The sequence below is a fragment of the Pezoporus wallicus genome, unplaced genomic scaffold, assembly GCF_028554395.1.
Source record: "Pezoporus wallicus isolate ANWC-B61680 ecotype Strahan unplaced genomic scaffold, APGP_CSIRO_Pwel_v1 contig_8837, whole genome shotgun sequence".
In the NCBI taxonomy this organism is placed as follows: domain Eukaryota; kingdom Metazoa; phylum Chordata; class Aves; order Psittaciformes; family Psittacidae; genus Pezoporus; species Pezoporus wallicus.
The window spans coordinates 17467-126858 of record NW_026636730.1 but is presented as its reverse complement, the minus strand read 5'-3'; the positions used below and the strand labels follow the sequence as shown (position 1 = coordinate 126858).

Here is a 109392-nt window from a genome sequence, read left to right as displayed (position 1 = left end):
TTGTGATTCCTCATACTTTCCCTAGTGAGTGTTACCTGTTTATAGGTTACAGCTGAGAACCAGGCTCAGTGCTCAGCCAAGCTTACACATGCTTTTCATTAAGGATGCAAATCCCTCATCTAAATTACCTTTGGGCAAGGACATCTACTCCTGCTTCCCCCTCTTTGTTAGAATTAGGATGGGTTTGGTGTTTTAATTCCTGCTGCTTTGTCCAGTCTACTTTTATCTTTTTAAAGAAGCTGGAGCATCCCCCCCATTACCTGGGGGGATCCCTGTTTTCTGTTAAACTTTCCCATGCATTATGCAGCATTTAGCATTGTGTTCTTCCTCTGAACTAGCACAGGAGCTCCCGGATTGTAGGTGGAATGAGTAATAAGAATAATGAACTCATTTGAGTGAGCTTGGCCTAATTTTGCCGAGGGCAAAGGCCAGAAAAAGTGAGATGGAAAACCTTGTTTTGCTATGACACAAGGTGAGATCTCATCAAGGGAAACTCCGGCTTCTTTTTCAGTGGAAGAATTAGTCTATGGGAAGCATTTACAGGTAAAAAAATGTAAAAGCAACAACCATCACAACCTTTCAATGTGCTTCTTTGTGATGTGAGCTGCTTTTTGTCTTCATTTTCTTCACCCTTCAAAATCATAGAATCCCAGCCTGGTTTGGGTTGAAGGGACCTTAAATCTCATCCAGTTCCAACCCCTGCTACGGGCAGGGACCCCTTCCACTAGAGCAGCTTGCTCCAAGCCCCTGTGTCCAACCTGGCCTTGAACACTGCCAGGGATAGGGCAGCCACAACTTCTTTGGGCACCCTGCACCAGTATCTCACAGGGAAGAGCTGTTTCCTAACAAGGTTTCTTGTTCTGGGGCAGGCTGGTTGGTGGTGGGTTGAAGGAATAACTCCAGATTTACTTGTTGACCAGTAACCCAATTCATTTCCCTTCTGAGTCAAAGATCTGCACTTACCTAACACCAGAGAGCCCCTGATGTATCTTTTCTTCTTCTGAAAGCACCTGCACCGCTGTTTGATGTTCTCAAAAGTGCTGAGCTTGCACATAACATCAAGCAAGGCAAACAAGCTTTGGTGACTGTATACCAAATGGATAAAGGACTGGCATGGCCTGCCCCATCAACAGGGGAGGTGGCAAAGAAAACCAGCCCTTAAGAGGAGCTCCAGGGAAGAGCCACTTTTGGAGACATCATTATTTGGAGGTCATTTAGGCTGTACTCAGGGCTGCTTTGTTGAGGATCTGGCCCAGAATTCCCTTTCTTCTTTCAGACCATTTTAGTGGCTTGAAGTTTGGTTAAGCTAAAAGCAGGATCAAAATGGTTACAGAGAAGATTATGCTGTGTGCTCAGAATCATTAGGGTTGGAAAGGACCTTAAGATTATCTCTTGGACATGAACTGTAGGATGGACAAACATCATCTAGAACACCTCCTGGTCAGGTGGATCCAGGCTCACTGCAGTGACAGAGAGTTTGGGTTTGTCTCGGAGGAAAACCTCTGCCAGCATCAAATTAAGGTCATGGGATGGAGCAGAACAATGGCCTCGTTTCAGGCTGGCAAGGGACTGAGCAATGAGGAGTGCGGGTACCGCAGTCACATTTGCACTGCTCGGTGCAGGACACGGTGCCCTGGTTGTGCTGATACCTTTGGACAGTGTCCCACTCCTGAAAAGCTGGAGAGCATTGTGTTACTTAGGTTCTTTCTCCCTTCTCCTGCTCCTCTGAACTGTTGTGTTTGAGCTGCTCACGTGTTGCATGAGGTCTTTGGGAAGGCAAGATTAAGGTGGCCGAGGGGAGGTAGTGGGAATTGTGGAGGGAAGGCTCCAAGTAAGGAAAAGGTCTGTGATGGGGCAACCACTGCAGAAGGGATTTGCAGGAGGTGCTGCTGAAGCTGAGCAGGCAGCACAAATGGTGCAAGCATTTCCCATCTGCTCCAGTGCAAAGTCAACCCCAGGGTGGGATGCGGACATCCCAAGGGGGTGTAACAGCTTGTGAGAGCACCTTTCCCTGGGTGGTGACAGATTACCCCCACTGAAAATCATGGCGTACTGCAATGATTTTGGCCATTAGAAGCTGTGGCTGCCCCATCCCTGGTGGTGTTCAAGGCCAGGTTGGACACAGGGGCTTGGAGCAAGCTGCTCTAGTGGAAGGGGTCCCTGCCCGTGGCAGGGGGTTGGAACTGGATGAGCTTTAAGGTCCCTTCCAACCTAAACCAGTCTGTGATCAGCACAAGCAGTTCTGTGTTCCAGCTCTGATCACTTGTCCCCATAATGATCAGCTATAGGGCTCCAGACTGCATCTCCCATCAGCTGCCCCGCAGTTGGGTTGCTGCCATCAAAGATCCTGGTCCATAACTCTCCTCACCTTCACTACAAGGGAGCCATCCACAAGCTGAGGTTTCCACCTGGATGGAAGCAGCCGCTCTGGGGTCTCTGCTCAGTGTGGGCTTCCTGCTTCCAAGCAAACTCCAGTGTGCAGCAGAGCCACAGCTCTTGGTCGTAACACTGAGCAACGACCAGCTGCAGCTCTTAACACATCCCACGTTCATTGTCTTGTGCTTCCTCCCTGCACACAGCTAAACCTCACACCCATCTCTTCCATCTGCCTGATTTACACACCACCCTGTACTAAGAGTACTTCCTTGCTGCTACTTCCATTAGTGCATTAAGGACCAGGAGTAACTGGTTGAGGGCTTCTTCCTGCAAGAACCATCACCCCCAAGCCATTCTTCATCCTTGAGCTGACCTCAGCAGCCCTTCAGCATCCTCCCAGAGAGCCTTATCAGCAGAATAAGTGCTTAAATCTCCCTAGGGTGAAGCTAACCAAGGACAAACCTAAGGCCAAAATACCACATGAGCAGGTTTGTGTGTGTGTGGAACGTGTCCTTGCCCATGGCAGGGGGTTGGAACTGGATGATCTTAAGGTCCTTTCCAACCCAAACCATCCTGTGATACCATGGGCTCGTGGCTGTGTGAATAGTTCATGGTTGGTTTGGCAATCTGATGTTGGGGTGATGCTCTGCAAGCTTCTGGCCATAAGAGGTGGCAACAGATGAGTGCTGCTGTGGTCCAAACGGCGGGGTACCCACGTCCCTGGGCTGAGCTCAAGCCTGGAGCATCTCCCCAGCACCTCCTGAGCCACCCCACGCCATCCAGGCCTCCTCCAGGAGGTGGCAGCAGCACATCTCGCATCCCCCCCGTGCAGTGTTTCTATGGCAGCCGCAGTGAAGCATCCCCCAGAGCTTGGGGGGAGACCACAAGGTTAGGAAAAGCCGTTCCTTCCCCAGCCAGCCAGCCCATGTCCCAGCTTCCCAGGGCTGGAGAAAGGTGGGAAGAGGCTGCTTGGAGCTTTGCTCCTTGCCCTTTGCTGCAATGACAGAATGGAGGTGAAAACCAGTTGAATTAGCCAAGGTTACTGAGCTTTCTTTTGCTGCTTCTCCCTCTGGAGACATTCCAAACCTGCCTGGATGCATTCCTGTATAACCTGCTTTAGGTGCCCCTGCTTTGGCAGGGCGTTGGACTGGATGATCTCCAGAGGTCCCTTCCAACCCTAATGATGCTGGGATTCTTTTAGCAGGAGGGAAAAGCTATTACAACACTTGCACAGCTCCTGCATGTACCAGGGAGGGGGAAATGGCAGCATTGACAGCAGAGTGTTTGCAGCAGCATCGTGTGAGCCTGATGCCACTGGCAGGGAAATAACTTGTGAGCTTAGATCCCTTCCTGCTGCTCCCCTGCTCATCCCAGGGCACTACCACCCAAACTAAGCTGCTTAGCACACGTGCTGTAATCCATCTCCAGGCCTGTGGCAGGAGCAGCACTGGGAGCTCATTAGCAGGCACTAATACGTGTGTTAACAGCATCCAGCTCCTGCAGCAGGAAAATCATTACAGTTGCTGTTGTATATATGCAATTAGGCACCACAGAGCACTGAGTGGCCGCTGGGGACTTGTCCCTCCATCTGTGGCCGATGCCATTCACGTGAGGGGTGGATTACAGGCAGGTCATGAAGCAGAGATCATGGACCCAGCTCAGGAGAGCTAGAAGGAAGGGGTTTGTTTTGGCATGAGCACGCTTTGAAGTCAGGGAATAGCTCAAAGAGATCTTCAAGGAGGTGTTTGGAGAGGGATTTGTACTAAGGTTTCAAGGCTGCTTTGCTAACGCTTTACATTTGGATGCTCAATGGGATGCTTTCAAAGCTCCTCATCAAATGTTAGGCCCCTCAGTGCTGGTGAGGATAAGCCAGCAACCGTAACTTAGAGTCATGGAATCAGAGAGTGGTTTGGGTTAAGATCCTCTAATTCCAACCCCTGCCATGGGCAGGGACACCTCACACTAAACCATGGCACCCAGGTCTCTGTCCAGCCTGGCCTTCAACCCTGCCATGGATGGAGCATTTAGCACTTCTTTGGGCAACCCATGCCAGTGCCTCAGCACCCTCACAGGGAAAAACTTCTTCCTTATATCCAACCTGAATTTCCCCTGTCTAAGTTTGAACCCATAAACTTGTTCTCCACATTGTGGACTCATAAACTGAACCCTGAAGCTTATTCAACCTGCTCCTTCCAACAGAGAGCAGGAGGGATGCTGGGGATGAAGCCTTGGGTGCCATGGTTTAGTGTGAGGTGTCCCTGCCCATGGCAGGGAGTTGGAACTGGATGATCTTAAGGTCCTTTCCAACCCTAACTATTCTGTGATTCTATGGTCCTGCCCCAGCACTGCTCTCTACTTGCTAGATCTTTCCCTGTGGGCCTGTAGCCCCAGCAAGAGGTGCTGACCATGCTGGTGTCACCCTGCTAGGACCTGACACAGCACAACCAGCCCTTTCCCTTGTGTTGTTCTGGCTGATGAAGTGCTGTGGTGTGTGGACTGACACAGCAGATATGGCTCCATAGGGACCCATAGGTATCTGCCAGATGGCTCCTCCTCGTGTATGCTTTCAGGTTCCTTCTCCATAAGGATTACACCCACTTTCCCTTTGGAAGTTGCCTGTTTGAGCATTGGGCAGATGCCACCTGATTTCAGCTTGTGATGTTAACAGCTCTGATGGGCTGCAGCTTTCATCAGCTCAGCAGTCTGTGATGGGCAGGCTGCATCCCAAAGGGATGGAGAGCCAGGAGCTGGGTGGCATAGCACAGAGGTAGGGCAAGGACTTCAGAAGGTGCCCAGCTCCATAGGACGTGGACAGGGTGAGCACAAAAGGCCCACGGATGACAGCTCTGCTCAACCATCAGGCAAGTTGGTGGTGATGAGGCAGGTCCAAGGTCAGTGCTGAAGGGTCCACGGCCAGGCATGGGCATGGCTATGGCTAAGCTGGAGACCAGTGCTCATCCTAAGAAGCTTGGGCAGGGAGTGGGATGAGCTGGAATGGGAGGGTGCCTCTCAAACACAGCCCACGGGATCCACTGACCCACTGGAAACCATTGCTCATCCTCCACCTTGCTGAATGGAAAAGCTAAGAACTGAAGCCAGTTCCCACATCTCTGACTACAGGATCACGTCTCAGAGAGCTCACACAACAGCAGGCGCTTGGCACAGGTCAGGGCTTGCTTGGCCATTCCCAGAGCTGCTGCCATGTCCTTGTTCTCTTCTTGCCTGGTTTCCCTGCTGTAATCACTTGCCTGAGTGGCAGAAGGGATTCACGCGGAGTTAGCAGGAGGCTATTCACATAGAGCGCTCCTAAAGAGCTGCCACTCACAGCACACCAAGATATTCTGGGTACATATAAATAGACTAAAGCTCGACTACAAAGCGAACTGCTTCTGCAGACAGCAGAAAGCACCACTGATGGCTGCAAATGTGGCAGTATCCTTTTGCTCGAAGGTTCCTTGTACCAGGAAACGCCATGGTCTGTCCAAAGCAGCCTCGTGGATGGACTTCGTTTCTAAGCTGTGAGGAGCTGCACCGATGATGTCCAGGTCAGCTGCGTCCAAGGAGCAAGGTCCTGTTCTTAAACCCACCCAAGAGATAACCCCAGCCTTTCAGACCGAAGAGAGCTTTAAACATTGGAGGTGTCTCTGAAGTGTTCCCTTTGCCTGTTGGGTCTTCTCTTTGTGTTGAAGAGCTGAAAAGGAGAAATCCCAACACGAGCACACACCTCATGGTCTCATATAGCTCTGTAATGAGAAGGTGGTGGGGCACTCCACATAGCAAGGTTTCATCCATAGCAAGGACCAAAGGCTCCCCGTCTTGTAGACCATAGGAACTAGAGTTCACTCCCAACATCCCCTTCTAAGCCCAGACCCCACTCCAGTTGAGTCAGTGTTCTTGGACATGGCAGAAACATGCACCCTGTGCCTCAGCACCATCACAGTAAAGAGCTTCTTCCTTATCCCAGCCTGAACTTCCCCTGTTTCAGTTTGAACCCATCACCCCTTGTCCTGTCACTGCAGTCCCTGATGAAGAGTCCCTCCCCAGCATCCTTGTAGCCCCCTTCAGACGCTGGAAGCTGCTCTGAGCTCTCCACGCAGCTTCTCTCCTCCAGGCTCAACAGCCCCAGTGCTCTCAGCCTCACTCTTCCTCTCCACCATCCCAGGAGAGTGCCTGGGTTTGTGGCAGCTTGGAAACCACCCTGGCCCAGGTTCAGGCACCCTGTTAGGATCCACAGTCCCAGCGGGAGCTGGATGCTCCTGGGGGCTGTTTGGATCATGGAGCTGGAGCCAGCACTGGTGGCTGCGGGGTCCCACCAGGTCCCAGGAGGTAACGGGGTCTTCCCAGTGTGAAGGACACCACGAGCACATCCCCTCCGTGCCTGCCCAGCCCTGCTGGCTGCTGTCACACCACGTCCTTAGGCTTGCAGGAGACAGGAGCTCACTTGCTGAGATGACCCAAACAGATCGAGCTGTGTAAGTCAATCCCAGCTCCCCTTTGATGTTTGCCTGAGGAGACTTTGGATGCTCCCCAGAATGCGGATCCATGGCAAAGCATCGACCCCATCCTCGGGTCCGCTGCCCCGGGAGGCATCTCCACCTGCATCCCTTCCATTGGTGACACCTGAACTGGTTGTCATAGAAACCACGGAGCTGCCTCCCTCTGTCCTGCCTGCCTGGGTGTGATGCTCTGCTCCCTCCAGCAGCGGCTGTTTGTTGTCCGAGGTACCACTGTGATTTCCCCATGCGTGTGGGAATGAAGCATTCCCAGATCCACTCCCAAATCCATCCCGCACGGCTGGCACTTGGGAATGCTGCTGTAATTAATGGGAAGAAAGGGTAGGTTTGGGTTATGGTGAGCCCCCACAAGTGTTTCATCAGCCACATCTCTGCTGTACCAAGACAGGCTTGTCCCCATCTGCGCATTTGGAAGCTGGTGGAGATATGAATGAGCAGAGCCAGCTTCAGCCTCTGCGATGATGATGATGTAAAGATGAGGCCAAGGAGCCTGTTGGAGGACAGCGATCGCCCATCACTCAGAGCATCAGCTTTTGTCCACACTGAACCCCCCAGCTCCCTCAGCCATTCCCCATCACACTTGTGCTCTAGGCCCTGCACCAGCCCCATTGCCCTTCTCTGGCCCTGCTCCAGCACCTAAATGTAGTGAGGGGCCCAGAACTGAACACCGGATTCGAGGTGCAAATGGGACCTCCCTCTGCCTCCGCCCTGTGCTCCTCCATGGCCACTGCCCATGGAGTGTTTCCTGCTAACACAGATGCCCAGCACCCAGCGTGTTGTGTCTAATGAGGACTCATGACACAGTGAATCAGCCTCATGGCAGGACGATGACTCCATCCGAGGCCAGGTGTCAGCAGATGGGTGCCAGCTCCACGCACGTGCAGCCAAGTTGCTCTTAGCAGTAATAGAATCACAGAAGAGTTAGGGTTGGAAAGGACCTTCAGCATCCTTAATCCGTCCTCAACAGGCTCTGGGAAGGGTGAAACCAGCCACAGCAGCGCCTGCTCCTCAACCTGCCTGCCTGGACCCTCTCCCTACCTCCTCTCCCCATCCAAGAGCTGGTTGCTGATACCTCTGAGGTCCTTTTATTGGGGGCTGAGCCTGTGTTCCACCAAGCAGGACACGATTCCCACTCCCAATCCTTCCTCCATCCAGGAAACAAAAGGCAGGAGCCATTTGACTCATCCTCACCAGGCACTGAGGCCAAGAACATGCATGGGAGCATCCAGACGGTCATGAGAAACCTCCACGTGAAAAAGGGATCCGGTACCGAAGCAGGGGATGAGGAATGAGACCAGATTCCACGGGACACTCCAAAGCAAGGGGGCTTGGAAATGAAACAGACCTGGATGTGTTAAAGAGGGGTGGGAATGCAGAGGAGGCAGAGATTCACCCCTGTCAATGAGCTGAAGCTGGTACTTAACCAACAGCGCATCAACAGAGGGGTTTTGGTAGTAGCAAAAGGTGGTGGGTGGGAGGTGTCCTCTGCTCCGTGGAGACCATTGGCAGTAATGGGACACCTTAGGAAGCTTTAGGACACAAACCTTCCTGTTTAGCTGGAGAAATGGAAACCTTTCTTCATGGCCTTGTCCCGGAGAGGGCTTTTTTGGCTCTGCTTTAATAACAAGCTGCAGCTCCATGTGGAAAGCAAACACCTCCTCCCAGGGATTTACTTCTCTGCTCCCTGCGGAGCGAACACCATCACTTCCCGTCAAAGCTGGTTGTGCAGGTTCCTTGCAGTGCCCTATTCCGGAGCAGGGGAAACTGAGGCACGGAGCAAAGCGCATGAGGATCTGACAGATGCTCACAGCGACCTTCCCAGGACAACCTGCGCTGTGCCGAGATGGCCCCAAGGGGAAATGGAGGTAACCTCTTCCATCTAAACCACTGCAAATGATCTTCTGTTGTACAGGCTCCCTACTGACCATGCACGGTCAAATCTCTGCTCTCCACTTCCTATAACAGGTGCTGGCTGCTTCACTCCCTGATGCCAGACCTCCTGAAGTCATGGAATCGTGGATTTCCCTTTTAGGAAGGGGGATTTGTGGGCCAGAGGGAAAGAACAACAAATCTCAGCTCTTATTTAGCACCTCTCCCTATAACTCACCACTCTCTGAACAAGAAACAGCCCGGGGCTGGACCCACCAGAGGTGTTCTCTGGTCTGGCTGTGCTGGGTTTCCATGTGCATCTCCCCACCTCTCTCCAACCCCGCTTCTATCTATGGGTGTCAATGGGATCCAGATGCAGTCAGGATGCTTGGTGCTGCTCTGCCAAAGCAAACAGGGATGTGATGCAAGGGCCGTGGCCGAGGGTTGCACAAACTTTCCAGCTGGAGCCGTCGTGTCCATAAAGCATGGAACAAAAGCAGTCAGCACAGAGGGCAGGCTCGGGGCGTCTGGCTTGGACCAGCCTGCAGCACACGTTGTTGTGGCTCCCTTCAGTGAACCTAGCCAGCATCCCATCAAGGATTTGCTATGGGGACGCTTGGGTTGATCGGCTGCTCCATCCAGGCTCCAGCCTTGGAGGACTTGGTGGCTTGGGGGTGCATTGCTAAGGAGGGATGGTGCTGGCCCAAGCCCTACAACCAGGCTCTGGGATGAGCTGGAGTCAGGTCTCTCCCACAGCCACTTCCCTGCTCCTCCTCTAGACCCACGGATAACGTTCTTGGCTGGGAGCAGCAGGTCATGGTCACACAAGTGGGCAACTGTCTTGAGTGGGGAAGTTCCTATGGGAACCCCCAAAACAGGGCTCAAATCTCAGTCCAGCAGCTGTATATGTGACCCATGTGTCCTCTGTGTCCTGCAACACACGAGTGGGCAAACTGGGGCGGACCTGTTCATCCTCACAGACACCAGCCTGCAAAACCCAATGGCCCAAACTTGCAGACAGAGACACGTGGCAGCACAGGCTGAGTGAAGATGGGTGTGCAGGAGGCACTGGCAAGTCCTTCACAAGGTAACAGCTCTTTTCTAATGCAGAGCACCCCAACATTCTCATCTTGCTCGTGCTATTTTGATAACAAATAACATATGCTGCCCATGGCAGGGGGTTGGAACTGGATGCTCTTAAGGTCCTTTCCAACCCAAACCATCCTATGAGTCTATGCTGTTCTTGCTTTGTGCAATGCTGTCCTCTAAAACCTCTGTTGCCGTGTGTATGACCGAACACGCTCAACAGATGCACACATACATCCACCACCAAGCCTTCTGTTGAAACCCCCACCTGCTGAAAGCCCATCTTATCACTCCTTATTTGCTCTTGCTAAGCCGGATTCGGGGTTATGGGGTCTGGGTGAAACCTCTTCACTCTGCAGGATGGGTGTGCAACCCCGTCAAGAAAGACTATCCTGGTCTTTGCTGTTGATGCCTTTTTGGACTTGATCATCTTCAAGGTCTTTTCCAATCTGGTTGTTCCTATGGTTCCATAATTCTATGATTCTGTGTCTTTACTGGAAAATAAACGAATTCCCATGTGCCCTGGAGCAAAAGCAGTATCCAGGCTCTGCAGGTATTCCAGAAGGGCCCAATCTGGTTGCTTCTGGGAGGATATTCATGGGGAACCACGTAGATGAGGCCCTCAGTGCCGTGGGTCAGTGGTGGCCATGGCAGTGCTGGGGAATGGTTGGACTGGATGAGCGTAAAGGGCTTTTCCAACCTGGTTGAGTCCGTGACCCTAAGAACATTCCACATCCAGGCAATTCCCATGAAGTGCCCCACACTCCTCTTCATGGGCCTGGGGGAATGGATGGACGGATGGGGAAGCCTCTGCGCACCTTCACAGGGGTTCAGGTGGATCCCCACATCTGTGCCCAAGTCTTTCCACGTCCAGCGTCTCCCTGTTTGACAAGGGATGGGGTGAACCAAGGCGAGCTCCAGGAGCCCAGACCAAGGCAAACGAGTCCTTCAGAGGAAGCTTTAGGAAGCTTTTGTGATCTTTGTGAGGCCTGGGTGGTGCTGAGGAAGCGCAGGAGCACTCACGTGCACTTGCAGTCTGCTTTACCCCTGGCACAGGCACAGCCAGGAGCTGGGGACACAGCAATGGGCTGAGACAGGGCACGTTTAACGCCATCAGCCGTCCTGCAGCCCATCACTTTCTGCCCCCGACACCAATGTCACAGCAGTGGCTGCAAGGGCTCAGCTTGGAGGCAGCTTTTCCCTTTGTGATGCTGAACTCCTAGGAAGGAATAATCACATTATATCCACACCACTGCATGGAGCATTCCATAGAGATCTGTCCCCTTTGCGAGGGCCACTGCATCACTCAGGCTGGCAAAACACCCCTCTGGGGTTTGAATAGAGGGATGGGAGGACTGCTTTGGCCACCTTTGGTTGCCTCTCTTGAGTGCTTCAGCATCTTCTCACCTGGTTCCCACCAGCCGTAGCATGATGGTGCTCTCTTTTCCATCTCCTTCACCTCTTGATGCTGTGGGGTTCGGGTGCTGCATCCCATCCTGACCCCTCTGCCCTATACCCTGAGCGATGGGTGGTCCTTCTCCCCCCATAGGGATGGTGATCCCGGCACACAGCCCCTGTGCTGGTGCACAAGTAGGAAACAGATGCTTCCCAGGGCTTACTCAATGATCCCATGAATCAGCAGCACATCTGGGCTCCCGAGGAGGCTGCACAGTCATATTTTCCCCTCCATCCTATGTGGATGAGCTCTTAAGCCCTGGGAAGGCAGCGGGCCAGCTTGGCTGGAAAGCATCGGGGAGAGGAAGCTGGATTGGCTTGTCTTGTAGGGGAAATACTAAATGCTGCCATTAAAAGCTGTGCTGTGTCCCTTGCCCCGTGTCTGCATGATCCAGGGGTGAGGAATCAGGTTTGTTACCTGCAGCCAGTGTTCAGGTTCCCCCCACACTGACCTTGGGTATGAAGCAGAGACATGGAGCATCCTCTCCTCCTCCTCGTCCTCCTCCTGGCTCCAGGCAAGGTTTTCCCAAGCACACAGGGAGAAGAAGGAGCTGAGAGGCTGAGGATGGAGATGGGGAGGTGGGGATGGAGATGGGGAGGTGGGGACGGAGAAGGGGAGGATAGGGATTGAGATGGGGAGGTGGGGATGGAGGTAGGGAGCCTGGAGATGGAGATGGAGAGGATGGAGATGGAGAAAGCAGGGCTGGAGGTGGAAAAAGGAAAGCTGGGGGTGATACAGGTTGGCTGTGGGTGTGAGAATGGAGAAAGGGCAGTGGGGAATGATACAGGGAAGCTGGGGTTTGAGATGGGGAGGATGGAAATGGAGAAATGGAGGCAGGGAGAAGGCACAGCCTGGCTTGCATCTGAGCCATGAGGAGGTGACACCAGGCTGAACAGGCACCTTTACCCCCCCCGTTATTGGGTACATCACCCCAGCCCATCACCCAAATCTGCACCCCACGTAAGCCCCTGTCCCAGGAGCGCTCGTGCCCTCCAACCCCGCAACAGCCCCATCCATGGGGTGATGCTTCACCAACAGAGGCTCTTTATTACCCTGTTGCACCAGGTCCCATTTACCCCTTCCCCCATCGTCACCCCAGAGCTCCAGGACCCCCCAACAGCCTCCCGCTGAAGGGACGGGCATAGGGAATGTGGTGCTGGGACCGTGGGAGCAGCTCCTGGGGTGATGCTGGCTCAGCCCCGGTGCTGTGGGAGCGGGAGCTGCCGTCTCCCTGCTCTGCACGGTCAAGTGTCACTGCACATCAGCATCACCCTGCACCGAGAACGGATCGGCCACAGGCAGACAGGACCGGAGGCAGGAGAAGGATGTGGGAAGAGCATCCCTTCCCCCATCACCCTGCTCCTTCCCTTAGCGCTGTCCCTGGCCCCAAATCCAGACCTTTCCTGGGATGCAGAAGGAAAAGCAGGCAGGGGAGGGGGGAGGAAGGCGTTTTCCAGCTGAAACAAAGCCTTGGGGGGCTCCGCGGTTAGCAATTCCCCTCCTGAATGGCATTTCCTCCTCGTTTCCCCTCCAAAAAGAATGAGAGACCTGCAAAATCCAGAGGTCTCTCCCAGAAGGGTAAAGGGTTGTGTGGATCCGAAGCTGTCACAGCACAGCCAGCCCCTCCTGCAGGAAAAACTGCTTTTCCTGTGGAAAAATGGGAAAGAAGCAGCCTGGGCAGTTGTGTCCTCAAACCAAGAGCTGGGGCTTTCAGACTGTGCATCCCAGAGGTGCATACCTGGTCCTTTTCTATGCCAAGAGGCATCACTGAGCCCAGATTGGGCCCTTGGACCTCTCTAGGTCTGGATCTGGCCTCTATAAAGTATTGCATACGGGCTACCATGTGCATCCTTCACCTTCAATCATGTCCTGGTGCCACCGGGTCCATGGGTGATGGAGGGAAGGGGATGCCAACGGGACACCTCCATGGTCCTGTTTGATCTCATTATTAATAATGGCTGGTCCAACATGGCCCAGCCACCGCCATCCTCCTCTCCCTCAAAACCATGGGAAGGGAAGGAGGAAAAGAAGGAGGCAGGATGTCTCCATCCAGCCTGGATCATGGCCTGTCCTGATCTTTCCACGCACAGCAGCCCACGCCATTTCCAGGTTATTCTATCTGGAAGCATTGCGCTCCAAATGCAGCAGCAGGCAACGAAGGGAGCAGACCTTATGCACAGGGAGCTTAGCCTTGGTCTCCTTAACCATCAAATCACAGTGAAGCAAGTCATTTTTGTTAGCCTCATCGCAATGAGGCCGGCACATAGTGCCCAAGCTACCCAATCACTGCTAATTCCCGTTAATAATTCAATTGTTATCTATATCATATATATATATAATATATAATTGACCATCTCTAATGCTGTGCTCACCCCTCCTGTGACTCTGTGCTCCCTCAGAGCCATCACAGCAAATCAAAGCTGGAGGTGCTGAGTGAGGGTGGCTTTGTTGCCCTGCTTGATGCTGGGGAGCCACTGGTGCTGTTTTCACCCCGCATCAAGCAGGCTGCTGCTGGCACTTGTGTCTCAGCAGTCAGCGGCTCAGGTTCTGGAATGATCCCTTCTGTATTTCAGGCCTTTATTGACTGATGGAAGGGTTTGCAGGGTGAAGCCACCCCGTTGCAAAAGGCTTTGCTAAAGCCTGATGGGCTCTGCGTGGCCGCTGGGCAGACGGGGCTGTCACAGCCAGCAATGCGTTGTTACAGCTGAAACCAGCTAAAAACAGCTCCAGCCAAGACCTCACAAGACCTCGGCCTTTGCCTTGCTAAGACAAGAGCAGTTGAAGCTGTGGCTGCCCCATCCCTGGCAGTGTTCAAGGCCAGGTTGGACACAGGGGCTTGGAGCAAGCTGCTCTAGTGGAAGGGGTCCCTGCCCGTGGAGCTGGATGAGCTTTAAGGTCCCTTCCAACACAAACCAGGCTGGGGTTCTATGATTAAGAGCAGCATCTCTGCAAGTCCTGCATCCTCCTGCATCTGCAATGGTCCATCCCACCCTCCATGCTCTCTAAACAGATGAAGATGCTCTTGTAGCCCACTAGACCTCCAACTTCCTCCTGGTCCCCAACAAGGATACAGGCAACAAACCATTACTATTCATCTTGTTCCTACAGGATTTTTTTCCAGCTGAACCCCTGTCTGAGCCAAGCAGGAATGCTAAGCAACAAAGCTCTGGGTTTCTTTCTTTTCCAGCTCCCTTTTACTATTATTAGTTGTATTCCTTTCGTTACTACCACCAAATCTGTTGCACAGTGGGGTAAATGCTCACCCATCTTATAGTGAACAGAGCTCAGACACGATGCGTGCCTTCACATGCCCCTGCAAAGAAGAGCTTTTAGGCTACTGGATCAGAGAATGGCCAGAGCAGGGATAGCTGGGGAGGAAAAACAGGAAGGTTTCCTGTCAGAGCTGGGTTGGAGGAGGATAAATCACTGCCCAAAGTGTGAGGCAATGGCAAGGAGAGGGGTTCCTGGGCTTGTCACTTGGAAGCATATGGCTGCTGCTGAGCTCTCAGGCTTATTTAGGATTTAGTGACTATTTGATCTTGTTTAACCCAGATGTTCAGCTCATCACATAATGAGATCCCACCAGAACCACTGTACTGTGATGCCTCCCACATAGCCAAGCCCCCCAAAACACAGTGAGGAGAAGGAGCAGCTTCATCAAGGCTGAGCATCCCAAGAGGGGGACGGTGAGCTGAGGGACCTCACGGCTTTCCACCGGGATCAGACCCAGGTCCTTTGGCATCCTACCCAAGATGCCAGGAATTGTAAATCTGAAATATTATCTTTAGGATTTTTAATTCTAAAATCTGGCTTTTTTTTTTTATCTTAAAGCACAGAAATCCTGAAGGATTCACCACAACTTGGCTGTGCTTCTTTCCGGTTTCCTTTTCCATGTCCCAAGGGCTTCCTGTCCAGACAGAGGCACCATTCCCCTTATTCCAGCGCATGGATTGACCCCTCCACCCTTCTCCTGCATCACTCCATGGCAGGCATCAAAGAGAAAAGCAACTGTGAATTACAGAGCAATGGGAAGGAGGGTGGGAATTGTATCCCGGAGCAGCGATGCAACATGGAGAATGTGCCCGTGGCTGCACTCAACAGCTGCTCCAGGATGTCCCATCCTCAGGTTCATGTTGGGATCATTGGGCCACGCTTGGAATGCTGGAATGGACAGAATGGGATTTGTTGGAGATCACGTCACCTGAATTTTGCTCTATATGCACGTCAGCTCCCACTATAGCCTAGGGTGATGGAGGGGGGTCTAGGGCTGCCTGTTCCTGTTGCCATTGGGGAAGTGATAAGTGCTTCCCAGGAGAAATGATGGCTCTTTTGGAACACTGAATCCCTCTCTCTTCCAAGCTGGCTCGTGCTGTGGGCTCCCCAGAAGCTGGCAATTCCACATCCCATCCTACCAGAGCAGCTCCAAAGCCCGCTGTCAGCACTGCGGGGTTTAGTCTGAGATCTGAGAGTTCATCAAGATTAAAGGAAGGCTTTTCCCAAGCTCAGCACTGACTCTGAGCCTGGAGCAATGAGCCAAGAGAGGAGGTGAAGCTGATCCAGGCTGGTGGCCTGGGGCAGGAGCCGCGTGCATCCCAACACTGGATGATGGGAAGATGGGAGGTGATGAATGTGTCCTACCTTAAACGCCTGCTGCTTCCTGCTGCGCTGCCTCATCTCCAAACCCCCTTGGGAGGACACATTGTACAGAGCCATCCAAATGACTCCATTAGAGGTGCCAGCCCTCCATCAGCTGCAAGAAAGCACATCTGGCATCTCTCCACATCGGTCACCGCGTCTTCCATAGGGCATCTTCAACGTGGAAGCACACAGGGAAGGAGGTGACTGCAGAGGACTTGGTGTGGAGAAGCAACAAAGGGAGGTAGCATCTACCTACACCTCCGAAGGGTCCAGGCCAGGCAGCCTTTTGCTGTTTGACAGCAGTTTGGGTCCTTCAGGACAGCCCATACTGAGACAGGATGGGGCTGGCTTCCTTGGGGTGATGCCCAAGGACTGACCATTGCTTTGGAGATGCAGGGGCTGCACCTCATGGAGGTGCTTTGCTTTAATAGATCCTTGGAAATCAACAACCCAGATGCAGGCTGGCCATGGGCATGTATCAGTCTTAATTGTGCTGCTTTCCTCATCGAGGGGTATAATGGCTTCATTGCATTAAAGATCATTGAGGTGGGGTTTCTCCTGCATTGAGGAGACACCCCAGCATTCAGCATCTTTCCTGCTGTGGTGAGGTTGGAATCGCAGCCCTGGACACAACCAAGGCAAAGCTAACACAGTGCCCTTGTCCTGCCTGTCTGTGATCCCTGTTTCCTCCATAGTTTTCCTACCCGAAGCTCCTTCCCTCCACCTGCTCCCTGCACGGTCATTGAGCTCTCCATGAATCTTAGAAGGAAAATGCATATCTTGACATTTAATTACAGAGATGAGAGCGGCACATGAGGGATGCAGAGCACAGAGAGAGCCGGGTGCCCTTGATGCAGCCTGGGTGAGCTGGATGGGAAACCCATTCCCGTTAAGATGCTGATGCATGAAAGCCCCATTGGCCTCATTGCTCTTTGCACTCGGTCTCCCCCTGCTCCATCCCAGGTGGTGCCTGGGAGGTTTCCCCAGTGCAAATCACAGCTGATCCTTGCAGAGAGGCAGGGGAAGGATGGAGCATCAATCAGTGTTAGCCAAATGGGACCCTATGAGCAAGGCAGGCAGCGCAAGGAGGGCAGGGGGGCTGCAGGGTGATGTTGAGCAACGGGTTTTAGTGGTGCTGCAGCACATGGGGAGCAAGGGGTGAACACGGGAGTGCCCAGAGAGCACCAGCCCTGCCTGCTCCATGGCTGGTTTTGCACCAGGACATGGGTTTTTTTTTCAGGTCAAACACTGCAAATGAGGGTTTCTTCCCTTTTTGTCACCTCCTGCAGGTAACCTCCAGGTAGGGAAAGTATCTTTAACAGAATCCCAGACTCGTTTGGGTTGGAAGGGGCCTTAAAGCTCCTCCAGTTCTAATCCTACATCCCTTGTCCCAAGCCCCTCTCCAGCTTTCCTGCAGCCCCTTTAGGCACTGGAGCTGCTCTCAGGTCTCCCCTTCAGGAGCCTTCTCTTGTCCAGGCTGCCCCAGCCCAGCTCTCTCAGCCTGGCTCCAGAGCAGAGCTGCTCCAGCCCTCACCACTGGTGTTTCCCATTGGATGCTCCCCAGGAACAACAGAGGACCACAACCCACGGAGCCATCCCTGCTTTGTCCAGGGTCAGGCAAGGTACCATGGAGGTGGGATCCTGCTGCATCAGGCCCTCCCCAGGCTTCAGCAGCGCTCAGTAGAGATGCTGCAAGGCTTTTAATAGTGGACTCCTTCCCCAGCCACCCCCAGCTATGGCACGTGCAGCTCATCAGCTAAAAGGCTGATGTGGGCAGGCAGCCCACGGTTGTTTCTCTAAATAAACCTTCCCCTCCCTGGCTGGCTTTCCATCTCTCTGCAACGGGATGGATTTATTCCTTGGGTTCATAGCTGGGTCTGGGTGTCCTCTGGAGCTTTCGCAGCGCTCACCCTGCTCCTTTGGAAGGAACCTGGAACTCCTCGTTCCCTTTGGATCTCTCTTACTCTTGGCACACTTGGTTTGTGCCTTGTCCCCCCTGCAATGGAACTGCAGGACACAGTGTGCCCTGTGCTATGCTGCAGGGTTTGGCAGCAGAGAAAACTCATGTAGTAGGCAAACACGTCGCCATAATCATAACTGTAGACTAGTTTGGGCTGGAAGCGACCTTCAAATGTCATCTGGTCCAACCCCTAGCCCCATTGCCCCTTATAAAGTGGAAAATGCCCCCAGACCATGAGTTATAAGCTCTCAAAGCCTCTTTTGCTGGTGGCCAGGCCCCCCTTTACAACCTAAACCGTTGCTCCTGTGGAAAGGGTAGGTCTGAGCAGGAGGGTGATGCTGGTGGGACCCCTCTTGCAAGAGCCTCTCAGCATGGCCACCTCCATGCCAGCAGCATTAAGGCAAATCACTGCTTGACCCCAGCTCGAGAATGAGATCTATTGTGCTTGCCTTGACCAAATCATCTTTGTGGGGGGGGAACATCTATTCCAGTTGTGTGGGGAGGAAGAGAGGAAGAAAGAGGCATGGTACTCGCCCATCTCCTCATGTGTCCTCCACCATGGTCAGCCCACAAAGAGCATGTGGGATCCATACGTGCTCTATGGAGGGGATTGCCTCTGCCCCTCGTGCCCTGGCCCTGGTCAGCAGCACCATGAGCTGGGTGGGAGGCTGATCCCTTGCTCTTGCTCTATGTCTGTCTGCCCCGTCCCACAGTTTGTCCCCTCAGCATCGCGTGTACCACTGCTCCCCACAGCGCCTCTTACAGCCCCTTGACCCTTCCCATCCCTATGTCCTGGCAGAAGCTCTGGATGGGTCCCTGGTGCTCTGCAGGAACTGAGTTTTGCTCTTTCAGCCCGGAACCATCTGGGGACGAGTTCCCTTAAGAAAGCACAAGCTCCCCTCAGCCTCCCTGGCAAGCATTTATTGCAGTTCTTTTTGCCAAAATAATGCACTTTCATGAATCCAAAGGCCAGATTCAGCACAAGAAATGACTAGCTTCAGTGGAGGAACAGGAGAGGCATCTTTACCTTCCTAACCATCTGCCCATGGCGTCTTGGCCTTAGCAAGAGCAGGCATGTGAACAGCACGGGGCTGAGCATCAGCAGCAATGCTCCATTCCAACGTGGCTGGTGATGCTCTTGCAGGAAGGGTTGGATTAAGGAATGAGATAGCTCAGCCCAGCAGGACCATTTAGTCACTGAACCAAACCTGTCCCACTCGTGTTCCAGAGGAGAGGGACAGAGAAATGCCAACAACAGCGTTGCCAAGAGGCCTTTGTTTGGGACGTGGGGCACGGCTGGGATGTCAGGAGTTATTTATTGGTCGTTTCTGTTTGAGCCTGCTGTGATCAATAGGTGTGACCCATCGCACAATCCAACACCGTATCAGCAATCATAGCAGGAGAGCAAATACCTTCCTCTATGTGGTTATGATGCCACACGCTGAGCTGCCCTTCAAGGAGGGGAAGAAAATCACTCCTCTCACGCTACAGAGAAGAGCTGGCACCTTCCTCCTTTCATTCCTATGGGTTTCCAACAGGCCAGCTCTAGGGGCTTCAATGCTCCATAAGAAAGACTTCCAGACCTTATCACCTGCTAAAACTAATCCTAAGGACAAATAACAAATGAACTCAGCAAGCCTGTATTGAAGTGGGGAAAGCGAGACCCGGTTGGAGTACATCTAAACGCTGTCTAGGTGTTTGAAGCTCCTGATTACTGTGCCGTGGATATGGCATCCCTTCGTCTCCAGGTTATCCATACTTCCCTGCCCAAAGGGGTGTGGGCAAACTGTATCTTGTAAAAGGGATGTGTTACAGGACATGGTGCTGTTCCTGGTCCATAGTCATGGTGAAAACAGATCTTCTGAGGGGTGGATCGTGGAGGAGGCGGCAGCATTGAGCATCGCCCAAAGGACCCGCTCCCAAGCAAGGAATAGGTCTCCAAAGAAAGGGTCCTCACCAAGCACTCACAGCTCTCTGATCCCTAACCCAGTCCTGAGTCTCACGGGGGTTCACCCCATCATGGGACAGGACATGACATTGTTCCCTTCATCGGTAAAGCAGATCCCCCCATTAGATGAAGTGGGACCTCGCACAGATGGAGCTGGGAGACTCGTTGGATCTCATCCAGCAATAAGACCTCTGCTACTGGGGACACTGAGGTACCCAACTCAGAAGGACAGCCATTATTAGCCACTCTTCAACAGATAGAAAACACTCTTTACGGGTGAAAACATCCTTTTGCTCTGCTTGGGTACTGATTTAATCCCCACGGGAGCATTCTGCATTCCAAAGGTCACCCTTGCACATCTGATTTTCCTTGAGAGCTGGTAAAATTAGGAGCAAAGTTACAACCTCATCACTGCCCCCCCCTCACACACACACACACACAATATCATCTCACTCTCCTTGCAAAGACAAGGATCTCTTTTCCTTTATCCCAGCAGGAACGCACAGGCTCCCGTTCCCATCCCAGATGGCATACCCAAGAGCAATGGCTCCGGATGGACATGCCACAGTCAAATCTCCTTTCTATTTATACAGTGCCTATGACCTTCAGCTGTTGCTACCCCATGCTAGGCATAGCGCAAATGTATTTTAAGACATCCTGGGGTTTGCTACTGAAAGGTGCCTTGGTTCATTCTGCTTTCCAAGGGGTTGGAGGTGCTCCCCATCTTTCCAGACTGTGGCTAACAGCTTCATTATCCCTAGGGTTAAACTTAGTACTTAGAAACACAGATGGGCTCAGTTTAAAGACTGGGAGAGGATCCAATTGTAAGTTGTCCAGCTGGTAAAACACCCTCGCTGCTGAAAAACGGGTGAACTTGGGAACGCAGGCAGCTCCATCTTCCCATCATTGCCTTGCACTGGGCCTGTTCCCAGCTACACTGATGAGCCATGAACCCCAGAAAGGTCCTCACAGTGCAAATGGTGTCAGGACGTGACCCACACAGCACTTAACCTCCTCTTGCACAAACCCGACCGACCTCTTTACATCTCTGGCCACGAATCAGGTTTCTCAAGCTATTGTAAATGGGGAGCTTTCCTGAACTTCCTTCAATTTTCCTTTGTTCCCTCTGAACAGCAGGCACATGAGCAGGATGCAGGGTTGACCCTTGGTGGGATGTGGAGCTCTTTGTGGAGCTTGATTTGAGGCATCCCATGCATTGGGTCATAAAACATATCACATGCAATTACATATTGAATGGGCATCAGGTACCATCTGTGTTAAACTGGGCTCAAAACCCAGCTCCTGTCCATGGAGGGGAGCACAGAGCATCCTTAGCTTTCACCACCTAGTGTTCCAGCATCAGAATGGACCTTTGGTGGGCTTTATATGGCTCAACCATGAGCTGTGCTGGGTAACAGCAGGATGCCCTCAGCCTGCCTCCCCTAAGAGCTAGGAAAGCTGCTGGTTTATGGCATTTTCCTTCAGGATTGAGGCAGGATGGGGGTGAGGCAGGGAACAAGGCCTTCCAAGGCTGTTAACCTAAGCTCGAGGGGAGTCTAGTCCAGAGGCATAGAGATAGAAAGCTCTGCTGGAAGAACAATTAATATAAAGGCAAGCTTTGTTTGCTGTTCTGGAGGTTTTGGGGAGGGAAAAGAGAAACAGGGGGAGAAGCTGGGACATTTATTGGGGTTCATGTTAAATAAGGAGCCCTTGGGGTGATGTAGTCAGGAAAGAAACCCTGGTTTTAAAGAGGATGAAGGAGGACACCTGAAGATGAAGTCAGTCTGGGGAGCTGAGCCCTATGTGGCAAGGAGGGATTGAGGCTCCCCGCTTCAGCAGAGCCTCGGGGTGATGTTCCTACTTAGAAAACCAACAGTATTTGGTGTTTTCAGCCCAAACCTGCTTTACATTCCCTTGCCTGGCCCTGTGTGGGCAGCACGGTCACCAGAAACACAGGCGCCCAGGCACGATCGGGGAGCATTAAACCATCCCCTTACAGAGGGTCAGGGCTGGTCCTCTTCCGGCTCTCATTTAGGGCCCCTGATGTGCTTTCAGCGGGGTGAAAGCACCGAAGAGAGCGGCTCAGATCCAGCCAAAGTCCTGCTGACTCCCAGCAGAACTCAGCCATTGAGTCCTGGGGACTGTGCTTCTCCCCAGAGGACTGGAAGAAGCCCAAGGCGGTTGCCTAGGATGCCTGTAAACGCTGGCTCTGAGAACAGCCTTGTTTAATGAGGACCTTTCTTAATGCATTTTGAGGCTAAGGTCATTCCCTCAGGCTGCTCTCAGGCAAGCAGACAGCGAGGGGCTGGAGCATCTGCTGGTCGAGGCTATACCCTCCCTGAAAGGGGGGCTGCAAAGCGAGTCAGGAGGCAAGTCCGTGATGACTTCTCCCAAAAGCCTTTCTATGGCAAAGAGCCAGAGGTCTCCCCCTTGCTGAAGCGACACAATGTGGAGCTGGAGGATGCTCATTGACCACCCAGAGATGGGGAGAGCTGCTGAAACAACCCCAGAAATCAATGCTCTGTGCAGTGGGTTTGCTATAAAGGATGCAGCCATCTGAAACTAGTGTGGATATGGGTATGAGGAGTGTGGATGTTTCTGTCACAGGGAGCTGAGGTGGCCAAAGCTCCTCAGTTTCCCACCTCAAATAGCTGGACATACACACTTGTCAACACAGATGCCAACTCATATGGGCTGATATCTTATTTGCAAGGGAAAGCAGACAGTATTTGGTATCCAACAAGAGCTACCACCATAGGTGATGCTAACAGAGACCCTATGCTGTGTCTAGCTGCTCTATGTAGTACCCTAAATACTCCAGGACACCAATACTGCTATTGGACTGCATGATTAACTGAACCCAGCTCTAATCAATAGAGCAGCTTGGAGTGCTGCTCACTCGGTGTTGATGTAGACACCAAGCTATGGTCCGCTAATGACACCCAGACACCAAGCTATGGCCAGCTAATGACACCCAGACACCAAGCTATGGCCAGCTAATGACACCCAGACACCAAGCTATGGCCAGCTAATGACACCCAGACACCAAGCTATGGCCAGCTAATGACACCCAGACACCAAGCTATGGTCCGCTAATGACACCCAGACACCAAGCTATGGCCAGCTAATGACACCCAGACACCAAGCTATGGCCAGCTAATGACACCCAGACACCATGGACAAAAAGCTAGTGCATTCTGAAGCTGGGTACCTTAATGCAGCTGAATCCCAGGCCAGCAAATTCCTCCTAGCATCAGCTACAATCTCCTTTGATGCTGTTATCAAGGTCTATTTTGACTGCACAAAGCCAGTATCTCAGCAATGCCTGTTTGTGGAGTGACACAAAGAGGAGCAGGTACCCTATATCCCTCCATGCCCTTTGAACACTGAACATGAGCAGGCAGCCAAAAATAGCCCTCAATGCCCAGGTCTTTACTGTATTTAAAGACTCCCACTGATTTCAGTGTGATTTCAAGGACGGCCCCATATCCTGTGCCCCTTACAACACATCCACAAGGAAAAGGTGCTCACTCCTTCCCCGCTAAACGTGAACCCAAAGCAAGCAAGCTGAGCTCTGCTGTGGGCTGGCATGATGGATGGCAGAGCTCATCCATCGTGAGCTGAGAGCTGCGAGCTGCTTCATTTGGGTGAAAGACACTGCGTGGGAAGCAGCCCTGCCTGAGCTCCCAAGGTGTGTAGGAGCCAGCTCGGTTTCATCTCAGCTGATTCCAGCACCAGTGTGATGCTCCATAGACAGCAAAGTGCCGGGAGCTGTGGAAGGCGGATGGAGGTTAGGACTCATCTCTCCATTCACTTGTGCAGGGATGAAAGCAGCAGCAAAGCTCTCAATGGGAGCCTGGGAGGTTCTCCACGGGCAGCACTCAAAGAGGAGATAATCTAGAGCATAGAACCATGGAATGGTTTGGGTTGGAAGGGACCTTAAAGCTCACCCAGCTCCAACCCCTGCCACAGGCAGGGACACCTTCTACCAGAGCAGCTTGCTCCAAGCCCCTGTGTCCAACCTGGCCTTGAACACTGCCAGGGATGGGGCAGCCACAGCTTCTCTGGGCACCCTGTGCCAGCGCCTCAGCACCCTCCCAGGGAAGAGCTTCCTCCTTATCTCCAACCTGAATATCCCCTGTTTAAGTCTGTCTTGGTCTCTGGGGTTGCACCCATGGATTTTCACTTGGAGAAAGCCCTGAGACTTCTTCCTATCAAAACCAGCGTGGCTTCTCTCAATGTCCCTTGAGCATCCGTGCTTCAAATTCCCTTGGATTTGGGGAGGAACTCCCCAGATTTGACCCAGAGCTCCACACTTTTTACACCACCCCAAAGACCTCAGTTTCTGCTCCTTCTCCTCAAAATCCAACCATCAGTACCTCCAGGAGGTTCTTGCAGGCCCCCCTTTACTTGGAGAGACCCCTTTGGTCTTGAGCATGTTCAACATGCCCTGAAGCTCTACCTGGTGATGAGGCAGCCCTTGGCATTGGTTATTTCTGAGCACCCCCAAACCATCTGCTCCGCTCTCATCCCTCTCCTGGGTCCCTGTGAGGAGGAGGAGGCTCCAGCTGAGAGAAAGGGACAGGCCGCCCACTTGTGCTGAGTAACCAGTGCCAAGTTGGATGCCAGCACAGAAACACGCACACACACATACACACACACAAAAACATTTCCACTGAGGTTGCTATGAACAATGGTCTCTTGGTTATTTGCTGTCTTAAACACATATGCCCTTGGCAGTCCTCCATGGAGAACGGGCCGTCCAAGCACCGACCCTTCCGCTCTTGGACCAGCATCCAACTCTACCAGCTGATGGATGGGGTGTTTCATCAGTGCAGAGCAGGATGTGATCCCTGCCCTGGATGTTTGCAAGCTGAAAGTAGATCATGGGGCATGGCAGAGCTGTGTCCTAATGGATGGTGGTGAGAAGACACCTCAGATGTGCTTGATGAGCTTGAGCTTCTCCTTACACGGAACCCCAAGCCCACCTTGTTGTCACATTCCCACCCTTCCTTGAAAGGTTGCCGTGGTGTCTGCAAACCCACGGGAAGACCCATGGAATCATGGAATGGGTTGGGTTGGAAGGGACCTTAAAGCTCCTCCAGCTCCAACCCCTGCCACAGGCAGGGGACCCCTTCCACTGGAGCAGCTTGCTCCAAGCCCCTGTGTCCAACCTGGCCTTGAACACTGCCAGGGATGGGGCAGCCACAGCTTCTCTGGGCACCCTGGGCCAGCGCCTCAGCACCCTCATGGGGAGAGCCCCGCTCTGATCATCACCCAGCCACACACCTCCAGGACTGAGCATCAACATTGAGGCAGCTGCACCCAAAGGGAGATGGGCTCCAGCTCCACTCTCCACCCCTCCAAGGAGCACTGGGATGCTCCTGGACACCCTGAGGGGATGAAGAGGGAATCTGCACGTGCCCCCTACCCCACAACGGGACATGCCTAGGCTGGGGCAGGGACAGTCCTGCAGCTGAGAGGATGCTCCGAGGATGCTGCAGCTCCAAAGCAGCTGTACATGGGCACCCAAGGAAACACAAAACCAGGTCAATCTTTCCTCCTAAACTCTCTCCAACCATTTTCAGTTCAGGGGGTTTCCATAGGGTGAGCTGTCCACAAAGACACCCAGGCAGAGCAAGAGCCTCATGGGTGTCCCAGCTCCTCTTCCCCACGGACACAAAGGGGAAAGGTCCAGTCCCCTATGAGGGATAAGAGCCCTTTGCATGCTGTGTGAGTCCATCCTCACTGCAAGGCATTGCCTCCTTCAGGCTGGGTTGAAGCCCAGAGCCTGTAGGACACCCCATGGTTTATGCTCGTGCAGCACTATCCTCTCCCATTGCAATCCCTGTCCTTTCATAAGGATTACCCTGGGACTAGCACCGTGAAGCAGGTTTTCTGCCCTCCTCCTCCTGCCGCTGCTGATCCCTTTCCAAGTCATCCTTGCAGATCCCATCATTCCCTACGGCAGCCCATAGAGGGACATCGCTCTGCCCCTGCTCCGTGTCTTCACCACAGCCCCTCCAACACCTCCATGGACTCTGTTTTCTCTGATCTGCCACGTGTTTGCTGTGTCTTGATGTGGTTCTCATGCTCCAGCGTCAGATTGCAGCGAGTCCCAGGGAGAAGGTGCCAACTTTAACATATGCCTGAACAGTTCTTTTCAGACATATACAAACTGGAACAATGCCTCGCTGAGAATATGCTTGTTGATGCAATTTGCCAACTGTGGTTTCAGATCTGCTCTTTTCAGCAAGTACCAGCTCTTTGTAGACGGTGCTAAAGCTTGGATAGCCGGGGACTGAGGGGGGTCTCTGGAATTCTATCTCCAGGCATGGAAGAACTTGCAGGGAAGACATCCTAGGCTTGAGCAAAGAGCTCCATCAGTCTCACAGGTAAATGCCCCATCCCTGGCAGTGTTCAAGGATGCTTGGACACAGGGGCTTGGAGCAAGCTGCTCTAGTGGAAGGGGTCCCTGCCCGTGGATGAGCTTTAAGGTCCCTTCCAACCCAAACCATTCCCTGGTTCTATGATCCAAGGCTGGCAGCAGCATGGAAAGCTCCTGTGTGAGACACCCCATGCCCTTGCATGTCCCCTGCAAGAGGCTGCACCACCGTGTTCAGAGGAGACCAGGCTGCCTCTGAGCACGGACGGGACTAATCCTGCTGTGCCCCAGGCACGTCCTCATTTCTGGTGGGGCAGTCCCAGCAGGCACGGCTGACTTGACCTCCTCCATCCATCCCTGCTCTCTGCCTTCACCCTGCCACACTCAGCAGCCCCAAGGACCACCCAGTTGGCCATGCAGGATCTGAACTGCTCCTTTGCTTGGTGGCGCTGGTGGCAAGCAGCAGAGTCCCCCCCATAGGAGGCATGGCTTTGGCCCACTCTCTAATCATGGAAGCATGGAATGGTTTGGGTTGGAAATGACCTTAAGATCATCCAGTTCCAACGCCCTGCCATGGGCAGGGACACCTCACACTTGAATCGCAGTCCCCATAGGTGACCATAAGTAAGTCAGAGGGCCTTGGCTGCCCTTTCCATCCAAGGAGGATCACATATACCCCATGGAGGTCTGCCAGCAACAACCTGTGCAGAGATAGCACACAATCCTATGGGAGCAGCCGGGTCCAGCGCTATTAGCAGCAATAATCCATGACCTGAGCTGCTGTTTCTCTGGGAAGCAGCAGCAGCAATGGGTGAAAGCAGCTCCTGCATCTTCTCCCCCTCTTGAGCTCCCCACCAGGTGAGCAGGGTTGCTGTAACCACTGCACATCCATGGAAAGGAACAAGGACAGAACCAGAGCCTGATGCTGTGTGTTGCAGGACCCAGCGCTGGGGTGAACCTGGGAGCAGGGATATGAGCCACCAGCCTCTCCATGTGTGGGAGCATGGACAGCATCGTGAGCTTTTCCTTTTCCTTTTCCTTTTCCTTTTCCTTTTCCTTTTTCCTTTTCCTTTTTTCCTTTTCCTTTTTTCCCTTTTCTTTTTCCTTTTCCCTTTTCCTTTTCCTTTTCCTTCTTTTCCTTTTTCCTTTTCTTTTTTCCTTTTCCTTTTTCCTTTTCCTTTTTTCCTTTTCTTTTTTCCTTTTCCTTTTCCTTTTCCTTTTCCTTCTTTTCCTTCTTTTCCTTTTCCCTTTTTCCTTTTCTTTTTTCCTTTTCCTTTTTTCCTTTTCCTTTTTCCTTTTCCTTTTTTCCTTTTCCTTTTTTCCTTTTCTTTTTTTCCCTTTTCTTTTTCCTTTTCCTTTTTCCTTTTCCTTTTCCTTTTTCTTTTCCTTTTCCTTTTTTCCCTTTTCTTTTTCCTTTTTCTTTTTCCTTTTCCTTTTTCCTTTTCCTTTTCCTTTTTCTTTTCCTTTTCCTTTTTTCCCTTTTCTTTTTCCTTTTTCTTTTTCCTTTTCCTTTTCCTTTTCCCTCTGGCTCCTCTCATTTCTCCTTGGAGAAGACAACTCCATGCAGGAAACTGCCCTGCTTCAGTGTGAGCCCCTGGCCAAATCTGCATGCCATTTGCATGTCCCTTTGCTAGCTCATCTGAGGGAGTTCGGGGACTTTGCCCCCTCTGTCATCTCAGGTCTCAGGTCCTTGTCCTCTCCATAGAGTGGGAAAAGAAGCTTTCACTTCCAATATGACTTTATTCCCCCATCCCACTATCACTGAGACCCCAGAGCCCTAAAGGAGCTCTGCTCTTAGAGATAAGGGGAACCAAGGACCAAAACGGGTTTTCCATGATCCCAAGGTGGACACAGGCAGATGGACACGGCTCCCACCCCCAGCCACACACCAGGGAGCTGTCTGTGCCCTCAGACACCAGCCATCACCCCAGAACACCCCACACCTCCCCGACCCACCGCATGGGGCTCATCTCTACGGGAGGACTCTTGTTTGCGGGGCACGAAAGCAACGAGACACGGCGAGGTTGCGGGATGCAGAGCCACGGCATCACCAGATCCGACATCCCAGAGCCAAGGGGTGGAAAGCGGTGGTGATGGGAGAGGGTGGGTGGTACCCACGAAGCATCCCACCATCCGCAGGCAGGGCTATGGCTTGAGCCAGCAGAGCCCTGTCCTGCCCGGGTGGCGAGGGAAGGGTTAAAGGCAACGCGAGCGCAGACCCTGCCTCCATCCTTGCCTCGCTCGCTGTTAGGCTGCCGCTTTGACAGGGGGTGGCGTCGGGGCTGGCCGCCGTTTTGCCGCAAGAAGGGGGGGGACAAACGTGTCTGGGAGTGTGTGCGATGGTGACATGTGACAACATGAGATGAGACCCCTCGGACGGGAGCGGCCACCCGGCTGCGGAGCCAGCGCTGCCTGATCCCTGCCCGCTCCGAGCATCCCTGCCAACAGTGAGGATACGGGGAAGGGGGGGGGGGGAATGGGGAGCGGGACTGGGATATGGTGGAAGGGGGACGTGGGACAGGGGGGGGTGACAAGGAGAAGGGGGTCCCTTGGGGGTGGGAGGGATGCGGGGTGCAAGGGGAGCAAGGTGATGCTGGAGCTGCGCTGGGGTGGTGTGATTTGGGGAAGGGGGCGGGGGGGGGGGGGGGGGGGGGAGATTTTGGGGAGGGAAAAGGGAAGGTTTGGGAAAGGGAAGGTTTTGGGGTGGGGGAAGGGAAGATTTTGGGAAGGGAGGTGGAGGAGGGGCTGCCAGCGCCGATGTCTGGTGCGATGGAGAGGAGGGAAGCTTGTTTGTGCCTAAAGTCGCAGCTGCCTGGATTTTGCCCCTCGGGGCCGTTTGGATATGACAGCATCCCAAAAATAGAGTGCAAGGAAGGGAGGGAAAAGGGGGATGGGGGGCCGGACCTGTTTGCCAGTGCCCAGCAGGATCAGGGCATAGCCATATCCCACTCCCACCCCTTTCCCATCTTCTTTCATTTATTTCTTTATTTCTTTGGCAGTGATGTCAGGGAGGGGAGCGGTGGCTGGGGATGGAAGGGGGGGGGATGGATCCATGGATCCATGGATCCAGGCAAGGGAGGTTGCTGGCGGTCGAGTGATTAACGTGCTGGGAATTATGTCGGGAATTATGTCATCTACTTCGGTGCTGGGTGGCCCTCGCCCAGCAGCGGTGGGGAAGGAGGGAATGAGGAGGACATGGGGGGACATCACAACACGGGGCTCCCCGCTTGGGACTTCACCCACGGAGGCACCGGTGCCTCATTGGCTTTGTAAGGATGTGAGCATTGAGTGCGTGTGTGTCCCCCCTCCGACCCACTGCAACCCTCAAGCCATGGGTGCTCCCCAGGGTGCCCCATGGGCCCCATCCCCATAGCAGGAGAGGAGCAAGCTGTCGCTCTTGCCAATGGCTCGTCCTGCTCGCAGCACGTTTGGAGCAGCAGAGAGGGTGTTGTGATGAAGGAAGGATGAAGGCAGGCGGCCCCTCTGCCAGCTCCCCGGGAGGGAACAGGGCTGGAGCTGCTGCACTGCAGCAGAGAGCCCCATGCAGGGCTGAGGGTGTGCCTGGGGGAGGACATAGACCTCCCCTGACACCCCATACACTGCTTGGAGCTATAGGGAGAGCCTGGGGACCTGTGGCTGCGAGCAGCTCCCCCCCCAGGCCGCCTGGTCCCTCTGCTCCAGAGGAGAGCATCGGGGCTCTGGATGCTCCACAGCTCCTTGAGCATCCCCTGGGCACCCCCTGGGCATTCCCTGGCTCTTCCCTACGTGCATGGGGAGCTGGGGAAGCAGGGCAAGGCCTGCAGCTGTGCCAGGCTTGGGTCCCTCTTCCCTCTGCTCTGCACCCCGTGCAGCCTTGTGCAGCTGCACGCAGCCCCATGCATCCCTGCGCAGCTCCGTGCATCCATGTGAAGTTCCATACAGCTCCATGCAGCCCTGTGCAGCTCCATACATCCCTGCGCAGCTCCGTGCATCCATGTGAAGTTCCATACAGCTCCATGCAGCCCTGTGCAGCCCCATACATCCCTGCGCAGCTCCGTGCATCCATGTGAAGTTCCATACAGCTCCATGCAGCCCTGTGCAGCTCCATGTAGCCTCATGCATCCCTGGGCAGCCCCATGCATCCCTGCGCAACTCCATGCATCCCTATGCAGCCCCATATAGCTCCATGCATCCCTGTGCAGCCCCATACAGCTCCATGCATCCCTGTGCAGCCCCATATAGCTCCATGCATCCCTGTGCAGCCCCATACAGCTCCATGCATCCCTGTGCAGCCCCATATAGCTCCATGCATCCCTGTGCAGCCCCATATAGCTCCATGCATCCCTGTGCAGCCCCATACAGCTCCATGCATCCCTGTGCAGCCCCATATAGCTCCATGCATCCCTGTGCAGCCCCATACAGCTCCATGCATCCCTGTGCAGCCCCATACAGCTCCATGCATCCCTGTGCAGCCCCATATAGCTCCATGCATCCCTGTGCAGCCCCATATAGCTCCATGCATCCCTGTGCAGCCCCATACAGCTCCATGCATCCCTGTGCAGCCCCATACAGCTCCATGCATCCCTGTGCAGCCCTATGAAGCTCCATGCATCTTCCATGTAGCTCCATTCAGCCCCGTGCAGCCCCATTCAGCCCTGTTCAGCCCCATACAGCCCCATGCATCCTGTGCAGCTCCATACAGCCCCATGCAGCTCCATACAGCCCCACGCACCATGGCAGAGGGTCAGGCAGCACAAGGAGCAGGCAGAAGCACACAGGAGGGCCTAAGGGAGATGCAATGGAGGTAGGAGGGGTGGGCAGATGCTGTACCAGGGCATGTCCTGCCCCACGTCACAGTACACAGGAGGGGGGGGGATGCTAACAGCATCTTTAATTCAAGCTGGGAGCCCCTGGGTGCAATTCAAGCTGGGGGATGCCACTTGCCCCATGGGGTAACCTTTGGCAGCCCCTTTAGCTCCCCTGTGCTCTGCTTCCAACTCCCTCCAGCGCATCCTTCATCCTCAAACCCTCTCCATCAGCGGATTATGCCAGCAGCTGAGCCCTCGGGGGAGATGCTGGCATTAAAAGCAAGTGCAGGAGCTCAAAGCACCCCCAGCCTGAAGCAGCCAGGGGTGGGAGGCTCCTGCATCACCCATCCCCTTCTCCATGCAGGGAACCATGGGGTTTGTTTATGTGTGGCCCTGGTGCGAGCGGTGATGTGCCGTGGCTATATATAGATGTGATGCTGTCATCCCAGTTCAGCCTGGCTGGGGAACGTGTTTGCTGCAAAGGTTGGGAAGGGAATGGTCTGAAAACAGGCGTGATTCCGTGCCCGGCATCCCGCAAGGGAGCCGGGAATGTTGTCCCGAGCCTTGTGATGACAATGGGGCAGAGGAGGAATGTGTGGAGGGATTGAAATCCCCCCCCTGCCCACCATTGGCTCCCTGTTGTAGGGGTGAGAGTTTAGAAAGCAACGCAGCAGCATGTGTGGCTGCACGGGCTCCGTACAGGGATGAAACTCCCCCCTCCTTGAACTCTTCTTTTCTGGGTCACTGGGCTGATATCCTAAGGGAACATCCCCTCAACTTCCAAATCCGAAAGGAAGACGTAGAAAAGCATTGGGAAGAACAACATCTGCTTGGAGAAGATACTCGGGAGACCTTGCCCTACTAAAGATAGGGGTGGGAGAGACCCATGGGGGCTGCAGCATCAGCCCTGGGTACCCGCTGCAAGAGCATCATCATGTCATGGTGCAGGATGAGGGCATCCCTTGCTCGCCCATCCATCCCCCAGAGGACAGTCCCCTGCCCTGCAAAGGGAGGCCGATGGGGAGGGTGTTCTCCAGATGCACTGTGCAAACCACGTTGCATCAGCGGAGGCAGTCGCTGCCTGCTAACTCCGTGTGGAGCGGGATAAACCGGGATAAAGCGGGATGCTGAAAGTTTCCGAAGGGACTCGTGTCCCGACGGGGAGGCTGAAGAGTTAAGAGGGAGTCGCTGGTGCTGTTGTAGGGCTTAAAATGTGCTGCCTCAGGAAGGGGAACTGAGCACATCAGGGAAAGGCCAACCGTGGCCGGGGCTGTGAGAGAAATCCAGCAAACAAAGGGTGAAAGGAGGAGCTTTCTTGTTTCCCTTTGCCAAGGATCTTTCCCCATTAGTCATTCCTGTCACAGGAGCTGGCAAACACCCTCAGTATTTGAAGGATCTCAAAGTGGAATGGAGGCACAGGTCCAGGAGCCCCGTCATCCCTGCCCTGCAGGCTATGAGGGGAGCAGGCAGGGATCCCTCCATCCCCTCTGACTCGCCCGAGCTTCTCCTCCATGGATAAAGCCTTTATACCCCATGCTGGGTCACTGGATTCCTCCTTTGCTTGTGCTTTCTGGAGCCAGGGAGTCCTTTCCATGCAGGATGTGGTGGTAGCAGGAGCCATGGGTAGGATGTAATGCTCCATCCTGGAGGTGGTGGTGGTGGTCTGAGTGCTTTGAGACCCTACAATAAGTAGGGTACCTTATGGTCCATATGGTACCCAGCAGGGAGCAATGTGCACCCAAAACTCATCTCTCCCATCGTGGAGACCACCATCATGGTGGGGGTAGAGGACCACACTGATACCCTCCATTGTTTGGAAGCCAAGGGATGGACTTGTTCCTGCAGGAAAACATCTTGGTGGGGCGGTGGGTGAGAAGGACATCTCCTTCCTGGGTAAAGGTGGGACTTGATGATCTTAAAGGTCTTTTCCAATCTATTTGATTCTATGATTCTGAGACTTAAAAGTGGGGATGCCAGAACAGGAGGGGACCATGCAGCGAGAGCACTGCCAGGAGGAGATCCACCTTCCTGGTGCACAAGAAGGTCCACATAGGTCCTAGAAGAGCAAGAGAAGCAAACCCAGGTGTTAAAGCAGCTATCAGGGAAGAGGGAGATGCTTTATGCCTGGTAATCCAAGGTTGGCTGGAGCCAAGAGCTCTCCTGGCAGAGAGAGCTGAAAGTCCCCTTGACCTGATGGAGGAGCTACAGAAGCTCCTGCTTCATCTCCGTAGCTGCAAGGCTGGAATCAGGCTCCCAGTGCTCTTCATTGAGTTTTATCCTTTCAGCTTTGTTTTTGCACTGAAGGTGTGGATCCTGCTGGTTTTATCTGGCTCCTGGCTCAGAAATATGAGTTTTGTCTGAACTTGCTGGAGTTTGACCCAAAATGAGACCTAGTTGCAAGGTCTCTGCTTTCCGCCTCCTTCTCATTGACTGCTGTGGCTGGCACCTTCCTTCTTACCCATGTGTGTTGAGTTGTGGAGTGGTCACAGGGGCTGGAAACCTTTTGGGTTCTGGATAGAAATAGGAGAGGCCACGGGATAACGTGGTTGCAGCAGCTGGAGCCTCACTGGAGCAGGTAGACCATGAGCAGCCCTTACGTGCAGAAGGGTCCATGAGGGCTGAACCTGCACCCTGGGCCATCTCAGACATCAAGAACCTTTCCCAGCCTCCAGCACTTGGTTCTTATGGGATTTATTCAATGAGCTGAGCTTTCCCTTTTGCTCCATGACTTCTCTCTGGTTGCTTTCTGAGTCTCTCCGTGCCCTTTAGCATCTCCTGTCACCCTCCTCGCTCTCACCACCCACCCAAGAGCCACCTCCAGCCTTCATGTCCGCAGTGGGTGCTGCTGGAGTGGGAACTGCAGCATTTATCAGTGCAAACCAAACCCACATCCCTCATCCTCGCCCCACTACGGAGACAAGGGGGTCTCCTTTTCCTTAGGGACCAAACCCCGATCAAAGGCCAGCGGGATGCTCCAGGTTTAGGCAGATGAAACAGATCCTGTTCTCTTTGTAGGGAGCTCGGAAGGAAGATGATGATATTATTAACACAACCAAGCTCACAAATATTTATCAGCTGGAGAAATAGACGGGCTCAGAAGTTGCCAAGGAACATAACAAGAGGAGCTTTTGAATAAATACATGTGTGTCTGCGGGTGATGAATTAACCAAATCCCTTGGTATGAGGCCCAAAGACATGTTTTCCTCTGGAAGCCCAGCACCAGGAATAACAATAATGAACCAAGACAGGAAAATAAGCTGGGATAAGCAATTTCTGACCGTGTCCAGCACCTGGTGAATCCGGGGGGAGATTTGCTCCCTGATAGGAAGCTCTGCAAGCAGAGCAATGCCCAACAGATCCGTGTATGCCAGGGAGAAGACAGGAAGGAGAATGGAATGGGGAGGGGGGGTGTTTAACAGGGGAGGTGAGAGCAAGCTCAGTGCACTTGGTTGGGTTTCACCCTGTATCAATGGGCCTCTCCTATAGGACTGCTCTTCTCTGTGGGTCCAGGTTTTCAAGATACCTTCTTGTACACCCCATAGAATGGTTTGGGCTAGAAAGGACCTCGAGACCATCTAATCCCAAGCCCCCTGCCATGGTTCTCAGTGGTTCTCCATGGTTCTCAGTGGTTCTCTCCTCTTCCCCAAGGCAGCAGGGCACATTGGACCTCTTCCTCTTCAAACCAGGAGGCTATGTCCCATAAACCCAGTGGGATCATTGCTTGCCCCAGCCTGCCCATGCATGGCCTGCACTCTCCAGATGGCCAGGGTTTTCCTGTCACTAAATGCTGCTAAATCACAGCATCCCAGAGTGGTTTGTGTTGGAAGGGACCTTAAAGCTCATCCAGCTCCAACCCCTGCCACGGGCAGGGACACCTTCCACTAGAGCAGCTTGCTCCAACCTGGCCCCATCCCTGGAGGCACTGAAGGATGGGAGCTCACGTCCATCTCAGTGCCCTGCAGACACCCTGGAGACGATGCACAAGGGGAGGTGAGAGCTTTTTTTAGCCCAGCTTCTGGAGCTGGAAAAATCCAGCCCATCTTTCAGGCACAGGAGCTCATCTCCTTGTCCCTGCTTTCTAATTAGATCAGTTGATCTAGTGCATGCACGTCCTGCTCCCCATGGACCGCTGCCTTCATTACATCCCCAGCTCTGCCCTTCGCAAGCACTTGGAGGCACAGCCAAGCCATAAAGCATCCCACCTGAGATGCTGGGAATGGGAAGACCATCCCACCTCAGGCATTTCCCTGCAGTGGGGTCTTCTGCCTCCAGCAATGCAATGGGACAGGGACACGTTTGCTTTGGCTGGACCATGCTGTTGTTGTCCACCCAGTGTGATTGCTCCAAGCTGCAAAGGCAGGGAGAGCTGTCCCTGTAAAGGGAAGCAGCTGGGATGGCTCAGAAAGGAGAGGATGAAAACAGCCTCAAATCCATCCGGGATGCTGAGCATCCTATGGTCTCCTGCATTATACAGAGCAGATACACACCTCCCATGGCTCTCCTGCTCCATGCACTGCGGTCCTGCTCTGCCTGCCAGGGCAGGGGGGCTCTGGGAAAGACCAGGATGAATTTCTCCCTCCCCAAACACATGCATCTCTCAAAGGGCCTTAAGGAGAAGCCAAAGCTCCCCCCAGTTTCAGCTCAGCATAGGCATAAATCCCCACCTCCAGGAGCGAGCTGAACACAGCCCATAAAGCACAGCGCTCGTGCCAGGCTCAGGGAGACCCTGATGTTCTCCACAGCTTCCAGCTCCTCCTTTAATGGGAATCATAAATCACTGCTGCCGAGCTGCTCCCTGCCCAGCCATTGCACAGCAGGCGTTTGCCCTCCTCTTACCTCCTATCTGCAGGCTGCTGTGCTTTTCCTCCCTACCTATGGTTTCCCAAAGCCAGGATGCAGTTGCATTTGCATAGCCCAGGGGTTGATCTCTTTGGGAATCGGGATGACCCCATCAGCCAGAAGGGGGTTTCGCAGTGTTGTGTCCCCAGTGGGAAGTTTGCTCCTTGGTTTGTGCTCTGCTACGGGCATTTGGTGTCATCTTCAGCACGTTCCTTAACCCTGCAGACCTCAGTTTCTCTCTGCTTGGCTGCCCTGCAGCCCCACAAGCCCAGAGCAGCAATGGCTGAGGATTGCACTGAGTGGGAACTAAACTGGGGACTATAGAATCATAGAAATACAGAATGGTTTGGGTTGGAAGGGAGCTTAAAACTCCTCCAGCTCCAACCCCTGCCACGGGCAGGGACCCCTTCCACTGGAGCAGCTTGCTCCAAGCCCCTGTGTCCAACCTGGCCTTGAACACTGCCAGGGATGGGGCAGCCTCACAGGAAAGAATTTCCTCCTTATATCCAATCTAAACTTCCCCTGTTTAAGTTTGAACCCATCACCCCTTGTCCTGTCACTACAGTCCCTAATGAAGAATCCCTCCCCAGCATCCTTGTAGCCCCCTTCAGACACTGGAAGCTGCTCTGAGGTCTCCACGCAGCTTCTCTTCTCCAGGCTGAACAGTCCCAATGTTCCCAGCCTGTCTCCATACAGGAGGTGCTCCAGCCCCTGAGCATCCTCATGGCCTCCTCTGGACTTGCTCCAACAGCTCCACATCCTTACGTTGAGGACCCCAGCCCTGCCCACAGCGCTGCCAGTGGGGTCTCACCAGAGCAGATCAGAGGGGCAGGATCACCTCGACCCGCTGCCCACGCTCCTTTTGGTACAGCCCTGACAAGAGGTTTGCAACCCCAACCTCGTGGCTGTAGCAGTGATTGGGTGACCTGCAGAGCACGAACAAGCACATCTCCCCCCCCGTGATGCACAGCTCAGGAGGGCTGGGACCAGCCAACCCAACCCCTTGATGTTCCTCAGTGCCTTTGCCTCCCACTCCGCGCTCACGGGGGGCCCGAAGTGGGTTTTAATAATAACATTAAAGGGAATAAATCCCTGAGCAAACAAAGCCAGGCCCTGCGCCCGCCGGGACAGCCAACACTCCCCAGGGGCAGCAGGTGAGCTGCATTCCTGAGGGCTGGAAAAGAAAGGAGGGATTATTTCCCTCTCCTGCAGCGCGCTGGGTGAGCAGTACCAGCCAGCCTAGTTGGCAGCACACAGGACCTGGGGAGAAAGGAGCATAGCCTCAACTCCAGAGGTGAGGAACAACGGTGGCGTTGCTTTGTTGAATGCACTTCCTCCTGTTGGGTTTAAGGGGGTAAAAGGGATCTGTTTAGATCTAAAAAGAAGTCCTACGAGTCCCACAAGCAGCTTCCCCGTGCCGTGGCTCCCCCCATAGCCAGCACAGCTCTCTCAGCATCAGTTGTGTGGATGCATCCACTCGGAGGTCATTCCTCAAATTCCTTCTTCAATGAACTTCCCATCAAAAGCAGACTGAGATGAGCTCTTAGGCAGAAGCTCTTCCCTGGGAGGGTGCTGAGGCGCTGGCACAGGGTGCCCAGAGAAGCTGTGGCTGCCCCATCCCTGGCAGTGTTCAAGGCCAGGTTGGACACAGGGGCTTGGAGCAAGCTGCTCTAGTGGAAGGGGTCCCTGCCTGTGGCAGGGGTTGGAGCTGGAGGAGCTTTGAGGTCCCTTCCAACACAAACCAGTCTGGGGTTCTATGATCAATCTGTCGATGTCTTTTCCCCTCCTACTTAGCAGAGGAGCTGAGGATGTAACAGTGGTTATAGCTGGTTATAGCCCCAGCTTTGGCCAGGGCAGGAACAAGGAAGAACCCTTTTGCTCCAGCCCCCCACCCTTGGCATGGGGGTGAAAACCAATCTTGCACCCTCCAGGGTTTTAAAGCCCATCAGAGATTTGGGCTGATGAATGATGTTTCCCTGGGCCAGCTGCCGGGATAAAACCAGGGCATCTGCCAGCTCCGGAGCAAAACTCCCATCCCAAAGTCCAGCACAAGATTACAGCGCACATCCCTTTCCTCTGAGGGAGAGCAGGCAGGAGATAACACCAGCCCCCCCACCACTGCCTCCCACTGCCACCCCTTGAGCATCCCAGCAGGGGCCATGTCTCTCTTTCGAGCCCCACTGCAGGAAGAATAAGAAGAATCCCTTCATTTCCTTCGGACACTTATCCTCTGAGGATCTTGATCCTGGGGGCGAGTGACACAAACACCCTTTAAATCCATCACAGCAGGCTTAGGGGAGGATTAGCTGATGCCTCTGCAGGCTTTATGCCAGCTCCGGGTTGGAGCTGGTCCCTCAGCCCCACGTCCTACCCCGATAGCCCCATCCAGCTTCGGGCTTGTGTACCCCAAAGGAGATGCTTGCAGGCAGAAATGGAGCAAGCCTGGCTCTAACTCCCATTGGGATATCATTGCATCCCAAGCAAGCCCAGGCTGGCAACTCACTTCCCAAAGTGGCAATCATGTTTAATTGTGGAGCTGGTTCTGGCGCGGGTCATGGACGTGGATGCGGATGCGCATCACCTCCTGCCCTCTGCCTGCACTGCGGCCAGGGAGGGGAAAGGAAAGCTATTCCCAGGCTGTTTGACCCTGACATTGCAGCAGAGGGGAGAAACCCCCCTTCTCCCCTCTCTCCTTTGGGGATGTTCCCTATGGAGCGGCCCAGATATTCCCCAATGAAGAGCTGACTTCCCTCTCTCATCCCAACTTAGCTGGTGAGCATCATCCCTCTGTCATTCCCTTCATGTTTGCAAGCAGTTACTTGGATCACTTCCCATTCTTGACACTTTTCCTCCTTAATTTGTCTCAGCAATGTTTCCCCCCCCCTTAGCTCTATTGCTACCCACTGCAACCCCTTCTCCTCATCCCATTTCCCACCCATGGGGGCTTTTTGACCCCAAAGCTCTCACAGATCCTCCTCGAATGGCCTTCCTCCAGCACAGGCAAGCTTGCATAACGGCTGTTGACACCTTAACTTCATTCCAATCGATCTTGTTTGCTAATTAACTGATTGCAGTAATTGGCATAAATTACCTTGGGGAATTCTGCCTCCCTGGGGGTTGGCAGTGGCCAGTGTCTCAGGGAAGAGATGGGAATCACAGCAATGGGATGGTTTTTGCTCCAGGGATGCCTCTTGCAGGTATCCCTGAGCCTTGTAGAGATGCAGAGGAGTTCCAAGAGGGGAACAGTGATTTTTAACTCCCAGAGTGCCTGACAAGCACCAAAACTCCAAGCATATCACACTGCAGAGCCTAAATTGGATTAAGATGCCTGTTTACAGCATGAAGCGATGAGTGGATGCGACTCTTCCCTCTTCCTCAAAAGGCAACTGGAGATCACCCAAATATTGGGTTAAAGATAAAGCAAATGAAGTAGCTTTTCACAGAGGGCATCATTCCCTTGCAGAAATCACTGCTAAGTATTCATGGAGGACAAAACGCCATTAGGTTGGGTGAGGAGGGACCAGGAGTCATGGAGAATGAGTGCCCTCCAATGCTATTAAACCATTCAGGGGGTCCAAAAGCAACCTCAAGTGTGAGGTATCCCTGCAAAGCTCTGCGGGAGGGGAAATATGGGGAAGGATCAGTGAGTTTCTCCTGTTCCTGGTCCTATTTTCTCTAAGCATCAGCTGCACAGGGAGGATGAAAGCGGGGAGGACCTCCCTGGATCCCAGCTAGAAACACCCCTATCCCAGCCCTTGGCACCCAGTCAGATCCCTCACTTCACCATTCTTCATCATGCACTTCAATGCTAACTCAGACTCAGTTTCTAACCAGAATAACCGTGTCTCTCCAAACCAAAGCACCTCAGACTGCATATTCCCATCTGTGAAGATGCCTGGGTCATCTAATACATCCTGCCCCAAGTGAAGCTGAAGGAATCTGCAAAGTCCTATTTTGCATGAGGCATCTATTTATATTGACAGCTTCCCACGCTCCATCCCTCCAGCCCTGCATCACTTTCTGCCAGCTTCAGATGCATCACTCCAGCTCTTCTTCTTCCCCCTTCTCTTCAATATTGCCCTGCAACTACCATCATTCTGGGATCAGAAACCCCAGGACTTCTAGAGAGGATGAGCACCACTCCTCATCCTGCTTCTATGGGGCTCTTGGGGGCAAATTAACCTGAGCCCACTGTTCAAAAACGTTTATCCCTAATCCATGCCATTTAGTGCCTTCCTTGGTTACTAATGGACTAGAAAGCACTTGGTTGCCCCTGTGCAATACAAGGCCACCAGCCTGCTTTTGCCCAAGCCAGAAGATAAATTATTGAGCGTTTCTGCCTATTCTCTGTTGTTATCAGCAATTTCCTGACCTCCACCTTGGGGATGGGATGGGAAGCGCTGCTGCAGCTCAGTTATTTCAGTGCTCTTCATCCTGCAGAAATCAAATCAAAAGAGGCTTCCTCCCTGTTGTCTGTGAACCTCCAGGAGAGATCTGATACGGGCAGCGTTTGGGATGGGGATTCATTCATTGTAAACTGAATTGCAGAGTAAATGCCATCATCTTCTGCAGTCAGAATAGCAACAAGCTCTTGTTCTGGTAACCAGTGTTGGTTCTTCTATAGGAGAGAAAAGACAGCCCAAATGTAACTGGGGTGTCCAAGACCCTTTGGCTCTCTGATAGTGTTGCCAAAAGGCCATATTGGTAGCCAGACCTTTCATTTTCATTCAATAGGGTGATGTTATTAGCTGATATTCATCCGTGGGATGAATGCATATCATAAACAGGTCTCCACCGCATGTAACACCATCAGTCACTGCCAGCAACCCCGGCTGCAGAGAGCTGCCACCTTGGCATCTGTGTGGGGCACAGGGGGCCCATAAGGAATCCCAAGGCCAAGTGTCACGGTCACAGCAGATGCAACCCATCTCTGAGCCAGGTTTGCAGGTTGGCATCACCTGAGGCCCCCAGTACCCTCTGTAACCATCTGTGATGCGCTCTGAGCACTTGGCAGAGGGAGAAAGCAGGTTGTGGTGGGTACTAAGGGAGATCCTGGGCTCGCACTAGTTACTTGGTGGCTGAGTTTCCAAGCACACAACCATAGAATCCCACCCTGGTTTGGGTTGGAAGGGACCTTAAAGCTCCTCCAGCTCCAACCCCTGCCATGGGCAGGGACCCCTTCCATTAGAGCAGCTTGCTCCAAGCCCCTGTGTCCAACCTGGCCTTGAACACTGCCAGGGATGGGGCAGCCACAGCTTCTCTGGGCACCCTGTGCCAGCGCCTCAGCACCCTCACAGGGAAGAGCTTCTGCCTAAGAGCTCATCTCAGTCTCCCCTCGGGCAGGTTCAAGCCATTCCCCTTGGCCTGTCCCTACATCCCTTGTCCCAAGCCCCTCTCCAGCTTTCCTGCAGCCCCTTCAGGCACTGGAGCTGCTCTCAGGTCTCCCCTTGAGGAGCCTTCTCTTGTCCAGGCTGCCCCAGCCCAGCTCTCTCAGCCTGGCCCCATAGGAGAGGAGCAAGAAGCGCTCAGACCCATCCCTGGTGTCTCAGCAGCACAAGGGGCTGGGGTGCTTTGTGATGCTGCAGCAGAGGGGTGAAGACCCCTGGCAGCTCATAAAAAGACTGCATCAGATCCGGCCAGGAGATGGATACCCCATTTTTACCACTGCGGAGGAGTGCTGCTGGTGGAGCTGTCATTGAAAGCTCTGTGAGGGATGAGTGGTGTGCGTGGGGGCAGCTGCCTCAGTTGATCTATGGGAGGAATTGGGTGAGGACATGGGACACGTCAGGGAGATGCAGACCCAGGCAGGGAGCAAGAGAAGCTGAGGTTTGCTTTTGCATTTGTATTTGATTGTTTGGACACAATGAAATTCCCTCCTCCTCCTCCTCTTACCCCAAAAAAGCCACATCCCAAGAGGCACTGAGTGCTGCTGAACCCATTCAGAACACATCAGGGTCAAGCCTTTTTAATGCAAGGAAAGAAAATAAACCCAAAGACAAAAAGCTATTCTGGAGGAGGGGAGGGGAAGGAAGTGGTTCCCTTAATACCAATGACAACCCTTCCTTTAACCCCAGCTGCAGCCGTGGGTTGGGTGTTTGCATCAGCGGGACCAAGCAGGGCAGGAGATGTAAGCACATCCTTTTGCACCTTTCTTTTGGTGGGAGAAGGCCTCAGTGCTCAGCTTGGGTTATGACCATGAAGATCGGGATGCTGGAGAGGGGATAGCTCTTGCTGGGAAGGGTTGAGTGGGACAGGATGGGATCCTGCGTGGAGAAGGGAGCTGGCTGGCACCAAAGCTCACCAAGCTGTTTGCATCTGGCTTCAATACATGGACCTGCTCCTCTATCCCATCTCCTGTGGTCACCACCCGTCTTGCCAACAGGACCCCATGTCTTTGTGGGCTCCTCGGGTGGCCTGGTGGCTATTGGAGGCTGTGTTGTCCCTGGCCATGATCCCACATGGACAAAGCCCTGGTCCCCCCAGTTCTGAAACAACTGGGGTTGTGTCTTTCCGTGCTCTTCTGCTCTTTAGCTGGAAACACCAAGTGAGAAGGGACCTTTGAGCCATTCCTATGGGGAATGAGCTAAAGCTCTGGCCCTTGGGAAGAGATGGGGAGGACTTTGAGCTGGAGGAGGGAGTGGATTTTGAACCAGAGACAGCTGAAATACAGCTTGATGGGGATGGACACACAGAAGGTTGGAACGGGATAATCTTAAGGTCCTTTCCACCCAAACCATTCCACGATTCTGTAAGGTCCTGCTTTCTGCTGGACACCTTATTGCAGTGGAGGAGGGTGCCTGCAGGCATAGACAACCCCACTGCTAGGTCTGAGCCCCAAAAGGGACCCCAGCAAACCCCTACAGAAGAAGAGGATGAGGATGCTCATCCGCCCTCCTCTCAAGCCCCCTCTGCGGGGATGCTGGCGCATCTCCCCTTAGTGCCACCACCCCGCACGCCTGTGAGGACAGGGCTGTCCCTCCCAGGATGCCCAAGGGTCACTCCGCAGACAGCCACACGCTCTCCTTGGGCAGCGAAAGGCCATTTCCCCACATCCCTGTGACGTGCCGCAGGAATCTGCGGTCTGTGATGGGTGAGTCAACGGGAACGGGAAAAATCCGGCTATTTTCAGACCACTGACATCTGGGGGGGGGGTTAACCCCATTCCCTCCTCCCACAGCAGTGCCTTGCTGGTGGTGCAGCCGCCTCAGACCAGGACCAGTGAACAGCATAGCTTATCAATGCAGCGCTGACATTGGCAATAATGGCTCTTCAGTGGCAGTGCCAGACTAGAAGCAGGAAAGAAAACCCCACAACCACAGGAATATGAAGCCTGCTTTATGTTCCCTCAACACACTTATGGACATGGGGAGACTGAGATGAGCTCTTAGGCAGAAGCTCTTCCCTGGGAGGGTGCTGAGGCGCTGGCACAGGGTGCCCAGAGAAGCTGTGGCTGCCCCATCCCTGGCAGTGTTCAAGGCCAGGTTGGACACAGGGGCTTGGAGCAAGCTGCTCTAGTGGAAGGGGTCCCTGCCCGTGGCAGGGGTTGGAAATGGATGAGCTTTGGATCCAACCAAAACCATTCTGGGATTGATTCTATGATTGTAATTTGACTTTGTGCATTTTGCACTGGCTCGTGTTTGATTTCTGGTCCACAAGCTTGTCATGCTTCCCCTTGACTGCAGGTACCCACTGAGCATCAGCTACATCCCATAGCAGGCTGCTCCCCCGTCAGCTACCACTGCATGAGGAAAGGGTTTCTTCTTTTCCCTCCTAATCTCTCCTTTGCCTGCTTCCTGATGGCTTTTGCCTAAATGCTTCTTTCCACAATGAACAGAGACAGAGATCCACATCTGCACCACTTGGCTACCACTGCAGTCCTGCTCCCAACCGAACGCCGTCTGAAGCACTGCCCCAAAGCCACCAACACTTCCAAAACCTCCTGGGGATGTCTGAGTAATTCATCAGCACGGATTCATATCAGAGCCCGCACAGGAGAGACACTGAGAACACCAGTGCTAGTTGTAGAGGCAGATCCCAGGGCAGTCCCTGTCAGCAGCGCAGGTGAGATGAACAACGTGGGATTGCTCACAGCCCAGACAAATTAATAAGGATGCTGTGCTGGGATGAGTTCTGCCCCAGATCGAGGAAGTGCAAGCTGGTAACATGTGCCAGGCCCCTCTGGAGCTTGCTTCACAACTGCTTCCCATTTCACACGTATGTCTGAGGCATTCTGCTGCCCTGAGCTCGAGGTAGGGCTGAGAAAGAATAGAGGAGGGATGAGAGCAGGTGGTGGCTCAACCCCAGGCAGCTTCCTTCTCCCTTTGCACATCCTTATACCAGCACAAAGCACCAGGACCCTTTGCAGAGCTTTAAGCTATAGATGCTGTGCTGATTCAGGTTGGATGGACAGCACAACGCATGGCTTTGGGAGCTGGGAAGGAGGTGTGAGGCTTGGTCACCAAGATCTCCCCATTCCGTTAGGGCTGGATGGATCCTTGGCCTGACCCAGGGTGTTTGAGCTATTTGCTTAGTGCAAGGTGGTTGTGGTGAGCTGAGCAATATGGAAACCTGCTGGAATTAAGGAGCTAGGGAAAAGGGATGCTCTGGAGAGCTGGCGGGTGGTCATGCTGTTGCTCAAGTTATTCATCATCTCTAAGGCTCGAACTAGGACAGAAATGCAGTGCAGGGTTATGGATATCTCTAAGTGAGGACAAAGAGGCCAGAGCGATGGATGACTTCTGTGCACAGAGCTGGATGTCCCCATATGTGGTAGGAGACGTGTCTTGCTGTGTCTTTGAGAAGCAGAGAGTAGCCAGTGTCCAACCTCTTCCTTTGCCAGCTCCAGCGCCAGCACTGCTATGGGATGATCTTCATCCCTATCTAACACATGCCACAGCTCCACTTAGAACCAGTGTCCTGGAGCTTCTCCTTGGCCTTGCTTTACTCTTTCAAGGCTTCTGGTGACAACATTCCCTGAAAGATACAATAGGATTGGAAAGGATACAGAGAAAGGGAATGGGTAGGGAGTTGAGCTTTGTGAGAACAACTTACTTAGGCTAGAAGTCTCCATCCTGGGAAAGAAATGATTGACAAGAAGGTCTATATGTAAGGGTCATTGCTTTCAGGGGGACTAATTCTCATAGTGGAAAATAAGGGGTCTCAAATCACCATCTAGAGGTCAGTTCCATTCACCTTCAGGTATCCTGCTCATTGAGAGGGATTGGGGTCTGCTTTAGGACACACTTGCCCCAACAGCCCCAGGGTAAAAGAGGCTGAAACCCCTTTTCCTTTTGAGCTCTGCCTGGCTCCCCGCACACGCTCCTCATGATGCTGAAGTGCATCAGTGCCCAGAGCACGTTTGGCTTCACACGTGGTGGAAGCACCAACTAGACAGAGGTTAAAGGTCTTTCCTAAGATGTGTTTGAAGCTTAGGGACCAGGGGAAGGGCTGAGCTGCGCATGAGACCTGGATGATCACACACCTCACTGCTCTGAGAGATGTGGATAGGCTGGCGAGAGCAGAGCTTGACCCAAGCATCATGGGGAGGATTTGCAGCTCTGGAGAGGGTGCTCATTGGGTTGAGCATTGGTTCATCGGCTAGAGATGAGGGAGGAGGCTGTGCTGTAAGCGAAAATCCAGTGTTCAAGCCTGTAACAGGTTCTTCCAGCAAGAACAAGACCATTGCCCGTTAGATGTGAGAGGTGATGGTCATCATCTGGCTGATAGGAGCAGTGGAGAAAGGCTCTGTATCAGTCATGGAGTGCTGTAGGAAGAGCTAGAAGGCTGTAGGACAAGCGTTTGAGCTGGAGGCATATCAGCAGAGATGGAGACATCATGGATTGCTCTCTGTGTGCTGTCTGACCCTATGGGGTTTCCCTTACTGGAAAGACAGTTTCTGATCACTGACACCAGAGGCCCTGCAGGTCCTGAGAGTGATTGCAAACAGCAGCAAAATGGTTTTCCTTCCGGGCAGGCCTCCCCTTGCATCCTCTGGGTTGTTTATGTAGCCACCACAGGGCAGCTCACGGGGTTTCATTAGGTCTGGCCCTAATTACAACTCTGCTGAGCTTTGTTGTCCTCTTCTTCCTCCATCCTCCAGTTCTCTGTATCTTCTGGGTGGAAAAACACAAAACAGAAAGAGGGAGGATTTGCAACCCCTTTCTACATGGGCATTTTCCATCTGAGGATGGATAATCCCAGCTGCACACACCCCCAGCACAATCAGAAACACCTTCTCTACAGGTCCTTGGGATGCTGAGCCTCACTCCCCTGCAGAGCCCCACTTTACAGCAATGCATTGGCTTGATGGGGTGTCCAAGGCACTGCTTTTTGAGGTTGGGAAGCCTTCCAGATGAGATATCCTGAGGCAAAACGTGTCTGTAAACATGGCAATAGTGGTGCACAGCACGGAGCAAGGAGGAGGTAAGGAAATAGCGTCCATGCTTGGCCAAGCAATGCTGGTCCATCAGAGCTCTGAAAGACAATGTGGGGTTAGAGATACACACCATGTTGCTGTAGGAGCATCTCTGGGGGACATTTGGATGCATCCCCTCACCATTGCATTGACAGCAGACCTGGTGCTTTCCAGTGCTCTCAGGCTGTTTATAAGCAAACGGAAAATGAGGAGGAACCCAGATCTATGCCTCATTCATCCTCCATCCCTGCCTCAAGGCTTGCTGCCATGTCCTTCCTGCTGCCCTCAGAGAGCAGAGCCTTATCCCATGGCCAGCTCCAGCTCCACAAGCAAGGCAGAGCACATAAAAAGCTCTCTATCAAACCAAATCGTTTGCAACCTCTGCATCCACTTCAAAGCCTTATTTCCCTTTTGTAGAGGATCCGGAGGGATGGGAGAAGCATTCAAAGCCCAAAGCTGGTTCTGAAGTCCAAAGCTGGGCGAACAAAATGGTTTGTTTAATATGCCAAAGCAGAAACCCATGGGAACAACACCTCCCTGCAAAGCAGGTCGCTTCTTTAGCAAGTGAGAAATGGTTTCCCCACCTTCAGAGCACTAAGGGAGAAATCAAAGAGCGTTGGAAGGAGCAGGGAAAGCCAAGCCATAGCTTTGCCATTCGCCCCACTGGATCCCCACCAGCCTGGGAGGCACGGAAGGGGACCACAACAATATCCCCCTCTTTACACATCACTTCAAAACCTCAAAGCCACCCTTTCCACAGGGACTTGGGTCAGCTGCCGCACCAGACTCCAAATATTTTCCTAGCTGGAAAATGAAAAGAAACCCCTACCCCTGTCTAGCTCCGCAGCCAAAGTACACAGAATGATAAAGGCCCTGGCACACATATCTTGCACAAGCCAGTTGTAGGAGTTGGAAGGTAACGTGATAATGTTTTCTTTAGGTGGTCAGTGCAGATGCAATCACTGCTCCGGAGATGCCAGCCGCAGATGACGCAAAGATGCCTTTATGTAATCAGCTGCTTTGTGCTATGGAAAGTTTCCCTCTCTGGCCCTATTTTCCCCTCCGTTCCTTTTTGGTTTTCACCCTAAACTCTCCCTGGCTTATTCAGAAGGTGATGGGTGAGGTCAATAGGCTAAATGGGCAGTAAGCAGAAGGGTAGTGGTGTAGAAAGCCTATTCCTGGGTTGCCATCATCAATGAAGGAGCAAAAGGAGTTAATGGCTTTGCATCTGCTGAGTTGGGAAAAAGCCCCTGTTCACCTTTCCACCTGATGGGCTGGAAGGGGGTCACGTTGCAGCCAGGTCTCCCCCCATCCTTGGCATCTGCTATGGCTTTAGACGTCAGCGGATGCCGGGCAGCCATCTGCTCCATGCAGCACACTGTGGAGGAGCACGTGCACGGAGACCCCACTGTCCCCTCCTCATCCCTGGGAGATGCCAAGGCTGACAGTGAACCGCTGAAGAAATGTGGTTTGATATTGCAGGGGTGAAGGTTTGGTGGGACACAGACCCTTCAGTCTCTGCAAAGGCTGCTCTAGGGTGTATAAAGATCTCCCAGGTGACTCACAGTCACCTCTGCCAGGGTGAAATCACAGCATGATCACAGGCCTCCAGCCAAAACTGCTTCCAAAAACCAGCTATTTTTGTCCGAGGAGCCTTTCTGAGGTTTCCAGTTTTGCTGATTCAGTTCCTCTCTGTACCACTGCCTTCCTCCTATGGCTGGCCAGGCAACGGAGGTCAGAGGCATGGGTGCCTTCAGGACATAGGTTTCTTCCACCTCCAGGGCTGGACAGAGGGGACACAGCCATTGACTCATATACTAGAATCATGAGGTGCTTTGGGTTGGAAGGGACCTTAAAGCTCATCCAGTTCCACCCCCCTGCCACGGGCAGGGACACCTTCCTCTAGAGCAGCTTGCTCCAAGCCCCTGTGTCCAACCTGGCCTTACACATGATGAGTAAACCCTGCCTTGACTGCAAATACTCAGGACAAAAGGTTGATAAACATCCTGGAGACATCAGCAGCACCTATGTCTGCTCCTACCCTCTTCCACCCCTCTTGTCTGGTCAAACCTGGGTCCTTTCTTGATGTGTTTTAGGACTGATATGTGGCTATCCTGCTACCAGTTGAGGTGGCAAAGGTGGCTCATGAGGACCTTTCCATCTCGTTTTCTCTGCACAGCATCCGAACCAGTGCATGGCTTAAGGAGGATGAGCCTGGGGATGAAGCAAGCTTGAATCCTTCAGTGGTAAGAAGCAGACCTCAGGTTAGAAAGCTGAGAAGGGGCGAATTGGCCATGCATGGTCTGGAGGAAAGGAAGGAAAGGAAGAAAAGGAAGTGAGAGAGCTCATAGCTGGAGCAGGGAGCGGAGACAAAGCCACTGGTTCATCCACTGGTGAAACCCATTTCCAGTCATGGTCCAGTGCCAGTGACTGCAGAGGAATTTGTCTCCAGGGCAGGGAATTCCCACATTCTTTGAGGATAAGGAAGCACGGGGAAAGCAATAGCTGGGGGATGTGTTTGCTCAGGTCATTTATTAACTGGAAACTGCAAGCTCCCACTGGAGCTCAAGGCCATGGGCTGGTCATGGATCGAGATGGAATTTCAGCCCACACACACACCTTCATTTCAGTGTCCTTGTGGACTGGAAAGGGAATGTAGACCTGGAGCTCCACACAGAGAGGCTTGGTATCCACCACAGAGGTGCTTCCTGCTTGGTCTTCCAACCCCACTTCCCAAAGCTCCTTCCCAGGGCTTTAGGAGTCTCTTGCTTCTGCTTCTGCTGAAGCCATTCAGCCACTTGGTATTGCCCAGAAGAGAGACTGGCCAGGGTAGACATGGAGTAGAATGGGGGACAACTTAAACCTGAGATTAAAGCTGAGGACCCAGCCCATGCTCCTCCCTTATAAAGCTGGAAAAACCCTTCCACCCTGAGCCAAGAGGGCTGTGCCATATCCCTGACTCCCGGAATGGACAGAAGTGGCACTAACAGGAGACACGCAGACCTGGTGAGTGCACTGCAAACCCAGCCCTCCTGCCTGCAATTTATTCTGCTCCAATTTGGTTTTACCAGACCTGACCTGCTGCTCTGGGGCTCCGTCCTGGAAAACCATCCGAGGATGTTAAAGCAAGCTTCTTCAGTCTAGACATCAGCTGGGAAGCCTGGCAGTGCCTGGCTTTCTCAAGGGGTATTGGGCACTGCTTGTTGGAGGTCTCAGCGTTGGCACCGTCACTGCTTCTCCTGGGGTTGTTCAACAAAGGGAGCAGGGAAAAGAGACAGCACTGCTCACCCATAGCCTTTTCCCTTCGGTTTATAAGTTCTAGATAAAGGTCTTGGCCAACACGAATGAGGTTTGAGCTCCTGTGAGAGAAACAGGCTCCTTCCATCCCTTGCAGGCTGCGTGGTTTGAAGGGCTGCTGAACAAGACCCAACTCCACTCATTCCTCCCATCAGCTGCCAGAAGGCAAGTGGTCACTTAATGTGTATTTCCTCAGTTATGATTCTATGACACAGGACAGGAATCCCATAGGGTTAGGACCAGCTTTTACAGAGCATCGCATCTTACCCCTTGTCTTACACAGCACGGCCAAGCCACCACGCTAGAGGTGAGCATCCCAGCACACACACTGGGCTTTCAGCTGGCGATGCAGGAGCCTCCCTGATTTACAGGAAGACCTGGGCAATGCACCAGGTTGTGTTGCCAGCACTGCAGAGGCTTTGTCTGCCTTGTGTCAATACCAGAGGAGACAGCTTATACCAGCGGGGATGGTTTTGCCAGCAAAGGAAACCATCCCTCTGGATGACATAAACCAGAGTCTTTTGGCTTGTTCGTGTGGCCTCAAGCTGAGTGGGCAGATGTTGTCATGGATTGGAGATAGGAAGGGCCCCCCCTATTGCAGTGCCTGGCATCAACCCAGCTTTGCAGTGCCAACACAGCCTTGGGGCCCCCCATTGCAGTCCCTGGCATCAACCCAGCTTTGCAGTGCCAACACAGCCTTGGGACCCCCTGCCAGTGCTCTGTGGCAGCTTGGAGAAGGTCCTCTCCCATCCTCAGCTCTGTGGGGGGATGAAAGGGCCTCACATGGGCTCAGATTATTCCGTAACAGCTACAGGGGAAGAGCTTCAAAGAGAGCTGGTTTGGAGATCCTGCAGGAGGTCTGGTTTCGGTGTACAACCTGCTGGATGTCAAGCATTTACAAGTGCAATCAGGTCGCAGCTGAGATCCGAAGATGGGTTTAAGTTATGGCAATGCTCATTGTAAAGCTCTGGAGGTCTCCAGCCCAGCTTTACAGTCCAAGCAAGGACTACCATCATCACCATACACCCCAGAATGGAGACACCTTCACCTCACTTATAACCTGGAAGCATGGGCAATAGCCAGGGCACCCTCATTTAGGAGTTATTTCTGCTCCTTAAGGCTTTGAAAACTATTGAACTATTGTCCTTGTACATAAAGGAATTTGGATGGGAGCTTTTCCTCACATCAGGGTGCTTGGCACTGAGAAGTAGCTCCCCAGAGCTTCAAAGGAAGAAAGGGGATGAGGCACTGGCACAGGGTGCCCAGGGAATCTGTGGCTGCCCCATCCCTGGCAGTGTTCAAGGCCAGGTTGGATGGGGCTTGGAACAAGCTGCTCTAGTGGAAGTGAAGCAAGGGCTTGGAATTGCATGAGCCTTAAGGTCCCTTCCAACAGAAATCAGTCTGGGATTCTATGGATAAATCCCAGTGCAAGTAGATGGACTCTCAAGTCCATTGATGGCCCAAGCCCATCAATGCTTTCTGCCCATCATTCCCCAGGGAAAGCCATGGACCAGTGATGCTCCTTCAGACCTCATGGCAGCTCACATCTTGCTGCTTCTCTGATCAGTGCTAGAACACTTCACCACTTCTGCTGCTGCATCCAGGGCCCTCCAAGAGCTTTGGGATCTTGGAATGAAATGGCTTGAAGAGAAATGAAATCACCCCATGAGGGGAGCTGCTCATGTCACGACTGCAAGGAAAAGGCAAAGGAACACAGAAGGATCTGAGGAACACTGAGTTTGGGGGTTGATTAGCAGCCTTCCAGTGTCTGAAGGGGGGCTATAGGGATGCTGGGGAGGGACTCTTCATAAGAGACTGTAGTGACAGGACAAGGGGTAAAACAGGTTCAAACTGAAACAGGGGAAGTTTAGATTGGATCTAAGGAGGAAATTCTTTCCTGTGAGGGTGGTGAGGCACTGGAATGGGTTGCTCAGAGAGGTTGTGAATGCTCCATCCCTGGCAGTGTTCAAGACCAGGTTGGATGAAGCCTTGGGTGCCATGGTTTAGTGTGAGGTGTCCCTGCCCATGGCAGGGGGTTGGAACTGGGTGATCTTAAGGTCCTTTCCAACCCTAACTATTCTGTGATTCTATGACAGAGTTTTCTTTTCCTCAAAAGGAAGGATTTGGGGAAAAAAAAAAACAAAACAGGATAAAAATCCAGTATCTTTATTTATGAAAACTGAGTTTTGTCTTGTTAAAGGGTCATAAAAAAACAAAACAACAATTTAACTGAAAAAAGACAAAACACCTCAAAAAAAAAACCAAACCAAATCCCGAAACATTTCCACGGAAATCATTCTCAAACAGGAGCTCTTTCCTGCAGAAGAGTAAAACTCAGCAGGAATCCCCAGGGTCCCATTTGACAGCAGTCAAAGGCATCCACTGAGCAGAGAAAGGGAATCTGCTTCTTTCCTTCCCTCCTTTCTTCTTGCTCCCTTTATTCTGCTCTGCACAATGATGCTGGCTGCAAACAAGGGGGCTCTGTTGGCTCTCAGGGGTGGTGGAGGTAGAGAGGTTGATGCATCTGGGTTAGGAATGGGAGCTCCGGGTTCAATAGTTTATGGCTCGCCTGGAGCACAGGTTATCCCAGCATTCTCCCAAGCCTCTTCCATCCTGATTTATTCATCTGTGGGAAGCGCCAAGACGTAACACAGCTCCCAAAGGGAGACAAGCACAGCCTCAACCTGCTCAGGGAACTGCCTGTCTCCTGTAAGATCTGCTGAGCCTGGGTAAGCTGCGGCTCCAAACCCAGCTGCCAAGGGCTCCTTGGCTTGGAAAGCTTCAGCAGATCCCATCGGTGGGAATGGCCATGTCCTGAGGAAGCTCCTGGCTCAGCTCTGGTTATTGCATGAGAGGTGCCTGGGATGGAAAGGGCTTGATCTGTTCATGGCTATTTCCAAGGTGGGTGAGAAGGTGAAGAGATGGCTCCTGAAGGGGAGACCTGAGAGCAGCTCCAGTGCCTAAAGGGGCTGCAGGAAAGCTGGAGAGGGGCTTGGGACAAGGGATGTAGGGACAGGCCAAGGGGAATGGCTTGAACCTGCCAGAGGGGAGACTGAGATGAGCTCTTAGGCAGAAGCTCTTCCCTGGGAGGGTGCTGAGGCGCTGTCACAGGGTGCCCAGAGAAGCTGTGGCTGCCCCATCCCTGGCAGTGTTCAAGGCCAGGTTGGACACAGGGGCTTGGAGCAAGCTGCTCTAGTGGAAGGGGTCCCTGCCCGTGGCAGGGGTTGGAGCTGGGTGAGCTTTAAGCTTCCTTCCAACCCAAACCATTCCATGATCCTATGACGTGCATCCTTCTGCCGGGAATCTCTTCCAGCAATGTATAACCCAGCCTGTTCCTTCCAAGCTCTTTGCTTCTGAAATCCAATGGCAAAATTAAGAGCTTGAGTCTCCACAGGACTCCCATTTTGGTAGAATTTACACCTTCCCATGCACCCCAGCAGCCCGTTTTGTGCAGTTTAAGTGCATGTGTAACCCGCATTTGAGTACTGTTAGCATTATTGCTGTTTTACCTCGCTTGCTGCTATTAGCCCACCGATGATGCTGCTGTTTGAGAGGCCACGACCAGGGACTCCTTTGGTACGCAGACATCCTGCCAATAGAAAATTCACTTGAGCAAATAAGTCTAAATGAGCAGCAGCTTTGTGTAGCTTTATTCCACTCACTGTACTCCCTCCAAGGCTGCAAATAATCCAGTATAAGTGCTGATGATGGCTGGCCCCCGATGGAAGCCTGACTGCTCTCCTGTCACAGTGCTGGCAGGCAGGAGGAGGAGCTCAGGACCATCCAGTCTGAAAGATGGGGGGGTTTGAATGGCAAAGTGATGGCAAAGGAGGGAGGGCAGGATCCAGGTGCAGGTTGATGTGATGGGCATCATCCCATTCGTCCAAATGGGCTGAAATCAGCCAGAAAACACCAAAGTTAGGGGATGGTCAATGTACAGATGGACCAATTCACACTCATCATCATCTGCAATAACCAGGGGAGAAAACTGCTTCCTCTTTCCATTTTGTCTGTGCAGAATCATGTTAATGGGCTATAACAGGATCCCATCCCTCTTTTTCGTTGCTGTTTTGTATGTTCACAGCTTTATCAAGGAGTCTGGGGCTGAGATGCGTTGGCACATAGAGAGAATATGGCCTTTCTGGGTATCAGACTGCCTCTCAGTGCCTCGCTGAGATTTAGGATGTCAGTTACCCCAAACCACCTCCAAAAGAAAGGCTGAGGCTGCTCCAAAGTTATCAGGCTCTCTGCCCCTGTATCTGTAGTGAATGGGGTCAGCCACACAGCTGGGAAGCATCCCCTTTCCCATCAGGATAGGAAAGGTGAGGAGAGGGGTCTCATGTTGGGAAGACCCCAAAATAACTGAGCAAAACAAGGCTTTGGATCCCCAAATTCCCCTTTGAAAAAAGCCACATTGTCAGACTGCAAACTCCCTATTTGAGCAAAAACAAGCTGCCAGACCCAAAATTCCCAGATGGAAAAATCCAGCTGTGAGACCCCCAAATTCCCGTTTCAGCAAAACCATCAGACCCCAAATTCCTTGTTTGTACATAAACAAGCCTTTGGCCTCCAAAGTCCTACTTGAGAAAAAGCAGAGCATTGGACTCCATATTCCTCTTTAAAGTAAAACCAAGCTTTCAGACCCCAAAATCCCTGTTTGAGCAAAACAAGCCTTTGGATCCCCATATTCCCTATTTGAAGAAAAACCCCACAAACCAGGTGGCAGATCCCCAGCATCCCCCACCGAGCTGTCAGACCTTTGTTTGCACAAAACCAAGCCATCACACCCCCAAAATCCTTATCTGAAAAAGGAAAGCAAGGAGTCAGACCCCAAACCTCTACTTTGGGGTTGGACCCCAAAATCCCCATTGAAGCAAAACATCAGACTCTGAAATCCTTTATTTGGGCAAAACCAAGCTGTCAAACCCCAAATCCCCATTTAAGCCAAACCAAGCCATCAGACCCTCAAATCCCAATTCAAGCCAGACCCCATAAACCCTATTTGTACAAAACCCAACCTGTCTGAGCCCAAATCTCCCATGTGAAGGAAACCAATCAGACCCCCAAACCTCCATTTGACCCAAACCAAGCTATCAAACCCCATTAACCAAACCTGAGCCAGAGACCCCCCAAGTCCCGCATTGAGGATTTGGGTTCATTTCCATGCCGATGGGCACAAAGAGTTAAGATTCCATGGGCAGTGGCCAATCACACGGAGCAGAGCCCGGCCCTTGGCCCCAGCCCAGCAGCAGGTTGCTCTCTGCAGGTATTAGTTTGTTTTCCTGCCCGGGGTACCAAGCAGAGAGACGATGAACCTCGAGACCTATGGAGAATGGGGAGCCCCGGATGCATCCCTGGGTTATCCAGGTAAATCCCGGTGGGTGCTGGCTTTTGGGAGGGTCTTTTCTTTCCTCTTGTTCCCCGTCTCGCTGCGTGTCTTTGTTTGAGAACAGAAAGGGGCCAGGCAGGGGAAGGGAGGGTTTGCAGTGGATCAGTGCGTGGGACCTGCTGCAGGTGCCTCTTTGGGATGGGATGGACCCGCTGGGCTGTGTTTGCACTGGGGGATCAGAGCAGAGATGGGGTGCATGGAGGTGAGTGCTCAGGGTGCGGAGAGCTATTTCCCCCTCCTATAAACCCACCCTGGCATCCACCAAGCATCAAGACCGGGCACCCCGGTTGGGTTTGGGGCACCATTCTGGTTATTGGCACTAATGCTGGTGGCGAGGACAAGCCACTGTGGGGGCAAACCACCATGGGGTTTGCTGTGAGTCCGGGAGGGAGGGAGCACTTCCCAGGCTGGCTCCATGCCCTTGAAATTCCTTAGAGTGAGTTAATGATAAATCACAGCCAGGTCAGTAACGTGGTGGGAGCTGGTGGCGAGCACCCTCTTGTCCTTCCTGCTGGGACTCAGGGGTTGTGGGGATGGCTGCTTGGAAGCCCAAAAGGCAGGATCAAACCTCCCCGTTGCAACACACAAGGCAAGGGTCTGCTGACAACGGGGGTCCTCCTGCTCCCACTGTGAGGCATTCCGGGCCAAGGAGTGGGTCTTTAGCAGGAGATCACATTGGGATCCCTGGGATACGGAGCCACATGAGGATGCTCAAGCAGATGTTGGGGTGATGTAGCTCCTCACTGGGTAACTTTCAGGGGGCAGCAGCACCGTGGCTGTGCACTTCAATGGGCCAGGAGCATCCCTGTGGCCCTGCTGCAATAGTCCACACCACGCAGCACCACGGGCTCAACCAGCAGCAGCTCAGCTCCAGCCACCTTGCTGGAAAGGCAGCACCTTCATAAGGGGAAACTGAGGCACGCAGGGCTGGGATGGTTTCAAGTGGTTCAGCCTGCAGCATAGAGCATCCCAGAACCATAGAATCATAGAACCACAAAGTGGCTTGGGTTAGAAGGGAGCTTAAAGCTCCTCCAGCTCCATCCCCTGCCACGGGCAGGGACCCCTTCCACTAGAGCAGCTTGCTCCAAGCCCCTGTGTCCAACCTGGCCTTGAACACTGCCAGGGATGGGGCAGCCACAGCTTCTCTGGGCACCCTGTGCCAGCGCCTCAGCATCATCAGAACATGGTGCTCTGTGGTGTGTATGGGGTCCCTGGGAGGTTTTGCAGTCTCCATCCTTGGAGATTTTTAAGCCCTGAATGAACCAAGCAGGGTCTGACCTTGTAGCTGAGCCTGTCTCAAGTGGCAAAGTGGCCTGAAGACCCCTCACAGTCCCTTCCACCATGAATTATCTTGTCATTGAGGGTGGAGGTATCAACCCAAACCATTCTATGATCCTGTGTTACATCTGCACATCATAAAACAGGTAGGGTTGGAAAGGACCTTAAGAACATCCAGTTCCAACCCCCTGCCATGGGCAAGGACACCTCACACTAAACCATGGCACCCAAGGCTTCATCCAACCTATCCTTGAACACCGCCAGGGATGGAGTATTCACAACCTCCCTGGGCAACACATTCCAGTGCCTCACCACCCTTACAGTAAAGAACTTCTTCCTTACATCACCCACTGGGGTTTCTCTGGGGCTTTTTCCACCTTGCTGCAGCCTCCAGGGTAATTCTGATTTCTTTCCTTCCTGGAGCAGCTCAAAGCAGTGCAGTTTGCCAGGTTCTTGGTCTTTTATGCTCTTTTGGATACAGAGAATTCTTTGGGTTAAAAGTAGGACCACCCTGAGACAAGGAGCTGTGGTGGGATTGAACTGGGAAAAGGTGAAGCAGCTTGTCTGGAGGTGCAATAGCAATGCCCAGATTGATTAGTGATGATGCTGTCAATAAGGGGTTTTGAGGTAGCTGCTGGGCTCTCTAAGCTTTGTGCTTGCAGAAGGATGCTCTGGGGCAGTGGTGTGGTCCACAGCTGCTCTTCATCACCCTCAGCATCATCACTGCTGGGTGCTACAGCAAAGCACAGTGAATACAGATGGGGACTGTGTAGCACATACATAGGGGGTGTCCATTCCAGGAGCACCCCAGGGAGCAGAGGGAAGGAGGGCAAGGAGGAGGACACGGAGCCAATGCCATGTGCTCTGCGATGAAGGTTTCAGCCATTCTTTGCCATGATTCTGCCTCCTGCCACTTCCTGGTGGACAGGGATGGAGTGGGGGGACGTAATGGAGTGTGTCCCTTAGACACAGCTACCAACTGAGAAGGGAAACTGATAGGGAACAGGCAGGATTAGCCAGAGAAGGTGGAGCAGGCTGCACTATTCAGGCTTTGTGGGGAGAGAACAATGGGGCCTTTATTGAGAAGGGAGGTGACAGGCTGGCAGGCTGGCGGGGACAGTTCGGGGCACACAGTGTCCCTTGGCCAGCTCGGGGGACAGGGCATGGGATGTGGGATGGGACAGTTTGGTACTCAGTGTCCCCTCGTCAGCTCCAGGGTCAGGGAACTGGGACGTGGGATGGGACAGTCTGGTATCCAATGTGTCCCTTGGCACGCTGCGAGGACGGGAAAATGGGACGTAGAAAGCAGGATGGGACAAGTTGGTTCACGATATGGCCCTTGGCCAGCTCGGGAGACATGGAAGTGGGAAGTGGGATGTGGGATGGGATACCTGGTACCTAGTATATCCCTTGGCCTGCTGGGAGGGCAGTTAATGGGACGTAGGAAGTAGGATGGTACAGGGTGGTGCACAAAATGTCCCTTGGCCAGCTCAGGGAGCATGGAAACGAGACATGGGATGTAGGATGGGACAGTCTGGTACCCAGTGTGTCCCTTGGCCAGCTGGGCGGACAGGAAACTGGGATGGTGTAGTTTGATACCCAGCATGACTCTTGGCCAGGAAGCGAGACAAGGAGCAGGGACATGGGATGGGACAGGCTGGTACTCAGCATGTCCCTTAGCCACAGGTGGGGACATGGGGAAACTGGGATGCAACTGAGAGCGCATCGGGCTGGTTCTGGGGTCATAGGGACCCTCAGCTGAGAGCGAGGAGCATCCCATGCTGGGGACATCCCAAACCAAGTGCTGCCACCCACTCCAGACCTCAGCAGAGGGACCTTGGGGATGGAGAAAGCCACCACCTATGGTACAGGGACCCTGGGGACAGAGAAAGCCACCATCCTTGGCAGCACAACGAGCTCTCCATGTGAGCCGCCTGGGTCTTTTCATCCCATCCCTTTTGTTTCAGGCTCATTATGTAAATGGCTGATGCTCCCCCATAATGAGAAAGTAGTTTCCCAGAACACAAAAGGCTGTAATTATCTCATTAGCAGCAGAAAGGGAAAGGAAATGTTTCTGAGCCTCTTGCTTTTATTCCCCACAGCAGCCCAAGACAGCTCAGCCCCCAAAACGGGACTTGCTTGCCCCAAATCCTGACCCCCACACACAAATCCTGACCCCCAGACATGATGCTGCCACACATCCAGGAGAGAAAGGCAAAGGATGCTCCTCAAATAATAGCTACATAATGAGAGGGTTGGTGGCTTTGAACTGGGCCCAGATATCCAGAGGATGCTGCTGGTCCCTATGAGGACCCTTCAGTGCTCTCAGATGCTGGGACAGGAGGTGTTGCTGGGAAGTGGGGATCACAGAATGGTCCCCATCTTCCCAGTTGGATGTTCCTTTGCAGGACTCCCAAGGAGGGATTGTGGCACAGGTTCAGGATGGATTTCTGCAGTTGAATGCTTGCAACAGAATGCGATAGGAAATATCCTTGGGATACATGGAGGTTGTTCCCAGGAGAAGGTATCTAGGATGGCTTTGGTGCTGTTTTGCTCTCTGAGCTCATGCCTTCATCGCTTCTAGTTATATACCCAATCCTTGGGTAGTAGAGCTAAAAAGGTCCCTGCAATTACCCAGGCTGCAGGCAGGAGCTGACCCGTGCTGAGGGCTCCAAAACCCCTTTCTGGTGGGGTTTGCTCCTGCTCACACTCTGGTCTCAACCCTGATCCTCTCTTAGTCCTCAGTGACCTGGCTGGATGCTGCCAGCACAGCAACAAACCACTTGGTTTGGCTTGAATCGCTGGCACGTTTGTGAGCTGGATCAGGCCATGGAGAGAGCCGATGAGCAGCAGATCCAGGTGGGATCTCTCCTCCAGCAGGGGCTCAATGCAAAGCTGGTTACGGGCCATGAATCCTGCAGTTCCACAGGGAATTTGCCTGGCTCCAAGGGAAAAAATGCAGGGGTCTCTCAGACAGTAGGGTCTTGGGGAGAGAAAATACGTGTGTAGTTTAGAGTCTGCCCTTGCACTGAGGGCTTCATAGAACCACAGAGTGGTTTAGGTGGGAAGGGACCTTAAAGCTCATCCCATTCCAGCCCCTGCCACCTTCCACTAGAGCAGGTTGCTCCAAGCCCCTGTGTCCAACCTGGCCTTGAACACTGCCTACTGTCTAGTTTAAATCTTTTTTTGATGGGAAGTTCATTAAAGAAGGACCAATTTCAGCTTCGAGGCATAACCCATTTCCCTCACTGGGGATAAAGAGGTCTGCATCCTAGGGAAGCAGCAGGAGTTATCCATTTGCCATCCTTCGGGTTTTGGCTCTGTGAAAAGCTTGTGGTTGAAAATGAGATGTGAGATGTGAAATGTGAGATTTACACGTTTCCACAGGCAGGTTCAAGTGCTTTTGTGCCATATTCCAGTGGTGGAGGAAAACCCGGCGGCCGCCAAGCCAGGATGTCAGAGTGGGGGGAAAGGAGTTGGAGGAGATGCAGAAGAGCCACAAGAAGCACTTGAGGGCTGGAAAAAAATGCCTGTGAGAGACAGGAAAGGTTCATTCTGTTCCCCTCTTCAGACCAAGCACATTGAGAAGGGTGCAGAAGGAGGTACTGGCACATTGGGGTAGGGTGGGAGGAGAGCAATAGTGTCTCTGCCTCTTAAATTGACCCTGGCAGAGATGCTCTTGGCCAGGTTGGGTCCAGCACATCTGTAAGGAGGTGACACCTGATGGCTCTTGACACACAGGAGGTAGAGCAGCAGCTGAATGATCTTTCTGGATGACGTGATGTGTGAGCAGAGGCTGAGGGCTGCTTGCTCGTACCTGGAGAAGAGGGATGTGACTGCAAGTTGCATCTTGGTGGGAAGACAAAACCGTTTGTGGAGGTGCATGGTGCACAACTAAGGCAAGCAGGGCATTCTGAGAAGAGAGGCAGGTCCATCTGACCTCCTGCACTGCAGCAGTCATCCCCTGTGCTACGTCCATCCACCCCAGCCTGGGCAGGGAGCAGGAGCTGGGCTCCCATAGACTCCTTTGGGTTGGAAAGGACCTTAAGATCATTCAGGTCCAACCCTCGCCATCACTGATGGAGGTGTCTTGTGGGAACACAGGGTGTCCGCACCAACCCAAGCAACAACCTTTGAGGTGCTGGAAGCTTTGCTGAGACTCAAACACCTCCCATGGATATGCTGGCAGAGTGTGACATCAGGTCTTGGGCTTCAGCAGTTGTTTTTTTCCAGGGCTTGTTAATGCTTCACCAGCCCCAGGTGGTTTTGTTCCCTACAGTCTTCTCACTGCTAACCCGTTACTGGCCTTCCCTTCCCTCAACCATAGAATAGTTTGGGTTGGAAGGGACCTTCAAAGCTCATCCAGTTCCAGCCCCTTGCTATGAGCAGGGACATCTTCAACTAGATGAGGTTGCCCAGAACCACATCCAGCCTGACCTTGAATGTCTCCAGGGATGGTGCATCCACCACCTCTCTGGGCAATCTGTGCCAGGGTTTTACCACCCTCACTATAAAAGCTTTATCTCCCTCTTTTAGTTTAGACTCATAGAATCATATGTTGGAATAGAATCATAGGTTGGAAAAGACCTTTAAGATCATCGAGTCCAACCGTTACCCCAGCACTGCCAAGGCCACCACTAAATCCTGTCACTGAGGGCCTCATCTACATGGGTTTTGAACACCTCTAGGGACGCTGATTCCACCACTTCCCTGGGCAGCCTTAATGGGTTTAAAACCATCAGCCCTCATCCTATCACAACAGTCACAGCAAACTTGTTTTCACCCTTTTACTCCATTTCTAACCTGCTCCACCACCCTAGGACGTCATGCCTTCTTACCTCCAGCTCTCTGGCAACAAACTGGGGAGCCACCAAAGCCCTGATGACAGCCCAGGTGCAGGTCCTGCCCGCAAAAACCCTCTCAACAACAACAGAAGAAGAGGAAAAAGGAAGGCAGGAAAGCAGCAGCATGTTTTCATTGTGTCAGTAATTGCTTACCCGTTAAACCAGGCACAAACAAACTCCACTCTTGAAGGTCAGGGACACTCCTGTTGCCACAATTGCTGGTGGGGAGGTGGAATCTTTGACCTTCAGATGCCTTTGCTGCCCATCCTGCCGGGAGCACATGCCTGGGCTGGTGTGTGTGCCAATGCACTGCCTTGCTTTGGGGCTGCGAGCACTGATTGATTCCCTTCTCGCATGGCACAGTGCCTAGGTATGTCTCCCAAAGGCCTTTGTTACTAGAGTGTTAACAATTAACCTACTCAGGCAGAAACAGAGCCAGGCCTTCCTAATCTGGGCTTGGTTAACCATTCACCTGCTTATCTGAAAGCAATTTTTCTCCTGCCTAACTGGAAGGTGTTTGCTAACTCACTTGGGTAAAGCAAGTGTGAAGATTCAGGAGCTGTTCTATAGATACTGTATTTACAATAGCACCTTGGGGTCCCCTGGAGCTTCAGGCATGGTAGGAAGAGGTGGCTATGAAGAGTGGACCCATCGCAGCCAGGGAAAAGATTTCAGCCCAGGTTGTTTGCATCAGGCATAAGGATATTGCTGTCTCTAAGGCAGGGATGGTGGGGGAAGAACAAAGCGCCACTAAGGTGGGATGGGATGGGATGGGATGGGATGGGATGGGATGGGATGGGATGGGATGGGATAGGAAAGTTGTACAACACAGAGATGGTGGCGAGTTGCACTGCTGTGTGAAGTCCTGGTGTCCCCAGCCAGAGGGGAGACTGGTTGTACTGATGGAACATGTCACCTCTCCTAGGTAAGGTGCTTACCAAGAAGGGTGCTTTGGGTTGATCCAGGCAGACAAATAAACCCTTTTCAGCTTTTATTACCCCAGTAATGCTGGGAAGTGGGAAATGAGCTCAGTGTTTGTTCTGGAAGGGTTTCCTTCCCCTTTGTGTCTGCACAAAGTCCCTTCACTTGGGTTCCTGCTGTAAGCACGGGGCTCTGAGGAGCAGAGCTCAGCAAGGGCAGAGTGTTGGCTCTCGGATGTGGTGGCTGCTGTGATGGATGGACAGATGGATGTCACCTGGGAGTGATTTGGGTGGAGATTGCTCTCCTCGGGAGGCGGGATGCACCCGGTGTCTTCTCGAGAGCCTGGTGAGGATGAAGAGTGAGGTGGTCCCGGTGCCTCCTCACCGCTGCAGATGGGATGGAACATCTGGAAAGATAAAACACCTGGACAGGGCAGTGGCTGGCAGGTTGCTTCAATTCTTGCTTTGGTTTTCTGCCTGTCTGGAGCCTCTCAACCCCACTACGGGGAAGGAGAAGCCACTTTTGCCCCTCTGTTGTGACTTGGGGGTCTCTTTCCAGCCCAGTCCTGCTTGGAGGTGACTCCCATTTCCTTCTAAGGGATGGACTTGGGAGGGAAATGCTGGTAAAGATGAGCCACTTGCTTCCCTCAGCCCCCCTGTGCTGATGAACTGCCAGGCTCAGCATCCTTGTTTCATTGGGAATCATCCATAAACCCAATTTTAGCCCATGTTCCCATGGGAGGGAGGCTGTTACGAGATTTAAGGAGGAGAAATGTCCTGGGGAAGGTTTTAATCACGTATTCCTGCAAACAAGGAAGGAGAAAACCCCAACCTTCCATCCCTGCATCATTCCTTACCTCACTTCCTTACCTCCCTTACCTCCTTCTGGACTCAGAACTTGGATTTCACAGTTAACCTGAGGAACCACCACGGTAAAATTTGACTGGGAACCGGAGCTGGACAGGAGGTACAAAAGCAAGAGCTGTTCCTGAAGAAATGGCCCTTTTTGGCAAACAAAGCTGGACTGTCAGGGATCCGTTGGCACTTCTGGAATCTCCTTAATAACATGTTTGGAATGCTTGCCCGTATGCTCTGTTTATCAGATCCTGGGTTTACAGTAAACATAAGCCAACAGCTATTTTATTTCAGAATATTCTCTTGGATGATTCCCAGTTATAAGGGAAAAAAAAAATAGGAAAAGAAAACATGGGAAAAGGTCCATTTTTAGAGTCTGCCCCTATGGCGCAGCTTTGATCCCATAGCCCAAGAAGGCATCTGAAGCCTGCCCAGGTTTTGGGTTGCTGGCACTGAATGGGAACACTGGCTCAGCATCCTGGTGCACTTGGGACATGGGTTTAAGCAGAAGCCTCCTTGATATGGAAATCACTGTCTGAGAGCCAGGATGTCCACAAAGGCAAAGAAAGACCCTTGGTGAAGACCTCCAATGGAGATGCCATGGGGCTCCTTTCTCTGTCTCGTGTCATGGAGGACATTGCCATGACTCTGCACAGCCTGTGGCTCTCACCCAGCTTAAGGGCATTTGTCTTCCCTGTCTCATAGCGCTTCTTGTTGTGTTGGTTGGGGTTTTTGGGGGAAAGGATCAAACATCCCAGTGATCTCATCCTGCCCTCAAACACTCGATGTAAATGTGCAGATGTCACTGTGGAATTTACCAAGCAAGAAAAAGGTAACTGGGATTTCTCCCTCCTCAGCTGAGCATGACCTCCACTGCGTGGAGGCCATGAGGCCACTGCTTTTCCTTTGTCTGGAGCTGAGACCTTCAGAACATCACTCCCGTAGTGGCTGATGTCCCATTAAAATAGGACACAGCCTATAAAGATCCCAACATCACTCAAAGGCTGCTTATTCCTAAATTAGCCTTCCCTTCACTAACAACATCTAAAGGCAGCATGGGTTGAAAGTAGCTTCAGATGGGTGTTCCTCATCCCTCCTCATCACTCTGAAGCCCAACCAAGTCTCCCAGGTGCCCAGCAGATTAATCCCTGGTGTCATGCACTCCTGAACTGTCTATGGTGGCGTGTTTTGGGAAGTCCCTTTAGGGTGCAATGGGGTTGTGAGTCCTGCTCAGTGTGTTCAAGAGAACATCCAAATGTCACACTCTGGGTGCATGCCCAGACCCAGACACCGGTGATGGAGGTTTTGGTACTTACGACTGATAACATTCACATTTGGCTGTGGTAGGTCCACAACGTGCAATGCTCATGTGGTATTTGTTTGCTGCTTGGTCATCAGACCTCAACCAGTGACACGCAGAGGTCTCTGTTGGGGGACAAAGCTGCAGGAAGGCCATTAGCAATGACTACAAAATGCTCACCACTGGGTGAACATCACTTCATGTGCCGGTGGTTCAGTGGGACAAGTCCCCTGGGGACCCTCCTTGTGTGATGTGAAAGGGGATGGAGAAGGTTAAACCACAAAGCACATCCTCTGCTGCCTCACAGCTGCCCTATCCCTGTCCATGATGGAGCCCACCTTGTGTGTCAGACCATGGAGGCTCCTTCATGCCTCTCCATGAGTTCCGGTGGGATGATGGCTTTCACCAGAGCACCTCCTTAAACAGCTTTTCCCCTCTGTGACCCCTTCTGTACCCTGCTCTGCCCCAGCTCACTGTAGGTATCAGCTCTGTGTCCTCTCCTCCAGCTCAGCAGTCTGTCCACCAGCCCCATGACACATGGACCGTATTTCAGCCAGGGCAGCTCTCTATAAGATCAGGATGCTGGGAAAAGGGAGGAGGCTGCAGACCTCCAGAAATGCAGTGCAATAAAAGCCAAGCCAAGCAGCACAGCCCCTGCTTTAACCTTTATAATTCTTTTTCCATTCCATTATTAGTGCAAATAGCAAGAGCCCGCGAGACACCGCATCAGAGCTGAGCTCCAGACCTGGGCTAGCTCTCCAGGGAAATAACCCAGCTCTCCTGCTTTACTTGGGGAGGGCTGATTTAATATCCCTACCCCAAGAAGGGAAACCCCACTGAAATGGGGGTTTCTCCAATTCCCCTACCTGATCGCCCTGTCTGAGCCCTCCTATCATTGAATGTTTCTCCAAAGGGCATTGATTTTGTTATCCATCTTTTACCCAGGAGGAAATCTGTACCTCCCACTATCCATAAATCTTGCTTTAGACCCTGCACAATGTTGACCTGCAAAGGGTATGGTAGATAAAAGGCATCTCTTTAACAGTCCTTTCCTTTCCCCTCCTCTCCCAGTGCCACTGACCTGTGCCTCCACCTCACCTCTACACTGCCATGGCCACTCTAGACACGCTGCCCGTTCTCAGTGACCCGACTTACCCCATCCCGGAGAACTTCCATAGTTTTTCTCCCCGGCCATCCCAACCCATCTCTCAGAGCACCATGGGCAGCGTGGGCAGCGGCGTCGCCAACGACCAGGAGTTTGCCATGAAGAGCGTGGGCACCCGGACGCAGAGCAGCAGCCGGCAGACGGAGGGCTCTCGCAATGGGTATTCCACACGGGACATCTCCAACCGCTACTCCGGCGAGGAGAAGACATACAAGACAGAGAAGGTCTCCAATTCCCTCTACATCAACGGCGACCTGCGCAAGAGTGAGAAGGTGAAGATGGACATCTGTGGGAACGTGACCACCAACAACGAGAAGAACATGCCGCCACCTCCCCAATACCGAGAGCCCAACAACCCACCAAAGATATTGCCAATCTCCGGCAAACTAGACCAGGTGAGAATTCCTACCTCCTGGAGCAGCCTGGTGACCGTGGCACACCTCCTAAAACACAGACCGGGAAGCCTTGGGCAATGGTGCAGTCCTGGCAGCCTAATTCTTGCTATGTAGATGGCATCGCTTTTACCTAGCTAACTCTTACTGCTTTCAGGGGGAGTGTTAGTTCCTGAGGAGCCCAAGAGCATGATCACAAGTCTTCTACAGCTAATTTTCCAGCTCATTTAAGTGATTGGCTATTCCAACCTACCCGAGATGCTGTGCCTACCTCCCTGATTGATGAAGAGGGAGCTGAAGCAGGCTCTTTTTTCAGTAGGTCCAGCATCTGTGTCCCACTCTTGGGTTTTATGCCATTTATAGGCTGTATCCAACAGCCCACTGCTACCAAAAGTTGTTGCTTGAAAGCAACTATAATCCCAGTTCAAAATACCAATGCTCCTTGTGAGGGGCAAGTTAACAAGGCTTGAAACCTATTCCTATGGGCATTATTACCCATCCAAAACCAGTCTTTGTGGCTCATACTGGCTTCAGGAGCAAAAACCCCCTTGATGTTTGAGGAGCAAAGCCCCAGTGCCAGCAGTGGTTTATACAGCCTAATAACATGTGTTCTGGGGATGCTGCCTTGTACAGTATTATTTCTGCAGCATATGGTGGCCTTTCCTCCTGGGTTGTTAATCCACTGGTCCCTGTAGTCCATCTCTGTCCCGCATACCAGGTAACAGGGTTTTGGTCTCCAACCTTGCCTGCTCTCCAGGGCTCATTCTGTTTCTCCTAGAAGGCACTTTGCTGATCATTTTTGCTAATAAAAAGAGCTTCCTCTGGGTTAATTCCCACCTGAAACCCAGCCTGCAATAGAGGAGACTCAATCCCATTTTGAGGAAAATTTTGTTCACAGGGCAAGGAATGCGCAATGTCTTAAAATACTTCCTAAATCCTTTACATCTGTGATCCATTCTCCCCCCTGCATTGCTTATTCCCCTAGAAAACACATTTAGTTGAAGAGCAGCTTCAGCATGTTCCTTGTACAGCGTCACGGCTGGGGTCACAGTTCCTTCCTACTCCTGTCCAAGCATAAATAGGACATGATGTCCATAGAGGTGAGATATCACCACTGTCAGGAGGGAAACGTGATGCTCCTGGAGCAAAACAGCTAATCCAAGGGTTCAGTTCAGTTTTCAACTAAAGGACAATGCACTCTCAGGGCTAGAAGTGCTTCAAAATATAACCTGCCAAAATCAGAGTTGTTTTGATCAGGTCTGGTAAGCCAGTAACAGCCCTTCTTCTTGCAAACAGCACTAAGAGGACCCAAGGAAAAATCACACAGATTTGGGGTGAATCAAGGTGGTTGTTTCTCACTTGGGGTAAGGGAAGACAAAGTGTTGCCCTATAGGTGATAGCAGGTCCCTCATGTAAAATCCCAGACGGCTCCGGGTGTAATAAGGCTGAGCAATATGGAGATAGCCCATGCCATCTTAGCTCCATCACCCCCTTCCCGTGCCGATGTATCTCTTGTGTGTGTTGTTTCCAAGCTTCCTGCTGTGTTTGATGCGTGGTCCTTTTTCCTTTTTGCAGAGCAATGAGCCCTTAGTTAGACCCTCAGCCTTTAAACCAGTAGTTCCTAAAAACTTCCATTCCATGCAGAACCTCTGCCCGCCGCAGAGCAACGGGGTGACAGAGAACAGAAAGAGCTTGAACCATGCCAACAGCAATAGCCCGTCCGCACCCAAAAGTGGACTCGACAAGAGCAGCCTTAACAGGACTACAAACCAAGTGGGGGGCCTTTCGGATTCAGGCCGTAACTCATTGACAAGCTTGCCCACCTATGGGACAGGCTACAGCCAGCACGTGGGTCCAATGAGCGCCTCCACCAGCCACATCAACCGCATCGGTACAACCTACGTGGACAAGAACATCGTGGGATACAACGGGATATCTACCTCAGACAGTGGGCGGTCTTCGAGCAAGAGCACCTCTTCGTTCAACAGACTGAACCATCTCAATGAGACAATGCCTTTCCATTCGCCTTCCACGGACGATATCATCCAAGACTTGGAAGACCGGCTGTGGGAGAAGGAGCAGGAGGTGCTCCAGATGCGAAGGAACTTGGACAAAAGCGAGGCAGCCATCTTCCAAGTGTTTGAGGAGAAGCAGAAGATCTGGGAGAGGGAAATGGAGGACTTGAGGCAAAACTACGCCAACAAGTTGCAGCAGGTCTCCAAAAAGGCGCAGCGGGCTCAGCAAGCTTTGCAGCTCCAGATCTTCAAGCTCCAACAGGAGAAAAAAAAACTCCAGGATGACATGGGACAACTCCTGCAGCAACGAGAGGAACTGGAGAAGAAATTCGTGGCTTTCAAGAAGGAGCAGGCTGAGTTTCTCCCAAAGATTGAGGAGACCAAGTGGGAGGTAAGAGCCTTGCTGTAGCGGACCTTGAGTGAGGTTCTTGTTGAGTGGTGACACCCCGTTTGCCCTAAGTGGATCCCGCAGATAATGGGTATGGGTTGGTGGGCTCCATGTAACAGATGACACTTCAGTTACCTCCTCGTTTGTGTGACCCCAAACCTATAATTCTCAATTAAACGAAAATGAGCACAACTTCTGGTGGACACCTCCTATGCTGGTCAATAATCTGGCTTCACACTCTGGTCACTCCACCCCGTGATACTTCAACCCAGTTTCAGTGAACACAGATCTTTCCATACAGGTATTTGTGCTACCACAAATGGGTTTAAGTCCATTTTAATTAAATTCTTCTAACACCTGCATTGGGGCAAACCTTGAAACTGCTTTGCAAATACTTGATCCTTTTTTACTTACGATATAAAGCAAGAGAGCCAAGAATGATGCCAACAGACAGTTTAGCTCACGCTTTCCATGATAACACTCTGTTTCCACTTGTTAATGAGTTTGTCTCTCCTAAAAGGATGAAAGGCGAATTCCTCTTTCTAGTCCTCCTTTTCTTACATGTTTTTCCTACTGTTTCTATTTTTAGGCCATCTGATGGAAGTCTGTTTGCATAGCCAGTGCTAACACACTTCTTTTTTCAGCTTGATCATGTGAAGAATTTTAATCCTTCCATGGACTGGCTAGAAACTTTAACTTTATTAAGGGTGCAGAGGCAAAGCGTAGCTCTAGAATCCAGAAGAGCCTATTCTGCTAATCCTGATGGAAAGTCAATGAAGCTGGGATTAAAGAGGCTCTGAAATGTGCTGTTTGCAGATGTTCAGCAGAGCTTATTAGAAGCTTGCTGGGAAATCTCTGCATGTTACATCCCAGAACAAACAGGCTGCATTGTCCCATCTGATGCCTCCTTTGGCCAGCTGCTCTGCACAGGTCTTTTGTGTGTTCCAACAAGTTAAATCTGGAATGTTCTCTGCTTCACCAGTAAAACTATAGATGAGCTTTTGATTGTTTGCTTCACTGCTATAGTTCTGCCTGCACCAGCTAACCCAGTGATATGGATGTAAAAGACAGGGATCCAGCTTGTGGAGCAAGACACCTAAAATGTGTAGACACCTACACTTATTGATTCATTGACTTGCTCTCCAGGCTCCACGGGCTGTATTGCCTAGATCTCCACAGCACCCAAGAAGAGGCCTAAATTTAAGTGGTTTAATCTGTAAGTTGGTTCTTACCCAAGCTGTTCTTCATCATGTATTTCTCTGCCTTTTGGGAAGAGCCAAGCCCATGGAGAGCACTTTCAGTGAATTGTGCAGATTTTAGCTAAGCAGTAACTACAGCACTCTAACTACAGTTAAACCAGCATGATACTGTTCTGCTGCTGCTGCTGCAAAGTGCTGATGTGGATGGAGGTACTCACAGAGTCAAGTCTGCATGGGCAACCACCACGACTGTCATCTCCAGGGGAAGGTACTGCCAGTAGGTAGTTGTAGGAGATTGTGGGTACATCTCCTAGCTCTTAGGCAGCTTGTAGTAAGCACCAGAGTGTCCTAATAGCTGAGCTTCAAGGTCTTGCTCAACATTATGCACCAAGCAAGCCCTCTATAGCAGAGAAAGGTGGAGGTTGCAATGAAGTCAATGGAGAGGAGTTTGTTTGAGGAACACTGATCCAACAGGATCAGAAAAGCAATCAATTTTGCAGGCACTGCAGGAGAGAGAAAAGGCCAAGTATTTCTTGTGTGACAACAGACAGGAGCTTCAGGATAGTTCACCCTGGTCTGGAGGTGGCTACCAAGTCTACTTCTAACTATGCTTATCCCCTGTGATCACTGGTGGTTCCTTGGTGTCGCTCCCCAGCCCAGGCTCCTGCCAGGACTCATGTAGGGACTGTTTGTCTCTGCAATTATCCACAGCAAACAGATCAGATCTGCCAGTGCAGAGCCCTGGAAACAATAGAGTTCATGGGAAAAGGAGGGCTTGGTCACTTCTTACGGTTCACTTCCAACACCTACAACTACTCATTAAACTGTCACCTTTGATGGACTACACAGGTGCAGAGGGGTTGTCACATTGAATGGTGACACCTACATCATGGAAATACACACTGCAGGGAGAGTATTTCCACTGGCTTTGTGTACCTTACCGCATGGTGAGTGGTGGGAGGTTCAGATTTGAATCTGAGCATCCAATACCCGAGGACAGTCCATGCTAGTCCCATTTCAGCAAGGGGGGGTTGTAGCTCTCTCCTTGATTGTTGGCAGAGGAGCTGTTGCTCTTCATGCCATGCCCCAGAAGAACTAAATAGCTACCAGTCTCTGGACTGTCCCCAGTGAAGTGAACCCTAATATTCACTCAACTGGCTTCTTTAGGAGCCTTTGGGAAGGAAAGCATCATAGGACAAGTAAGTAACATCTACTGCCTCTGCACCCTGTCCTACACTCCCTGTGCTTGGGGAGAGCCCAGGTGCTCTCTGGGTCTGTGATGTTTCTGTCTCAGGCTTGTTCAAGCTCCAGATCCCACAGAGGTGAGTGGGAAAACTCCATCTGAGAGCAAAGGGTTTGGGGGAAAGCACCACAAGCTTGTGGTTAGGTGAGTGAGATGAATGCAGGGAGGGAAGCATCAGTGCCCACTCACCACTGGTGAGGACCACAGCACTTGGCTTAGCTGCTTGGTCAGCTCCAGCTGGGAACAGAATCAGGCCCCTGAGAGACAGGAAGAAATCTCCCCCCAGATGTGGGGATAACCTCTATGTCTTTGGCATGGTCTGGGTCCTGGTGAAGGCTGGAACTCAGTCCTTGAGCAGCATCGCTGCCTGTCCTCTCCATTAACGTAGCCTCCTGCCAATGAAAGGTGACATAGATGCTTCATGGGCAGGGCAGGGGACAAGCAGCAGTGACACCTCCTCTCTGCCTTCCTCCTGCCTCATGGATGCTCTCCCCATAGGTGTGCCAGAAGGCAGGCGAGATCTCCTTGCTCAAGCAGCAGCTGAAGGACTCCCAAGCGGACGTCTCCCAGAAACTGAACGAGATCGTGGGACTGCGGACGCAGCTCAAGGAAGGTAAGAACTTCCTACGGGAGAAGGAGGAGCAGATCCTCACCCTGAAGGACTCCTACAGCTCCAAGAGCGTCAACCTGGAGATCTGCGAGAGCGAGCTGCAGCGCAAGATGAGCGAGGTGCAAGTGCTGAGGGAAAAACTGAACCACTGTGAGCTGGAGGTCTCCAGCCTGAAGCGGACTCTTGCCAGTGTGGGACCTCCGGGACCTTTTGGTGGGGATGCTGGGGAGAAGCTACGGGACCCGTTGGCTTGTGAGAGCGATGAAGCCAAGATGCAGCGGCAGAGCGAGGACAGCGTCAACACGCTGCGGAAGGAGGTGGAGCGGCTCCAGACGGAGCTGAAGCTGGAGCGGCAGCAGCGGGAGCAGCAAGTGATGGACTTTGAGGAGGAGCGGCGCACGTGGCAGGAGGAGAAGGAGAAAGTCATCAAGTACCAGAAGCAGCTGCAACTGAACTACGTGGAGATGTACCAGAAGAACCAGCTCCTGGAGCATAAAGTGAATGAGATGAACACAAAGGCCACCAGCCCCCCGCACACCGAGGAGAAGAAACCATGGACGCCCTCCAGATTGGAGCGAATAGAGTCCACCGAGATCTGAGGGGGCACCAAGACAACACGACCTGATTTCTGTATTGCTGTGCATGTGCTACCTACTCAAGCCAGTGATCTTCCGAAGGATAATACTCTACCGTAGGAGCGGTGTGAGCCTGCTCGCACCGAGCTCCACCACCCTTACTCTCTACTTCTGTGCTCCGTAGGTAAAATAACTGTGGATGTGCGTTGTTTTTCTATGGATAATGCTACATCTCCTTTGGGTTTCTTTCCTAGTACAGCTGGTGAGGGTCAGTTGGCTCTTTTGTAATCTGCCGTGACTGTTACTTCGCTAGAAGCTGCCATCCCCTCTCCTACAATTCACCCCTCTTCGGTTGGTGGTTTTGGAGGGTTGTAGTTGGTATCTTTGGGTTTCCCAAGCAGCAAAACAGTTCAAAGTGGCAGGTTTTAATCAGGGCATTTTTAGCCACATTGGCTAACGGAGCAAAGCTCTCGGGATCGTGAGCAAGCTCACTGGTCTGCAGCAAGTATCCTGTCTAGACGGTGGTCTTAGTGAAGTCAGTGCGGGGTTGGCCACTGACTTCAGTGAAACCAGACATATCTCTACCAGATGACTCCCTCTTGCCAGCCCATGGCTGCCATGGTTGCAAGAGGTCAGGACATCCTTGAGGAGCAGGATGAGCCTGTCCTAGTAACATAAGCCAACAAGGAATGATCACCCAGCGGGAGCCTCTTTGGAGGCTCAGCAGAGCTGTGTTTTCATTTCATTGTGCTTTCATCCTGCAGTTCCATTCTTCTCCTGGGTTGTGTCCCACTCTCAACCCTGGGAGAATAAATACCCTCCCACCTCTGCCGTGGTCCCCCTATTCCTACCATATACTCAAGCTGGCTACAGCAAGAAAGAAACTTGGAAATCCAAGCTAGTTTCCCCTCCCAAGAGCCCTCTTCCTTCCCAAAGTCAATGGAATCAAGGTTTGGGGGAGCCTCCAAACCTGTGGGATGTTTATGCAAACTGAAGCTTTAGCAATTTACCCCAAGAGTGGGCGATTGTGCTGCCCCATTCCCAAATGAGTGATGCTTTGGTGCACTCTCTTGGTCCAGGGTCTCCTTCAAAACCGCATCCAAGCCTCACTCAGGAGTTGCAGTGAGCAACATCAGCATCAGCACTAGATCACAACGGGGTGAGAGTTAGCCTTCAGTACAGCCATTTCAAGCAGCATCCCACAGCGATCCCAAGTGGTATCACACATTCCAGGGACAGGGATAACCCAGGCTTAGCTTAAGGAAATACTCAGCTACTAACTCTGAGCATAAAAGCAGTAATAAGAAGGGAAAATGCTTAAGATCACTCAAGTGCTTATGCCCTGGCAGAACAATAACCAAATCCTGTATGCAGTCACTGGGAATGTTGCGGGCATCAAAAACCAGTATTCAGCTGGAAAAGGTGGGCAAAGTGGGCCTGGTCCTCCCTTTCATGGACACTTTCTTACTATGATTCAGAGTGAAGAGATAAAACTTGGTGGGGAGTTTGCACTGACTGGTCACAGGCCAAAGGAATTGCAGCTCTTTGCCCTCGGGAGCAGCTAGAAGAACAAAGGTAGAATTATCACTGGGACATCTTGGAATGTCTGTGAGGGGACTCCAGGGAGAGTTTGGCCAGATCACATTCCATGTGCACACCAAGGAAGAACCCCAGGGCATTGAGGAGCTTCCAAACAAAAGCCCTGAAGCGACACATTTCCCATGTTCCCTTCCCCAAAAGCTCCCCCTCTCCATCACCAGGTCTGAGCTTCGAGCTGTGGTGAGCTCCACAACAAAGCAAAGAGGCTGAGCAGGAGGGAGGAGACTTCAGTCAGTGCCATTAAGCACCAGCCAAGGCCAACAGTATTGCTGGGCAGGAGCTGCTGGTGGCTGGCAGCCATCCCTGGAGCTGTAGGAAATGGTGATGTATGATGAGGCCAGGGCATTTCAAGATCCCGGTTGATGGTACCTGTCTTTTCCCACCACTTCTGCCTTTGGAGCTGGCCTATCAGTTTGGGAAACAACAGGGCAACCCAGGCTAAGCCCCTCTTCCAGGACCAGCTCCATGCATAGGTCAGGTCTGACTCCTTAAGGGTGTGAAGAATGGTTCCTCCATGAGCCCTGCAGATGCTCCAGTGCTCTTGGACATCATCTGCACACCCTAATGAGGAAGGAGTGCAACTGACTGCTGGTACCACCCAGCAGCAGACTTGGCCATGCCAGAGGAGACACCCACATGTGCTGCACAAACTTACACACTCAGCCAGGCAAATCCTAGAGCTTCCCCCATTTCACACACTGGGCCTTCCAGATGGAGTCAAACATCCCACCATGTCAGGGTTGGAGATCTGCTGCCTTGTGTCACCTTGGCTTCCTGTGCTTCGCTTTCCACATCAGATAAACCCACGTTGTCTCCCTTCCCAAAGCAGTTGTGAGGCATCTGTGCTTGCAGCCCTTGAGCACAAAGAATAGCAAGAGGTTTAGACTCTGATGGTCATATGGTGCTTTTGAGGCCACCACATGAAAAGCAAACCTAACAGCAAGTGCCCTTACCATAAGAGGGGTCCAAGGACCTGAAGGGTCATTTCCACTTGTGCTCCTCCTGGCTCCACTGATGTTAAGGTTCATTTCCCTCTGACCATCACAGAAACCAGCATCTCAAGAACACCCAAAGTGGTTGAGTTTCAAGGATGTGCTATTGAGGAGGTGCCCACCACAATTCCCTGCTGTGTTAACACTCAAGGGATGGGCATCACCCTGTGGGACACCTCAGGAGAGCTCCTTCTCTCACAAGCAGGAGAAGCAGGGGCTTGCTTGGCCTTGCCACATCCCTGGATGCAGTCAGCAGCAGTGAGCCAAGCCCTCCAGCCTGCCAGCTTTGCTCCATCACCTTCTTCTTGCAGTGGTGCCAGGAATGAGAGTGTCACGATGGACCCAGTGAAACCTGGAGGCATAGGGGTTTGTCTGATTGCTGAATGGTGCTGAGCTGCCCGGGGACTCAATGGTCTCGCAGTGCATCCATCAGGAGCTTGCAGAGCTCCTTGGGATGGAGCAGGAGCAGCAAGGAGAGAATGGGTTTGAACTGAAACAGGGGAAGTTCAGGTTAGATCTAAGGAAGAAATTCTTTACTGGTGCTGAGGCGCTGGCACAGGGTGCCCAGAGAAGCTGTGGCTGCCCCATCCCTGGCAGTGTTAAAGGCCAGGTTGGACACAGGGGCTTGGAGCACCTCTTGTGGCACATCACCCACATGTGGGCAACTGGAGATGCTCTGGGATACCCAATACATGGGACTGCCCAATATTATTAAAGATCCATAGGAGAGACAGGCGGGATGACCTTGAGCACCTCTAATGGCACATCACCCACTGTGGGCAGCTGAGTCATGCTCCAGGATTGAGCAAATAGAGGACACCAATCAGCTCCAGCACCTCCCATCCATAAGGGTTTGATCTAAGCAGGTTATCCTGATGCCAGGGAAGGTCTAAGCAGCCCCTGTTCCCCCTTGCTGCGAGCAGGGCTGCTCTGCTCCACCATCACGTCGAGGTGGGTTGCTGTCGCTCTCCGATGCCAAGCCCGCACTCCTGTCTCACCCCGGGGGTGAACGCCGCCACCGTCGCACGTTGTTGTGCTTCACACAGTCCCACTTAGCTTCTGCCACCGTCTCGTGGCAGCACCATTCCTGCTGTCGCTGGCATCCTGCCGGGGCGAGATCACCTCCCGAGCTTCCGCGCTCGAGATAGGAATCAAGTTGTTGCTCTTATGCTGCTGCGTTCTATGGAGACAAGTGTACTTGGGTGTAAAGAACAGCCCAGCTCTCTATTTACAGTGAGTAAATGAAGAGCAAGGCAGTTCTCTGGCTTCTGTATTGCTGAATGGGATGCACAGTAGCAGCTGATGCTGTGTTTGAGCGCCGAGCGCTACGTGGAGGGTGCTCAGCACCTCCTGAGCCTTTACTGGCTGCAGTGGAAATAGGGGGGCTTAGCTTCTAGGAAGGCAATCTACTCGGGATAGACTCTACCAAAGCATCCTGGTGTCACTGTCCTGCTTTGATGCTTGCCTTCATCCTGAGCTGGGATTTGATTGTCCCCTGGTTAAAGCTGAAGTCCCCTCTGCCCATCCTTGTGTTGCACCAAGCCCCCTTGCAGACAGTGTCCCCTTGAGCCCTGTTGCCCATGGAAGGACCAACCCATCCCACTCCTGCCTCCTGCAGTGGCACTTTATGGCTTGCTCCCGAGCAGCATGACCAAAGATCTCCAGAAGGCATTGGGATTGCATGTGTGGAGCTGCCTCCAGGCTTTCTGGGGGGAAGGGGGATGAGGCTGGTGTGGGCTGGAAAGGGGGAATGAGAGCTGGCAAGGAACAGAAAGAGCTTGGATTTCCCTGCGTCCCACCTGGGAATGTTTGCAGGTCCATGTGCTAGGCAGAAGTTTCTGGGTGAGCTGATTGTCCCCAGTTGGTTACACCAGTACGCTCCATGGCTGTGTCAACTAGCTGCATGCATTGCCCAAGGAGAGTACGGACACGGTGCTGTTTCCAGGGGGCAGAATGGATGCAATTCCCACTTTTTTTTCTTGAGAGGATGCATCCCAAGCCATTAAACTTGTCTTGAGGGCAACAGGTCTGCTCTGGTTTAGCAGCAGATGTTGCTCAGTGTGATTTGGCCAGGAACATGTGTATCCTAAGAGCTGGTGGTCCTGTTGGTTACCTCCTTGGTGACTTAACCCCAGGGCATCCTCAGCACCCTCCTTAACCAGGGAACCATCTCCTGAGGTGAAGGCACCAAGGTCTTTGCTTCTCCTGCTTTGGAGTGCTGAGGGCATCTCTGCCCACCTTAGCTCCCCGAAGGCTCCTGAACGTGGTCCCAGAGGGAGATCTGTGCTCTTCCAACCACAGTGCTCCTGTGGATGGATGCTGTGGTGGGTCTGGGCCTTGGGCAGATGCCTCTCCACCATGCCTCTGCTCCCATCTATGCTAAGCTCCTCCACTCCTGCCATGCCATGAAAGCCTGCTGATGTGCAGTGACAGCCCTCACTCTGTCCTGGATGGGAGCAGGTCCAACTTGCTGTTATTTTCACCCAACCCTTCTCTCCAAGCCTTGAAAGCCACTTTACAGGGTCACTTCCATCCGGACTCCTTGCTAAAGACCTGCTCATCATGTTGCCTCTGCCCTGCTACTCCTCTGCCCAGCTCTCCTGCCTCCTTTTAGACCATCCTTACCACAGGAGCAGTCAGTGCCTCTCCCAGATACATCTGAACAAGCTGGAGCTGAAGGCAAAGCCCCCACTGATAATGGTGTGTCCCAACCGTGCCCTCAGAGCAGCCTTACAGAGCACTGATCCTCACGTCTTCTCTCAGTCATTCCCATGTCAGCTAAATCAGCTCTGCTTTACCTCCAAGATCAGTCTTGAAGGACACCCCTATGGCTTGGAAACCACTTGAGATCATTGCATGGGGCTTCACACCACCACAGCACCACAGCCAGCCAGCTCTGGGGCTTCCCTGGTCCTTCCTCCCTCTGGAAAGACAGGGATGCGAGGGGTGTATGAGCATCCCTGGTCTGCAGGGCCATGCAGCACCCGTGCTACTCAGTGTATCACATCCAGCTGTTTGCAGATGTTGGCTTCCCAACAGGATGTTCCATGTTGGCAACACCAGAAATGAGCTTTTGCATGTTCAGGATAAGCCTCCTCCCTGGTTCTCCCAATGAAGGGGATGGGCTGGAGCACGGGACAAGCTCTGGCACGCAGGGTTGTTGTTCCACGGATGTGTTTCCTCAGGCAGAAGGTCTCTGCTTTCTACCACAAAGCAATAGGTTTTTCTAGGGAGATTCTAAAGGGACTATTCCCAACTCTGATACCTGCAGGCAAACCAATGTTCCCTTGAATACCTTCATAGCTCTAGCCCTGGGCTCTCCTTGCGAAAGGGATTCAAAGTCCAATCTGGCTCCAAATAACCACCAATGGCTTGAGCTTGGTGGTCCCCATTGATCTGGGGAGCCCAAAGCTGCCCATATCCAGCAGGCTACCGGTCTGGGTCCGCAGGAGGTCCACCCCCTTCTGGTACCCATCCCATTACTGTCACTGGATCTTCTCTATTAGCTCATCCATATGGGAGCCGCTGGCGTGTCTGAGCTCAAGGAATCATATTTGGTGACAACCAGATGCCAGTGGGAGAGCATGGCATTGGCTCTGCCATTCCTAAGAGCCCTCTCGGATGAGAAGATCCCCTTTTTCCCCATGGATGACACTTGGGTTCCCTTCTGGAGGCTGAAGGGAGCAACACACACGCAGGCAGAGCTCCAGCACCGGTGCCAGAAGCGTTGCAGCAGCACCGGTGCAATGAAATGCTGCACAACCGACCAATGTGTCTATGCAGTCCCTTTCCACACAGCGGCGTCCCCGCAGAGCCCAGCCCGAGGGCTGGAGCTCCTCCAAGGTGTCTTCGTTTGCACTCCCTCGGACCTGGTAATCGCTGTGAGCCGAGAGGAAACCCTCTTGGTCTTTGCCTTGCCCCGGGCAGTACGCTAGTGAGGGTTTCCTCCTCCTAAACCGATGCACGTCGCTCAGTCGCCCCTCTTGTGCGTCCGTTCTCCAGCAGGTCAGTAGGTGTCCATCCCCAACACCCAGCTCCCTGATGGGAGGACATCAGGTTGGGCCAGCCGGGGTCCTCCCCACCCCGAGCAAGCCTGCTGTCTGATTTCACCAGCAATAAAAGCCCCACGGAGGAGCAGGCAGAGCTCTCCATTGCTGCTCCACCACCGGGTGAGCTGCAGGCTGCGTCTGTGTGTAGGACCTTCGGCATCAGACCCTTGGTCCGACTGTTTTGGACCTTCCCGAGTGTAAATTCAAGCCCAGCCTTGTGCTTTCTTTCCTCTTGTTCGTTTCTTGACGCCTTTGGTCTCTCTTTCTGCTCTTGACTGTGAATTCCAAACCAGAAGTGTTCTGATCTCGACTCTGTTACTGTTTCGTCTCCGCGTTGACTGTTGCTGGGTCTCCGAACTGCGTTTAATGAGACTTTGCAGAAAGAAATGAAGATAAAAACAATAAAAATATATAAATATATATATAGATATACTTTAAAAAAAGAAATGAAATATTTAAAAGAGATTCATAAAGTTGGGTGTCTTTCCTATCCACCGCTCACTTCCAAACACCGTTTGTCTTGACTTCGCCTCTGGCGTTTAACGGCAAGAGGTCGATACAGAAAAGGGATCAAAACGCAGCGTTCCGGGGTATTTTTTGTACAGCAAAAGTGTATCTGTTTTTGGGAATTCTCGTGAAAAACACCCCCTTCCATCTCCCCATCTACTGCTGGTCTGTTGTATGTTTCCATTGGGTTCTCAAGGTGTGAAGAGCTACTGCCTTTGCGATTTTCTACGGTGAATATCTATCTGTACAGAGGTATGTGTATATATATATATATATATGCAGATCTATATGTATACGTATCTCTCCTCTCTCCACCTGACTGTGAAGGATTTTTACTGGGCAAAATAAACTGGAGAAAGGCCCCATTTTAAAAAGCTCCCTGTGGCTGCTCTGATTGTGTTGTGGGTGGGAGAAGGGATGAGATCCACAGGGATTTCGGGAAGGATGGGCAGCCAGGCTGGGGGACTGCAGGGAAAAGCTCACCTGGGACATAGCAGCACCCTCCAGGTCACAGCTTCATCAAAGCTCCTGCTCCAGAAGGCGAAGAGGAGGGGAGAGCTGGAGGTGATCTGGGATGGATGGGATGTTGCCCGGTCCTGCTTTCTCCCATGGTAAAAGGGCTGCTCGGGCTCTTCAAGCACTTTAAGAACAAGCACCATGAGGCCATGGTGGTGGCCACAAGGCTGGACAAGGTGTCTGTGTTTGAGATCTCACCTCAGCCCATAGCTCAGATCACCGTGGGTGAGTCTGGAGCTGCTGGGGGTGACCCAGGGCTGACTGAGAAAGACACAGGCTTTCCATCGGTCCCACAGCCAACGTCCAAGACTTCCCAACATTGAATCCCAGAGTGGTTTGGGTTGGAAGGGAGCTTAAAGCTCCTCCAGCTCCAACCCCTGCCACGGGCAGGGACCCCTTCCAGTGGAGCAGCTTGCTCCAAGCCCCTGTGTCCAACCTGGCCTTGAACACTGCCAGGGATGGGGCAGCCACAGCTTCTCTGGGCACCCTGTGACAGCACCTCAGCACCCTCATAGGGAAGAATTCCTTCCTTATATCCAACCTGGACTTGCCCTGTTTCAGTTTGAACCCATCACCCCTTGTCCTATCACTGCAGTCCCTGATGAAGAGTCCCTCCCCAGCATCCTTTTAGGCCCATTCAGACACTGGAAGCTTCTCCAAGGTCTCCACGCAGCCTTCTCTTCTGCAGGCTGAGCAGCCCCAATGTTCTCAGCCTGTCTCCATCCAGGAGATGCTCCAGCCCCTGAGCATCCTCGTGGCCTCCTCCGTATGAAGGTAACTGACTTGCTTCCAGACCTACCACCCCTGGCTCCCAAGCCATGCTCAGACCTGAGGGACATCCAGGTAAGGACACGCTGGGAATGCCAAGACCCAAGTGGTGATGCCAGGCACAGCCCTGGACCCAGCTGCAGTGGTGGGAACCCCACACAAGCCAATTCCCCTTCCCTCTTGTGCTTGGGGCAGCCCCATCTCCCACTGCAGCATCTCTCTGGGCTTCCCTGGCTTTGGGATTCAGAGGCTGCCACCCAAACCCTCTGCCAGGCTGCGAGGCTGGGAAGGGAGAGGGATTGAGGGAGCTGCCATCCAGGCTGCAGGGAACGGGGCAGCGAGGTGTGGGATGTTCACTGACGGGCATCCCAGCGCCGGGTTGGAGAACAGGGCTGATTCCCAGCATGAAGGGGTGGGAAACACAAGCAGTTGAAACGCATCAGATCCCTGTTGGATCCCCCAGGGGCTGGGATGGGGAGGAGGATGCTGCCAGGGAGGTGGTTTTGGACCCAAAACTCCTGCCAGGTTACGGGCTTTGACTCAAACCAATCCCACCCCAGCTGCTTTGGCAGTGTCACATTGAAGCACACTCAGATTAACGTTACCTTTACTAAAAACCAATAAACCCAGCGCTTTTCCCAGCACCAGCTTTCCCTGAGAGGTCTCCCATCCCCTCACAACAAAGCTGATGCCTCCCAGGGCAAAGCGAGCATGTCTGGGGTTCAGTGATTCCTCTCAGACCCAGTTTAAGGTCCAAGGTGCTGTCAGCAGCACAAGGCTTTTCCTGCAGTTCACTACAACCAGAGCAGCTCCCCTCCAACTCCATTTGGTCTCCTGAGGATGGGGTGTCCCCAGTCACCAGGGGATAAAAAGGGAAGGAAGAAAGAAGAGATACTCAAAAGCTGTATGGTCACGGTCATGGTCAATGGGCTCTGGCTCAGCCTGAGCAGGGGCTGCACTTCCCATCTCAATTCAGTGGTCCTCTAAAACTATCCTGGAAGACTCAGAGATCCTGAAAACACATCAACATTGTCAAGATATTGAGACCCTATTGTGGCCTTTCAGTATGTAAGGGGCTATGGGAAACCTGGAGAGGGGCTTGGGACAAGGGATGTAGGGACAGGCCAAGGGGAATGGCTTGAACCTGCCAGAGGGGAGACTGAGATGAGCTCTTAGGCAGAAGCTCTTCCCTGGGAGGGTGCTGAGGTGCTGGCACAGGGTGCCCAGAGAAGCTGTGGCTGCCCCATCCCTGGCAGTGTTCAAGGCCAGGTTGGACACAGGGGCTTGGAGCAAGCTGCTCTAGTGGAAGGGGTCCCTGCCCATGGCACAGGTTGGGACTGGGTGAGCTTTAAGGTCCCTTCCAACCCAAACCAGGCTGGGATTCTAAGAGGTTACTTTGTCAACCCAACAGGGCCGGGGTCCTCTTTAGATGACCCTCATTACAATACTACAAATCACACCCATAAGACACAAGACCCCCGCTCAGATTGCAACACCCCTCCCTGCACACCACGGTGAGGGAGCCCTGATGTACATGAACTGACCCATCACTAAGCGCCGGCGGTGCTCTGGGGAGTTACCAACCGGAACCGAATGGTACCCATGGAATCGGTGGGGAGTGGCATTATGGGATGTCACCTAGCCCCCCTTTTCTCGCAATAAACACGTATCTCATCTCCTGTGCATGAATCGTGTATTTCACACCAGGAAACAGACCCATTCTGGGGCTGCAAGGAAGGGCATCACCCCACACCCCCACCGCACTCCGTTCCAACCCCAACCCACCCCAGCACAGGGCACCCGCCCAAAGGCCAGACCCTGCCACCCCTATTGAGGGCCGGCAGCCGCAGCACCCCATGGGGGACAGGGATTGGCTCATGGGGGGGTCATGGGGGGCTCATGGGGGGGCTCATGGGAGGGCTCATGGGGGGCTCATGTGGGTTTCATGGGGGGCTTATGTAGGGCTCATGTGGGGTTCATGGGGGACTCATGGGGGGGCTCATGAGGGGCTCATGGGGGGCTCATGTGGGGTTCATGGAGGACTTATGTGGGGCTCATGTGGGTTTCATGGGGGGCTTATGTGGGGCTCATGGGGGGGCTCATGGGGGGTTCATGGGGGGCTCATGTGGGGTTCATGGGGGACTGATTGGGGGCTCATGGGGGGCTCATGGGGGCTCATGTGGGTTCATGGGGGGCTCATGGGGGGCTCATAGGGAGCTCATGTGGGGTTCATGGGGGGCTCATGTGCGGCTCATGGGGGGCTCATGGGAGACTCATGGGGGGTTCATGGGGGGCTCATGTGGGGTTCATGGGGGACTCCTGTGGGGTTCATGTGGGGCTCCTGATGGGCTCATGGGGGGCTCATGTGGGGTTCATGTGGGGCTTATGGGGGGCTCATGTGGGGTTCATGTGGGGCTCCTGTGGGGTTCATGTGGGGCTCCTGAGGGGCTCATGGGGGTCTCATGTGGGGTTCATGTGCTGGCGGGCGGCCGGGCGGAGGGCCGGAGCCGGGCCCCGGTGAGTGCGAGCGGTGCGGCCGCTGCCCCGACCCGTCCCGTCCCGTCCCTTTCCCCTTCATTTCCCTTCCTGTTCCCGTCCCTGTCCCCTCCGCTGCCCCCTCACGGGGAGAGGGGAACGGTGCAAGGGCGGACCCCCCCCCCCCCCCCCCCCCCCCCCCCCCCCCCCCCCCCCCCCCCCCCCCCCGGCCCTGCCCGGGCCCCGCCGCAACAGGGCCTGCAGCGCTCCGTGCGCGGTACACGTGTGTGCGACGTGTGCGGGTCACGTGCGCCTGTGTTACGCGTGTGTTACACGTATGTTACACGTGTGCGTGCAGCGAGTGCGTGTTGTAAGCGTGTCATGTACGTGCGCGTTACATGTGTGTGCTGGTCACGTGCGCGTGTGTTACACGTGTGTTACACGTGTGCGTGTTACATGTGGGCGTGCAACGAGTGCGTGTTGTAAGCGTGTCATGTACGTGCACGTTACACGTGTGTGCGACATGTGCGGGTCACGTGCGCCTGTGTTACACGTGTGCTACGCGTATGTTACACGTGTGCTACGCGTATGTTACACGTGTGTTACGCGTATGTTACACGTGTGTTACACGTGTGCTACACGTATGTTACACGTGTGTGTGCGAAGCGTGTGCGTGTTGTAAGCGTGTCATGTACGTGCACGTGTGTTACACGTGTGTTACAGGTGGGCATGTTACATGTGGGCGTGCAACGAGTGCGTTTTATAAGCGTGTCATGTACGTGCGCATTACACGTGTGTGCGACGTGTGCGGGTCACGTGTGCATGTGTTACATGTGTGTTACATGTGTGCGTTACATGTGTGCATGCAATGAGTGCGTGTTGTAAGCGTGTCGTACGTGCACATGTCACGTGCATGTGTTACAGGTGTGTTACATCTGTGCGTGCAAAGTGTGTGCGTGCAGCGAGTGCGTGTTGTAAGCGTGTCATGTACTTGCACGTGTCACGTGCGCATGTCACACGTGTGTTACATGTGTGCGTGTGAAGCGTGTGCATGCAACGAGTGTGTATTGTAACCATGTCATGTACGTGCGCGTTGCACGTGTGTGCGATGTGTGTGGGTCACGTGTGTGTGTGTTACACGTGTGTTACATGTGTGCATGTTACATGTGGGCGTGCAACGAGTGCGTGTTGTAAGCATGTCATGTACGTGCACGTTGCATGTGTGTTACACATGTGCAGGTCACGTGCGTGTGTGTTACACGTGTGTTACATGTGTGCGTGTTACATGTGTGCATGCAGCAAGTGCGTGCTGTAAGCTTGTCGTAAGTGCGCGTGTCACGTGCGCGTTATACCTGTGTTACACGTGTGTTACACGTGTGCGTGTGAAGCGTGTGCGTGCAACGAGTGCGTGTTGTAAGTGTGTCATGTACGTGCGTGTTACACGTGTGTGTGACGTGTGAGGGTCACGTGCGCGTGTGTTGCACGTGTGTTCCATGTGTGCGTGCAACGAGTGCGTGTTGTAAGCGTGTCATGTACGTGCGCATTACACGTGTGTGCGATTTGTGTGGGTCACGCGCGCCTGTGTTACACGTGTGTTACACGTATGTTACATGTGTGCTACGCTTATGTTACACGTGTGCGTGTTACATGTGTGCGTGCAACGAGTGCGTGTTGGAAGCGTGTCATGTACGTGCGCATTACACGTGTGTGCGACGTGTGCGGGTCTCATGCGCGTGTTACACCTGTGCTGCGCATGTTACATGTGTGTTACACGTGTGCTACACATGTGCGTGCGAAGAGCGTGCAACGAGTGCGCGTTGGAAGCGTGTCATGTACGTGCGCGTTACACGTGTGTGTTTATGCGTGCCTGTTGCGTGCTCGTGCTACCCATGCCGTGTGTCGGAATGGCCGTGGGTGTGAGGAGCCGCTGCATCGCCCCGGTGCTGGCCGGGCCTCCCCTGTTCCCGGAGGCTCCCAGGCGCAGGAGGGGCTGAAAGCGGGGATAAAGCAGCACCAGCACACAAAGGGTGACGTTTGTTCACTCTGACATTGGAATCTGATTGGGGGGGGGGGGGGGGGGGGGGGGAAGCTCCTTCTCTCCTGTTCTCCTCTGCAGCCTGGGGTGGGTGTTAACTGCAGGCTCGTGGCCGAAATGAGCTGGTTTGCTCCCAACGTGGCCCTGACTGCCGGCATCCGGAGCTTCTCAGTGTCAGCAGGAGGGGCCGGTGCTCGGGTGGCACCAGTGGTGCTGGGCAGGGGGAAGCAGGGCTGGGTGCGCTCCTCGTGTGGGTCTTGTGTGGGTTTCGGGGGGGCTGAGGGTTTCAGGGGGACCTAAAGCACAGAGGGACCCGAAGGCAGGGTGCAGCTGTATCCCCTTTCAGGGAGCTCATACTCTGGTGGGCAGCATCCTTCCAGGAATGTTGTCACAGAATCCCAGACTGGTTTGGGTTGGAAGGGACCTTAAAGCTCCTCCAGCTCCAACCCCTGCCACGGGCTGGGACCCCTTCCACTGGAGCAGCTTGCTCCAAGTCCCTGTGTCCAACCTGGCCTTGAACACTGCCAGGGATGGGGCAGCCACAGCTTCTCTGGACCACTCCTCACATCCAGCTAACACTGAGCCCTGCACTCGTGTTCCTGGCCTAGAGCTGGTCTGTAAATGTGACCCAGACGCTGACACAAAGATGTTTCCGTCCCAGAGGACCTCCACAAAGTGGATCCGCGGCTGCAGGGCCCAGCTCCAAACCTCCGAGTGCCTTTTTGGGGCGTCACTGGATGCAAAATCTCTGCAGAGACTTGCCCAGAGGTGGGAAGGAGTTTGGCTGTGGTTGAGCAAGAAGGAAGGAGGAGGGAGGCAGGCTGATTACTCAGGATAACAGGAAGAAAGGGGAGTTGAGGAGAGGCGTAGGTTGAGTTGGAAGAGGGATGCTGTCGAAACTTCAAAGAGCACAAAGATTGAGGCTGGGGGTGGGTGAAAGTCATGGGCAAAAGGCCACTTGGACCTGTTTCTTTCAAAGGTGCTTTTGACGTATCTTGACCCGTGCCAGCCTCACTCCCCTGTTCCTTTATTTTGCTGGATTAGGAGTAAGGAAAGAGAGGAATAATTCTCTTCCTTTACTTTGGGAATACCTTCCCAAATGTGTCACAGCTTAATACAGAACAGCATGGATGGTATTAGCAGCACATGACATTCACCTTTGGTGGGTGAACACCGGGGCTTTGCAGTGGGTCTGTTGTCACCAAGGGGAGTGTTTCTGGTGACAGCAGAATGCTGGATTTCATAGGCAGGATCACCTTCAGCAGCAAATAGGTATTGGTTTCACTAAATGGCCTGTCTGAATAGTGCTTGCTTGTCTCTAATGGAAAAATAGGTAGGAGACACGGAAAACAGAGTCAGAGAGGAAAGTGTTTTGGAAAGCCTGGGGCAGATAAACCTCCTCTTGTCCAAGATCATTATTGCAGCTTGAAGCAGCCCCTCAGTGTCCTCCAGGACCTCTGGGAGGTGCTGGGAGATGATGTTGGAGGGGATGGGGTTTCGTTCCCCCAGGTCTGAGCTTTGGCCCCTGCATGCTGCCTGTCTCCAGTCGAGCAAAGGCACATCTCTCACTCGTGGCTAGGTCAGGCTGGACAGCACAGCCAGAGCTTTGAAATCCAGCTCCTGCTTGCTGCTGCTGCTGGCTTTGCAAGGCTTGGGCTGTGCCACAGCATCGCAACGCTTGGCTCTGGTTGTACTGTCCAGGTTGTTTCCTCTGCTCACAGGGCAGTCAGTGGCTGTCTCCAGAAGTCTTCATTTCATCTTCCCTCTTCCCCCCCGACCCCTAACCTCCTATTCTCCACCCAGGTTGCTTGTTTCACCTCTCCTGAGAGGATTACAGCTCCAGCAGCTTCCCCCCATCGCCTCCCAGCTGCTTTTTGCTGCCCCAAGCTCTGTTCATGGAGCAGAGGATGCGAGATCTCTTCATCTGCCACAGTGTGAGTCGACACAGGGGATCCCAGAGGGATTTGAGCCACTTGACTTTGCACTGGAGCAGATGGGGAGTGCTCCCATGCCAGCTGGGTGCTGAGATGCTGTCCTCAGACAGGAGCTGGGCACCAAAAGGCAGAGGTAAAGCTGCCTGGTGAGAAAACAGCCTGCAGAGAGCAGCAGGCAGCTTGTGCCTGGATGGATAGGAGATGTCTGCCTGCCTTATGATAGTTAATGCTTTTGCTGCTGTGGCATTGTTCAGGGTGTGTGATACAGCCATGGAACCATCCCCACAGCAGGCAGCGCCCCACATCTGGCACCAAGAGGGGAGCAAAGGCCATCACTTCCACTCTCCCCGTCCTCCCTCCCTTCCCCATCACTCTTCCTTGAAAGCAGCTGATGTTTTGCTGTTGTGATGCAGAAATAGACCATATAATGGATCACAGGAGATGGGGAGATTCTTGTACTCAAAACCACCCAGTTTATATTCAGCCAGAGCACGTGGGATCCCATCACAGCCCTCTGCTACTCATACCCCAAAGCCACAGTGTTCACCCCCAATCTTCTTCCCCCCGAGGCATCCATTCTGCAGCTGCAAAACTGAGTTTCCCTGCCCTGATTTGGCATCCTGATCCAGCCCTCATGGAAAGCTGCGTGCATCAGCAGAGCTCAGAGGGATGCCCAGGAAGCATTTAATTCCCCCATGTGGGGAGCACAGAAGCTAATGTGTATTGCAGCCTCTCTGCCAGGCTTTGGTTTTCCCCATTGCTCAGCTCCCTGTGGTACTTAAAGCACGAGTGGTTTTGAAGCAGTGGCGAACGCCTGGGGTAGATGCATCTTTGGGGTTGGCCACATGGGGTGGGCTCTGAACAGAGCACTGACCTGGTGCTTCTGTTTTCATCAGCATCTGAATCATCATAAACAGGCTCATTTGGCAGCTCCAGCAGGCTGGCAGCACACAGCTTCCCTCCTGACACGTTTCTCATCCTCACCCTCTGCTGTAGCTGATTTAGGCAGGAGTTAGGAAGGCACCTGGCACGTTTTAAGCCTTTATACTCTAAAACTAGGGGAAATGCTCCCAAATCCGAATGTAAAGCTCTGTTCTCTCTGGTTCTCAGCTCAGGATGTAACATCTCATAGAACCATAGAATGGTTTGGGGTGAAGGGACCTCAAAGCTCATCCAGTTGAAATCCCCTGCCATGGGCAGGGACCCCTTCCACTAGAGCAGCTTGCTCCAAGCCCCTGTGTCCAACCTGGCCTTGAACACTGCCAGGGATGGGGCAGCCACAGCTTCTCTGGGCACCCTGGGCCAGCGCCTCAGCACCCTCCTGGGGAAGAGCTTCTGCCTAAGAGCTCATCTCAGTCTACCCTCTTTCAGCTTTAAAGCCATTCCCCTTGGCCTGGCCCTCCAGGCCCTTGTCCCAAGCCCCTCTCCAGCTTTCCTGCAGCCCCTTTAGGCACTGGAGCTGCTCTCAGGTCTCCCCTTCAGGAGCCTTCTCTTGTCCAGGCTGCCCCAGCCCAGCTCTCTCAGCCTGGCTCCAGAGCAGAGCTGCTCCAGCCCTCGCAGCATCTCCATGGCCTCCTCTGGCCTCGCTCCAGCAGCTCCACATCCCTCTTGTGCTGCTGCCCCAGAGCTGGATCAGGACTGCAGGGGGGATCTCCCCAGAGCGCAGCAGAGGGGCAGGATCCCCTCCCTGAGCTGCTGCTCACGCTCTGGGGATGCAGCCCAGCACACGGGGGGGTTCTGGGCTCAAGCACACTCTGAAGCTGGGTCATGGGGAACTTCTCATCAATCACCTGAAGCTTCAGGTCTGCTGCACAAATGCATTTTCATTGTTTAGAATGAAAGAAAAGCAGTTTGGGTCACTTAAGAATGAGAAAGAAGTGATTTTTGTCTCATCTCCCATAGTCTGTGCCAGGTTACTTGTAGCTGCTGAGCAGCAGCTGCCGTGTACCCCATCGTTGGGTATATCAGGTCACTTGGGTGCTTGTCTTGACCTGCCTTTGCATGACGTGATGGTTGAGAGCAGCTACCTTACAGCTTTGCAGGGCAACATCTGCCATGGCTCAGGGAAACACTGGCATCACCTCCCTTTTTGGTAGCATAAAGGCTAAGATTAAAAGTGCTTCATGGTAGGTGGAAGCCACTCATTCTTCGTCTGCCCTTTTTTCAGTACCTGGAAGCAATTCTGAGCCCAGTAAGTTGTGATCCATGGCTACAGTGCTAATATGCCGAAGATTTCCAAGGCTCAGCAGGGTGACCACATTCTCAGCTACAGCCAAGTGCAAGGCCAAGAGTGGGAGCAGCAAAAGTGAGGAGGAAAAGGAAGAGACCCCAGAAGCAGCCACCACCAGAAGCGAATCCACAGCCACAATCCAGTTGCTGAATCCACTGGACTACAGAGTGCTGTATAATCCATCTGCCTATGCCCGAAGCAGAGCTGCCTCCCAGCAGCATGCTGCTGGGAGCAGTGGTGATGCTTTCGCCAGCCTTGGCACCACACAGGTTGGTTCCACCTCTTCTCAAGCTTGGCCACCCATCAGAAAGCCCAGGTCCAAACCCCTCCTCGAGCAGACCATCTCAGCAGGCCTCTCTGCAGCACAAGCCAAGGAGGAAGCACAAAAGGAGAAGTCAGAGCTGCACGACTCCAAGGAGGACCCCCGTGTGTTTCAGAAGGGGAGGCCTGAATACAGATCCCTCAGCTATGACAAGTCTGAGCCAGTAGAGACCCTTCCTTTAGAGGAAGGTGGCTCCATTCTACGCAGTGTGGCCACCTCCAAGGGCAGCCAGAGCCCGGGAGCTATCACAGATCACTTTGTCAAGCTGAGTCGTTTGCCAGTGGAACAACACTCAGCGTTGGTGTCCGACCCCAGGTTTAACAAACTGTGTCACTGTGCTGTCGAAAGCATGGGCTTGTTCAGCACTTCAGATCTCATCCATGTTCTGAAGGCTTGTGTCCGTCTGCTTGTCCCAGCAACCCATCCTCTGCTGAATGCATGCGAGAATGAGTTCTGCCGGCGGGTGTGGGACATGAACCTGGACCAGGTGCTGCTGGTGGCTGACTGCTGGCGCTGCCTGGAGCGGAGCGTGCCTTCCTACCTCAGCATTCTGTTCAGCTATGCCAGCATGCACTGGAAAGACCTCACTTTGCCCCACTTTGTCCAGCTCCTTTATATCATAGGCGAAGGCCGGAGGTCACCCGCGGACTTGATGCAGAAGGTGGAGAGCATGATTCTGAAGCACTTGGATTCCTTCACCTTGGAGGAGGTGGGTGCTGTCTGCTTGGGGCTCTTTAAGTCCCTCAGTGGTATCTCTGACCATGTCATGAGAAGAATTGCAGACAGAGTCTCGCTGCAGATGGAAGACATGAGCACTTATGCTTTGGTGAACGTGCTGAAGCTGCTCCGCTACACTCGCATGGACCACTTGCCCCTCTTGAAGGAACTTGGGAAGGTTGTTCCTGCTCGGATTCCTACAATAAACATCCAGGGCATCATGCACATCAGTCTTACCTGCTCATCCCTACACTACTTTGACGAAGGCATTATGGCTGCTGTGGCCGTGGCGTTGCCATCTAAGGTGGCTTACTGCCGAAGCAAAGATGCTGCCAAGTTCTTGTGGTCCTTCGGGTGCCTGGACTATGAACCTCCGAACGAGGAGGAGTTTTACTCCAGCCTCATAGAGCAGATGCATAGAAAACTCCACGAGTTCGCCAAGTTTCCTGAGCATCTCCTTACAGGTTTGCTTGGCCTGGCATTTGTCAGACGCTTCCCAGAGGAGCTGATAGACTATGCTTTGAGGGATGAGTTTATCCAGAGAACGAGAAGTAGTAAATACGAGCTCCAGAAGGACCTCTTCACCCTTGGTAAGAGTGTTGAAATCGAGTGCCCGAGCTACCAAGGCAGCCGCCTTCCACCTCAGCTTTCCCAAGAGATCACCGAGATGGTTTTGACTTTTGCAGAGCAAGAAATCTACGTCAGGCCTGAGATTGTGGAAGCCACAGCTCTTCTCGAGAGCATGTTGGGTGGCCGCGAGTATGTGAAGAGCCACATGATCCTGCCTCACACGAGATCCAGCGATCTGGAGGTCCATTTGGCCGTGGATGGACGTCCCATCCCTTTCAACTTAGAAGACCCTGTTGGAGTTAAGAAACTAAAGGACATTGGAGTTAGTTTAACGGATGACTTAATGTCTCAGCTTATAAAAGGGAGATCTCACAACCAGGCTCTCATGGAAGTGGGTAATGAAGCTGAGACTGCCAGGCAGGAGCGAGGATGGACACCGGGCTCAGAGAGGGATCAAGCTATGCTTTCAGGTGGATCTCTTGCAGATGCCTGCCTTGAAGCCCCCCCATCCCTTAGGCTGAACAGGCATCCTCAAGGGGTGAAGCTGGCTATTCAGGTGTCCAACAGAAACCACTACTGCTACTCCTCCAAGCGCCTCTTGGGGCTGCACAGCCTGAAGCGACGGCAGCTGCAGCAGCTGGGGTACGTGGTGGTTGAGCTGCCCTTCTGGGAATGGTTTCCCCTGCTCAAACGCACGCGGCTGGAGAAACTGAGCTACCTCCAATACAAAGTGTTCAACCCAGCACTGCTGAGCAGGGCTGCTTAGGCTGGCGGGGAGCTTGCCCCCAGCCTCCCCAGTGCATCTTGCTCTGCGGTTACTGGTTGGAATGGTGTCGGGGTGTTGGATAAGTGTCTGGCAGGTGCTCTGTGTGCTCAGCTCTTGCTGTGTTAGGCAGCTCTGCTCTGCTGAGCCCTGTGGCTCCCCTTTTGTACTCAGATCCTCAGAGTGCTCCTGTGCCAAATAAAAACTCCTGGCCTGTGTGTTTTTCTCTGTGATGACTCTTTGTTCCCCGCCCTGAATGGAAGTGGATGGGTTTGGTGCCTCCCTGAAAGCAGAACAGTGGTAGTTGATGATTTTTAGTCATGAAGCTGGCCCGGGTGCCAGCAGCAGTGTTTCCGTGCTGTTTCCATCACCGTGGAGCTGCGGTTGGTGGGCATGCAGTCTGAGCTGCTCCTTGTGTGTGAAAGGCGGGCGGTGGGATGGAAGCTGGGACCCTGAGACGTTCATTTCAGGCTCAGCTGAAGCTCTCAGCAGTGTCTGGCCGGGAGGATTTGCATCTGGTTGTCCCTATTGATAATGCCTGCTGCCAAATGGGGCTGACAGAGCCACCTCGAGGTGACAGTGAGAAACCAAAGTGCGAACTGTGGCTGTGTGGAGCATCTGCTCTGGAGCCTGCTGGTTTCACCCCCCTTCCCATGGCTCGCTGTGGTTTTCTTGCTCAGGTGTCTGATCTCTGCACACTGGTCTGAGGATTGAGCTCTTGCTTCCAGGTGATGGTTCTCTCCGAGAGGAGGGACGTTTCCTGAGGTGCACAGGGCAGGCTCTGCATCTGACCAGAGCTGGAGGGATGATTTCACATGGAGCTGCATGTGAAACTCCCATTCCTGCTGCAAAGGCAGGCAGACCGTTCTGGCTGGTTTGTAGTGTGATGTTTCAAGATGTATAGAGGTGGAGGACGGGGAAGAGAGGTGTCAGTAAGTGGCAGGGGGTTGGAACTGGATGGACTTTAAGGCCCCTTCCAACCTAAACCAGTCTGGGATTGTATGATCACACTGCCTCAGTGGAAAGATCCCTGTTCACCATAGGGCAGGCACAGGCTCAAGGGAGATGGGCACTTGTGTGACATCCTGATGGCACTTCAGAATCTGAGCCCTTCATGGTCCTTGAGTTGTTTGCTTTGACAAGCAGTGGCTTTAGTCATGGGGTCCTGGGCTTGCTGTCCCCATCTGAGCCTGGCTTCTCCTCTGACCCATTCCTTTGCCTGTCCCTGCTCATTCTTGATCCTCAGCCAGCCCCTTTACTGTCCTATCGCAATGTGTCCAGCCAGCTCTCATTTTCCCTCTTCACTCGGATTCTTAGTCCTTATTTCTTTCCAGTTTCTCATTTCATCTGCCCCTCCATCCCCACTGTCTTCTGAGTTATGGCTTCATAGGAAGAGTAAAGCAAAACACAGCCATGGGGAAAAGTAACTGGCTGACCAACTTGGGTTGTAAGGCAGAGCTTGTCAGAAGGAGGGGGGGGCAGTGGCTTGGACGTGCAGCATGATGTCTTTTCTTACTGAGATGTTGAAGCTGGAAAATCAGCTTGAGTTAAGCGTGTCTGGGTCACAAACAGGAGAAAATCCTATAAAAGATACCTCTATATATACATACATACACACTGAATTGAAAGACGGCACATTTAGTGAGAGAATAAGATGGTTTTAATTAACCAGAGCCAATTGCCACAAAACACAGTAGAAAAGGATGAGACCTCAGGAACAGCTTAGGCTTGGAGGAGATACAAGTGTCCTAAGGGGTGCCTTGCACCCATCTGTGGTTTGTCTGTCATGAGGCAGCGCTATGGAAGAGGAGGTTCCACGACCACAAGGTCCACAGGAGAAGCTGGCATCTGATACAGGCAGGATCTCAATAGACAAAGGCTCGTGAGGAGTGAGTTCTTAAAGCAAGGAGTTTGTGGGATGCAAAGGTAAAGGCAGGGTCTCGCCACCGAAACTTGCTGAAGGCGAATGCACTGGGCTGGTCAGGTTGGAATGGAGAAGACTTCACGTCAGGAAGGAGATGGGAGTTGAGACTAGAACAGAAGGCAAATCCTGCATCATTGCAAGGAAGGGAACGAAGAGTTGGGTTTGTCATAATAGTAGTACTGAAAGCCAAGCTTATTTACCAGGCAACAGGTTCAGAAGGAACCAAAAAGAGTAGTTCTGTCACCCAGCCTGCAGTTAAACCAGCAACCTTCCTCTCACAGGATGGGCATGCCAAAAGTGAGACCAGCTTAAAAGCCTCTTTGAACAGCTCCTCACTGGAAGCCTCTCAGGCTCAGAAAGCCAAGGAAGTGCTATCAGAGGAGCATTGGTTTGTGCTTGTCCTGTTCCTGTGTTCCCTGCTGAGGAGCAGGCATTGCTCCTGGTGGCTCAGACCAAATACTGGGCTAGAAGGGGTCTTGTCTGTCTTGCTGCAGCTCTTTTTAGGTTCATACCTGCTTCAGTGAAGCAGTGGCATTGTAACCTTCAGGCTGTGCTCTCTGCAGGCCTGGCTTCCTGTGGGATTTGTACCTCAGATCCCACATTTCTCATTCAGAACCAGGCTGCAACCCTGTGCTTTTGCAGGCAGGCAAAGTGAGCTCCTGTCACTGTATTCCAATGGACCACCGTGCCCCCAAAAGGGCTGATTTCATTTTGGCTGAACTCACAGCTCCAGCTGAAACCTATTAAAGGGCTGCTTGTGCTGGAAGGAAGCAGCAGGTTCCTGGTTTGGCAATGGGATATTCAAACTAAGGTTACTGTAAGGTTAAAACTCTTATGGATAATTTCATTCTTAGGAGGGATGTGATATAACTGATGCGAGTCACATTCTTTTCAATGGAGGAGAAGGTGCATTCACTTGAGTTTCTTTAATGAACACTGTTAGAAGAATCAGCTAGGTCGGTGTTCAGAATATAGATCATCTCCCTCCGAGCTATTAGATGCTCCCTTGGAGCTATTAAATACCAATTAGTAATATTTGGGTTTAATCTTAGCTTCTCTGTAAGGCTCCTGAAGCCCTTAAGAACCATTTCTCGTTGCAGCAGTGTGTTAGTGCTGACTGGTTTTACCCTCATCCCAAGAGGCCCCATCCCAGCTGCTTGTGCTGGGTGTTGTCCAAGAGCACAGGCAGAGTCCTGCCTCAGAGTGAAGGCACAGGTAGATGTGGCACACAGGGAGAGCCAGGCACAGGGATGAAGCAGGGAGTTCAAGGCCCAGTGGGAATGGATGCCGGTGATGAATGCCCTGGTTGGATCGCAGCCCATGTCCTCCAGTTCCAGCTGAGGCTGCCAAGAGCTCACAGTGATTCCTTTGACAGCCTCATGTGATAGAATCATAGAATCCCAGCCTGGTTTGGGGTGGAAGGGACCTTAAAGCTCCCCCAGCTCCAACCCCTGCCACGGGCAGGAACCCCTTCCACTAGAGCAGCTTGCTCCAAGCCCCTGTGTCCAGCCTGGCCTTGAACACTGCCAGGGATGGGGCAGCCACACTCTGATGCTTCATCTACCCGACCTGCTGCGTCCTTGATAAGCTTTCACATCTAATTGCTGGTCCATATATAGGTAAGATGATTTTAGTTAAAACAGCCATTTTCTCTCTGATGTTTCTCCAGGGTTCACAAACTGACACAGCTTTTTCCTTCCATCCTATCTCAACCACAGTCATTCGGGTTTATATTGGCTTCACCTCCTGGACTCAGATCTGAGCTGCATTTTAGGCGAAGAGAAGGTTGCATGGAAACCTCACAGCAGCCTTCCAGTATCTGAAGGGGGCCTATAGGGATGGTGGGGAGGGACTCTTCATTAGGGACTGTAGTGACAGGACAAGGGGTAACGGGTTAAAACTGAAACAGGGGAAGTTTAGATTGGATATAAGGCAGGAAATTCTTTCCTGTTAGGGTGGTGAGGCACTGGAATGGGTTGCCCAGGGAGGCTGTGAATGCTCCATCCCTGGCAGTGTTCAAGGCCAGGTTGGACAGAGCCTTGGGTGCCATGGTTTAGTGTGAGGTGTCCCTGCCCATGGCAGGGGGGTTGGAACTGGATGATCTTAGGGTCCTTTCCAACCCTAACTAGTCTATGATTCTGTGATCTACCAAGCTTGTCATTCACCCAGGCTCCAAAACAAGATCCTTTCACTGATGTTCACTTGCTTTTTCTTTCGTTTCTGTTTTTTACAAGCTGAATCTGATGCTCACAAACTGAGCTCTCTCCAGCTGCCAAGATGGTAATAAACGTCTGTCTCCCACAGTTCAAGCCAAGGATTCACTGCAACAAGGTAAAGTAGCGATGTGAGGCGGTTTAGGCAGCTGGAGGGATCGGGTATAAGCGGTGTGTTGGACTGGTTGGGGCTCAGGGGATCTGTTTGCTGCTCATCTGTTATAATTGGTGTTTCTGGAAGACTGATTTTTGGCTGCCCATGCCAGGGTTTCCTGGGAGAACAAAGCAAAAGCAGCTCACAGCAAACTCCCCTCGTTTTGGGAGGTCCAGAGGGGGATTTTAACATGGGAGGCTGTGGATGTCCACTGCCAGCAGAAGTATTGAGAGCAGCTGCAGGTAAAGAGCAGGCGTTTTAGTCTGCAAAGCCAGGAGCATCTTTGTCACTTAAAATCGTTTTGCAGCGATGTGGGAGGGCTGTGATTTGGGTGGGTTTGCTCAGAGCTTTCTCTTCCAAGCTCAGCAGTCTCCTGTCATCCTCAACAAAGTGGTTCCAAGCCCCTGTGTCCAACCTGGCCTTGAACACTGCCAGGGATGGGGCAGCCACAGCTTCTCTGGGCACCCTGTGCCAGCGCCTCAGCACCCTCACAGGGAAGAGCTTCTGCCTAAGAGCTCATCTCAGTCTCCCCTCTGGCAGGTTCAAGCCATTCCCCTTGTCCTGTCCCTCCAGGCCCTTGTCCCAGTCCCCTCTCCAGCTTTCCTGCAGCCCCTTTAGGCACTGGAAGGCTGCTCTGAGGTCTATAAGGACAGGTAGGATCGATCCCAGAGCTGGAGAAGGCAGCCAGCTCTCTGACCTCCAGAGGTTTCTGAGGTTGGATGGGGCTTTGACCAACCTGCTCTAGTGGAAAGTGTCCCTGCCCATGGCAGGGATTGGAACTGGATGCGCTTTAAGCTCCCTTCCAACCCAAACCATGCTGGGATTCCATGATTTTAGGAGCCTGCCACCTATTTTCTCCAGAGGTCTCTTTCCACATGGATAAGCTGACATAATGTTTCACCAGTGTTGAAGGACAGGAGACTCCCATCTCACCACACACACACGCTCTGCTCCCAGCCAAACTCTCCCTCTTGATGTAGTTCACTGACCCATCCAAAACCACACACTAACCACACTTTTGCACCCTTTTAGCTGTTAAATCAGCTCTGCAAATGACTGCCCAGGTGGCAGAGGGTGTAGAGGAGAGTGGATGGGACCATATGGCTGGAGGAGGGTGGGAATGGGTCTGCTGGGCCTCAGCGGCAGGGATCTCCTGTGTGGTCTCCCTGCACGTGAAACCATGGTTCCCAGTTGATGTCTTCCTGAGGCTCTCCATCAGTGCCTGTGAATGGGTTTTGAGTTTCTGGCTCCGAATTAAATGCGTTTTTCTCCTGCAACACAGATTTCTGCTGATGGTTACGAAGTGGAGAATCTCATCTCAGAAGACCTGGCCAGGAGAAACCGGGGCTTCCGCAGTGAATACTTCATCAAACCTCCGGTCCACGTCACCATCTCTTTCCCCTTCAACATTGAGATCTGCAGGATCAATATCGACGTCTCATCCGGGGGATACCAAACCTTCTCTGGGCTCGAAGTTTACACCTCTACCTCATGCAATAAAACCTCTTGGCAGAGCCCTGAGGGTCAGTTCTCAGGTCTGGCCAGTCAGCCCCTGTCAGACAAAGACACTTTCACACTGGTGGGCAAAGCTGTCTTAAAAAATCAAAGCAAAGTGACATTTGGCCATAGAGGCTTCAAGCCAAGGCCTCCCTTCCATCAGGTGGAAAATGTCTTGTCCTACCCCGGCTCTGCCTCTCAAGACCTCTGGAACAAAGGGCCCTCCTCGCTGAGCAATGTGTCCCACTTGAGGATCTGCATCACCCATGTGGCTGGGGGCGGCCTGCCTTGCATTAAGAGGCTGGAGGTGTGGGGCCAGCCTGCCAAATCCTGCCCGCAGGAGGTGATCGAGGGTGTCTTTCAGGTGGCCTCCCAGTTCTTCACCCAGGAGGTTGGTCACGTCAAGCCAGAGCTCTGGACGCCAATGGAGAGCGACTGCGTGCCCTTCAGTGCCAACGACAGCGAGCAGCAGACCCTCCGCAAGCTGGTGGATGTGGTCCAAGACATCCCTGAGGAATTCCTGGACCCCATCACCCTGGAGATCATGACCTTGCCCATGCTCCTGCCCTCAGGGAAGGTGATCGACCAGACCACCTTGGAGAAGTGCAACCGGAGCGAAGCATCCTGGGGCAGGGTCCCCAGTGATCCTTTCACTGGGGTGGCCTTCAGCCAGCACTCACAGCCCCTACCTCACCCTACCCTCAAGGCTAGGATAGACCATTTCCTCTTGCAGCACAGCATTCCTGGCACCAACCTGCTGGGGAGGGCTCATGCCTCGGAAATGCTCGTCCCTTCTTCCGTAACAATGTCTTCTCTGAAGAGGAAAATGGACTGCATGGATCCGAGCTCTGTGCAGCCACCTTATTTTTCCTCTACAAACTTACTTGTCACGTCTACCTCAGAGAACAGTGCTAAAAAAATGAAACCTGACAGTGACTCACATTTGATCCACATGGACTGTTCCACAGGTACCGGGGCTCCCCAAGTCCCCTTGTGTTCCTTGAATGCCTTGAGAGCCTGGCGCCAGGTTTTCAAGTCAAGAGGCTCCACTACAGTCCCATCCCACCTCTACAAAGCTTTAAGGCCGTTGTGTTTTGCTGCTGATAGATGCCATGGGAGTCAGGTCATCATCTCATTCACCTCTCCTCAGCACAACCTGCCATGCTGGATGCTGTTTGCTCCCATTCTCTTTCACCTTTTCTCACCTCTAGGCTCCTTGTTCTTGTTGTGTTACCTGTGCAGTCTCCTTCCCAGCCCTCGTGTTTGCTCAGGTCACCTTGTTCCCCTTTTAGTTTGTGTTTCCTCCTTCCTCCTCCTTGCTTTCAAGCCACTGTCTATGTGGAGACAACGTTTTTCTCACAGTGTGCTGGCTTAAAGTCTCTTTATGATGGGTGATTTATTACCTTACCCATTAATGTGTTCTAGCATCAGCAAGAAGGTATCCCCAACAGAAACATCTGGTGGTGCAGCAGTGATGTCACAGGGAGGGTCCTGACTGGTGTGGGTCTTCTCCTGAGGACTGAGATGGGGAGGAAGGCAGGAATGAGGCACCAATCCTGCTCATGGATTTCCCTGGCCATACTCTTGGTGCAGCTGATACCCTGCAGTGTCCCTGCACAGGTTGTGTCCCCAGGGCCGTGCTGGCTCCTTCCCTTCTCACAGGGCTGCTCCTGCTGGGGCAGAGGCTGAGGCTGGGGAGCGTGTGGCTGTGCTGCCTCCAGTCTGCCCTGTCCATAGTGCAGCAGTGCAGGGGCTTGGAACTAACAGCAGCAAGGGAATTGCTCCTTCAGAGCAGGGAGGAGGCAGCCCAGGTTGGGAGAGGCTTGCAGTTAAAGCAGAAAACCATTAGAGACGTTAGACCAGACTTGTGTCTCCAGGGGAAGGAAATGGGTCCTGCTTTCCTTTTATCCTTGTTTTTCTCCGCAGTGCAGTAACAGCATCCCTGGGCATAAGCTCCCAGAGGCAGAAAACCAGTGCAGACCTGCATCTCCCAGATAAATTCCCTGGAAAGCTGAGTGTTTCCACTCATCCCCAGCCATGCCACAGCCTCAGACCAGGCAGGCAAGGCAGCGTTACGGCAGCACAGACAGACCTATGGATCCACGGAGCACTGGGAGTGTAGGATGCTCCTTGTAGGTCCAGCAGCATTCAAGTGCAGGACTGCTGAGGAGGAACCAAGAAAGCCAGGGTGATCTGTGGGGTAAATACCAAGGAGATTCCCACCTCTCATCCCAAAATCTATTGGCTTTTTGTGCTCTATTCCCTAATGACCAGAACCTTCATCCCATGATGAGGAGTGGCTCCCAGGGAGCTGCTGCTCCTCTTACTCCACACTAGATCTTTCTCCCCAGACCCACATCTATTTTGCCATGTTTGCTTTCTCCCTTGTTGGCACAGGGATTCCTGGAATCTATTGGAGTTGCTGGCAGTGCAGCTGTTAATATCCATGTAACTACTGCACACAGCAACCCTTAAACCTTCTCTCTGGTGTCTTAAACTGAGTTACAGCTTTAGGTTAATGGTCACACTGTAGGAACAAGGTAAACTTAAATGGGAATTAAGATAGGAAGGAGATGTCTTTAGCAATCTTGTATTTAGAGGAGCTTGGAGGGAGCAAGTATCTGTGAGGTTTCTGTCACCTAAGGGCTGTCACTCAAGGCAGGTAAGGCAAGTTTTCTTGTGCTCTCCAATCTGGAGGTCTCTAACATGTCAAAAGGTGGCCTCATTCCTGCTGGAACCTGTCCCCTCCTTCACCTTGCTCCCCAAAATGTTTATAGGAAGAAACTCTGTTTGATTTTAAACAAAAGTCTTTAAAGACCTGGTTGAAAATAACTGATGTTTGTGGCCCCAGAATGAATAGGAAGAAGCCAGACTGCACGTTTCCACTCTGATCCCTCACTCTCGTTCCATGCTTTAGGAGGACCCATCAGTTATTTTCCCCGCAGAGATGTGTAACAGCTCCCGCTGGGGATGTGCCCCAGCCCCATAGGAGCAGGGAATGCCCTGTGGGGTCCTGGAGCTCCCGAGGGAGCCGTGCCCATCCGTAAACAAAAGCACATTGCTCAGAGCATGCTCCAGTGTTTCATCAGCCTTGATTGCTGTGGCACATGTGCAGCACTAATTCAAGGCTCTTCCTTGGGGAGATGGATGTAACGGGATTAGCGATGCAGACAGCATCTTAATGCACAGCTTGAATGAACGCCTTCGGTGGGGCACAGCACAACCACTGCAGGGAAGGGTCCGACCCTGCACCTTTGGCTTCATCCCTTGACTCAGAACTGAGACAGGATAACATCAGTCCCCCCAGCTGTTAGTAGTGTCTTCAATGTTCCCAGTTAGCTGCATGAAGCAAGGCTGGGAGCGCTGGGCTGGGTCGCTCAGTGGGGAAGGCCGAGGGCTCAGGAGCTGGTTTTGGGATGATTTGGGGTTTTGCCCGTTTTCAGACCTGCAGATAGAAGCTGGCACCTGAAGGTTTGTTGGCACTGGGGCACGGCATGGATGGCTGACAGAGATCTGTAGGACTTTTCATCCTTAGGACGCAAAGGAGAAGCACTACATCCCCATCCTGGCACCTCAGCAGGGAGAAGAGACCTCTTCAGAAAGCAAGTGTCAGGGCTCCTGAAAGCATAGAATCCCAGCCTGGTTTTGGTTGAAAGGGACCTTAAACTCATCCAGCTCCAACCCTTGCCACAGGCAGGGACCCCTTCCACTAGAGCAGCTTGCTCCAAGCCCCTGTGTCCAACCTGGCCTTGAACACTGCCAGGGATGGGGCAGCCACAGCTTCTCTGGGCACCCTGTGCCAGCACCTCAGCACCCTCCCAGGGAAGAGCTTCTGCCTCAGAGCTCATCTCAGTCTCCCCTCTGGCAGGTTCAAGCCATTCCCCTTGGCCTGTCCCTACATCCCTTGTCCCAAGCCCCTCTCCAGCTTTCCTGCAGCCCCTTCAGGCACTGGAGCTGCTCTAAGGTCTCCCCTTCAGGAGCCTTCTCTTCTCCAGCTCTCTCAGCCCAGCCCCATAGGAGTGCTGTCCCACAGGTTCAGAGGCAAAGCAGCATTCCTGTTCCTCATTATTTCCCCCCCCCCCCCATCCTCTTCTTGAGCTTGTGCTTCTCTTTGCAGATCTGGTCTCTCACGAGCAAAAGCTCTCAGACAGTTTGGACACTGCCTTGACCTCGGCGCTCAGCTCCATGCCCTCATTCACAGCCAAGCTGATGAAGAGCCAGCAGCAGGCCCAGAGCGAAGGAGGCTGCAGCAGTTCCTGGAGTGTGGGCACCATCCTTGGTAAGCAGCAAGTGCCTCTGGGTCACCTTGGGGAGCCGGAGAGGAGAGCTGGGGCTGGGTTAGCAGCAAGGGTTGTGCTGCTGCTCAGCATCTTCCGATGCTTCCTCACACACCAGACTAGAGCCATAGAATGGTTTGGGTTGGAAAGGACCTTAAAATCATCCAGTTCCAGCCCTCTGCCATGGGCAAGGATGCCTTACCCTAAACCCTGTTGCCCAAGGCTCTGTCCAGCCTGGCCTTGAACACTGCCAGGGATGGAGCATTTACTGTATATATATTCAGTATTCAGACATGATGTTGCCTCCCAGCAAGCTTTACTTTACAATCCCTAGGTCCTGCTTTTTCATCTCAGCAGATTTAATGGTTTATTCTCCCATTGAGGCAGGTTAGACCTTGTTGGCCCTCAGAAAGTGAGGTCTGGTGTCCATGCCCTCAGTCAGGGCGGGCTGCTGCAGGGGTGCTGTGATTTGGCACTTGTCTGTGCTGCCTGAGGGCAATCCTGGATGCATTGCACTGAGGCATGGTGCTAAGCCCAGCCTGCACCAGGTTAGTTCAGACAGAGCTTGCCCCACGTTGAGGTTTGGCTGCTCCCAGAGCTCTGATTTGGGCTAAGTGGCTTAAATCATAGAGTCATGGAATAGTTTGGGTTTGAAGGGGCCTCCAGAGGTCATCTTAGTCCAACCCCAGTGTCCCCTGTTAGCTGCACACAGTAAGCTGGGGAGTTGCCATGTGGATTGGAAGGAGCCTGGTGTGGAGGTGCGGGTGGAGAGGCGTAAATCTAGCAAATACCACTCAGCCTGCTGACCCTTAACAGGAGCAGGTCATGGTAGCAACATCATGGGTCAACCAGCCAAGTGTGTGCCCAGTATCCCCTTGGGTTTGACTATAGATGGGCCAGGCTGTTGAGTCCTCGCAGTTCCATCCCATCAGCCAGACGTGCTGATCCAGCTGTGTATGCATTCATGCCCAAACTAATTCCATTGGGGCACAGGGAAGCGTTGAGCCTCCCTCTATCCCTCCACAGGCTGATGCCCTAACTGAACCTTGTTCCTCTTCTTCTCCTGTGTAAGGATCCACCAGAGGAGAGGGTTCAGAGGGACCAAATGCCCGTGAGAACAGGCTGGCGCTGGCTTTCTCTCTCAATGGCTTTTGCTGTTTCACAGTGACGTGAAGCTGTTAAGCTTTATTCCCTGTCCCCTTTAAAATTGCTGCTGTTTAAGGGCTGACTGAGTGGCCCTTGATAGATGGTGCGTGCCAGGAATGCAGAGTGATCCCTAAAGGGTTTCACTCGGGAATAGGGGATTTTCATCGGAGCGCTGGAAAAGCGGAAGACGCCGATTTAGCCTCGGGAGAAGTGAAGAGCCCTTTGCAGTCATCTGTCCTCAATGAAGAGCCTGATGGTGCAAGTGCTGGTGTGATTCAGCCCCTTCTGAGCACAACCTGCCCCAGAAGGAGACTGTTCCCTTGCCTTATGGCAGTGATAAAACAGGCCACGGTCCTGAGCCATGAGCTGTGCTGTACAGCTGCAGAACATGGGGTCCTTGGAGGGATTAGGCATCTAAGGGGTGGCACAGCACGGACTTGGTCCTGTTTATCAATGGCCTGGACGAAGGGATAGAATGTACCCTCAGCAAGTTTGCTGGGGGAAATGGCTGCTACAACCTCAGGTGCTGCCATAGGCTGGAGAACTGGGCAGAGAGAAGCCTCATGAGGTTCAACAAGGGCAAGTGTCGGGTGCTGGACCTGAGGAGGAAGAACCCCCAAGCACCAGCACAGGTTGGGGCTGACCTGCTAAAGAGTGTTTGAGCTGAGAAGGACCTGGAGTGTTGGTGGATGATGAGTTGACCATGAGCTGCAGTGTGCCCTTGAGCCAGGAGAGACAAGAGCATCCCTGGGGTGCAGCAGGAGGAGTGTGGCAGCAGGCTGAGGGAGGTGATTCCTCCCCCTTTACTCGACCCTGGTGAGCCCACATCCGGAGCGCTGTATCCAGTGCTGTGCTCCCCAGTGCAAGAAAGACAAGGGGCAACTGGGCAGGGTCTGGCAGAGGCCACAAGGATGAGCAGGGGTTTGGAGCATCTCTCCTGGGAGGAGAGATTGCAGGAGCTGGGGCTGGTTAGTCTGGAGCAGACTGAGAGGGGATCGCATTGATGCAGATCAGTATCTTAAAGGGGGGGTGCCAGGAGGGTGATGCCAGTGACAGGACAAGGAGCAATGGCCATACACTAAACCACCACAAGTTTCTTCATCTCAGCATGAGGAAGAACTTCTTTACATTGAGGGTGTCAGAGCACTGAACAGGCTGCCCAGGGGGGTTGTGGGGTCTCCCTCTCTGGAGACATTCAAACCCCACCATGGACACATTCCTATGTAACTTGCTCTGGGTGGCTCTGCCTTGGCATGGGGTTGAGCTGGACGATCTCCTTCCAACCCTAATGATGCTGTGACGTGTCACCCCCCTGACCGACCCCTTCTCCTGTCGCCTTTGCAGAGCACGGCAGGAGCAGCCAGACCCAAGGATGCTCTTCCTGTGGCAAAACCTTCTCCTCCTACTTCAAAACGGAGCCCGTTTACCAGTTTCCCTGTGGCCACCTCATGTGTCGCCCGTGCTTGGCCGAGAAGCAGAAGTCTCCATCCTCCATACTCTGTGGGAGCTGTAAGAGGCCGGCTGCCACGCACGACGTCAGGAGGGTTCACTTCTGAGCCCTCGGCTGCCAGAGCCTTCCAGGAGGATGAGAACAAGGAGCTGCTCCCTGTGTCTGTTGATCCATAGGAGGATGAAGGCCTTTGGAAGAGCTCACCAAGAGGAGCTTGGTCTTCTTGTGCTTACAGAGTAGTTTGGGGGGGGGGGGGGGGGGTTGGGTGTTTAGAGCATCGCGCCGGAGCAAAGCGATCCGAGGATAATAAAAGCCATAGCTTCTTTAACAAGGAATATGTATTTATACAGGACTGATTTCCAGCTGTCGCCCTCTTCCCTCCATCCCAGTGGCTCAGTGGTTTAGCATAGGTGCCTTTTGGACTGTGAGTTCAGCTTCCCCGTGAGTTCAAACCATTCACATCTCTGACGCGCAGCCATTCGGCCGTGGACCAGGCGAAGTCCTCGTGATGGACAACAACATGCGTCTGTTTGACTTCTCCCCCCCCTTCCCTGCCTTACTCCTCTCCTCCCTGCGGTGCTGCAGGAGCACATCAACCACCCTGGAGTCCAGCAAGTCACAGAAGCGAGGCCAGGGGCAGCGAGCTCATCCTGCTCATAGCAGCTCCTGTAGGAAAGCCATGGCATCACACCAGACGTCACCCTCGGTTCGTGTCGCGTGTCTGGACCAGCTCCGTCTGGCTGATAGACATTTAAGCCTTAATAAAACTTATGTCTGAAGTCAGGTTCTCTTTCTGACTTGTCCATTGTGCAGCTTCATGAGCCCCTGGAGTGAAATCTCATCACAGCACTGAGGAAGCCAGGTGGGAAAAGCAGACTCAGCACAGTGGATCTGTGGGTTCTAGTGGGGTTAGAGCAGCAGCTGCGTGGACCGCCATGGGTTGAGGCTGAGATACCTAAACCTGAGGAGATCTGGTCTTCAAAGAGCTCCTCAGAAGGAGAGTCACTTGGGATACATCCTATCTCCAGCACATCCTGGATGTGCCAAGGTGACAGCGGAGGGTTCTGTCACCTCTACAGCCCCCCTTGTCACCACTTAATGGGTAATTTCTGCAGAACAGATGCTGCTCACTGATGCTCCAAGGTAAGAGGCTGCAGCTGACTCAGTTCCCCAGTACTTGGAACACCTTTCTTGGCTCTTAAAAGGCACCTGCTTGCTGAGCAACCCGTAATGTTCCTGGCTTCTGGTCATGGGAAACAGCAGGCTCATCAAGCAGTGAGAACACAGCTTTGTGTCGGCACCCAGCTGATTTGTGGCAAAAAATAGCAACTTCCCTGTGTTTAAATCAGAAATGGCCAGGAAATAGGCAAAAACTCTCCCAAAGATCCCACAGTTGAGAGGCAGCACAAATCCTCATCCTCCTGTGCTGTGTTTGCAGTGAAGCATCCCGATGTGATTCAGCTCACACCTCCTCCGCTCCAGCTCTGGTGAGTGATCACTGCTGCAGGAGCTCCCATCCTCACCCATCTCCTGCTTCTCTGGGATGAGCAAAGCCTCCAATGAAACCCAAAGGCTCTGGCTCAGCCGCCTGCCCCAATGTTTCTTGTGGTACCGTGCTGGTAGGCAGCAACTGAGGATGGGGGATGAGGGCAAGTTATCTTGGGAGGTTCCCTGCATTCCCCATGGAGGGACAGGGAGCGAGCACAGAGCCTGATGGAGCAGAGGCTGAAAGGGATGGAGTTGCAGGGGGACATCCCTGGTCCATCACCAGCTCAGAGGAGGGCTCAGCCTTCAACTGCATGATTTCTCCTCATCCTTAACCCTGTGGAATCACAGAATCCCAGCCTGGTTTGGGTTGGAAGGGACCTTAAATCCCATCCAGCTCCAACCCCTGCCACGGGCAGGGACCCCTTCCACTAGAGCAGCTTGCTCCAAGCCCCTGTGTCCAACCTGGCCTTGAACACTGCCAGGGATGGGGCAGCCACAGCTTCTCTGGGCTCTTCTCTATAGGACCCTTTAGCAGTGAGTTTCAACCCACGCATCCCCTCTCAGTGATACAGGGAGGGCAAAGGGATTCATTTCCCTCTGTGCCCACCTCTCCTTGCTTAGGGACGGCTCAAGTACCCCCAGCTGGGTGCAAGTCCCCCTCATCACTCCCATTGAAACAAGGGGACACTGAAACCCCTGTGGGCAGCAAAGACCCTCTCTGCACCCCAAGGTGATGGGTCACACATAGCCAGAACTTCCCATGGGATCTTCTGCCAGGACCCACAGCAATGCCTTTAACCTATGCAGAATGGGCAGATGCAACCAGCAAATTCCTAGCATGGAGCTCTTTGGGAGGTGGGGAACAGCCTTTGAAGCTGAGCAATTTCCTCTGTTGCTGCCATTCAAGCCCTTTGAGGAGGCCAAATCCATCCCTTGCTGTTCAGCGACCTCCTGACGCGACGCCTGCATCCCAGCGGGATGGATTTGGACCTTGATGTCGCTGCGCTGCTTTAAACGAGCACCATCAAAGCTAATTCACATCACGTCATGGAAGCAGAGGAGCATCTTCAGTCCTGACAGGGGAAAAGAAGCTGCTGTGCTCAGGCAGGACGTGCAGGATCCAACCCCACCATCAAGCCATTAACCCCTTGTCAGGCGCCAGTACACGGCGAGTGGGTGAGACACCGGTGACAGTGCTAAATGCCACGCAGACAAGCCCACTTGAGGGGCATCAATGCACCCAGACAGGAGCTGCTTTCTATCCCCAACGTGTTCAAGAAGCTTCTCCTCCTCTCTGCATCCCCTTCCAGCCACAGCAAACGCTCAGGTCAGTGAAACCCTTCCTGTTTTCCATGTGGTACCCAACGTCCTCTGGTTAATTCTGATTGAACTTTGTCACTTTGACATCTGTGGAGCGCTGCAACATCCATCCTCTGTCCTGCCTCTCACAAACCTTGATGGAGGCTTCAGAGACCACAAAGGTCCTGCTTTGTTAATGAAGGATGCTGTTAATGAAGGATGGGGAAGAATCTACTTGTGGTTTGCCCCAGCCGTATGCAAGGATGTGATTGCCTGAGGACTGGAAAATCATTGTCATTTCTATGCAGTAAAGATGCTTTGAAGCTACAGGTGTAGCAGGAGGATGTTTGATGTGTGGAACAGCACAGGAGCATCGCGGGTCAGTGATGGACACCCTATTTCCCATTACTGATTTGTGTTGGAAGGATGCTTAAAGCTCCTTCAGCTCCAACCCCTGCCACGGGCAGGGACCCCTTCCACTGGAGCAGCTTGCTCCAAGCCCCTGTGTCCAACCTGGCCTTGAACACTGCCAGGGATGGGGCAGCCACAGCTTCTCTGGGCACCCTGTTATTCCCTGATGCGAGAAGCAGTTGGGAAGGACACAAGCAGCGAAGCTCCAGGGCTGAGCCCTTTCCCGACCCCTTTGCTGTTGTCTCGGAAGAGCTGGGAGATGGATTTGAGGCTGCTGCCCCGCTCCCCGCCCCGTGGCAGGCCTTTGGGGCTCTCCTGCATCAGCCCAGGCGAGCAGGGCTGGAGGTAGCAGGCAGCTAACACTGCCGATGGATGCTGCAGCACCCGCATCGCCCGCCTCGCATGTCGTTAGGACATCAGCGCTAATGAAGGGGGCTCCTCTGGGGCCCTGGGAGGAGCAGGGACGTGGCAGAGCAAATCCGGTGCTGGGGACACAGAGCAGGGACCCTGTGGCTGATACGGGGGCGATTTGGGGCACCACTTCCCATAGCATCACTTAGGAGCTGGGGGTGGGTTGGTGGGGGGGAGCCTGCATCACCCCGGGTACCACTGAGCATCACTGCGCGGCGAGGCTGCTGCTTAAACCCCATCACTCTGGGATCACTGATCCCATGTCTCACCCAACAGCCCCCTATATTTGCATCCCCTAAACCCCTTTGTTACGTTTCCTACGCATTCTATCGCCTCCCCCTTCCCACCCCCTTGATTCCCGTAAGTGATTCCGTGTTGTGGCTGCGGAGCCTCTGCAACTTGGAAATAAACATTTTATTAACCTTCCTTGACTTTAAAGAGCGTAATTACATTTTAATCTCATATTCCCCCGTTATCATTCCAGACACAGAGTCATTTGAATGCAGATCGGTGCCGGCTAATGTAATTTTACGATACAGTAATGAAGAGACGGAGCAGGAGCGTCTCACACCCAATTTAGAGCTGACATTTGGGGTTCTTCTAAAGAGAAGTTTTCCCAGCCGAGGCCTTTTGCATCCTCCTCGGTCCTGCAATGCCAATGGGATTCGGCTCCCGCTGCCAAGGGAAGGGTTTGGCTGGGGAAACGTGGCTGGTGCTGATAAGAGCGGTCATTAAAGATGCCCACGCTGCCCCGTGCGGGTGATTCAGTGTCTCTGGTGGTGGGCACGGGGCAAGTTTGGGAACTCGCTGCTCCTCGGTGCCATAGAGACATGAATCGGGGGCTGTGGTTACCTTCAGCCCTCCTTGGGGGGGGGGGGGGGGGGGGGATCAGGCTCATTTTATCCATCTAAAAGACCAGAAGTGCCCCAAAAACAGGACCCTCGCATCCACAGGTGGGCTCATCCCTCCATAGTCACAGGGCAGGAGACAGCACCACCCGCCCCCAACATAGAATCATGGAATCAGAATGGTTTGGGTTGGAGGGGACCTTAAAGCTCATCCAGTTCCACAGGCAGGGACCCCTTCCACTGGAGCAGCTTGCTCCAAGCCCCTGAGTCCAACCTGGCCTTGAACACTGCCAGGGATGGGGCAGCCACAGCTGGGAATCGCTTGGGGTGGCTGGAGCATGGCTTTTCCCCACCCTCATCAGCATCCCGTTTAGGCTGGACCAATGACCCATCCTTGCTCAGCCCCGCTTAGAGCAAAGGAGGTGACAGTGGTACCCTGGGTAGGGTAGGAGGGGCTGCTGCTCTGCTCGAGCATCCCAAAGGAATCCATGGTCCCACTGCAATCAATACTGGCAAAACTGAAAGGCTTTGGACAGCAAAGTGAGCACCGTGCCAGGCATCACAGACATTGGAGGGGGAGGAACCCCAGAGATCGCTTCAGTGCCCAAGGGAAAACTGAGGCACGCAGGGGTAAGGGTCTATTTCCAGCTGTGCTGTGGGGAGACCCCCCCTGCAGTCCTGATCCAGCTCTGGGCAGCAGCACAAGAGGGACGTGGAGCTGTTGGAGCAAGGCCAGAGGAGGCCATGGAGATGCTGCGAGGGCTGGAGCAGCTCTGCTCTGGAGCCAGGCTGAGAGAGCTGGGCTGGGGCAGCCTGGACAAGAGAAGGCTCCTCAAGGGGAGACCTGAGAGCAGCTCCAGTGCCTGAAGGGGCTGCAGGAAAGCTGGAGAGGGGCTTGGGACAAGGGATGTAGGGACAGGCCAAGGGGAATGGCTTGAACCTGCCAGAGGGGAGACTGAGATGAGCTCTTAGGCAGAAGCTCTTCCCTGGGAGGGTGCTGAGGCGCTGGCACAGGGTGCCCAGAGAAGCTGTGGCTGCCCCATCCCTGGCAGTGT

General features: G+C 53.1%; 3 protein-coding genes across 6 annotated transcripts; all 3 read left to right on the top strand.

The window, feature by feature from the left end:
• Nucleotides 1-28494: 28494 nt before the first annotated feature.
• Nucleotides 28495-71966, top strand: LZTS3 (leucine zipper tumor suppressor family member 3). 3 transcript variants are annotated; one of them, XM_057401238.1, is made up of 4 exons: nt 28495-28679; nt 65227-65715; nt 67288-68118; nt 71056-71966. In XM_057401238.1, exons 2-4 carry the CDS (start codon nt 65266-65268, stop codon nt 71764-71766), a joined length of 1992 nt encoding a protein of 663 aa, XP_057257221.1. In that variant the 5' UTR covers nt 28495-28679; nt 65227-65265; the 3' UTR covers nt 71767-71966. The 3 variants fall into 3 exon arrangements, with proteins under 3 accessions (XP_057257221.1, XP_057257222.1, XP_057257220.1); XM_057401239.1 differs by lacking the exon at nt 28495-28679 and adding an exon at nt 54802-54936 and having other exon boundaries at nt 67357-68118; XM_057401237.1 differs by lacking the exon at nt 28495-28679 and adding an exon at nt 54802-54936.
• Nucleotides 71967-82655: 10689 nt separating this feature from the next.
• Nucleotides 82656-91376, top strand: FASTKD5 (FAST kinase domains 5). Of its 2 annotated transcripts, none has more exons than XM_057401234.1 (2): nt 82656-82690; nt 88785-91376. In XM_057401234.1, exon 2 carries the CDS (start codon nt 88823-88825, stop codon nt 91220-91222), a length of 2400 nt encoding a protein of 799 aa, XP_057257217.1. In that variant the 5' UTR covers nt 82656-82690; nt 88785-88822; the 3' UTR covers nt 91223-91376. The 2 variants fall into 2 exon arrangements, with proteins under 2 accessions (XP_057257217.1, XP_057257219.1); XM_057401236.1 differs by lacking the exon at nt 82656-82690 and adding an exon at nt 86472-86750.
• On the top strand, nt 82656-104130 carry UBOX5 (U-box domain containing 5). The gene is made up of 5 exons (XM_057401240.1): nt 82656-82690; nt 95378-95474; nt 96793-97975; nt 101125-101286; nt 103775-104130. Exons 2-5 carry the CDS (start codon nt 95421-95423, stop codon nt 103984-103986), a joined length of 1611 nt encoding a protein of 536 aa, XP_057257223.1. The 5' UTR covers nt 82656-82690; nt 95378-95420; the 3' UTR covers nt 103987-104130.
• The last annotated feature ends 5262 nt before the right edge of the window (nt 104131-109392 follow it).

Coding starts and splice junctions, on each gene's coding strand:
- UBOX5 (XM_057401240.1), top strand. CDS start 95,421: ATGGTAATAAACGTCTGTCTCCCACAGTTCAAGCCAAGGATTCACTGC. Junction 95,475..96,792: donor CAAGGATTCACTGCAACAAG/GTAAAGTAGCGA, acceptor CCTGCAACACAG/ATTTCTGCTGATGGTTACGA. Junction 97,976..101,124: donor CCACATGGACTGTTCCACAG/GTACCGGGGCTC, acceptor TTCTCTTTGCAG/ATCTGGTCTCTCACGAGCAA.
- FASTKD5 (XM_057401234.1), top strand. CDS start 88,823: ATGGCTACAGTGCTAATATGCCGAAGATTTCCAAGGCTCAGCAGGGTG.
- LZTS3 (XM_057401238.1), top strand. CDS start 65,266: ATGGCCACTCTAGACACGCTGCCCGTTCTCAGTGACCCGACTTACCCC. Junction 65,716..67,287: donor TCTCCGGCAAACTAGACCAG/GTGAGAATTCCT, acceptor TCCTTTTTGCAG/AGCAATGAGCCCTTAGTTAG. Junction 68,119..71,055: donor TTGAGGAGACCAAGTGGGAG/GTAAGAGCCTTG, acceptor CTCTCCCCATAG/GTGTGCCAGAAGGCAGGCGA.